The following is a 117,617-nucleotide window of genomic DNA, read 5'->3' on the forward strand; positions in this document are numbered from 1 at the left end:
GTGTTAGAGCTCATGCTTCGCATGCATGCTGCCCTGGCATCTGCAGTTCTATGGGGGCACTTGCCAGTGTCAACTTAAGGCTGGTGTCAAGCCTGGATAAATGTGGCAGGAAGGGTGTCCTGTCTTAAACAAGATAAAAAAAAAAAATTTGGTGTACTTTACATACATGTTAATAAAAACAAATATGAACGTTTATCTAAAATGGAAAAAGGATGGCATACTGTGGCAATCCCTGACGGGATAGGCCAAAAAGGAAGTTTATTTACTTTAATGCACTGACTTAGGGACCTGTTTGTGACAGTATGTCACAACATTTTTGGCATCCTAATGTAAAACACAGATCTTGTTCTGATTATTAGCTCAAGCTGTAATATTTCCCCTGTGGCAGCAAATAAATACATTGACAATAAAAGAAAAAACTTGATATATTGATTCTAATGCAAATGTACAAGATCTTTCCCTTCATTTAACATTTCAAAGAGAGTCTGGAGATACTAGTTCAGTAATGACATCCATAGAAACAGTCTGTTCAGAAACAGCTGTTTATTATTTTAGCAGGTAAAAGAGCCCAAATATGGAATTTGCATTACAGAAAATCAAACGGGGAAAAAATGTTTGCCTTTGTCATGCATTTGCTGTACCTTTGTGCTGTTTTCAGTGTGGACAATGATGTATTTGTGTAAACTCTGTTCAGACAAAGTGGCCATATGTTGGTCACAGTAAGTCCAAGTGTTGTATGAGTATCTAAATGCATCCTCAATTTGTCTAAAGTTGTTTCAAACCTGTACATAGTTCTTAACCTTTAATCATCGTCTAGATGGTAATGTCAAGGGTAAAAGGCTCATAGGTTTTAGAAACACTGAATCTGGATGAACCTGACATTGGAAAAAGATCAAAGAGCAGCAGCTCACAAACAGGGTAAATGCTGTTAAGTATTCCTAAGGGTAATTTTTAGTTCAATTTTAGTTGTAAAGTGAAAGTAGAGGACAAAGTATGCAGTGAGGTGTAACTAGGGTGAAATTTTCATTATACGGTAGATGATAAGGAGTGATTCTGCTGTCTTGCAGCTGACAGAAGGATCATTTCAGCACCCAGGAGGGTGAGCAGTCCAGACAGCACAGTGATAGCCAGGTCGCCACAGGGAAGCGAATGCTGAAACTATTAACTACAGAGTGCAAAACTGGAATATAAGGTTGAATCATTGCCTGGAGGTAGGGGGTACAATTCCTGTTGGATCCCTCATATTGTTTTCAGCACTAAGGTGACTTACAGGAATTTAGAAAAGTGGAATGCGGTGATAATGGGTGAACTGCTTGGAACAGAAATAAGTGCACATGGAGCTGAGCCAACAGGGCGTCTAGTCAGGAGATAACTCGGGTTTGGACAGGGACTAGAGAAGCATCCCTGGTGAGAAAAGACTGGATTTGACAGATGTTGTAAATCTTCTGAATCGTGTCTTTGCAAAGTGAGATTTAAGAGGTCACTGCTGCTTACACTGGGGCGATGTGTGAGGGACTGGTGGTCCCGGTTTGTTCTTACAGAGGTGCAGAGGTCCAGCAGAAGCAGGGATTTGCAGCATCTAAGAGAGTGAAATTTGTTAGAGGTACTTGAACCGTATAGTCTTCAAGTTGGTGGATGATTTTAGGAAGAAATATTAAAAGGCATGTGCTAATTAAATGTGAATGACCCACATGCATGAGAAAGCGCTTTAGAGAGAGGAAGCACAAGCAAAAGAGTAGAAAGGCTTTCTATTTCTTTTTAGAGTGCTAAATCATTTAAGAAATTACAATCTGTAAACTAGGCTGAATAACTAAGGTTTCATTATGATGTCACAGGTTGAAAGCATGGGTACAAAAAGTGGGCCATTTTGATATAAACTATTACGGGCTTAAAATAATTGGTACACTATCTTTTAAATCAATAGTCCTTGAATCCAAGAAGAGTGAATTAAGTCTGACTTCACAATTCTTGAACTTCTGTTTCCTTTACAGTACTGATTATGCATCTGTCTGTTCTATATTATGACTTGGCTGAACCTGTTGAATGATACTGTATGACTTTTAGCTTCTTTTATTGTGAGGTACACAGGAAAATAAGCTGCTGTTATTTCGAAAGATATTATCATAATTAACATGACTTCAGTTTACTTTTCAGGAATGAAGACAAGTTAAAATGAAAAAAAAATTGTTAAAATTATAATATAATTATGATAATTATGAAAATTATTATAATGTTCTTGTTAATAATGTTGTTGAGGAGGATGATGATGATGATGATGATGATGATGATGATGGTGATGATGATGATAATCATCATCGTCATCATCATAATCATAATCATAATTAGCATTACCATTTAAATCATTCCAATCAATTAAACAATTGGAAGTGAAATCTATTATTCTAAAATATTTGAGACGATATTCAACTTATGTGAATTAAATGTCCATTTACAAAACATGAGGGATCAGCTTAAAATCTTATCAGCAAACTTCTTTACCACTCCGTTTCTACCATGCGTGTCAATTGCCATTCACAGAAGCGACACCTAACTCTGCCTAAGAGCACTCCTTGAAGGTTGCAGCCAGGAAATAGTATCATATATATGCAAAAGCTGAGGGTGTGAATTGCATTTAAATTGCCAGATGCATTACATCTTGCCTTGAAAACATAGTAAACACAGGTAATTCCTAACTGGTAGTCAGTGGTCAAAAAACTGGAAGAAGAGGTGCAAATAACAACTAGGCTATGAAATTTACACCTAAATAGAAATAGAAACACAAATATAATAATTATTTCTTGGATCGCTGTAAAAATAACCTGATCATAAATGTATGTGAGCAATCTATGAGCATTGCAGTTTGCTTTGGAGCATATGCTATGTGGCGTCAACATGTGACTGGTACATTAAAGATAAACCTCTGGGAGCTCATCTTCCTCTCTCCTCTGCTCTCAGACGATAGGTGGTTTTAACTGTGCAGTCAACTTATGACAGTTTGGGTCCAATTTTAAATCTTGCTTATGCTTGTGAATTAAATCCCGATTCAGCAAGATTGGCTTGATTTTAGATCATAATAAACGTGTCAGCTCCACATTGGTGGATGTTATCTTCACAAGAATTTCGATACACGTCCACCTCTATGATGCCATTCCTACTTTCACTAATCCTCTTTTAAAAGGAAATGCCTCAAAGATAGCCAGTCTGCATGTAAACTTTAATTTCTTATCACTTTAAATTCCCTCTATTCTTGGTACTTTTTAATACCCTGCCATTTCCTCGTGGAGCGCTACATGCTGTCTCAGCAGCGGACAGACAAAAGCAGCGAGGGACATGCAGAGGCTCAGGAGCTTAGTGTCTATGGGAGGGTGACCCTATATTGTTCCTAATGCATAAGGGACCAAAAGGAAAACCTGGGAATGAGCAGCCTTGGCTTAGTGCGTAACGCATGAAATGAATTTCCTCCCTACATCTACTGATTTCCCACTTATTCACTGTAATTCCACTCATCCCGCTTTCCGTCCCCCTTCTATATAGCACTTTCCTTTTGCTTGAACAGCCTATAAAACTGATGTCATGGTGGGATCGTATGTGAATCTGTATATGATGAAAGTGGTGCTAAATAAAAATTGTGCAAATCTAATTGCAGGGAAAATTGAGTCAAAGAGTAAGAGAACAAATGTATGTGTGTGTGTGTGTGTGTGTGTGTGTGCGTGCGTGCATGCGTGCGTGCGTGCATGCATGCGTGCGTGCGTGTGGGCCAAAGATTAAGTAAGAATGTGTCGGTGAGTGGTCTTTGTGTGTGGCAGAAAGAGATGGTGTCCCAGGTTTTAAAGGCAGGTACAGTTGCAGAACGCTGAGCACAGTTAGCTTTTCTCTCGGTAATTGCTCCTCACCATAAATGCTAATTTGGTGTCATGACTGCTTGACTGAGTCCCAGATGGGATTTTAAAATTACCCAGGCTCTGTCTAATTTCATTCGGTTTAACTCGCCCATGTGCAGGCTCTTTATGGAGCTTTGTGAACTTCAACATTCTTTTTGCGATTTTATCATTTTTTAAAGTGTCTGCAGTCCCTCTTAGTTTTTTGTGTTTAAATCTATTGTTATTCTCAAAAGTCCCTGTAGAGTTCAATCCATTGAGCTCAAAAAAAAAATTGTATATAAATCTTGAACCATAGAGGACATATGTTGAAGATAAAAACTGAGGCATCAGTACTAAAGGTATGAGCAAATTTCTAAACATTCAAAAGTTGCAAAAGTCACTGTTAGACTGTCACTGAATGCCCCGAGTGAAGCTATTGAAAACAGGCATAAGCTTGAGCTGGAAAGAGACACTGCTAACACCAGTACAAGGGATTTAAACATTTAAGTTGTTGTTTTACAAAAAAATGACTTTATTATGGTAATAACCTTCAAACAATAAGCTTTAATTTTTAAGATTTATTTTTGGATGGATGCATGTGTGACCACATGTTAAAGTCTGTTCATGTGAATAGGGTTGTATTGACAAAGCAGATTTCATATTACGTCCTCATCTTTTTACCGTTAATCTGATGATGACTCCATTGGCTTTGCAAAGCCCCTTAGTGTTGTGTGTGCAATCAAAGTATGTGTGTGTGCATTCTTCAGTTTTCATATCAGGGTGCACACTGAGGGCAGAAATATTGTTTTTCAAATAAGTGCCTCTGTAGTATCTGAGGAATGAGGACTTGGATTTCTTAATATGGATTAGGCTGTAACAAACCGAGCCTCTGGCTCATAAACCTCCCCGTCTCACATCTGTTGACTTTGGAAAAAGAGCTATTAAGGACTTTGTGGTAGCTTCCCTCTGTCCATCTGTCTTCCATAGCAGGAAGTACTTAAACAGCCTTTTAAATAGTTGTATTCTAGAACAAAGACGCTAAATGGGCATCCATGCTATTGAGGCAGTACATGGCATGGATGTCCTCTATGCACTGTATATACATACAGTATGTACAGTATAAACCTACATGAATTTGGGAACAAAGGAAATTTGGCTCTTATACAGAATTCTATTTTTGTTTGCTCTTAGCTATTTATATTAAAATGGGCTGCCCAGTATAATCAGGAAAATAATGCAAACCATGAATGCTATATTTTCCCCAAAAATATGCTAATGAGATGAATCCAATAGAAATGTCATCTTCATTTAATTTCACATCAATCTCAAAGAGAGTAGATGAAGGTACAGGGACATCTTAAACAGGATTTCAATGTCTTTTGGCCCCAGAGAATTTGGATTGAGAGTGAGCGTATGAAGATTTATTTGTCTTTCAATAGAGTATGATGGAAGATGCCACACTGGTTTGAGCGTGTGAAAAATAGCAATACTGCTAGTCTTTCAGCAGTGTCCAGTGTATATCTATTGTAGATTGGTCCACATCCCAGAGAGCATGTGGTCAACAGCGGGACTACGGTCAAAAATGGCTCATTAATGAATGAAGTCAAACACTGACAAATGGACTGTCTGATGGTACTTTTAAATTCTATCTTAATAATTTCCCTGGAATCCTGTAAGTTATGTTAAAATTGCTAAATCTTGACAGAAATAGGACAAAAGAAATTATTTCAGTGGACAGCGTGTTTCAGGCTCTGGAGCATCGGATAAAAATTTCCAGTACCGTTAAACCTCTTACGTTTTGCTGGAATGTACAAACAATTTTCTTTTTAATTTAACATTTTGAAAACCATGTTAATGCCGCTGGTCATAATTTTTTTTTTGTAGCACTCTTCATGATCCTGGAACTTGCCCAATACTACTTTCTCCTGATGAAAATTATATTTCTGCTGATACAAAATTCCTCTTTTTCTTGTGTTTGCAGTGCTCCTATGGCAGTCCCCAGAATAGATTATCTACTGTACTTAGATTGGCATTAGGATTTCAGTCCTGGGTGTGACATTAAAATTCATCCAACCTGGAGAGTGATGGGCGTCGTCAAGCTCAGTTGCCCAAGATACATCATATGATGACAACCGCGGGTTGTCTGTGGTGCCCCAAAAACCCTCTGGAATTATGGGATAGGATAGGCTAAGCTATTAGGGTTTTCCTATGTGGTGAATTTTGTTGTGAATGAATTAACTATCTGACTTCTCACATTAGTTTAAATTGTAATCTCTGGAATGAGGTGCACCGTTTTCAGCATCACCATATCAAGACATATCATCTGAGATGCCTTTACTGCTTCCTATTTTCCATCATTGCTGTCTTATTTCTCTTGTTAACACCTAATACATGCAGATTTGCCAGTTGTTATCTCCAGAGAACTTGTAATATGCCATGCATGTATTATAAGGGCAATATTCAGACATGAGTGTGAAATATGTTTAAAAGAAAAACTGGATGTGAAAAAAAAACTGCTTAGAAAGGCATCAATAAACATTCCCAATATAAATAATACATTTTCATACATTTTTCTTCTCAGCATATACTCAGTTGTGTGATATATGTATTGAACCATCTAAGTATAGCATTTCCTGACAGTGCAATGCCTCATGCACTGAACTCTGCAAATAAAATATTGCATATTTTTCCTCTACACTTGCATATTGTATATTATTACACTATGTTGAGATGGAGGCAGCAATAATTCTGGTTCTTATCGCTCATCTTTCCTATGTTCTAATGATCTTATTCTAGTTTTTTCTTGGGCGACGATGATGACATGTATCAATTTTACAACCTTGCAGAGATGCTAGTAAATTATCTGTTGGTGTAGAAATTATTTTGCTCGCGAGTCTGCAGTGAGGCAATATCTCAGGAGTTGTCTAAGAGTGCAACACATAGAGTTTCAGAAAGGCTTGACACCAAAAGTGATTTAGCCTCACATGCAAGGATATTGCTCATTGGAACTGAAGCTATGGGATGTTACTCTTGCAAACCGTCTCTTTTTCTGTATAATGCTCCTTATCTGTTTCTTGGTTTGTGTGCACATTAAAACAAGCAAATAAACGTCCACACTCCTTCACTTATTCATATTAGCCCATGCTACTACCCTGGCTCTTAGCAAGAAAGAATCAATCATGATGATGGCTGCAAGGCAGGGTTGCAGCAAGGCTAGCTGAGACATTCTGGATGATAAAGCCAATATGTTCCACTCCAGAAGGTCTTTACTTAACACACAAGACCCAAGACCCATCAAATCTCTTTTCCTCCCTCTTTTCCATATTTTGTCATAAGTAAAGAGAGAATGACCATTACAAAAAGATAAGTCTAAAACACTACTGTCATGTTGATCAAAACCTCTCTATTAGATGGAAGGGCCCAGTAAAACAGAGTCTGGGCATGGAAATGACTTCCATATTTGTTCAGCATGTTTTCTGTACTGATTTCAAGTGGAGTCAGTTTAATTTCTATGGCCCAAAATTATGAGTCCCACTGCCTCAGTTGGCCTGTGCAGTTGAGGACAGCCTCTGTCCTTGGGTGCCACATACATAGAGATATTACCGCACAGTGTGGAAAAGTGAGCACAGGGATTCTAACTCACAGGATGTGATGAAGAAAATACACCTTTTAAATCTCAGTTTTCAACCTTTACCAATTACTTTATACCATGACAAACTACTTATTCACTCAGTGTGATCTGGATTCACTTCAACTGTCTTGAACATTGAATAGTGAGCTACTAAAAGTCTGAATGTAATAACTGCTCATGTCTAAGTAAATCAAATGCATTGTCTGTATGGGACAAACAGAGCTTATGTATGTAAAAGTGTGATGTGATCATTTAAAAACCAAAGTGAACTGTATTTGTGTGTTTTGGGGTTTGTAAGATACAGAGAATACAAGACAGAGAAATAAAAAGATACTGAGCAGAGATTGTGTGTGGTACGCTGTGCTGAGGGATAAAAGAGCTGCCCCAAGAGACTGCAGAGCAGAATACGACATACACATGCACACAAATGCAGACGCTCTTCAGGAAGATTGCTTGTAGGTTAAATCCAGCCCCAACAGCAGCTCTAGCAGAGTAATCTATTCTACTCTGTATCTGACAAAAGAAATCTTTTTTTTTCCCGTCTTTCCTTAGTTTCTTTCCTTTGTTCCCTGGTTTTTAATTTCCTCTTTACTTCCTGACTGGTTGTTCCTTCCCTCTTCTTCTCTGTTCTGTTTTCTAAGATGGGTTGTGTACTAAAATGTCATTAACACAAAAATAAAAGTACAAAATAGAAAATTATTGAATACTCAATAACCCTCAAGATGAGTAGAGGATTAGAAATATGACTGTGAAGCTATTTTAACAGGGCTAATTTCCTTGGCCTTTTCAATTCAAAGCATGATGCACATCAAAATACACAAATCTTAGTTTAAGATGATCACATCATAGCATTCGTGAAACTGAAAGTTTTTGAATTTTTATCCTCTGTATCAAAAGTGAACAAATTTAGGGTCATATCAAAGGAAAACAACTTTAAACTTAATTATTGTTAGAAGTAAGTTGCAAAGGATCTGACAGCAATCTTGACTCTTTCTCCAATCAGTACCATAAACTAGTTGTATCAAACCAAAAACAAATCTCATCTCTTTCGCCTCCTACTGATGCTCAAGGTGAGCATACACACTGAATAAACATTGCAAACACATTCAGTAAACCCAAATAATCCTTTACATTGTATAATCATCAGTTGGTTCAGACTTAATCCAGAGATCCTTTATATAAAGTGAAGAAGCATTAACCTTAATATCCATCTTAAAGAACGGCAGATTTAAGATTAAAGCATGTGTGATTGTGCTTGTAAAATAGAATGTGGGCAGACATCTGCTTTTTCCATTGGTTGTCCTTTTGTAGTTTGTATGTTATAGTAATGTAGTTATGTTATTGCAAATTTGTGAGTGTGAGAGTTATTGAGAAAAAGATAGTTCTTTAACTTGGGGCAGCAGAAGCAAATTGCAATTTCTAGGAAATATGTTTGGAGGAATATTACGGAATTGGAGTACTGATTAGGTAAACAGCAATTTGGTTGGTGATGCAGATTTGTGGAGGAGATTCAAACTCATGTAATTACAGCCACCACTTAAACCAAGCTAAGAAGTCTCCAACTCATACCTTGCCAAGTTTAAAACTCAATCCGTGTGAGCACAGACTGATAGAAGATTTAAGCCATAGCCTTGGGACATATTTTATGAAGAGCAAAGTTGTTAAATTGCGGCCCTTCAAAAGTTCGCCCTTTGCTGTAGCAAGAGGATTTCACTGGTTCTGTCCCTCTTAACTCTGATACTTTTTCCATGTAAATATGGGCAGCACTAACCAGAGGATTAGAAACCCAAGCTCAGGACCAGAAGATTACCAGTTCGAATCCCTGGACAAGCTACGAAAATGTGAACAGGGGAAGAGGTGAAGCATTTCTTTATCCTACGTGAAAATTGCCATTTAAAGAGTTGCCTTGGGCAAAGCACTTGACCCTCATCTTCTCCAGTGAAGTTCCAGGAGTGAATGTGTTATGAATTTGGACTTTGACAGCTTTTTGGTGTGACTATGTGAGTATACACTCAAAACCCTCTATCAGGTAATGAAAGGATTTTCTGAAAACAGACTCGGTGACTTCTGTGCTTCCCACATCAGGAAACATAATACAAACCTGGAAATACTTTAAATTCTTTCAATTACTTTTACTTTAGTCTTCCTAAGGAGCGATGGTGACTTGGGATTCGGATTTTTGGAAAATGAAATAGTGCCTTTAGGTCATATAAAATCTTCTCTCTCGAAGAATAACGTACCCAACATCCAGACCAGAACAGGCAATGAGATGGTAAAGAAAAGACTAATGTTGATAATTCAAGTACATCATCGTGTTCAGAATCATCTACTTGCTCCGCGGTCTTCTGTTATTGTGTGAATTGATGATGCAGCTCCTCTTTTGTTTTGTCTGAAAACTAAGCTAAATTCAACATGCATCTTTTACCCAAACACTTACAGTACGAAGACCACCCTACAAGGAATGCACGCTCACAGACACACACACACACACACACACACACACACACACACACACACACACACACACACACACACACACACACACACACACACACACACACACACACACACACACACACACACACACGCACGCACACACACGCACACTAAAGCAACTGCAGATAAACCTCTCCTAGGAATACAATGCTCCATTCACCACGACAAAAAGAGGAGTAGGCACTGTCTATGTTCAAATGTGAAACCCTCCCTGGTGGCCATCACTCCTGTGGAGAGTTACTGATGCAGTTTGGTTTTATATGTACAGTACATTTGAGTTTTTGAGGATCCATACACCATCACAACTTACTTCTGTGTAATTATAAATCATTCTCAGTTCATAGTAAACATTACAGTAATGCAATAATCAAACACTGACAGGCAAAACTACAGCTAGATCTATATGAAATGAAATGAGACAATAATAGCTTGTGTTTATTTGACAGTGCTTGTGAGTTAGTAAATTAAATGACAACTGAGTTCTTCCTACAGTCAGTAACATCCTGCATGTCCACTATTTATGAGAATGCAGCTCCACCAGAGGGAAGGACTACTTATTTCCATGGTTGCTATGCATCTTTTAAAGATAACCCTATTCATAATTAAAGACATGGTTTCTATTGAGAGACAGGACTTAAAATTTGCATATTTTACTTTGGGTTTCTGTCAAACTTAATGCCATATACTCAGGAATATATCAGAATTATTCAGAGGCGAAATGAAGTCACAAACAAGCAATTGCTTAAATTATCTTTATCGGACACATTAGTAAAATTATCCCTGAGATTTTTATAATAACTCATTATGCAATGAACAATATATTTTATGTATTACAGAGCATGTTTTACTAGCAACTATAAGCTCATTGGCAAAATAACCTGCAATGATCATCTGCACTGTATTTTACACATGGCCTCCAATGTCATCCTACCATAATAAACCAGCTTAAAATAAAGTTTACAGTAAGACAGGATGTGAAACATATCCAAAGTCTAAATCAATGTCATTACAAAAATAAACATGTCAACAACAAAAAAAAAGGCCACATTTTATGATTGTTTGTCGGTGTGGCCCTACCATAAACCGGTGACTTGTCTAGGGTGTAGCTCAGATTCAGATTAGTAGCTGTAGTGGAAACAATTACTGGTTGTCGTCTTCAAGAAAATGAATGTATGAATGTATGAATGAATGTGCAAATGTGCAAATTTCTCTATGCTGCTCGACCCAGCTATACCTTATATCCTACCTCATATAGTGTCAGAGTACAGGGTTTGTTTATCAAAACTGTAAAACGATTGATAAATTCATTTAATTTTTTTTATCAAAATCTGCTGAGAAAGTCAGCACACATGGATGTTGTATGGTAAAACATACAGCATCATTAACATAATATAATGTTTTGTATAATATATGATGTTATCGTCATAAAAGCATCTCAAAAGCATTTTCTTTTCAGTATGTGTCACAGTGTGAGTCCAGAATCAGAGTCATCAGTAGTAAGGAGAGGGATCACATCTGCTTTGACTCATCTGCTCAAGCATTGGGCTGACAAGCTTTTGTGAGGTGGTGACGCACACATTTTGCTTACTTTCCTGGAATCAGGATAAATGATGCTGTAATCTACCTTCCACACAGATAACTTGTTCACCTGGAGAACACTTTAAGAGCCATGAGGTTCATGTTGTTTGAAATCAAAAGTGTAATTAATAGTGACATTTTTGGGAAAAAAATTTTTTTGGCAGTATTGAAGACAGCAGAAATGTTCATGGGGCGGCAGTGGCTCAGCGGTAGAGTGGACGTCTTAGGACCAGACAGCGCCCAGCCATTGGCGGTTCGATTCCCGCTCCAGCCAGACATCTTCGGAGTGGGAGGTGTCAGCTCACCTCCCAGCCACTGCCGAGGCGCCCTTGAGCAAGGCGCCATCCCCCCTAGAAGCAGCTCATTGGGGCGCACCCCCGAAGTCGCGACCCGTCCCTCCACCTCTCTTGTACTGGTTGTCATTAACTGCATGCCTACCGGCCCCTAGTGTGTGTTGTGTTCAGGGGCCTGTATACAATGTTTGTGTGTGTGTATTCTGACTCACACACATATATATATATATATATATATATATATATATATATATGTGTGTGTGTGTGTGTGTGTTAGTCACACATATAGTCATATATATATATATATATATATATATATATATATATATATATATGCATGTACAAAAAACTGGAGTGGAAAACATAATTTCCCCATTGTGTAGACGAATAAAAGTGGATTTGATTATTATTATCCTTTTTATCTGGATCCACAGCAAAATTCAGCCATCATGTCTTAGGTTTGACTAAATCTCTTTAAAATGTATGGCATTGGCATATGATACCCAGTTACCAGGTAAATTATCTATCTGGTCTTCAGTACCCAGTGAGAACATTGGATCACATTCACTAACTGATTGGTTGAAGTTAACTACAGTTTTGATAACATTGCTGTCAGAGTTTAATATAAATAACATGCATATATTCTTATTTTGCCCTGCAGTTCCAGTTGAAGATTCCAACAGAAATAAGACAGCACTCTGGCTACCTTTTTGAGATTGAACTTCCCAACTGCATTCCTGAGTACTGACTGGGTACTCTCATTGGTTTTGTAAGGAAGATTTCTCCTTAACAGCCCCACTGACTGCTTTAATAAGTCCATCAAAGCCTTTTGTTCAGACAAATGACTGCCAGAAATCTTTTGAAAACCTAAATGCTATTTTTTGTTGCACTCCTGTTCAATCGGTTGTTTAATTAGAGATTTGTTCTGTTAGTTGCAGTTTATTTGGCCTGACCAACTCATCCATTCACATCCTCCACACCTTGTACTTTTGTTTGCATTTTATTTGAATTACCTCTGTCACTCCTTGTGTACTCTTGTTTTGACTGCTTCAATTGTTGAAATTGTTGAAACTCTGAAAGTGTTTGAATAAGTTAAAAAATCAGGTGTATTCGTTTGCAGGGACTTATGGTACATCTTGTACGATAACACTCTTTGTCTTGCTCTTAAAAGTAACTAGAATTATGGGTTGCATGTGCCAGTGTCTGTGCCACATGAAGTCATCCAGGTTTTGTAAAGGGAAGGGAAGCGCTATTTTCTGGTGGACAGACGACACCGCTGCCGCTTGTCTGAGCACTTCTGTGTTTGCATGTCTCCAGCAAGCCTTATCTGACAATAAACCAGTGGGGGGCTTTCCTACTGGTGACTTGTTAATTAACACATATACTGTATGAATGCAAATAAATCAAGGAATGCACACAGTTATTCGACAGTGCAGACAATGTAAAATGTTATTCTGCCAATCTTTTTTTTAAAAATCTTTACTGTGACATCTTTCATATCCTTCAGAATACTAAGGGAAATAAATCCTGGATGCTCTGACCAGGATAACAATGTGACTACACACACTTGATAGTACACTAGTGCAAAGTTTTTTTGTCAGCTGATATTAGAGATAAAGGCTAACATGTTCATTTTCATGAGGAAGAAGAGGGATAGGGGCAAAGCACCCATCTGGAGGTAATAACATTGGAGGTAATTTTCATGAATTTCACCAGGTAGTGAAATATGAAAAACGGTATGACCAAAACTAAACTACACCACAATTGATATTTGATTAGACTGGACCACTGATTGTTGGATTATATTGATTGCACAAGGAAAGTTGAAGTGAAATGTAAGCTAGAGTGAGGTGGCTGCCACATCTGCTGGTTAAGTCATTGCTGAATTGCCTGTTATTCAACATAATTTTATGGAAACTACATTTTTGGCAAGGAGGATGAAGTGTCTTGCCCAAGGACACAACGACAAATAACTAGGGGAGCGGGAGTGGGAATCAAATCAAACCGATCCTACGATCATTGGAGGACCTGCTCTACCAACAGAGCCACTCATGCCCCAGGAGAGATGGACTTTAGTTGAGATTTTTTGGATTTACAATACGATGAGCTAAGAAAGACAAAACAGAGTGGAAGAGGTTCTTCAAATAGTCTTTCGGAGAAGTGGCAGTAGTGAGCTTGAAGACACTCCATTCATTAAACTGATTGATCCATTGAGTTTCTGTTGTTCTCTGTGTTTGGACAACACAGAACCCAAGAGACTTAGCAGGAACAGGAGAAAAAGATCAATGTTGGTTTAGGGCAAGAATGAGGTTGGAATTAAAGAAATAAGAAAAGAGTGAAATGGGCACACATGAAGCCATCTAGCAGCATCTAACAATGTGTGTGTGCGTGTGTGCGTGCGTGCGCGCGCGCGTGCGTGCGTGCGTGCGTGCGTGCGTGTGTGTGTGTGTGTGGTTGTATGTGGGTTTGTATGTGTGTGTGTGCTATTAAAATTGTATGTGGCTACATGATAAGTAACCTGAATCAGATTTCCATTTTTATCTTAATTCTGACATTTGAATTCTGACTTTAAACTGAGACTTTGGACTTTATTCTTTACATTTTTATATAATCTTTAGATTTTCTAATTCATTCTCAAAATTCTTACTGATCTCAGAGCTGGCCCTTTGGCCCCACACCTGAATCTGCCAAGGTTTCCACAAGTACCCAGTAGATTCATGGTACTTTTGTCCCCAAATGCATAAACAAGTGTGCTTAACTCATCCACCACGAAAAGCAAAAAAATGTGCTTGAATTACAAGGCAGCCATCATTTTCAAAATAATATGCTAACAAAAAGGTTACAACAAAAATTGGGAAGATGAGAAATTCGTCTTTTTGTGAATGACAAAACTGTTGTCTAAGGAAATTGAATTTCTGAAAGACTTTATCTGCTTGACATCTGGTTACATAATGAGTTTAGCTATTTATATATTGCCGAAACAAATAGAAATCAAATGCACAGGCAGTTATGTGACCTGATATAAAGAAGACTAATTAATCTTGTCTTACATTTACCACCAGCCCATCGAAAGGAAACCATGGTGCTAATGTGACCCCTCATGAAATAGATTTTGACATCCTCCACCCTAGGGCATGCTGAGTCAATCACTTTCTCCTCAGGACCTAATCACTCATCATCGTCTTGCGAATAAACCAATTGCTTACTTGGCTTCAGAGCAAAGCATTCCTTTGTGATTGAGAGCACAGTGTGTACACAGAATACATACCTCAAAGTTGTCCTCACACTGAGCACTAAGCTAGATAAAACCTGTAGACACTGAAATTCCATCATGAAATTACAGTATAAAACTTTTTTTTTGTAATTTTAATAATCTTCATATATAAACTATACCGTTTATCAAGCAGTATTATAAAAATATTTATACTTGTATAGCATATATATTGATTTATAGTTAATTTTTGAAACAATTCTGTCACAACGTTTACATTGTCTTAAACATGTAAAATTAATGTAGTCGTATCATCATCTAATTAACATGAAAGTATTCGCCAGGCTGTCTTCAGAAGCCCTTTCACTGTGAGTGTTTGAAATAACTTATGCTCACATCTGTGGATGTTTGTTTCCACCACCATTGCCAAACCTGTTTCTGCTGGTATCGAGGGGAGCTCAGAAATGTCCTCCCCTGTGGCATCAACCAGCACCATCTGCATCATCCTTCAATAGCCTGGCAGGGCACACCGCAACTCCCTCTTGAAAGTTTCCAGCAGATTCTGGAAGGCTATTCCAGTCTAGCTTTCTTTTATTCTTCACCCTTTAGTGGCAGACATTGTGGTCCAGCTTTGTAATACTGGCCTTCACAGAAATCTTTCTTAGGCTTCAAGCAATGGAGATATTAATTTTTCAGATGACAGGCTACTACCGCAACTCCTCCATACACTATATTACTCTATCTACTTATGTATACCTCCATGGATAACGTGCCCTTGGGGCAGATGTATGGAATTGTAGGATGAGTATTTAATAACCTCCGGGCCTCATTTTAAGATTCATGTGGAAAAAAATTGCTCGCTTCGAGCTCTACTCAATTCATAAAGGACATTAGTTGTCCTCGGCAACAGATATGAGTTTATATGAGCTGTTGGAATGATGCCATACCACTCTCAAGGTTGATTTGTAGCCTTGATACTAGACAGGGACACAAGTCCTTGGGCAATGATATTGTGACCAAAAAGAAATTCACCGGTTCCCCTTGAATATATGACAGAAGCCTCTGAAGGGATTAAAGACAGTAAAGTAATACCATTCCCTGCCAATGAATTGGGAGTTAAAAGCATGACCATATCTTCTTCAGCAACCTGGATCAAATCAAACCTGAAATATATCCTACTTGGTCTTATTAGCACATTTCTTGAACCTCAGGTGTATATAGGGTAATTTAAGTCCTGTCTCGTCCTCTCTGGGCCATTTGTTGGTTGTGTGAAGTAAATCCCTGTCAGTGTACCTTATTGCATCATGTTGTCTCTATTGTACTTGAACTTAGCAAAGGAAAATATTTTGAAAACAGCTGAAAAGGGGGCTAATTTCTTCCATTGCCCCTGTGTCTTATTCAGTTTTAACTAAAATGGGTCATGAACATTGGCTGAAAAAAACGCCCTAGTTACCCCATATTTAATTGCGCATACCCTACATACAGAGGAATAAAGCTGATGAGCCATACAATGAAGCTATGGGAAAGAATAGTGGAAGCTAGACTAAGGGCAGAAGTGAACATTTGTGAGCAGAAGTATGGTTTCATGCCAAAAAAGAGTACTACAGATGCAGTATTTGCTTTGAGAATGTTGATAGAGAAGTACAGAGAAGGCCAAACGGAGCTGTATTGTGTTTTTGTAGATCTGGAGAAAGATTATGACAGGGTGCCCAGAGAGGAACTGTGGTATTGTATGAGGAAGTCTGGAGTGGCAGAGAAGTATGTTAGAGCAGTGCAGGACCTGTATGAGGACTGTAAGACAGTGGTGAGGTGTGCTGTAGGTGTGACAGAGGAGTTCAAGGTGGAGGTGGGACTGCATCAGGGATCAGCTCTGAGGCCCTTCTTGCTCACTATGGTGATGGACAGGCTGACAGACGAGGTTAGACAGGAATCTCCATGGACTATGATGTTTGCAGATGACATTGTGATCTGCAGTGAGAGCAGAGAAAAGGTGGAGGGGAAGCTAGAGAGGTGGAGGTTTGTCCTCGAAAGGAGAGGAATGAAGGTTAGCCGCAGTAAGACAGAGTACATGTGTGTGAATGAGAGGGACCCAAGTGGGAGAGTGAGGTTACAGAGAGAAGAGATCAAGAAGGTGGAGGATTTTAAGTACTTAGGGTCAACAGTCCAGAGCAATGGAGAGTGTGGAAAAGAGGTGAAGAAGCGTGTACAGGCAGGATGGAACGGGTGGAGGAAAGTGTCAGGTGTGATGTGTGATAGAAGAGTTTCAGCTAAAATCAAAGGAAAGGTGTACAAAACTGTGGTGAGACCAGCGATGTTGTTTGGTCTAGAGACAGTGTCACTGAGGAAAAGACAGGAGACAGAGCTGGAGGAAGCAGAGATGAAGATACTGAGGTTCTCTTTGGGAGTGACCAGGAAGGATAGGATCAGGAATGAGTACATCAGAGGGACAGCACATGTTAGAAATTTTGGAGATAAAGTCAGAGAAGCCAGACTGAGATGGTTTGGACATGTCCAGAGGAGAGATAGTGAATATATTGGTAGAAGGATACCGAGTTTTGAACTGCCAGGCAGGAGGCCCAGAGGAAGACCAAAGAGGAGGTCTATGGATGTAATGAGGGAAGACATGAAGGTAGTTGGTGTGAGAGAAGAGGATGCAAAGGACAGGGCTAGATGGAGGCAATTGATTCGCTATGGCGACCCCTGAAGGGAAAAGCCGGAAGGAAAAGAAGATACGCTACGCAGCTGAACAGAAACCAGTTTGAGGAGTTGACCTCTGACTGAATGGAGCTCTGAGATCCCCTGCGTATTGTCAGCTGGCATGAATGAGCTGCTATATATTGCATGGTAGTAATAAACACCCCATACCTATGCAGGCAAGAACTGGATGAATATAAAACCTGGAAACTAATTAAATGGAAATGGACCAAGACCTGCATACTGCAGTTTCCATGAGACAAGCATTTTAAACAAGAGTTTAAAACGTCAGTTGTGGACAAACTGCTCATTTGAAGCTACTGTGTGCAGACCTTTTTTAGAATTCATCATTTGAGCTGCCATCCACCTTTATCACATATTTAAAAAATGATAAAAGCAATAAAATGAATACAAACCCAAGAGCATGACAGAAACAAGCAGACAGGCACAATCTTGTAAAGTAAAGCTGAAAGCAAAGGAAGAGACTAAAGGGAACAGGAAAAAGACAAAAAAGATAAAAGAAATAAAGGAGAGAGAATGAAAATAAGATGAAAAGGAGAAAAGACAGAAAGAGTCAAGGTAATGATAGCAAGTATTAAAGATGGAGAGAATACATACAAGGGAAAGAGAGTCTGAATTAGCATGTCATTTACTGTCTCCCTTCTTTTTGTTTTATTGTCTGTCACAATAACAGGTGTATTCTGCCAGGGTGAGTGGTGAAATAATGTCACCTGTGTATTTCCGAATGTAGGTCTTAAATAAAACTGAAGACACACACACTTACTTCACCTTGATATGACCTTGAGGAAAAAAATGGAGAGAAAAAAATGTCCGCATCAATAGTTCTCAAAAGAAACCCTTCTGGTAGTGACAAAAAATGTCAGAACACAGCTGTCTGAGCTTTAGTAACTAACATTGGTGTTTGCTACTTAGCTGTATTTTGCAGGTGAGAAACTGGCAACATCCCGTGGATCTGTTCTGCCTTATAATGAAGGTAATTAGCTAGACAAGATTGATAGCCAAAATGCAGAGACCAACCACTATGTTCTGCAAAGAGATAATTAAAAAGCAATTGGCAGGGGATTTTGATACACTATTATTACCTCGCACAGTAGAAAGAAAGGCAACAACGAATGCCTGGCAAAGGTTCACTTCATAGAAATGGTGTTTTACTGTGGCTCAGCCCTCTGTCAACCATGAAGGTGCTCCTGCTGTGTGTTAAATGTTACACAATTGTCTATTTATTTAAACCAAGAGACTCACCAAGATTAGTCAGCCTTGTACAAAAACCAAAAGCAGAATTGATAAACAGAAATGACATATAAACTAACCCTTTTCCACAGACCCTCCATGGCTTTTTCATTTCCCCTTTAATATTACAACATATTGTTAAAACTATTGTGGCATCGTGAAATGTATTACACTTATTGAAAGAGTACAGTAGTTTTGCATTTATGTGAAATACACTTTTTGACGGGCGACACGGTGGTGCAGTGGGTAGTACTTTTGCAAGGCAGTTCCTGATTTGAGTCCCGCTCTGTGTGGAGTTTACATGTCTCTCTCTCTGTCTTTCTCTGTGTCCCCATGCACTTCAGGTGGATTGAGCTTTCCAAGTTGTCTATAGGTGTGAGTGTGTGTGCGTATGTGTGTCTCCATGTGGCTCCGCGGTGCACTGGCGTTGCTTAAAGAATGTACCTGACCTCACACCCCCAGTTGGCTGGGATAGGCTCCAGCACCCTGCGACCCGCTATGGCAGAAGAAGAGGATATGACAATGAATTAATGAATGAATACACTTATTGATGTCTTTTCCGAGGAGTGTTGACTCTGACTGTAAAGCAGGGAGTTTATTTATTTTATTCTTTTTCTTACCCTTTCACAAAGCCAAACTAAGATATTTGTGTTGATTAACTGTAGCAATAGAGGCAAACATGAGTTGTATTGGTCTTTTGTGACCCTGGAGTAGAATGGAAATCAGCAGCATTTCTAAAACTGTTAAAATTATTTCTTTAAATAATTTAAAGGGTTGAAAAAAACCTTTATCTGCTCTGACTGACATTCCTGAATATATCTTGTACTGGAATGTTGCTTCTCTTCATTTAAACTTTATAAAATAAAATAAAAAATGTGTACAATTTAAACAAATATATATACATGCATTAAATGCTTCCTCTATAATGTTTTATAATCACTAAAAATCTTATATTTGTTACTTATCAGTAGCTGTAGGTTATCTGATGATGCTTGGCTGCACAGCACACTGAGTCTGCAATGGCTGAGCTTTAAATAGTTCAATGTTCTACATATACAACCATAATCTTTTTCATGTTTGGCCATGCAATGAACGCCTTTTTCCGTAGGAAGAAATTGTCAGCAAAATGACCTTATTCACTTTTGTTGCTGCTACAAGTGACCTACTTTTTCTTACCAACCAGTGACCTTACCCTGCAAATATTAGAGTTGTGAATCGCAAACAGACGAAGTCAGAAGGGACTACCGGGACTCATAAAATAAGAAGAGAGTGGGAGACAATGCCACAAAAAATAAGGGTGTATTTGGTGGTTGTGGAAGGGTGAAATAGACAGTTGCATAGAGCAGAGAAAGTGAAGATCACACAATTATGTGGGTCTGGCATTGTAAAAATCCCTGCCAAAATGAATATAATCTTGATTATAATGCATGCCCATAGAAGTAACGGTGATTGCGTCAGTCTGTAAGTTATGTGTAACTGTTGAGTGTGTGTATGATTTCTTTCAATCAAGTCCGTCTGGGAGACAGAAAAAGTACTGATTGATGGGTTGTTTTAACGAGCCTCCAGAACACATTCACCTTGAGAACAATTTGTTTTCTCAGTTTTCACTCTTTCGACTGCTATCTGAAGATATCTAAAACATTCACCTTAAGTCTGCGACTCAAATGTGTCTATGTTTGTGTGTTTGTTTGTTTGTTTTTATCTGTGTATGTTTTTCTTCAGTCTGTCTGTCTGAAAGGGTTGTAAGTCTATAGTGTTGGTATAATGGGCCACCCCCTATATCCAGATCTTCTTCTTTTCCTTTCGACTTTTCCCTTCAGGGGTCGCCACAGCGAATCTTCTGCATCCTCTTCTCTCACACCAACTACCTTCATGTCCTCTTTCACTACATCCATAAACCTCCTCTTTGGTCTTCCTCTAGGCCTACTGCCTGGCAGTTCAAAACTCAGCATCCTTCTACCAATACATTCACTATCTCTCCTCTGGACATGTCCAAACCATCTCAGTCTGGCCTCTCTGGATATAGGGGCCACTCCCTATATCCAGATAATCAAGAAAAAGTTATTAAACTGACCAAATGTGTTGAGCCAATGGCACAAGGACACTGAACAACACAATGAAAGTAGTCATATACGTAGTAACATACAAACTTACAGACAAATGCAATGATGCACACACTCACACCTCTTGCACACTCACTCTTTGTGTCACTGTATATTGGTTCTATTTATGTTCAGATCCTGTCAATGTAAAGGACCAATTCTATTCCCTCTATGTACAGAAATAGGTCTAACATTTTATCCCTTTATTCTTTCTTTGAATATCTATGTAACCACAGAAATGCAGTGAAGATTTGACAACAACCAAAAGGGTGACAGTTCTAAAACCGAAATGCAAAGCAGTGAAAGTGTCACATCTCGGGTCTAATACCCCTGACAGAAAGTGGGGATAACAATGTACTGGGCAGTGGTCAGAGATTTTTGTTGTTTTACAAATTGATGAAACACAGAAAAATATTTGAAAAGCAGAGTAGCATTAATAAGGGCTTTGTTTGGTGTTTAAGGGTCCTATTATGAAAATCACATTTTTCCAGGTCTCTACATATACATAGTGGTCCCCCTAACCCGACCAACTCCTAGAATCTGGTAAGAAAATGGTTCCTGCATCAATAGATATTTAGGGTTTTAGGAATTCATGGCCCGAACCAAATCAAAATGATCAGAGTTTGCTAGAGTGCAATTTGTGATGTCACAAATAGCATTCTGTGATTGGACAGAGTGATTGACGATATTGATTGGTTGACAAGCCCAAGGGCGTGGCCATCCCCGAGGGGGGGTTTGTTCAAGCTAAGGTAGCATTGTGCGGTAATGTCCTAGCTCAGAGCTACACACTAAAAGTTCCTTACAAACTCTTAAAGTCAGCTAGCATTTGGCTAACTAGTTAGCTCTGCTTCAGTCATGTGTGCGTGTGTCGGAATAGTCTCGTTGTCATGGCAAACACATCTACGTGTGTCCACACCGGTCACAACAAACAGCCTCAGTCTGTATTTACAGCCCAACAGATATTGACTGCCACCAGTCAAGAGTTACCTACAACGGACATAAACCCTGCATGTTAAATAATCCAGGCATGAATCTTCTTCTTCTTCTTCAGAGGAGAACTGAAAACAATACTGTTCAAGAAGCAGCTACTGTTTTTTGCTGTAACATCAGATGTTGCTTAAAACTAGAATTTGGTTTTTATAAAATGAATAAAGACCTAAATAACTTTAGGAACATCTGGTGTCACAAAAATGTCCTATGCACTTTAGTTGATGATCAACTCACTTCTGCAAACTTCCTGATATAATGCACTAATTTTTAAATTGTATTTTCCTTTTATTTATTGGTTTTTAGTATTTTTGAAGCACTTTAGTACTTTCATCTAATGAAAAATTGTAAAATGTTTGAATGTGATTAAAGCATTTTTGCAAAAATAAAAAAAAATCTTTTTCTTCTCCTTTCGGCTTTTTCCTTCAGGGGTCGCCATAGTGAATTAGTTGCCTCCATCTAATCCTTTCTTCTGCATCCAGCGTACGTCCTGTCTGTAAACATCTGTTGTCACCACTGATTTTTGTCCCATTTACAAACACTGTGTTTTAAATTCTTCGCAATCTTTACCGGTGGTCTCAGTAGGATCAGCCCATGTAGTGTTTACATAATGAACAACGGAGTCACGTTTGACAGAGAAAGCAGCTCAATGCTCAGCGCAGATAAATCAACAGTTATTAACGAGACAAACTAGAGTAAAATTAGAGTGAAATACGTACTAATAAAGTTATTCAATCAAAGATATTGAGGACCACGAATCACTTTTGGGCAAGACATTTCAAATACAGTGAAGTTGGACATCTGGCAGCTGAACGACATAAATCAAAAAAAGGATAATATGGGACCTTTAACAGCATCTTATGATACTATGATGCTCAATGAACAAAAGTCAATATTATAAAAAGATGTTGAAATGTTACCAACATTTCAACAGCTTTAGAATACCTCTGCAATTCCAGTCATATGATTGAAAAATTGCTTACTTATTTATTTATTTATCTATCTATTTTTTGTAGTCCTAGTCATGACACAGAGACGTGGCATTTGTCCATGTTGAGTATAATAGAAGTAAACATATTAAATAAATACAATCATGTTCACACATACAAACAAATTTTACTTTATTTGACCAGCTGACTGTGTGTTATGATATTTATGTATTTTTGTTTATGTAATAATCGGGATGTAATGTTTATTGAATTGATCAATTTAATATTCAAGCCGACATATGTTCAGTTTTCATGTGTAATGGATTAGTTAATCATGGTTCAAGTGAAGGGCAAAAAAAGTGGTTAGAAAACTTACTCTCATATAAGATAATTTCCCTTGCGATAACCTCATTATTAAGTTTAAATATTTTTTCTATTCGCTGGAAGACCCTAGAGTCTCATTAAAAGCATCCAGGCCTGTTCTCAAGCATCTCCAGCGCTCTGTACAAAAAAACGAGTTTCTACTTTTGACCTCTAGGGGTCCTCGTTTCAATGCTCTCCTACTCTTTCCTCGTGCTGAACTCTTACTGCCATCTCGTTGACTGTTTACGTCCGTAAAGGCGGAAGTGTTTTCGTTCTCACGTTTTCATTCATTTCTTTACTGTTTGTTTTTGTAATCGACCATTGATATGTGTACGTGTACTATCGGTTTGTTAGCATAATAACACGGCATTCGTTTGTATGTTGTTTTTGTCACAATAATACAGTTTTTCTGTGGCTAGCGGGAAGCAGCCTGGTTCAGTCCCCTGCAAGTCTGGCATTACGTTATCGCGTGTTGCGTTCAAGTCTTGGAGGGTATCTGGTAAGACCAGCCGCGGTCTATTCTATAGAATGCGTTTATGGCTTATTTGCGATGTGTTTGTTGTGCTATTGTTTCCCCTTTATTTGTGTGGCAACATGACTATGTGGCAGCATTATTTTCCATCTATGTACGCTGCCTTGTCTTCTGATAGTTATATCGATCCCCACGAGTACAAGTTCGACTTGTAAAATGTGGATGACTACCTTTATTCTCTTTATAAATAAAGACATTTTAATCTAGGGTTGTTTTATTTTAGTTTTTCGGAAATCGATCAATTCATTTGATAATTATGTGACATCTTCATGTCTGTTACGTTGTGCTTTTTGTGTCATATTAATGCTTTTCATATTATTGCTCTATAAATTGTCATATACATCCTATATGACCCCCTATGACCCCCACCAGGAAGTGTGGTGATTGGGAGATATTGATCTACTCCCAGATTAACATGCCTTCTGTTTGTCACAGACCTTTTTATCAGGACTGTGGAAAGGTCAGAACATTTAATTATTTTTGCTAAATGAAGGTTGTATATTGTACTGTAATATCCCTTGTTCTTAACCTCAGTTCATAACAGACAGTTGTACTTTTGAACTTTGAGAAAACAGACAGACTGGATGGGCCATGTCTATGTGGGTAGGAATGAGAGAGAAGTGGCATTGTATTATGAGGCTTTTAAAATTCCTACAGTATTCTGAATAATTACTGTACAACCTGCTTTTCTGCTCTGTTTTGCAAGATGGTAGAACGCTGAGTATGATTGTAAGGTGTATCAGGAATGCTTCAAAATGCCAAAAAGAATCATATATTTAGGGCTGGTAGATATTGGAAAAAATCCAGTCATAGTTTTTTCCAAACAATGATTTGTCACTGTTTGTCAAGTCATTTGAAGACAGTTCTTAGAAAGATGAGACCTTAGAGATATCAAGGGATTGCTTCAAACTTGAGGATTTGATTGTCTTCTGGAAACCAGTTCTCTGTTGTTAATGCCGTACCATATTTATATGTACAATTTCCTTGGTTGTGTTTGACGCAAATTCAATTCAATAGCAGAACCTCCTCAATATCAATGTAGCTGCAAGAGGGCACAAGCCAGTGTCTTATTGTGCTGGTCCCAAGCCCGGATAAATACAGAGGGTTGTGTCAGGAAGGGCATCCGACGTAAAACTTTTGCCAAATCAAGCATGCAAATCAATCTATGACTTCCATAGAAATATAGAAAGACGAAACAAAAGCTGTTATATTCAGGAAGGCAAGGGGATGAAAGTTAGATCACAATCTTGACCTTGAAAAACTACATCAAGGTCACATTTTCACTTTTATACCTTTTTAGGTACACATCTATGAAATCTCTTGAAAAATAGAATGCACTACTTACATGTTGGATCATGGGTCTTTTATCAAATGATATGAAAGTAGGTAATTGTTAGTGTTTGTGTGTACGTCTGTCCATCCGTTTTGAATTCAGGTTTGCCGAAGGGATGTTGCAGTCTCTGACTGCCTAGTTTGACTTTATTACTGTTTTATCTCAATTATCTTTAACAGATTACTTGAGTGCAACTTGCAGCTTGTCATAATGCAGTTAGTAAATTATTATACGAATAATTCCTGCTTGCCACAAATAATTAACAAGGCTGTCAATAACTTATCTGAGTAATAAAAAAATATGCCACACATACTGAAACATTCTCAGAGACCAAAGAGTTGAGTCAGATAGTTTTCTTTTTGCAACACACATTTTAAAACTGTTAAAGTATTGACACATTCAGGAAACGGTATATCAACTGTGATTTATGATGATGAAGTGCTGCAGCTATAATTATACTTATGTCAAATTAGGCTCCCTTATGTGTTTCTTTCCTCTCTGAAGGTGTGTGGCAGTTGTCCAGATGCGTGGGAATATTTAGATCATATGTAACATGTTATGTGTCTGTCCAAGCTGCAATCAGTTAATCATTGACTACATTGGAAGAATCTCTCCCTCAATCTATTACAGTAATAATTTAGTGAGGTACTTTTTTCAGCAACAATGTTAATGTTTTATTTGTGTTAAGTAAATGTTGTTGTGCTTAGTTTTTTGGCAAAATAAAATCAGGTGAGCTTGCCGAGGACTTTTGTGTGTAATTTTTAATTTTATTTTAGTGTACTTGTTTTAAAATGCCAAAAGGCATATGTTTTTATATTATATATTAGTGTAGGAGAACAAATGTGAACTCTACATTGTACGTACTGGTTCTTCTTGCTACTAAACTTGGTCAGTGCTTTTATATTGTGTGATTTATTCTATTGTAAATATTTCAAATTTATATTTTATTTCATACTTAGGCACTCTGCGGTCAGCAAAGTAAGAATTTTATAGCGTAGTGAAACATGTTTCCATGCTGCATATATGACAATAAACACTTTGTATCTTGAATCTTAAAAGGAGTAGTGAGCCATGAGCAAGTCTGGTGAAAAATCATTATTCGAGAAGTCAAAAAAGGATATGACTTCCTTTGACTGGTTTAAAACAAATATGGGAAACATAAAAAAAAAAAAAAAGAATCAAGAAAAGTAAAAATAACATCTCTCATTCTCTTCTGTTCCAGGTGAGGCTCCTGATTGACAACAGGGCTCCAGTGGATCGTGGCCATGAATGAAGAGTTGACGCCTCTGGACTGCCTGCTGCCCTCAGGTACCAGCTTTCAAACACGCGGTCCCTTGACACATGCACACAATCAATCACATACACAGGCCAGTGAGACACATATGGGAGGTTCACCGACGAGCCACATCTCTGTGTGAGATGCCCAGACACAAAATCTGTAAACGTCTGATCAAAACACACACTTACTCACATCACTGTCACACTTGTCTTCCAGTCTGAGTGTTTCTTTCCCTCACTCTGACACACACAAACGGTCTTGGGGGAATTGAAACTCAAAAACAAATCAGTGGCACTTTCATGTATGTATGTATGAGACGCACTTCGCTGTCTTTTGGTTGCCGCGTACATAATGAATCTTTACTGAAAGAAGGTTTGATGCCTTCGCTTGTTGTGTTCGCTGTTCGAGAAAAACAATTATTTTGGAAATATTTCTAAAAATAAACAATCTGGTGGCTTGTTAACATCAGTGTCGTATAAATTCACTTTGTTCAGCCACAACACTGGAAAAAACAATTTCAATTTGACATTTGACTAACTGATCTTCCCACTGCTGTATCTGGGGTTTTTTTCAAATGGCAAATGAGAATGTTTTTGTGGCAATATGTTCGTTATCTTGTTGATGCTCTTACAAAACAACAAACTGCCCAGATAGTTGATGCTGACTGCTCTTCAGACCGCAGGAAGAAGCTGGTTATAGCCGCCTTTAGCGACTATTCTTAGGTCAAGGATTATGTGAGCTCCCTGGTGGTGTATGCGAGTCTGGAGGAAAGAGAGTTGATATGAGCCTGAAGGTGGGTTTTACTCAGAGCTGTAAAGGTCAAGGGAATATTACAACAGTTCGGTCTGTAGAGAAGATGGCAAGTAGATGTGCCCCCACCACCCTCCTCTTTTGTGTGTCTTGTATTACACCTCCAGTCACATTTGTTATTTCCATGGCATTTTCAAACTAATTTTGCAGTTCTCATGAAAAATATTCCTGCATCGCAAATCGAGCTTGAAGCGAAAATCCAGTTCCAAATCAGTACCAAACATATAATGTCAAGAATCTTGCACCTTTTAAGAAATTTAATTTCAGTTTGTCTCATCAGTTCCTGAAAGCATCAAGTCTTTAAACCGCGAGAGACCATGTTTTGGTCCCAGTATTATTTGCATTTGGGTGTGCTGCTTCCTTCCTTGCTGTCTCCCTTTTTTTTCCTCAAAACCATTAATCCCCCTTGTAAAACTGGCCTTTGCTTTGTTTTAAGTATATTCAATTCAACTTGACTGGCATTTCACCATACATTAGCTGCGCATGGCAGACTGACAGAGCATTTTGTGGCAATCTATAATAAATTGCGCAATAAATCAGATATCAACACAGCATTCTAAACAACAAACGTGATGCTTTTAAAAATCAGTTCAAAGCATCTAGTCCAGGTATTGATAGACCTAAAAAAAAGCAGCAGAATTGGGTTAAACAGCCAATCAGCAGCCTAACAGCTTGACAAAGCTATTTAACAGCCTACACTGTATATACTTGACATTCTTACACGTGTGTGATTTGGTGGAACAGAAGCAGGAACTGAGAGGTGCTGCTGATTTTCTGTTTGCACTCTTCGAAAATCAATAGCAGAGAAAGGCCAGCATCAGTCAAGAATCACTCACCTCTTGATAGGACCAACAACTTTGAAGCATCGAAACAAGTGTTTGTTCAGACATTTTAGCTGAGCTTTAAGCTCTCAAATTTGATCATTGTACAAAGGTTTCATCGAAGTATTTCATATGGTTCAAATAACCTCCCAGAATACAAGAACAGATCAGAACACCAATGTCCTCGTAATGATATATTGTGTGGTAAACACAATATATCAATATCAAAAGTTAAAGTTAAAAAAATATATAAATGAAAGTGTTTTGAGAGTCTCATCTTCTACTTTTAAAATCTTAATCAAAGCTGTATGCTATGAGACTTTCACCCCCATTAGTTACATTTAGAGTTTTTGGCATCTTGAGTACAAACTCTTGCTGAAAATGCTTATCTAGACTCTTGTTGCAGAATATAAACACAGCCCCTGGATGTCTGCATTTTTAAATCCCCCGTGTGCATAGAGTGCTTTTTAAATTTCACAATTTGAATTATAGTTGCCTATTCCTGGAATACTGTATGTGCCAGTTTATGTATCGGGAAACATACAGAATGTTTTGTGTGTGTGTGTGTGTGTGTGTGTGTGTGTGTGTGTGTGTGTGTGTGTGTGTGTGTGTGTGTGTGTGTGTGTGTCTGTGTCTGTGTCTGTGTCTGTGTGTGTACGTGTGTGTGTCTGTGTCTGTGTCTGTGTGTGTACGTGTGTGTCTGTGTCTGTGTGTGAGAGCATGTGTGGAGTATTAATGTTATCTATGTTATTTAAAATCATCTCAAGGTGACATTTCTTTGAACAGAGTGCACAAAAGACAGCATGCCTCTCCTCATGCATGTGTGTGTGGGTGTGTGTGTGTGTGTGTGTGTGTGTGTGTGTGTGTGTGTGTGTGTGTGTGTGTGTGTGTGTGTGTGTGTGTGTGTGTGTGTGTGTGTGTGTGTGTGTGTGTGTGTTAGGGAGTTGTTTGTGAGATAGGGGTTATCTGGAAAGTCACGGCTGGTTGAATTTGTCTACTCTCTGTACATTTTCCAGCCAATTAAGAGACAAGACTGACAAATCTGTTCCCCGCCTCCTCACCTGACCCCTTCTTATGCTCGCCTTTCTTTTCCCATTTCTCCTTTATTCTCTCTTCTTCCTTCCTTTTCCTTTTACCATATTTTGTCGGCGTGACTTTTAGGCTTAGAACCGACCTTCTAGAGTGCACAAACTTTTCAACAACAAGCCCACTGCTGCAACAAAGTCACAAACTCAAAGGACCTGCTTTCCTCCACATTTTCTGTATCAATCCCAAAACAGATTTTCCTGTGCAGGACACAAGGTTATGTACATTTTGAATTGAGAATTTAAACCCTATAGTTATATTCCTTTTTATTTATTTGGCCTATCACTGCATTCACAATATATCGGGAAAGCTGTATTTGGAAAGACACAAGCTTTGCTAGCTATGTCATGTCATAGTGCTCTGAAACAGGAATCCACTTACGTAGCATTTGTATAAGTAGAGTTTTGGAAAGATGGAGGATGACATTCTAATAGCAGAGTCTTGCTTAATCTTGTGTATGGCATTCTAGCTTTGCAACAAAAGCCCAACAATTTTCTTTTGGCTTAGAAATCAATCACCAGGTCATAAAAGTGAAAGAAAAATGAGCAAGAATGTAAATGCGGAGATGTGAAGGCAAGGGGAAGAGAGATTGCGTTTTTGTCTTTGCTCCATTAAGACTTTTCTAGCAGTACTGTTTTTCCTTTGTCAGAGTATTCCATTATTTATTTATTTATTTATTTATTTTCATTCCCCACAGATAGAAAAATGACATTCAAAAGTATTAGCCAGGGGAGCTGCATTAACAGCAGAGCAAAATAAGAGCTAAAAGCAAGATGGATGTGGGGTTGAAGGAGGTAATAGATTTGTGAAATGATGCACCCTGGGTTGGAGACATTGACAAAAGATGGAGGCACCATGCGAGCGAGGAAAAGAAGCTCTAGGTTTCATTTGTTCTACTTTTGAAAGGGCATTCCTTTATCGTGATATAGGTACAGATGGAGTCACCAACTTGGCTCAAAAGCAATGCAAATTGATCAGATCCACTGCAGCCGATGATGAGCTGATGATGATGATTATGGTTGGGAACTTTGTGAAGAGTTTGAAGGTACTGTTGCTGTCAGGTTCATCATTACTTTGATGCATGTTTGTGTTGTGTTCGAAACAGTTTTCAATGTATTAAGTAGGAAATAATTTTGAACTTTCATAAGGCAGAGAATCAGCCAGACTTTGAATATGTGTAGCGTGATAATAACTTCGTTGTTATTTTTAATTTTTATCTGTTGTCTTCAGCCCCATGAACAGCATTCTCTAAACTGCATTTAAAAGGCTCTTCTGAAACAAGATGTGCTGTATTGCTGCTCTGTGGTGATTATGCACCATTGTCATTCTATCCCCCTTACATCTATGTTTTCCTACAGGGACACAGAGGATCTGCCTGATCATTCTAAACCAGCCACTGGATGAGGTCTACCTGCGTGTCCTCTGGAGTAAAGGTACACAAACTCTTCCCTTTGGATCTCATCTTCATGCACTAAATACATTTTACCTTGTGTTTTGTTTTTTGTTTTTTTACCTGCTTATCCTCCTCAGAGCAAAAAAAAAAAAAAAAAAAGAATTGCTGCAAAGAGAATGCCCCCCTCTCTGCCTATATATCCTTTGAGATTTGTTTAATAAATTTAAGTAATACCCTCAGGAAGGTGATAGCAGTGGCCAGATGAGTGATATTTTAACATGCACCCCATTTTCATGAATGCAATATCCTAAGAAAGCCTTGAGGGAATCTGTTCTACTTTTTGCACGAATGCTTCCTTGGACTCGAGTTGTCGATTGGTAGGTTTTGGCTGTCAGATGTCAGTGTAGCTTCACATTTATCATTTCCATTTTCATTTATGCAAAGTATAAAGAATTATTTGAAGGTATTTCTTTCAATTTTATGTCTACTTGACTCAAAAAAAATTATAATTCCTGAAATTATTGACTCCACAATGAAGAACTAAAAATTAAAAAAAAAAAATTGGTTATTTGACTTAATAGATATACCTGAAATTAATGTGACTGTAAAATATGCATTGCATTGAACTTCATGCTTAACTGTGTAATCTGTTTTGATCATAGACATTAAAAAGCACTTCAATGATATTAGGTAAATTATTGGTTTCAGGAGAATAAGGGTTGGAGATTCATTTATACTCATTTAAATGTGGTTACATTTGCTATTAATAACAGATGATGTGAGCACCGGCAGCGGTGGTACTTTTCCACTTCACTCAGCAAAAGAGTGACAGGCTCCGGCATTTCAATTACAACAAATCCATCTACCCTGAGCTGAGTCTTACATTCATGAGACCTTTGGCATCCTTTCATCAATGAGGGGCAACAGTAGGGTTATTGCAGGATACAAAAAAGTAGGACTGATGCAGATTTGTAGGTTGTTGGATAATCTTTCTCTATACACAGAAATAATAATCAAAGCACAATATGTACTGAATATTGACAACATTTTTAAAGCAGTATTTTGGGGTATACATTAATGTTCAAAAATTAAATATGTATTTCAAAATAAAACACAACTGGACTGAACAACTGGACTTTGCCCAAGGGTGATTTTAGTTGAAGAACTGCTTGCCACGGTTTAGTTTCCCTGTGTAAACCAAAGGAACAGATGAGAATGACTTTGCAGTAGTTTGGTAGTAACTAGAGAATATGAAATTGATTTGATTTTCCTTTTGCTTCCTGAATACTCTAAGACCCTTTATCAGAATAAAAGAAACTGAAATTTGGAAGATTGAATAGCATGCTCAAAGGGCTCATTGTTAAAATAGAAAATAGGTTTGTCAATGGTAGCTGAGCTCCAGACTCCCTGAGGTGTCACTTATGAGACACGCTGATGCATGGCTGTGCCACTCGGTTGTGATGTATTAAATATGTAAAGCTGACTTTGAACCTCCTAAATCAGGCTGGGTATCAGCCTCAGCACTTTGCTTGTTTTTTGTTTGTTTTTTTGTAAAATTGTTGGAAATGATCAATAAGAAATTAACATGACTGGAGAAATAACTGCACAGAATCTGCTTGTCATTCATTTGTTTTTATCAAGGACAGAGTAGAGAGAAGTCAAAGAAAATGTACCCACTTTAATGTTATTACTTTTAAAGAAGCACATCAGCTCTTTCCTCTGCACAGCAGTCATGGTTAAATAAACAATCTGAATTTTATCCCCTCTGAAAAATCTCTAGAAAATGTCTAAAGCCAGTTGAGTTCGCATAATCCTCTTCTTATTTCACAATAAAGGTAGCCTTTTCCACCAAACTGTAGACTAGCAGCCTGTTGGGGGAGATTAATAGAAAATATAGAATTTGAAGGAGGAAAGTCATTCAAAATACCCATGAGGAGTCTGATTTCTGTGACAAAGGAAAAGCCCTGACGTTGTATGTAGCTCTGAACAATACAATCAACAATTATGTTGCTTGCTTATCAAAAGATCTCATATGCACTGAAAATAAATTTAAGTGCATGTAATTTTTACAAACAATCTCTCTATTCAAATTGTCTTTCAGCATTCAGATAAGGTATTGTACACTTGTAACCGATTTGTAACCTTTTGTTTCGTATAATCGACCAGCATTTGGAGTTATTTTGATTAATCACATTTTTTTGACTTATTTTCAAACTCAAACTGTGACGAGACATACAAACTGTAACTGAGGTGAGGATTAAATATTAATCAGGTGCATTGTGGGTCTGCTGTATCTCCCTGTGGTGATCGTTTCACAGATTGTGCCAGTCATACGAGAACAAGAATCATGATCAAACTAAATAACAGCAACCTTTTTGAAGCTGCTGTATGATAGACTGACCCATCTGATGACACAGCATGATAGTTGTGAGCTTTGGTCATTTGATATCTTTCAAATCGGTCCTGCTTTTAAAAGACATTTCAGAGGTTTGTGATGATCTCTCAGGTTCCAGAGGCGATGCTGTGGTGTGAATGTCAGGAAAGAGAACATTTTCTGATCATTTGCTCTTGGCAACACTTCACATGGGAGAAGCTTTGACAGGATGATGATATTGCATGAGTGGCAGATCTCAGGGCTCTCGCAACTTGATGGTAAAAACGCTCGCAGCAAGTTTACCATGCCTCACTTCATAAGACATGTATATTTAATGTTGTTTATGGGATAAGCTGTTGTCTGTGTAGCACGTGACCTCTCGGAGTGTGTGCCACTCTCCAGATGCCTGTTCACCCGGAGGTATCGTAGCCAGGTCTCCACCCTTAACCCTCCCACACACACACACACACACACACACGCACACGCACACGCACACGTAATCACATAGCATTCTCAGGTTGTCTGATGTGCTGCCCCTGGGCCCCCTCATCACCTGTGGGAGACGTAGAGCAGCGGGGAGCTAAGAAGCGTTGGAGGCTGAAGGAGCGCAACACTGATCAAAGAGAAACTCATTTACAGGTGCCAAACGCAATGATGTGAGGTGGGATCAAGCTGCTTATCTTGCTCACGCACCCTCTCACATATCTAGTCTATCAGTCACGCACTTTCTGATCTAGTCATTCACTTGTTCACACAATCAGTCACTCATTTACTTACAGATCCCACAGTTACTCACTGTGGAACACAAAGAAGTAAATCAATAAAGTAGTCAGTGATGGCAACTCTCTCCAAGATGAAACAAAGGTGAGCCTGTGTTTACCTCAAGCATTTTGTTTCATCATTTGTTTAGCAGCTTGCTGAAGGTGAACTTTCTGAGCATCTCCTATCAGCCAGTCAAGGATCAGCCTTACAATGAAGCCTGATTGGGATATGCGGCTACAGTGCTTACATTTTTCTACCTTACATTTAAGCACAGTTTGAGAATGGAGTCTGTGGAAAACGAATGAGAAGAGCTAGTGAAAGTGTGACCCAGAATAATGGAGAGAGACACAACAGCAGAAGAATAAAAAGTAACAGTGTGAAGCTCTGGAGAAAGGAAATTCCATGTTTTTGCAGGAAATCAATCAAATTTGATGCAAGGTGTAAAGAGCAGGGTGAATCCGGAGACGAGGTGACAGATTGAGGTGGAGAGGTGGGCTGAGAGATGAGGAGAGGGCTTCAAGGCATCATAATAAGGAAATTAATCTTTTCACCACTCTTCATGACTGTTTCACCTCTTCTCTACTGTGCTAAAGCTCCAACTTGACAGGCGTTAATCCTCACCAATAACCTCATCAATACTGTGTTGCTATGGAATATAGTCCAGACCAGTGTGTGTGCTTCTGCATGAACGTGAATGCCGTTTGTTTCTGCACCAAACTCTGAAATAGATTATTAAAAAGCAGGCATTGAAAAGGGATACCTGGATTGTCTGCTATATATTATATAAGCCTGTTGGGAGATAGAAGATGGTTATGCTGGTTCTTTCACACTACAAATAGCCAGCAGCTCATTGTTTCCTGATGTAAAATCACAGTAATTGTACCCCCATCACCTCTTACAAATTTTTAGAAATTCAGTATATCCACTTTTATTATTTTTGGTGATAAAGACAAACAGAAAGAGAAGTCTCAAGGTAGTCACTCCCACAACAGTTCTAGGAAGTTTCCTGCACTGTGACAACACATTTTTTTAAAAAGCTAAACTTGTTTCGTGTACTTGGAGTCTTGAGAAATGTCATGAAGAATATCAATCCTAAAATACCATGAGGAACACAATCTTGACAATTTGACATGCAGGGACAAGGACGGTTAACACCACAAGGCATATGGTTCCACAGTCAAGGACAACCTTTCCAGAAAATGAAGCACTTAATTGACAATTCAGCTGTCAGGGATGTAAACTAGATAATCCATTGCTGATAACTCCAATGAAACTGTCTGCTCCCTGTTTTAATTTAGTGTGCTGTTGCAGTTTTCTGGTTGGTTGAAGTTAATTCATTACACCTGAGGGTTGATGCAGAAATCAAGATTATGGGCTGGATATGTGAAGAGATTATGGACATGAAATGTATAATACTTCACAATTATACAAAAGTAAATAGACAATGTTGAATGATTGTTGGGATGTTGTTACTTGAGACCCACACTTTACAGAAGACTTCAAACCTCTCAGATTTATGGAGCTGTGTGCAGAGCCAAGTACATGATTGACAGACACAAGCGACTGTTCTGGAACACTTAATCTGAAAATTATACACTTTTTTTTTGTGTGTGTTAAATTTCTGTGTTTGTAGATGTTTATACACAAATAATTGCTGATAGCTTTACAGTCTGTCGTCTCTACACTTTAAGAAGAGTTTCTCTACATTTCCATAAGTTGTCATTTTGAAAGTTTCTCAGCCTTTGCACTCCACTAGAAATAATGAGTCACTTATATTTCAATGATTTCTTGGCATGAAACATCCACAGCAGGCGGTGTAGGTTAGGAATGTAAGCACTGCTTTAAGTGTCTTGAACATCAATGCAAATGCATTCCCTGTGTGCAAGGAGATACTGTAGATATCTGCCTCTGTTGAAAAAAAACCCCATTCACCTCCATTTAACTCAATTTATCTACTTTATCCTTCCATTGTCTTTAACTGCTTATCCTCATTAATTTAGATCCACTGCCTGGGCATGAGATGACACTGTCGCTAAACCTCTGTGCTTCCCATAATGAGTATATGCTCATTTATAAAAGCTACTCCTACAGTTGTCATTAAAGACCAGCTATAAGTTTTTTACCAGAAGTGCATGAAGTATACAGTAGGTAGCCACGAGGAAGAACAACCGTTGTCGTTGGTTTCGATGGACAGGAATGAAAGAAGACTGTTTATCTGGAAAAAAAACCTCAAACCAAAAAATAGCATGTAACACAGATGTATTCAAAAATATTTGATATCTTACATAATCAACAAAACTAATGGGCAAAAAAGTTCAGAATATTCAGAAAATTTGGAATACACAAATCCAGAAGTAATTAAGAATTTTAGTCAAGTAAATCGTTAATAACATTAATAACAACATTATTCAGTTTAGGTGATGTAGCTGTACTTTTAATTAGAAACTTTCTTGTGTGCTTTTCCTGCATTGGCACTTGTCTGCTGTGGAAAAGCTTTATTAGAGGAGATATTATATGAAAGGATCATAATTGTTTCCACCCTGACGAGTCGATGACGGAGGCAGCTGTCAGAAGTAAAGAGAGCTTATCAAACATCAAACTGAAATCACACCAGAGGAGTGCAAGGCTGAAATACTAGAACAGAACAGATACTAGATATTGAGCAATTTTAAGAAGATTGGACCAAAATTGAAATTAATCCTTTTGACTGGAGATTTTTGTTCACACCCTACCTTTTTATGTGTTACAATGAAGTGACATGCACATGGTCGTTAGTTCATCTGTCGAGGGATTTCGGGAATGGACAAAGTTGTGAAAAAAATAGCTGACCAGACCCCCCTCCAAATAATACAAAAAAACAGTACATTTATATACATCAATCTCTGTGGTGCATACTTTAATTACATTAAAAAAGGTGCAAGAATAAAATCACATCCAGTTCTTTGAAGTTTTTCCCCCTGTGTGCGCCACACCAGCCCCAAACAGAAGACGGCTCTTAAAAATAGGCTGTCTGTTCAATTTGAATAAAACAGATGCCATGAAAGAGCATACATTTGCAAATAGTTTGCATCTAATTTGGTCCAACTTGAATACCACCCTAAGAATATAGGGGAGCAGACTAATTTGTCTATTTTATTTTTAATTGAGAAACAATGAGTGTTCTTTCACTGAACTTTGTCTTGAAAGGGTCAAATCTCTGTGTTCAAGGCCAGAGATGAAAAATGACACGTGGTATGTGACTACTGTGAGTACAGGGTATATGAAGACATGTCAATTAAAACTTCACTTAAAAAAATTTGTTAAACTTGCACTCATAAATGGCAGGCCGCATTTCTTAATTCCAGTATGCAAGACTGGTCACATCCAATGGCAAGTATTATTAGTGTGTGCTATTCATATGTGTATCTCATGTTTGCGAATCTAATCATGAGTGATGTTTCGTGTCAACGGTGAGGCTGTCTAATTGGCATAATCATGCCTCCCTCTGAGAAAGTGTGTGAGGAGAAGATGATGCCTGCATGTTGCCAGTAAAGTCCAAGCTAAGGTGGTGCACACAGATAGGAGCATGCAAATCATCCTAAGGTTAAGGAAACACAGCCACCTTGAACTCACCTCTCCATATGTGAAAACTGGTTATTTGTGACAGCAAATGATTCTTTACACCAGCTTGAACTTGGTTATATGTAAAATGTGTTTTTTTTAATTCAATTTTATACATGAAAAATGTATCCTTAGTGGATTTTTTAATCATTTGAAAACTGATTGCCTTCAGTGACCCAAGCTCAAATATGTCTGTCTATTTGCAGCTCTCTTGAAGGCATGTGCTGATGGAGCTGCCAATCACCTTTATAACATCACTGATGAAATTCAAGACAGGTGAGGCAACCTTAAGTTCACATTTGCATTAATTAATGTTGTGGTTTTGCTTGTATTTCATCCTCTCTACATGTGATCAGTTTGTTTTACATAAATATGATGACATTGAGACTGTGTATGCTGTATTTTGCATTCAACTACTCAAACAACCATCTTTGATTTGCACATGTATGGGTGCATGTGTTTCCAGGTGAGAAACAAAAGCATCCTGTTTATCTAATACAGTTGTGTGTGTGTGTGTGTGTGTGTGTGTGTGTGTGTGTGTGTGTGTGTGTGTGTGTGTGTGTGTGTGTGTGTGTGTGTGTGTGTGTGTGTGTGTGTGTGTGTGTGTTTCTGACATTGTATTATATGTGCATGTGCTGCAAACACATTTCCTTTTGTGCTTGTAGCTAATGGAAAACTGCTATCAGGATGAAGATCTGGAGTCCACGGTGTCCCTTAAGTGTTGAGATTTTCATATTAACACCCCGAGTGTGAGCAGGAGTGTGCATATCAGGCCTTGAATGGGAGGTTGTGTGTGTCTCTGAATATTTTTGCAATTCTGTCACTGCACCAGTCATTATGAGGTGAAAGTATTAATGCATTGTGGTGATATTTAGGCACCTTTGCACTTTTCCTCTGTACTGATTTAAAGCTATCCTTGAGGTTAGAGCTTATATAAAGTTGGAATTTTTTTTAAAATGTAGTGCAAATAAATTTGATTAAATAACATTGTTAAAAGTTTTGAATAATATTAAAGAAAGTCGAGGTTTCTTGCTGCTGTGATACCTCAGAATACTGAAGCGTATGTTTCACCTCACCGATAATTTTCTCATCGTTTATGCTTCTTAATGAGAATGCAAATATGACATGTAAATCAATCACCAATTGAGATGTGTTCCTCAATCACTCAACGCTGTTGATTGAGCGTTTTTGGCAATGAAGACAACTGCAACTCCATGTGATAAAGAGGAGGAACTTATAGACTGAAAAAAGACCTATTTAATAATAATCTGTACTTTATTTATCCCTCTTGGGGAAATTCTTTTTACACCTAACACTCACACATGTACATATATGTTTTAATTACACACAGGGTTACAGGTTACAGGCCCCTGAACACAGCACACACTAGGGGCCTGTAGGCATGCAATTAGTAGACAGAGAGGACATATAGTGTTACAAGGGAGGCGGAGTGACGGGTCGCGCCCCAATGAGCATCTTGTAGGGGGGACGACGCCTTGCTCAAGGGTGCCTCGGCAGTGGCTGGGAGGTGAGCCAACACCTCGAACCCCCGATGGCTGGGCGATCCTGTCTTCAAGACGATTGCTCTACTGCTGAGCCACTGCCGCCCCAGTAGCAGTGACTCAGTGGTAGAGCAATGTTGAAAAACATCCAATGTTGAAAGCAAGAGAAAGACATAATAGACAGGTGTTGGGTGCGCCTTTTAAGAATCAAAACAGGTACGTTATTCCCCCCAGTGATACAAGAAAAAAGAACATAGACAGGAACATACAAATCATCGTAAAGTATAGGAAATGCACCCACCCTGAACCCACCCCTCCATAAGGTTTATGATGACAATAACAATACCAGTGTAAACTGGGTTATATGTAATAGCGTATCTTTTTAAAGAGATATCTGTCTAAGGGTGGCACAGTGGCCCAGTGGTAGCGCTGTCGCCGCACAGAAAGGCCGGTCTGGGTTCGAGTCCCGCTCTGTGCGGAGTTCGCATGCTCTCTCCATGTCTGCGTGGATTCTCTCCAGGTTGTCCGACTTCCTCCCACCTCCAAAACATGCGCTTCAGGTTAATTGGCCGTTCCAAATTGCCCACGGTGTGTGTTAGCATGCGTGGTTGTCTCTCTCTCTGTGGCTCCACGGTGGACTGGCTTCGTGCCCCGAGTTTGCCCCGCCTCATGCCATAAGACAGCTGGGATAGGCCCCAGCTCCCCGTGACCCGCTACGGCAAATAAAGTGGTGATTAGAAGAAAATTAATCTGTCTAATAAAAATGTGTCATTAGTAAATGTGTCCTTTGCGTTCAAATATCTCCCATTCTGTCTGTTTATTGCTCTCTTGGAGGCATGTGCTGATGGAGGTGCCAATTACCCTTATTACACTAAAGCTGAAGTTCACATTATCTTAGCAATGTCACATGAAATGTGATGTCGCTGTCATGTTGAAATAATGTGACAATAATATTTTAGAAGGAAAGCCAAAATATAAATAGACAGTTATAGACAGACTTATGGGAAATAGAAAATAGATCAAATTAAACTCCAGAAAGTATATGCAATATGTACACATTTACATATTTCACTGGTGAACGAGCAAGAAGGTGCAGAAGCAATGAAAAACAAAAGATGATAGATTTCTAAATCATATGGTATTCAGTGGTGCAGTGCATTCAGAGGCAGCAGCAGCCTCACATTAAGTTATTGAAAAGTGACTGAAAGGAGCTGTGGTGTCACTCTCCTTTATGCCATGGATGTGTAGCTGTTTAATGCTTCAGCAATATGCAGAAGTGAGATGTGTTGCCCAGCGTGGAGCGGAATTTTCACTCTTGACCAGCTTAATCAGTTCACAGTTCATGAAAGGAGAAGAAAAGGGCACTGTACAATGTGTTATTAAGCCTCACATTCGGTGTTCTGTTGGTGAAGTAGTTGGTCCGTGCAGCCAGGACTTTGTCAACCCCTGCTCCCTCCAGCTTGCCCCTGAGCAGCGATTACTCTACGGTACTGAAGCCACTGGAAAGTCAAAAATCATGACCCTCAAAGTGCATTCAGGGGCATCTCCAGACCTCAGTGCCTTCAGGGTTATACAGGTATTAGAAGGACCTTCCTAGCAGGCAGGTGACCAATGCCTGGTTGATAGGCAAAATGTATTTGGTCCTGCTGAGAGCTCATCAGAAGTTATAGGTGATTTAGTGGAACTCTGTCTATGGTCTGTATCAGGTGAGAGGCCACAGGTCTAAAGTGACTGCACGGTCTTAGATATTGGGTCCACACTGGGGGGGGGGGGTGCAATGGAGATTCATCAATGATGAGTAAAACATAGATGAGAGTGAAGTCTGCAGTTAGGGTTATGGTTCACAGCCTGCTGCCTCCATCACAGGAACAGAGTTGTTGTATGTCCTTTCACAGCGTAAAAAAGGTACATCAAGTTCTGTCAAGAAGACCTCAGTGATAGGCATTAGAGATGAGGAGAGGAGGGAGCATGTCAGGCTAAGACTTTCTGCCTTTCATAAGGGGTCAAAGTATTTTATTTCACTCCATGGGGTGGCAACATTGTATATGCATGCTTTCACACAAAATCCAGATGGAATCTGAATCAGTTTACACGTCTGTAGTCTTTTTTGATTGAAGCGTTCTCTCTCAGATTAAAGTGAGTGATAGAAGCATGCTCCATTGATTTTCTATTAGCAGTTTTTCTACATTGCGTTGCCATCTCTATTGGCTTTGTTCGTTAAACCGTAATGATTTCTGAGTGTTCTGTTGTATGATGATATACGTGACTGATGTGTATGCACATGATTGCTCTATTTAAGCAGTTGCACAAGTCTGAGAAAACTGGGTCAAATACTTGTTCTTTCCCTGTAATAGAATCTCAAGTACTGCAATTAACTTATTGGTGTAAATTAATTCCACACGGTGTTAGGTACAAAGGCTTTCCATTTCTGTCATTAATGTTTCTTTTACTTTGTCTCTCAACAGCGAGGGCCTGCCAACCAGGCATCGGATTTTGGGAGTAAAAATTAGTTTTATATAAAATCACTTTTGTTTTTCTAACTAGTTACATCACGTTACCCATTTGCAACATTATTTTACTGATCTCTTTTAAAGCATGCAAGGCTCAAAGCTACCTCATGGATCATCACCGTAGACCTTTAAGTCAATGTTCAATCCAAAATTGACCATATGACCTTTGGTGGTTAGGGAGGCTCAGCTTTGACTTGATGTGCCTGAGGGGAAATCATTAAATCGTTTCTTGAATAATTTTTACAGCCTTCCTTTTATGTGATGTCATCGTGTTTATTCTTTTCCGTCTTATTATTCTATTGTTTTATTGCTTTTAGTTGCCTTGTGGGAAACCATCTTTTACTGTTTTATTCCTTTTCTTTATTGCTTTTATTTCATGATTTGCTGTCTTCTCTTTATTGCTTTTTATTACTATACCACTTTGATTCTGTTTTGGTATTTACTTACTGGTATTTTGAGTTTCTCATGTCTCCGACTTTGTTTCTTTATCAGCTGTGGTGTATTTTTTGTTTTTGGTTCACTTTTTGAAAAATATGTATCGTGTCTCTATCCCAGCTGTGCTTTGCCTTATGTCCTCTTCTTTCCTGTTGTTACATTACATTCTGTATTTGTCTTGCAACATATTGTGTTGTTAATTTTATTACATATTGCTTGTTTTTTATTATGCTAAATTACTACAGTAAGTATTATTTCTTAATTACAGACACATCATATTTTGATTTATTTATACCCTTTGCACAATGATGAAGAACAAACAAATTGTATTTTTTGTTAAATACAATGCTGGAATATAATAAGGTGGGGTATGTTTATTATTTATCCCCAGAGAGCAGCAGATTCAACGAAAGACTTTGAATGTGTTCGAGGTCAACTGGTAATGAACGTCTTATTTTCGTTTATTTTCTTTGTGTGTTTTAGTTTTATTTTTTTACATGGCATTGTTATTTATTTGTTAATTTCACAGTATCACTGTTATGGAGAAAATATGTCATATACTGTATATTCTTATCTTTCATGAAACAAATATCATGATCTTTGACCTTGACATTCTGTTCAGGGACCATAATAGAGTCAAAAAAGATAGATATACAGGATACTAAAATGGATCCTATTCAATGTATGATTTTATTTCAGCCTGTATTAAATAATGCATCAAATTTTGCCCAGATGTTAACGGCTGAGATGGAACACAATATAAACACTGACTGGTGGACAACCGGTCACGCACCAGCTTGCACAGAATCATTTCCCCGGGCATAAGAAATTTTATACTGTGCTTTGCAAAAGATTTATTTCAGCCCAATTTGATGAATATAAAATTGGCCATTTATTTAAAAGCGTTGATGTGACACTCTACAGGAGATGATGGCGACAGTCATGTTATTGATAGCGCTGCATAATTTTTTGACGTTTTTACATCCGGCAGATGAGGTAAGGATGTAAAGGTTTCTCATATTTCAGAACATTATTCACGGCTTTGAAAAGTTCCATAAGGGATATCCCGGTCGGCAACATTAATCTTGTGACTGCTGGTGATCCGCCTGTCAGTGGGGGGGTCTTGGCTTTTGCCGCTTCTATCTTGTTATGCATGTTCTTGTGTTTTTCTAGACTCTTGTGTTCTAGACTCCAACTATATATCAATTTACTGATTGGGGATACTCAATTATTTACTGACCTTTATTGCTTACATGTTGCTTGATGCTATACAGAGGTCATGAATTTGTTACCAGTTTCTCAAAAAATTGCCAACTGTTTGTCAAGATTTGTCTCATGCCCTTATTGTAAATCTGGTCATTGCTGTCAGGTTGTTAAATTGGCGGAATGAATGATTTACAACAAGAAGATAGATATATATTCAAATATATGCCAGGTAGTAAGATAAGAATGTGTGTCTCTGTTGTGACTTTTAAATGTACTGAAGCAGATTAAAATTTTGTTTGGCTCTTCATAATGTTAATGAAAACAGTACATGTCTTTGTAGGCACTAGCTGTTTCTTAATCAGACACCCCCAAGGGCACTGGCCTTTCTACAGACAATTGTGTACTGCAGCTGATATTGCATGCTATAGCCTCTGATATTAGCATTGTTATCAGTAAATTGAGTTCTATCAACAGAGATACAGTACGTCTAAATCTTCATATTTATTTACAGTCCTAAAAGTAAGACATTTAAATCATATTAAAGTGAGCAGCATAAAGCCCTTTGCCTCATAAAATTAAGTTATTATACATCAATGTTGCACTAAAATTGCTTTCCTGTGGGCCAAGGCTCTCTGTAAGAACTAAGACCCGTTGGCTCTCCTGTAGTCCTGTATTTTCTCCACTTTTTAAACAACTATTCTATTTTGTCTAATTTGTACTTCAAATCAATTCCTCTGAGATGATGAAGAGTCAAGAGAAGGATGAACAGGGCTCAATGTAGGAGGAGATAATTGTACACGAGCAGGATTTACAAGATTTGCAGCTGTGTGTGTGTCTGTCTCTGTGTGACTGTGTCCTTTTTGGGAGCAGCAGACTGAATGTCAGTGTTTGACTAAGCATGTTTATGAGGAAGACATTTTCAGAGCATATCGCTGTCAGCAGTGTATGCATTTTTGGTTTGGGGGAGATAGAAGCCTCAGAAAATTACATTTTCAAGAGTGAAAGTCTTAGTGGCAAAGAGATATCTCTGATAGGCTCTGTGTCTGTTTGTCTGTCACTCCTGTTGTCTTATTTACATCTTACTATTTTTATTTTTCCCTCTCACTGGAAAGGCCTTTTTATTTGCAAGTATTTTAAATAAGTCAGTACTTTTTATCGCTGTGCTCAACATCCCCATGGTGTGATCAGCAAACACTTGTAAGGTTGATATGATGATATTTCTTAAAAACATTTTTATAAGACCATAAAATGGTTTGAAATGTGTCATAACAATTTCTCAAATATTCTGGAATCAACATGGTACTGCTTGGAAACTGTTTTGAGGAATTGAATATTGTGTGACCTAAGGAAAGGACTGAAGACATTATTCACTACTACCAATCATTTTATTTTGTATTATCTGATACCATCTTTGGCCGTAGAGCTCATAGAAACCAGTTGCCTTATGCTTTAATTTTTTGAGCAGTGTCTCTGCATCGGTATGCCCAAACATTCATTAAAAATGCTCTTCTGAGTTAATTGCTCTGTGTTTGAAATTGATATGCTGAGCTGATGAGCACAGGGAACTGTGCCTTACCTCCTGACATGAGGGTTTTTGCTTATGCTTTTAAATGTTTGTTTTGCTCTCATTATTTTCATTTAAGTGTAATGGCATTAGAATTGCACGTGTTAAGATTGATGAAAATTACTGTTACTCCCTCGTCTGTTTTTGGTACACCTTGTAACCAAGAGAGTAATTGCAAGACTTAATAAACTGTGTGTTTTGAGGATGGGGAGTATGTAGCTTCGACTGTGGTTACTGATCTGATGGCATTGGCCTAATACTTTTGGAGCTAAACAATTTTGGATAAAAATACAAAAACAGACACGTCGTACATGCTTTACGCTCAATGAAGGGCAAACAGGTGTTATCATTATTTTAAATTAACATGGAAGTGTAAGGGACACATTTATATCCACATGCAAGTGAGCTCACACCCATACTCCTCGAGATCTTGCCAATTAGAATCTTTATTGCGGTGCGATAATAACATTCCTGTTACCACTGATTGCTTGTTTTTCGTGGTTATCTTTGCAGCGCTGCTTCATTAGGAAACCAGGCATAAATAAACCACATATGGCTCACATCTACAAATGTGTCCCTAACCCATAAACACGTCCGATAAACATGGAACAATCCATCTCACACTCTCTGTCAGGAACACTCCTCTGAGCAGCAGCTGCTTGGTTTCTGGCTGTTTTTTTTAAAAATCAAAATCAGCAATAGACCTTGTTAATTCCCACACATTGGAATGCATGTTGCCTCCAAACAGTTTTAGAGTGAGTGAAATATGTTGAGAAATTTATTTTCGGAATGCAAAAGCTGCATGCACTTGAACTCTCAAACCTCCTGTCCAGGTTAATTTTCAACTTTAATGCCCTTTATTGTCAGTATTAACATGTTGTTTTTGAAAAATTCATGTAGTTTTACTCTTGGGTTTTGTGTATCAAAACCAAATACAAAACAGGGATGGGTGATTTAATTTATTTTTACATAATCAGTTATATAAATAATGAGAGTGCCTTGTGTGGTGGCTTTAGGAAACAACCGGCTTCAGACTCAACAGTCCATGTTTATATTCCTCCCCAGGCACACATGTTCCAGTAATGATGAGATTAGAGCACATTGTTTTCAAGAATAATAACTGTAAACCATTGTCAATTTTAACATCCAATATTTTCAGGGTTTATTACTTTTCAGCTTTTATTTTAAAAAAAGAAGAATTTATTTCTATTTTAATGCCTTCCATTTGCATTTGTAAAGTTTTTTTTTTTGTGTGTGCTGTGTAAAGGGGCTATGGTGCACAATGGGCACATGATTAGTGTTCTCCGCATTTCCCCCCTCAATTTGTATGATTGAATTTGAAAGAGCATAAGAAATGTCCCTATGTTCTTTTCTGAGAGGTTTAGCTTTACCATGCAAGGTCTGTCTTTTTTAACTCCCAGAGAACAGCTACTTGTATTAATGAAAAACACATAATCAACCTATATTCTCATGGTACAAAGGTTGATATGGATGAGCTTTTCAGTCAGAAACTAAAGGCGTTTTCCTTAACTTTCTGTTTATAGGATGTTAATGGTGCACCACAATAATTCATCCACCACCACTGGCTCTTCTTCTCTGATTGGGAGATAGGAGGGATGAGAGGAGTAATCAGAGCTTTGTGTTCTCAAGTGATAAAAAGACGAGAGGAGAGAGATGATTGTACATCATGCCGTGATCCATGAGATGATGAAAAATATGAGAGGGAGAGAGTATAAGCAAACCAGCATTTAGCTCTAATTAAGTGGTCATGTGGAAGGATGACGTGAGGATTAGTTTAACGGAAACAAATACAAAAATAGACATGAATAAATGAATAAGAATGACGATGCATGGTATTTTTGTCAATAATAAGGGAAGAGAATTGGTTTTTTTATCTTGATGTGGCAGAGCAGTGGAAGGAAGTGCCTTTAATTACATAGGAAAGTAAGTAATGCAGAGCGGAAATGAGACTGGTAAAAGGTTAGAAAGAGAGTTTAGAAAAAAGACTTGTGCAGAGGATGCAGAGAGTGCACACAAACACACACACATACACACAAACACAGGCAAAGGTCACACGGCCATCCACACCAGCCGGTAAAATGCTCTATTTCCCATCCAAATTAAAGTGTCAGTTAATATTAATGCACAAGTGAAGACTGTCAGAGACTAAACATGCAGACACACAAACACACACACAAACACACACACACACACACACAAACACACACACACACACACACACACACACCATTTCCGGTCACACACACGGATACAAATAAAGAATTTAGGATCTCACCAGATCTATTACTAGCAGCCGATGGAGTCATGCATAGGGGTCACAATGGTGTATGTGTGTGTGCGAGCGTGTGGATGTGTGCGTGTGGACGTGTGTGTGTGCACACATGTGTAAAGCCCAGTTCAGACCAAGTGTCATGTCCCATCTCCCATCTGTCACATGAAGGTCATTGCTGAATATAGCCACTGTCCTGCGTTATTGAGAGTGTATTTTATATGAATGTGTTTGTGACGAGGGACTTTCTACCTTTATCACATATTTTGTTGTTATCCTTGACTGTCTTCATGCATGCTTGTGGGTCTGTGTGTGTATGTGAGCAGATTGCACACAATTGCTTCTCTGTTTGTCTTGCTGTATCTTGTTGTCGTAAATGGGAACGCTGAGGAGCAAGCAAGGGAATAATCCTCCTGTATCTCTTTCTTCAACCGATTGGAACATTGCTCTCGCCTCTTGCTGGGGAGCACGTAGACACATACCATCCAGCCAACCATGAAATCATAATGCCAGACCTGTTAATGCCTCTAGATAGCGGCAACCCCATGCCTGCATGGTCCTGCTCCTTATACATAAATACACACGCACATACACACAAACACACAGAATAAAAAGATAGCTATCTGTCTTTCTCTGACAGGAATGTTCTAGTCAGTAGTTAGTTGCTGGCAGAATTCAGGACATTTTTGCTGATGTCTGAAACAGACCTTTTTAATTCTTGCATCCTGGGACTTTGGCTGAAAGTAAAGTTGTATTTTAATTAATTAAATCCATGAACCAAACACATGCTTTAAGATTGGATTCAACATAAAGAGCCTCCATGCACATGTATTCCCAAACATCCTGCCTGGATTAATTTTCAGTTAACACCCTCTTCATTATCTGTATGAAATATATAAAATAGCCATTGCAGATTACTATTTTCGGGTGTGTACTAAAATGGGTTTACATGTATTACAGTCCGTTGGTGCTGCTTACATTTCCACTCTGGAATCCTCAGATTTAGCTGCCTGTCATAAAGTTTGCACATCCTTGACCTTGTAAAGTTACTGGAGAAATCCCATAGTCCAATAAAAACACATATTTAGTTTTAGTTTTCTGGTCATGCTAGAGACAGTTTCATCACATTTCCACAAAAATTAAAGACCATTCGCCTACTTTAAATATCCTCCAGTGGCAAGAGCTGAAGACATTTATTTTGTAGGTAACTGTTTCAGCTGATTAGAAATATCCAGCAGCATCAGGTTTACAAATGGAAACCTGGCTTCTCATTAAAAATACAGTGAAAAGTTGTTGTCTCTACTTGTACCTTCCCATGTTTTGTGAAGGAGAAAATAACTCATTTCGGGGTGTGGTTTAATCAGATGGTTGTGCATGAACACCCCCTCCTGAAAAAACCCCCACAACTGGTTACTTAATTTGTCTGAATGGGTTTATTACATCCCGCGAAGGGGGATGTTTGTGTGTCCGTCCGTCAGTCAGTCCACCAAATATCTTTGCAACCGTTGCAGATAGAAAGATGAAAAAAAAAAAGCACATTACTCGGGCGGCAAAAGGGATGAAAATGAGATGATGACCTTGACCTTGACAAAACTAGGTCAACATCAAATTTCAACTTTTTTACAGTCAGGAACCGGAGAAGATAGGAAGACGAGGGAGAAGGGCAGTGTGAGTAAGACCATAGATCAAAGTTAGTGCTTTGATCTATGCTTTGATTTTACCCTGACCTGTGAAAGTAGGTCAGGGTAAGGGATGAATTAATTTTAAGGCATAAATTGTGGTTTTCTTGTTTGTTTTTTCCTCAGTTTCATTCCCAGTTATTCAAATATTTCCTATGTATAGTAATTAATCTGTGCAAGAAACACACTTGCAAAGCTGGGGCTTTATTTGAATCCTTCAGCACACACCATCCTCTGAAGGTCACATTAATGTATATACTGAAAATTTCATACGTACTAATACTATTGACTGCCAGCACTGATACATGCACTGTTTTCATGACTCATAACAGCTTTTCATGTAACTCTAAGAAGGAATATATTTTTGAACTTAGAATTATGATTATTTTTTAATTTTATTTTTTAAGTTATTCTGTGTTTGTCCATTATTTAGAGAAACTGCGGTTTGTAAGCAGCACAAGTATTTTTGGTGGTGGAGTACTTATTTCAAAAGTTTAAAGACAACGACTTGAATTGAACGAACTTCATTGTCTAACTCATATCAGTTAATGCATAGGGAAAATAAGTTATTATTTCCTCAACTCATTTCACCATTTGCGCTTCAGGTTTGCTGCATTTATTCAGCACGTTTCAAAACATCAATTTGCACTATGACCTTTAGTAATCTTAGCGCTGCTGCCTCACAACACGGCGGACCCGGGTTCAAGTCTCACTCTGTGCAGAGTTCGCATGCTCTCCCCGTGTCTATGGGGGTTCTCTCCGGGTTCTCCAGCTTCCTCCCACCTCCAAAAGCATTTGCTTCAGGTTGATTGGCCGTTCTGAATTGCCCGTAGGAATGAGTGTGTGGGTGCATGGTTGTATGTCTTTGTGTGTGACTGCGGTCCACTGGTGTCGTGCCCGGAGTGTCCCCCGCCTCACGCCCTATACCGCCGAGATAGGCTCCGGCTCCCCATGACCCGCTGCGGCGGATACAGCGGTGGTAATCTGAAGATGACTGACTGACCTTTATTAATCCAGCCATACTTGGCTTTAATGGAGAATGTGACTCTGAGTGTAATGGAGCAGAATGAGGGCCAGCTGCACCGTGTGTGTGTGTTTGTGTGTGTGTGTGTGTGTGTGTGTGTGTGTGTGTGTGTGTGTGTGTGTGTTTTCAATAACCTGTTCTATCTTTATATTTAGCATTTTCATTGAAGTTACTTGATTTTTAAAAAAAATCAAACTATCATAATTTATGTGTGTGTGCGTGTGTGTGTGTGTGTGTGTGTGTGTGTGTGTGTGTGTGTGTGTGTGTGTGTTCACATCAACCTATGTATCTCTGCAGTCAGCTTGTGTGTGTGAGAGTAAAATGGGCAGCATCAGTGCCACAGAGAATTACCTTGTCACTCGCCATGTCTCAACGTCTTCCCCCTGGCGGCGTCACTCCTCTCCCCGTTGCACTGATCTAAGAGCTGACACATGCCCCAATGTCCTCTCCCCCCTTCTGTCTTCTCTTCTCACATCTCACAGGCTCTGTCTGTCTGACTTTCTAGCAATCGCAATTCTCTCCCTCTGTCACTCATCCACTCTTTCTGTTCTTATATCCAGCTTCCTCCCTGACTATATCAGCGGGGATTTTGATTCCATTACTCCTGAGGTCAAAGCCTTCTACTCAGACAAGGTGAGTGGAACACAGCTTGCACACACTCTCCAAACTACAGGTGTATTCAGATAAGTAAATAAAAATGGAGTAGGGAATTGAAAATATCTGTTTAGTCAACATATGAAAGTCCCTTTTAATTAGACAGAATTCCATGTTTTATAGTCCAAACTGAAAAATGGTCTTACTTGAGTCTGGCTACCCTTAGCTACCCTTTCCTTTAACCTCCGGACATTGGATACTTGGGGTAGCTTCTCCTACATGGATTTTTTGCAAAAACCCTTTTCCATCGTGTGCAAAGTGCCACTAACCTTCAAGTGACACTCATTAAATTTTATTGCAGAGAAGCAGCTGACAGTAATTGGACATCAGGTTGAATGTTCTATATATTGTTGCCTTAAAGCTCACAATTTAAAGTGAGTCATGAAGTTGCTTGTAATAGAATTTAGATACCTGTTGTGACACTGAAAAGTACATTACTTCATAGCTATAGAACTTTTGCAAACTTCTTGAAGGTTACTTTGATCAAAATACTCCTGGCGTTTTCACAATGATTTAATTAGCCAATTAAAGTGGAATTTTGGGATGGATAAGATGGAAGTTGGGTGGAAACAGGAAATTGTGGAGTAGTTAATTGAGCAAGGTGATTAACTCCAATGTTGTGAGCAACTGCATCTGATTTTAAAAATAGATGTGTTCTGTGTTCAGAGTGGCCATACTCTGCACTCAGAGAAGCAAAATCCTCAGCGTCTTTGCATGAAATGAACCATCAGCTCAGCTTGAGTTTGAGAAAACCTCTGACTGTGAGTGGTGATGTAGGCTAACGGCTGTGGTCACGCTGAGTATGTTAAGTCACAATCTGAAGTTGATTCGGATTAAATGGCTTTCATGCTCACGACTCTGCATGAGTTCCACCTGCGGTGGAACTGAATCATCATAGTGGGTACAACTTAACAGTCAAAAAGGCCTTCAGCCATCGCTCTTCTCAAGATTAATTTAGACCCAATTGTCAAACGTCACCTCTGAAGCTGGTTAGAGTCACATTTTGTACTTATGATTCACAATCTGCTAACAAACAGTCAGGGAAACTTGGCAAACCAATCATTTCCTATTAACAAACACCGTTCTGATGTTTTAAAACAGGCAAAATGTCAGATGATAACTCATGAGAGATAAAAGTTGCTTGTTAAATAATAAATGTAGGCTGACGTGTCTTACAAGCACACATAATCTTAGACAAAAACTATGCATTACCTCTATAATCTGCTCTGTTGTTCTTTGTTCCTGTGATAAGAACTGCAATGGAACGGTTAACATGCAGGTTTTATGTATACATATTGCATAGCATACACGCATGTGCACATAAACGCATGTGCAATGAAGAACACAAGTTCCTTCTTTAGGAGAGAACAAATCCAAATCTCAAGACACATATATCTACCTCAGGAAGCCTGTTGATATACAGGTTTTCCCCAACATACAAACACAATTGGTTCAAAAGCCGTTATTTATTAAATTTCAATGAATAATTTACATTTGAGGTCATTTATATGCCATGACTACTTTGTATATGAAAGTACCAAAATAAATACGGAAAAATAAACATCAAGTTTATGTAATTTATTTCACTCAACTTAATGTCTGTCTGCCTCAAATATTGGACTGTTAAAATCACTAGGAAACCATTAAAAGCACATAATACCATGTAATAAGAATAAAAACATATAATTACATTAAATTACGTATAAATACATATAGATTCACCGTCTAGTACCGGCTTCTTCCATTGTTGCGAGACACAGGGTGCTGGAGCCTATCCCATACAATTTGGAGTTATCAATTCACCTGAAGCGCATGTTTTTTGGAGGTGGGAGGGATCCCAGAGAGAACCCAGACAGAAACAGGGAGAACATGCAAACTCCACACACACCGGGACTCAAACCGGGAACCGACGTGCTGTGCTGCGGCAGTGCTACCCACTGCGCCACTATGCGGCCACACCTTTGTGTGTGTGTGTATGTACGTATGTATGTATGTATGTATGTATGTATGTATGTATGTATGTATGTATGTATGTATGTATGTATGTATGTATGTACATGAGAAAAAAAATATACACAGAGACACAGAGACACACACACAAATTATATGATAGTTTGATAAAAAAATCAAACAACTTCAATGAAAATGTTAAATATAAAGATAACAGGTTATTGAAAACACACACACACACACACACACACACACACACACACACACACACACACACACACAGAGACACACACACAAATTATATGATAGTTTGATAAAAAAAATCAAATAACTTCAATGAAAATGCTAAATATAAAGATAACAGGTTATTGAAAACACACACACACACACACACACACGGTGCAGCTGGCCCTCATTCTGCTCCATTACACTCAGAGTCACATTTTCCATTAAAGCCAAGAATGGCTGGATTACTAAAGGTCAGTCAGTCATCTTCAGATTACCACCGCTGTATCCGCCACAGCGGGTCACGGGGAGCCGGAGCCTGTGACCGATAGCGCTGTGGCCTCACAACTGGGCGGTTCTGGGTTTGAGTCCCGCTCTGTGCGGAGTTTGCATGCTCTCCCTGTGTCTGAACACGTTCTCTCCGGGTTCTCCGGGTTCCTCCCACCTCCAAAAACATGCGCTTCAGGTTAATCGTCCGGTCCCAAATTGCCTGTAGAACCGAGTGTGTGTGCGCGTGGTTGTCTGTCTTTGTGTGTGGCTCCGCAGTGCACTGGCATTGCACCCCAAGTCTCTTCTGCCTCATGCCCTAAGCCAGCTGGGTCAGGCTCTAGCTCCCCAAAGCGAAGGAAGCAGTGTGTGTGTGTGTGTGTATACTGTGTGTATATATATATACAGGTAGTCGTCGACTTACGACCGCGATTGGGCCCGACAGATCGGTCGTAATTCCACTTGGTCGTAAATCGACTCTTAAGTAAAAATTAAATCCAGCAGCGCTGGTTCTTGGCTGTGGGTCGTCCGGATCGTCAGCTGGGGCAGCGTGTGGGTTGGTGGGAGCGGGAGACGATCTTTTCATAATCATTGTGAGCTTTGTCTGAATTGTTCGTTTCTTTTTCTCCTCATAAATTTCACGATATGGACAGAAAGCGTCGTTTGCCATCCGTTCAATCCTTGCAAATGTTTCTATGTTCTATGTCCATTTCTTCAAAGTGTGCACGGAGTTTATTTAACAGGGAAAAGCCTTCTGACAAGCCTTTGGTGGTGAACATTTTTTCTGTTTCCTCCTCTTCTTTCTCTGCTTCTCTTCTCTCTTCTTCTTCCACTCTTTCTTCTTCCAGCGCGATCAGTTCTTCATACATCGCGATCATTCGTAAGTTCTCCAAGGAGAGGTGTATTGCCAGTTTCACTATTTTCTCCCGAATCTGATCAAGTTCCTCGTCACTTTCAAATCCAGCAGAAGAGTTCACGTAACGCTTGACAGTTTTTCCATACGCCATTCATACATTTCTCCGTCACAGCCTCCTAAGCAGCCTAGCCCATCAGTACTGGGCTGGGCTATTGATCTCAGTGTGACTGAACAGCGTGTGTGCGCCGTGGGGACTGAAGAGAGTGCGGGAGCCTCAGAGCGTGAGTACTGTGGCTGGAGGGAATGCCCGCGTTACCCGGACATTGTGGTCGTAAAGTCGATCGTTCGTAAGTTGCATAGGTCGTAAGTCGACTATATATATATATATATATATATATATATATATATATATATATATATATATATATATATATATATATATATATATATACTGCAGACATTTCCATTCATTTCATGCATGACAGTCCAAAAAAATTATATATATACATACATACATACATATATATATGTATATATATACATATATATGTATATATATGTGTGTGTGTGTGTGTGTGTATATATATATATATATATATATATACTGTATATATATATATACTGTTTTTTTGGACTGTCATGCATGAAATGAATGGAAATGTCTGCAGTCATTTTGAAAAGAGCTCCTTCCTTTCATTCAGATTCCTTTCTTGTCAGAAATGTCACCATATTCTCACAGGTCAAGTGGGCAGATACTGGATCTAGAGATGGAGTATATTGATCTGCAAGCAAATGTGTCTTTGAGAGAACATTTAGGAGTTTTCTTTTTGAATCATAGGACAGCCTGTGTAGAAGGCACATAATACAATTTGGAAAATATAAATTTTTTTTGGGCAACTTAGTTTCTTTGTTTCCATCTTAAGTGATACTAAGCCCAGTGCAGCCATAAAGAACACATAAAAAAACACCTAAATAAATATTTGTTAGGAAGTGCCTTGTTTTTATGGACTGAAAGGAATTCAGTTTGAAATGAAGGCAGATACATTTTGTTGAAGAGTAGCTATACCAAAAACATATTACTACAAAACTGTTCATACTTTATTCAATAAAAATGTGAACTAATTTGATGTCTTCCGTCTGACATAAATTTAACTGTTAACTGTTCAGCCGGGGGGGAGGGTTGAATTACTACATTTTTGTTGTTTTAATTGTGTATTGTAGACTTAAGATGTTTCCTTAGAGGATTGGAAGTTTATTTTTCTACTGTTCTAGAAAAATAGAAAAGACAGAACAGAAAACCATCCACAAGAGGAGGATAGACAAGAGGGTAAGGAGGAACAAAGGGAGGATGGATGGGATCAAACACCACCTTGACCACATTTGTGTGAACTGACTTCACTGTTAGTGTCTGTCTATATACGTGTGTATGTGTGTGTGTGTATGTTTGTGTGTGTGTTTGCCTGTTTTAAAGGGGGGGGGGGGGTTAAGAGTTAGGTAGAAAGTGACAAAGCCAAGACATGGTGGTTACATGGATGCTGAGTGTCTGACTGGAGGCTGTAGATTATTCAGCAACACATCGCACAGACAGCCAGACACACCTTAAAGACTGGTTTAAACCTCTCTTCATCTCTCTATGTGTCTGGTTTTTGGTTTTCCTTGCTCTTTTATCCACCCTCTCTTATCTATGCCAAGGTTTCTGTTTTGCTACCTGTGATTGCGTACAGCTAACTGATTTTGTTTTGTTGCTTCTGTGTGTGTGCGTGTGTGTACGTCTTTACATTTTTTATTGTGGTAGGGTTGCATGCTGATAGACACACCCGACCAGGATCTTACTGACTTCACTAAGTGTCTTGCTATCATGTTGGAGGAAATTCGGAACCGGCAGTTACAGGTGAGCATCCACTACACTCCACACTCTGAGTACTTGACAGTTTATTTGTATTATTGAGGAAATAGTTTTACATGTTTGGTATGTCATTCCTTTTTTTTTGTAGAATTTTGGATGAGATGATACTACTCAAAATTGTTTCCTAGAGCCAGTTTAGTTCAGCAGAAACTCTGGAAAGAAAAGCCTCACAACCTCACAAATCATCTCATTACACTCTAAATTTTTTGTCTGCTATAGGGATCATGAGGCAGACTATCTCCTGGCCAGGGAGCAGTAAATTCCTTGGTAACCTGTTTTTAAAAAAATATTGATCTCATTATTATCCTTAAAAATAGCGGTAGTAGTTAAAGCAAACCGTTTTGTAGGTTTTAGTTGCATTAGGGAAAGAATTTACTCATCAGGTTGTTGAGATTAGCTATTTAATGGTCAATATTGGTGGATTGTCGATGATTGCAACCAGATCCGAGGTGTGAGATAGAGTGGGTGAGAGAATATGAAACATTGTGCTGCTGGAAGAGAATATGTATGCTTCCTCAACATTCCCCGAAGAAATAAGCTGCTGTACTTGCAGTTGCATCAGGCACATACGCACCTACGCATGAAGTCCAATTATAATTGTGGTATGCCTCATTTAAAATGAAGTGCTTTACATTTCTTAGCGAACCCTGTCAGTGTAAAGCGTTTTGAAAACTGAATGGAGTTTCCGCTAGTCGCTGTTTCATTTTCATTCCAACTTGTATAATTTAAGCAAAATTGTACGGAATCTACAAGAATGTCGACTATAACAAACGAAATTCTCTGTTCATGTGCATATTTATTGATTTGTCTTTCTTCTTGCCCCCCCCCCTTCCCCCACTACTGTTTCTCTAATTTATTTAGTACTAAATCTACTAGCAACATGGTGACTGATGCTTCAATCACTGCCTAGTGCCCCAATCAGTTCACACAGCTAAGGCAAACAAAAAAACCACAAAAAACTATTAATATAGAATCAGAATCAGAGTCTTTATTTGTCATGCTGACACACGTTTTCACATACGACAGTACGAAATATGTCTCTGAAGGTCCCAGTAAGCCCAGTCGATAAATAAGATAGAAAAAAGGTTAAAAATGAGAGATAAATAAGAGAACAGAGAAAAGTTAAGAATGCTAGAATGCTATAAAGTGTAAAGTGTCAATTGAAAAGTGTCTGACCAGCAAAATTTATTTACAATGTAGCAGCTTAAGTGTGTGGGTGCTCCATCTACTGCACCTGATGAAGTACCATATTGTAGCAAATCCCCTTGTGACTGTGGTGACATACGGGGCGTCGTGAGGGTGACTACAGAGCACCACAGGAGTTCAGCTGTCTAACAGCCTCTGGAAAGAAGCTGTTTCTCAGCCTGGTGGTCCTGCTCCGGATGCTCCGTAGTCTCCTGCCTAAGGGGAGGGGTTGGAACAGACTGTGTGCTGGGTAGGTGGGGTCTGTCATGATGTGGGTGGCCCTCCTTCTACACCTATTTGTGTAGATTTCTGTGGTGATAGGTAGGCCACCCCCTACAGTCCTCTGTGCAGCCTTCACAACCCTCTGCAGAGCTTACAGTATATGCAATATAGAATGCATTTGTGTTGCCACATTGTGCATTTTAACTTTGTTTTATTTTGTTTTGAAAAATGTTCTTTTGTCCTTCTCTTTTATGTTTTTTTTCTCAGCCTGGTAAATATTTACTCTGCCTTTGAACAGTCGCTGAGTGTTTGTCCATCTATCTGTCTGCTAGAGATAACAGAACGGTAATAAGGTTTCGACGTTCTACATAAGAATTGCTGATGATTACATTGTTTGTTTACCAGGATTTTTCTAATTCCTTTTTTTAAATTTTCTTCCCCATCAACAGTTTGGTTTCAGGAGCAGGTTTTGTAAAAAATATTTTTAATCATTTCATATCAAGCCTCCCCTCTTTCTCTTTTCTTCCCCAATAATTTCCATCCTCTTAGTCTATTTAAATGAATCAAATGGATCAAATGCATCGGTACAATTATAACAGATTTGCAGATTACCAAGCATTATGCTCCAGTTGGGGCTTTTAAACATTCGACGTATTAGCCCCTGAATGTTTCGTTCACACAGCTTATCGGTCGATTTAGAGAATTTATCTCTTATTATGTTGGGTGAAATGCCAAAGAAAGGAATCAGTGTCACAGTGGGTGTATCAGAATGATTTCTTCTCTGTAGTATTTTGTATGCACACGTGTGTGCGTGCGTGCGTGCATGCGTGTGTGTGTGAAAGAGAGAGAGAGGATAATTTGGTATCTGTTAACCTGTCTTTGTACATATTTGTTGAGTGCGTGTGTATTTCAACATGTGGTGTGTGTCTGGTTCTTCACACCCCTGTCCATGTTAACATTTCTGTCCTTGCTTGCTGTGCATAAGCAGCACTATTTTTTTTTCATTTTATTTGCTCTTCCTCTCATTATCTGTTCATCATGCCTATTTTTTGTTCTCTGCTCCAAGCCTGATTATTTGCTTTGGTTCCCTCAGCCAATCAAGAGACAGTGTGGTAAAATCAGATGACCCAGGTTGCTGAGTTTTATTCGTTCAGCCTTGATACTCTCTTTACACTGCTTGTTTGGATTAAACAAAAATGAAATAAGAATAAATAAGTGTTCAGAATTTTGTGTTTGCGTGTTACACTTGCACACTAGAAGTTTGTTTGAAAATGGAAAATTGATCAAACTAAAGTTTTATTGGAATGTGAAAAAATTGGCTTTCTTTTCTCTCATTTGTCCCCATTCACTTTCAACATTCTTTTGTCTTCTGGGAATGACTGACACTCCTTACTGTTGGTTTTATCCTTCAAAACCAGTCTTAATCCTTGTCCTGGTGGCCAGTTTAATCTTTCACCGCATACTTTTGTATAAAGAGACAATAACAAAGGTGTGAATTACATCATGGATGAAAGTGGACAAAGCTTTGATGAATGGTCAGGAGGGTCATACTTCATAAAGAAATAAGTAATTTTGGTGAGTTTTACGACCCGGCACAAGAAATGGTGATGCACTCGAGTTGGTTTGAATGATGAACACGTATTGAAAACTTAAAAATCTTAAATAAGGACAATCTCAGAAACAACGTGAAGCACCATGGTCTGGCAAGGTGGAGACCAAGCAAGAGTGTAGCAGCCTCTAAGCTCATAAGGGGGTTGCTCAGGTGCTGTTAAATAGGCAAAGCTGTCCAGATGCCTCCTGTTTCTCTGATTACATCTACAGTCAGGAAATGTGAAAAGAAGGCTACAAAAATAGGAAGAAAAATGTTCTGGCGGTAACAGCGAATTTCTGTGTTTGGGTTGTATTTCATTAGAAAAAAAAAACAATTATTCTGTGCCACGGATCTCCATTGTTCAAAAATTACCAAAGCACACAGTATGATCTCTCCTCGTCTCATGTTTCTTTTTTCTCTCTCCTGTAGATACAGCGGGGCATATTTCCCTACGGATACCACATTTGTTTAGAACTATGATCACAGGACCTGTCTATAAGCTTCATTACCATCCTTTGAGGACTGACATTTGTTTCCTTCTCCAATGTCTAAGAGGGTACATTTGTATGTGTTTGTAGGGTTTATCAATTAAGTACCTGATTGTGCTGCCGCTCTGCTGCCGTGATGTGTTACTACTGTAGGTCAGCAGTACTGTATTAAACTGTCTCAGAAACTAGTCCCCGACAAATGCACGTTATACTTTTGACTTTTTTGATCAACAATTGCCAAAAAGTATTTTGAAGATTTTTTTTCATCAACTAGATATCTGAAGACTGTAAGTACTTAGGGTCAACAGTCCTGAGCAATGGAGAGTGTGGAAAAGAGGTGAAGAAGCGTGAACAGGCAGGATGGTACAGGTGGAGAAGAGTTTCAGGTGTGATGTGTGATAGAAGAGTTTCAGCTAAAATGAAAGGAAAGGTGTACAAAACTGTGGTGAGACCAGCGATGTTGTTTGGTCTAGAGACAGTGTCACTGAGGAAAAGACAGGAGATGGAGCTGGAGGTAGCAGAGATGAAGATGCTGAGGTTCTCTCTGGGAGTGACCAGGATGGATAGGATCAGGAATGAGTACATCAGAGGGACAGCACATGTTAGAGGTTTTGGAGATAGAGTCAGAGAGGCCAGACTGAGATGGTTTGGACATGTCCAGAGGAGAGATAGTGAATATATTGGCAGAGGGATGCTGAGCTTTGAACTGCCAGGCAGGAGGCCTGGAGGAAGACCAAAGAGGAGGTTTATGGATGTAGTGAAAGAGTGCTCTGACCTTCTGTCATAGATCAAAGCACTAACTTTGATCTATGGTCTTACTCACACTGGCCTCCCTTGTCTTTCTATCTTATGTGTGTACAAGAGTTGAAATGTGACCTTTGCCTAGTTTTCTCAAGTTCAAGGTCATCATGTCATTTACATCACCTTTGCCGCCCGAGTAATGTGTCTTTTGTTTCATCTTTCTATCCACAAAGGTTGCAAAGATATTTGGTGGACATAAAAACAGACAAACGCTGACAATTACAATACATCAGCACTTTGGAACGGGATGTAAAAAAAGCTTCTGTTTTAGTAAAAAAAATCTGTGGAACCAATGACATTCAGTTGATAGTGTGTGATCATTATAGATTTATAGCCTGCCAACTGTTGTCTCTTGCTGATGTTGACCGTTATTACATCCCACTTCAAAGCGGTGATGTTTTGTAATTGTCAGTACTTGTCCGTTCGTCCGTCCATTTGTATTTCCACCAAATATCTACGCGACCGGGCGGCAAAGGTGATGGTTCTTTTTGTAAATATATTTGCATGTTGATAGAAATTATAACATTTAACAGCAACAGATAATAATTACAATTATTCCATTTGTTTATTTAGATATTTTCAGTGTGGTGCTGTGAAGTGTGATCGATGGTATTTGCCTCATTTTCTGCCCCAGTATGACTGTCAGTCATCACCCTGTGACACCTCTGCACTCCAGACTCTGTTGGGTTTTCAGGCTGTCAGCACTGGTGCTTGACTGCTCAGGGACTTTGTATGAGGATATAACTGCTGAGAGCTCTAAATATTTTACTTAAGGGAACTGCCGGCTGAAAGTTAAGAGCAACGTTATTTTAACTCTGAGGTTGCAGGAAATGCTATTAGTGCAAGTAATCCACTTACCTCACACAATTTGCTGTTAACATGTTCACCTCGCAAAATCAAGATGCTAATGTTTATCCTCATTTTAATGGGCCAAATCTCACTAGTTTTTTTTATCTCTCCTCCATCCCAATACTTCCTCAAATCTCTGTGTCCTTGCTGTTTACTTTTATATCTTCTTGTTCCAAAAAGCATTTGTTGTGCTTTTTTCTTTTTCTTTGTTAAGTGAAAAGAGTAATAACGTATTCTATTTTTTTGTAATTATGTGTCAGGGCAGTCCAACAATATAACTCACTATTTCAATGTTAATAGTTCTCCAATTTTTTTTTTTTTGAAGTTTATTAGACTAAGCTGAGTCACAATGTAACTACGCAAGCAATAATTGTAGGCACAATAATTTTATCCCCAGTTTTTCATGTTTTTGCATGATTTGTTTCAGAATATATGAAGGATTACTCAACAGTAATTTACAAAAATATGAAGCTTTTCATGTGTTTAATTTTTCTTTTCTTTTCACAATCTCCACTGGTCTCCATTCAAACAGCAGACTAGCAGACTTGCCAGAAAAAAAACTTGTCCCATATATGATGTAATTTCTCCCTCTCTCTCTCTCTCTCTCTCTCTCTCTCTCCATCTCTCTCTTTATCCCTCTCTCTCTCTCTCTCTCTCTCTCTCTGTGTGTGTGTGTGTGTGTGTGTGTGTGCGTGCGGGGTGTGCGTGCGTGCGTGCGTGCGTGCATGTGTTTGTCTTAATAAATTCTGTTTGTTGTTATAGGTGGATGCTATAGTGACTTTGGGCGGTCTGGCTGGTAGATTTGACCAGATCATGGCATCTGTTGAGACCCTGCACCATGCTCTGTCCATGACACAACTCCCCCTGTTGATCATACAAGGAACTAGCCTGGCTTATCTTCTCAGACCTGTAAGTGTCGACAGACCTTAAGTATATTTTGACCATACTAGACTATATAGTCTAGTATGGTCTGATTTCCTTCACTGGCGCAGTCTACTCACCACTCTTTATATTCTCCTGTCCTACAACAATTCTCTTCACCCTGCTCTGCTACCACATTAATTGGAGTGTGACATACTTTCCCTCTTTGCTAAATAATCACTTCAGGAGCCAACACACACATGTACAACCTCACTTCTCTTGTCTTTCTTCTGCTGCTTTGCACAAGAGAGAAAGAGTATATTCCAAAATAGTCTGTCCTCATCGTCAGTCATTCTCATGCTGCTTAGTTGATTGAGCTCACAAGTGGGTTGAGCAGCTGCCATTTAGGACACACGCTGCCCCTACTGCCCACCCACACATGTGTTTTTTTTAATGTTTTCTTTCTTTATGTTGCTTATTTTCAGGATCTTTAGAACAAACAACTAACTGTCACGCTTCCTGACGACACCTTGTAATGTGTTGACTAAACCATTCTCTCGTGTGCTCCCTCCTTACTTCTTGTCATTATTCCAAAGGCATGTTGTCATTTGCTGCTTCATACCTCGACACCTCCAATTAATCTTACTTCAGTGGGGGTAAATTAAGCTCGTTTCTTAACGCGGCTCCAATTCGCTGGTGACTGATGAACGCAGACGCCTGTACATGAAGGTGAACGCAACCTTCGAAAGACTCGATGCTATTTGTTCAAGTTACATCTGTAATTGAAGTGTTTACAACTTTTGCCAAATATCCTCAAGATCAGTATTCCAGTCAATCATTCATTGTCTGTATGCGGCTTATCACCAAAGATACATCAAATTCATTCATGTGACAAAGTAATGTATAGCTTGTGTAGACTTAAATGCACATGCAATAACTTAAATACAGTGTTCACATTTTGTAAATTTAGTTTCACACTGATCCAGAATATATCCAGTTAAGCAAAAGTAACTGATGAGTTCTGATTCAGCTGGATCATTTTCTGTCTTTTTTTTAATTTCCCAGTAGAGGTGTCATTATGTTATCAGACTATTTTGGTAAAAATTGGAAAATTATTGTTCTTTTTTAATCTCACTCAGGGCATTGCATGACTCTCATGTCTTTATTTTTGGGTTGACACTGTAAATGATGCACAGTTGTTTATTCCAAGTTCTTACAAAACATGAAATTGTTTTAATCAGTTAGGCTGTCAAGGCAAGGTTAAATTAACTAAATTTGGACAGAATGTAAGCACAAAGGGTTTGCACTGACTTCATCTGTTTTATTTTTATTGTCTTATTGCCATAAGCTCCACTGAGTCTCTGTCAGTGGCCTCGGAGAGAGTCACATCTACTCAAGTTAGCACCTGAAGATACTGGGTTTGGGGACAAGAAAATTCACAGTGCTGTATCAGCCCAATCCGGGATATAAATCATTCTGTAAGTGCACAGGCTCTAGGTCAAATGTACAAGTTTGTTTCCCTGATGTCCTTCTGAGGAGTGAAACTTGTCAGTACAAGAGCTGATTTAAATGATTAACTGGGGTAGCTGAGTTACGTTAAGTCGTTCCAACATCTGTTCTGTTGGAGCAAGTTTACAGTGATGTGCCATTCAGATGTGAAATAAATATGGTCATAAAATAAATATAGGCATGAGGTAAAGAACTGATCTAGGATTGTCTATTCCATATAGAAGCCAATGACAATCATCTCAATGATAACTTTTAGAAAAAGGACCAACTGAAAATAAGACCAAATAATAGTGATATTTAATAACCTAGATTTCTCTCATTAAAACAGATGCACTGGTTGCATGTTAATACATTGACTTATGCAACTCAAAGAGAACTCACTTTCTCACTGTGCCCCAAGCATGAGCATTATCATTGTTGGATCTTTTGTGAATTTTTTGTTGTTGTTAAGCATAAAAGTCAGGATTTCACATCTACAAATGTGTTAGCGCCTTTTGCATTTGTATTATTGCGTCTGAGCAATGTCCGTGGTCTAAGAAGTTGTGTTTTTGGTTTATCCGCCTGTACATATGTTCCTCCACATGGACCCAAGGATGGACCGATTACATTTTCATGCTCAGAGGTCAAGATCACTCTGACCTCACACCCATCCTATTTCTGTGAACGCAATCTCTGTAGTCCTGGAGGGAATTTCATTACACCAGGCACAAACGTTCACTTGGTGTCAAGGATGAGAAGCTTATAGGTTGGAGGAGTCAAAGATCAAGATCATCAAGGCTCTCAAAACATAACCCTTGAATGATTTTGTGAATGATTGTGTTAATTATCGCAAAATTTCAGAGCAATAAACTCTAAATTGCATGACGCAATGGGATAATTCTGCTTTAACTGATTTTTAAACTTGAAATTGAAGCTTAGAGGCACCACCAAATGTTTAGACAAATTTGAAAGACTAAATGTTGCATTCCATATAACTAAATGGTCTCACTCTTCTTTTTAATAGATTCAACAGTCTCCAGGTAACTTTTAAAATGAAACTTTCCCTGTCGGAGTGCAATCTTTATCCCCTTTCACTTCCATGTCTCGTAAAAAATGTTACTGTAGCTGTAACCAATTAATTGTGAATAAAAGCCTATGTTCTTACCCTCATTGAAAGCTGTCCAGCATAGCTTGTGGCACGTGCTGCTGCATGTGCATTTGTTTTCATTCTTTCTGTTTGTCATTTGATGCTCCTTTGGCACATTTGCACAAAGAGACTGTGTTTATGTATAGAAAACAACCTCAGGGATGTTTCCTGAACACCAAACACTCCAAAGCGTAGATATTTCCCATCATTCCTCCCCTATGGGTTCACAGCTCTGGGAAGCCACACAAAGAGAACTCCGCTTTAAACACTTTTAATGTTTCAAACTCTTAATTGATTCTGCCTCTCTTTGTTGTCTATGTGTGATTCTTTTACCTCTATCCGTCAACACTTTTGTCTTCATGTTTGAGGCTTCAGTGTTTGGCAGTTTGGAGTTTACATGGTAGTCTAGAGACATTGAAACTGCTTATGATACAACATTATCACATTTCAGTTTTTTGCTTATGATTTCATTCCAAATGTGTGACTGTGTGCTTACATGTGAGTGGTGTTTCTTTACATCTTTTTTGCTACTCTGTGAAAGAGAGAATCTTTATTTTGACCTTTACAAGTCCCAGGATCAGGCTTCATTATAACCAGTGCATTTAGACCAAACTCATTATTCAGCTTGAAGAGTTTGACACTACCTTGTGCTCACACTTGGTAATTTTAGATTTTTTTTTCTCCCCCAATTCTTAGTTTCTTAAATGGATACTGTGACATTTAAAATTCTGTTAATGACTGTTGTCTTTGTGGAATACTTTATAAAATGACTTTTTTCAGAGATGTGTCTTCAAGCTGCCCCTTCCTTTTTAGGACTGTCAAATATCTGCCTTCATTGACAGAAAATGTTCTTCCAAAGCTACAAAAATAAAACACCACAACCAATGCTGCACTGCTCAAGTGAAAATGTAGTTTGTACAGTTATGTTATATCAGTACAAAAATCTATCCATACTCTGTGACACATAGTAAATAGACTAAATGGCAACATATTATTTCTAAGTGTACGTGGGAACCAAAAAATGGGTCGCTGAATTGACAGGAGCAATAATTTATTTTATTGATCGTTGTTCACCACGGGCGGAGGAGCTCAGTTTCTCATTTATTGCTGTAAAAAGTCTTTCCTCACATTGTTTTCTCTTTTATTTTTTATGATCCTATTATTTCCACCTGTCTCTGTCTTTGGCAACAAATAGATAAATAGTCATTCATTTTCGATTGGCGCTTTGTGTTGGAAGGGCAACCACAAACTGGAGGTGAACACAGGCTTAGAGGGGGACTGGTGCAGCCTCATTCCTGCCGGTGGACCATGCCAAACAATCACCTCCGGACTCAAATGGAACCTGAGTGAGTCCTTTGTGTTTTGGATTTATCATTCAGGTGATGCTCAACAGCCAATAATTGGTCTCCAGATTTCATTGTCACAAACCTTCATTTGCAGGCTCATCAAATTATCTTGTTTTTACTCATATAAAAGCAATGCTGTATATACAAATTAATATAACGCAATGTTTTTGTTAGTTATCTGTTGTATTAACCACTACAGGACCTTTAAACTGCATTGTGTATCATTTTCAAGATATTTCCTGAGTTTTGTTAATATAACTATCCCAACACTGTCTGGGAAATAAGATGTGATGAGAATAAAGGCAGGAGAGCACGGGCCGTGTACAAGGACATTTACACATTCTTATCTAAAAAAACTTTTCTTTGAGGATCTCTCATTCAAGTTTTCCAAGTCAAGCTCGAGAAGCTCTCCAGCAGGACAAGTTGTTAGTGAAGAGGCACATGTTTGTGACTTTTGATCATTAGTGTATCTATTGCCTCTAAAGCAGTGTTTCTTAACCTTGTTGGAGGTGCCGAACCCTGCCGGTTTCATATGCTCACTCACCAAATCCTTCTCTAGTAAATCTTTGAAAATATTTTTTTTCAAATTTAAGACATAACGTATATGTTTTACTGGTGTGTTTAATGAATTGTGCATTAATGTCACCTTTTTCAAAGACCAAACCAAGACAGTGCATGAACTCACATGAAATGACCTTGCTGCAAATCAGTGTGACTTCTGCTGTTGTTATTGAGAGACCAGTTCAGACATGCGTGTCTTCACTTTCGCAAGTGCTACTCTTATGTCATTTTCACTGCAGTCTGTTTCTTTTGTTTTCCATGCAGATTAAGGAGTTGTTCCTTTATTTTTGCCAGTGCAAGACTACAGTTCCTCAACTTGACATTGCATATCATGCAGAACGCTGACTCCCATCACGTTCCATTATACAGTACATGTAAATTCACGTTGCACATATTCGTCCGACCACTTTCTTTTTTTGCTCAACATAGTTACTATGAATTAAAATATTAAGAAAGCAATCAGATGACAGACCATCATGACAGTAGAGGTAAGATCTTAAGCCCGAGCCCAAGTCCAAGCCCAACCCGGCCCGGAATTCGGGCCAAAATGTCAATCATTACGTTCGGGTCGGGTCAGATGGGGCTTTATTACCCGCGGGCTCGGGTCAGGTCGGGCTGGATTTTTTTAGGCCTGATCTTACTTCTACATGACAGGCATAAATCGACTACTGAGTGCGCAAAATCCCCTGTAGCACAGGTAGTCTAATCGATGTAGCGTGATCACCTGCAGCCAGTGATGGCTAAGGGGGGCGTGTCATCACAAATTGACACGATGTGTCAAACTTACACAGGGATAACTGTATGTTCGGCAAAAACACCCGGCACGATGTGTTGGGTGTTTTGTCTTGACCTCCGTTTCCGCCGAACCCCTGAGACCGACTCATCGAACCCTTAGGGTTCGATCGAACCCAGGTTAAGAACCACTGCTCTAAAGTCACCAGCCTGAGTAACATTTTACGTTGTTTCTAGGGAAAAAAGAATTTCATGCCACAAAATGTTTTTAACTGCTCTATATCACTGCTGCCATGCAAAGATGTGTCAATAAAAATAGTATTGAAAAAAACTCAATACATAGGCAAACCATGAATATCTTTGGTTGGTGGACAAAATATGAATTCTTGACTACAAGCAGATAAGTCTGTACCATATTTCATTTGTACCGACATAAACAGATCTGTGTTTGGAACACAGATATGTGGCCTAAAGAGAAGGTCTGTAGTCTTGATGTTCATGCTGAGCTAGAAAGATCACTCTGAACTAGAAAGACCATTCTTCTCATAGCAAAGGGGGGACTTAACATCAGATCCAGAGAAAAGAATAAAGGACCATTAGATGATGTACAGATGCTTAAATTGCTTCAGTATATTAAACTGTAATTCAAGCACGTTTCAGATCTTGAAGACGCACATACTACAATGAGCTTGTTCTATTCTTGAATATTCTGTGAAAATTCAATCAGACAGCCATCTGAGGACCCCTGTGGTCTTAGCCCCCTCTAAGCCTTATTGGCCAGCTGTGCTCTTAATGAGTTGGCACAGACTGAACTGCCATCAGTGCAAGACAACTCTGAACCTTCTGTCAGTACGTTTGCACAACGTGTCTGTTTCTCTGTTGGTGTCCACTCTCATTGTTAGTGCGTACTTTCGGGTGCGTTTCTGAGATTCTGTACACTTGAGCGAGCAGACTTGTGTTTGCGTGCTTGTTTCAACAGGCCTGTATGTGTGTTTGAACATGCCCATTTAACTTGTTTTTTGTGTGTTTTTGATCATCTACCTCTTCACACCTGTTGGATAGCCATCAGAATGATAATGACAGGGATACATGAAAGTCCTATGCAGATTAGCTAGTAATAGCAAGATGCCTAATTAATCACATGCATATTCAGAATGCTGGAAGTAATGATTTCCCATTGGGATTGTGAGGTAGGACCAGAATATGAAGGAGAAATTAGTGATAAAAGTTTTTTTTTCATCTCACATGTTCAAGTACTGCAAATGATAGGTTTTTCTTATTACTAGCTCTGCATCTAGCAGGCTGCGTTTTACCAATTCATGCATTTACTTTTGCAGTTAAAAGATGGGCGCAGACTTTCAGTGCAACTTCTTCAGGGGCTCATATCAACTGTGCTTGCTGGCATCACTCTTGGGTAACACTAAGAGTCTTTAGAAGTCCATTGAAATGATTCCACACTCTTGAATTCAAAGTCTGTCTGTAATGAAAAATGTATGATCTTTCCATAAAGAAAAAGTTGTGGGATGTCAGCCATTAAAACCTCACTGGCCCAGAGGAGGCTTTTTTTGCTTGTATTCAGACCTGATTACATTCTGCTTCAAAGCACTAATGTATTGTAATTGTCAGTGTTTGTGTATTTGTTTGTTTGTTTGTTCGTCCGTCCATCCATTCGTTCGTATATCCACCAAATAGCTTTGCAACCATTGCAGATAAAAACATGAAACAAAAAGCACATCTTTCGGGCAGCAAAGGGGGATGAAAATGAGATGATGACCTTGACCTTGAGAAAACTGGGTCAAGGTCAAATTTCAATTTTTTACACTCAGGAAGCAGATAAGATAGAAAGATGAGGGAGAAGGCCAGTGTGGGTAAGACCATAGATCAAAGCTAGTGCTTTTATCAATGCCAGTAGGTCAGAGCACTAGCTTTGATCTTTGACCTATGCAAGTAGGTCAGGGTAATTTAATTCAGGGCTGTTGCGGGATGTTGCAGTCTGTGACTGCAATGGTTCTTGTTTTTAAATTGTGCTTTAAAGAATAAAATGGTGAAATGAGTCATACTGTTGTGATCCAAAGCAGAGATTTGGGATGACTCGTCAGTTATAGAATACCCTTAGCATAAGTTCATTATATTAGGGAATAAAATTTATATTAGCTGATCAGTCATTTATTCTTTCATTCATTCATCTTCTTTACCGCTGCTTCGCTTTTGTGTGTTCAGTCATTTTAACGCAGAGGTCAAGCCCTGTATTTTTGACTTTGGCATCAATATCCTGAATCAATTGTACTTTTTTAGGTTGAGTTAATAGGTTAATAGGTTGGTTGGTTGGTTGGTTGGTTGGTTGGCGTCTTTGTAGACAAAAACAAAATATAGTCCTTTGAAGTGTGTTTCAGCTCGCAGTGTCACATATTGTGCACAGCTGTGGAAAAACTAATTGTAATTTGATGCTTTCGATGTTAATATACTTGGCATTTTTGGACTGAAAATCTAAATTAAACCCAAACCAAACATAAAAGGTTCAGTAGCACATATTGTATTCCCGTATGGGGACCTTAAAGATCTCATCAGCTCTCTTTTCTAATTAATACAACGAGAGAGACTTTTGTGAATTGAACCTTTTAAGAAATGAGGGCCTTGCAAAGTAGAGTGTGAAATATCTGCAGGAGCCTTGGAGCACATGGGTTGCTGTGGTTCTAGAAGGAAAGAGCCGAAACAGCCAACTCTTTAAGGTCATGGCAGAAATAATTAAATCAGAAAATTCCACAGACAGTTTACAAATGATGGCCTTTCCTCTGAAAGAGAAGTAGGTGAGAAGTGATGATTCAACAACCCCGTGATCACAGACTTGAATTTTCTTTCTCTTTTTTTAATGTAACTGGAAGAAAAAGGAAAAAAACCCAGCAGCCTTTATATTAAACCGGACTGGAGCATCTGGTTTATTTTTTTTTCTTGCTTAACTTTGCGATTATTATTTCAGGGTTTCATATCTGTTGTTAAATTGATTTTAATAGTTACTAACCACCTGCAGTAGAAGTGGATTTGCAAAAGCTTTGCAGAGCAGACTCTTTAGCTTGTTGGGCAAAGAGAGGTTAAAAAAATAGGTGAAGGACATTTTAGAGTGTTTCAGAACTAGTGAAGACTGCTGCTTGATTGCCATGGCTCAAGAGAGTCCTTGTTGAGACTGCTGTCGAATGAAAAATCTTGTGTGGTGAAGCTAACAATGTAGGAGGGGACTAAAAGCTTACTCACAATCGTGCTTTCTTTCCCCATTTCTTTATTAGTGACACCTGAGTTATTTATCACCTTCTGTGTGTTATTTATTTACTTTCTAACAGTTCTTAAATGTGTGTATGCACAAGCACACTATTTCTATATGTGTAGTTTGTGCAAGTGCATATTTAAAGATTGATTATTTTTAAAATGTTAGTAGAGGCCTACAGCCGTCACCTGCACCTACACCATCATGGACCCTACACTTCCATTCCTGCTTAACACATGATAAATACGCAGTATTGGAATCATTTAAAGCCTGGGAGAAAGATGGAAACATTAACATTAAATTAAAATTATTAATATATAAATACCTACAGTATTTTGTTTATTATATGGCCATAGCCTTTATTGTGATTGGTGCCTCTGTTTGCCTTAATTGCATAAGGACAATTACGTTTTCTTGAGAATAAAATGATAGACTTTGCTAATTACAGATTAATTCTCCATAATGCTTGTAGGATTGTAAACATCTTTAATCTAGAAAAGACCTAAAGGTTGAAAATGCCCCAATGTACGTCAGTACAGTGACAGAAAAACTTAATAATATGCTAATTATAAGTCAGCATTCAATTTATTAAACCTGGTACTCTCAGTTTTCACAATCATCTCCTCAGTAAAACTGTATTTTATCAACTATTTTAAAACTCAAAATGCCATCAGGAAAGGGGAACGCAGTAAATTAACTGATAGTTCTTCCTGCCTGCAGAATTCATGAATGTTGGGAAACATACAGAATGTTTTGTGTGTGTGTGTGTGTGTGTGTGTGTGTGTGTGTGTGTGTGTGTGTGTGTGTGTGTGTGTGTGTGTGTGTGTGTGTGTGTGTGTGTGTGTGTGTGTGTGTGTGTGTGTGTGTGTGTGTGTGTGTGTGTGTGTGTGTGTGTGTGTGTATGTGTGTGTGTAAATGGTACAAAATGTCCTGTTTGAAGCCAACATGTGATCTACTGGGTCTAATTCCGGTTTTGTTTTTTTCATACATGTCTCACATACAGAGTATGTGAGGTGAAATGTGTGGTGGGAGGTTCAATGACACAAAGTGAAAGGTTGACAGAGATGAGGAAAGCAACTGAGATCAGAAAAAAACGCAGTTGAGATGATGTGAAAGGGAGAGGAATAGATGCTGTATTCATTCATTTGATGTCTTACAATGCCAACACAAAACAGAAAATGAAAAAATAAGCAAAGTGTTTGGAAATGTGTAGCTCCTTTTAGTGGCAGTCAGTACACACACACACACACACACACACACACACACACACACACACACACACATAGAGTTTCAATAAGTTTTCCTTTCTTTTCTGTACACCTTTTCTCCGATCTGATAGTCTTCAGTGCTATTATTGTTCCATTGTTCCAATTATTTGATATCACATTACAGAAGATAACAGAAGGGAGGTTTTCTTGGACTAGAGTGAGTTTACACAGCAGACAGGTTAATCCTTTTCTCTGGACACTTCATCACAAGAGAAGCGTGCTGCTTTTTTGGCCAAAAGACCTGTTTTATCCGGTGTGTTTTTTTCTGTTTTACCCAACCACAGAGTATTGACAAGTCTCTGCTCAAACTTCACTGAATTATATTTAACAAGCAAAACCAGTTCAAATGTGTTGTATGTTTGGCTAAATTTATATGTAGATTTATGCAGTCTTGCTCGCTTTTTCAATTACTGAGTGGTTTCAAAATGATTATAGCGCAGACGCCATGGTATTAAAGTAATAGTATGACATTTTAGGAGAAGAGAGAATTGATATCACTGTCATATCATAAAGATGATTAGCTTAGCATAAAGACTGGGGGCAAATGGGAACAGTTAGCATAGATGATCAAAGTGTTAGTAGTGCGTCACTTGAACAAAAGCTCTTTTTAGATACCCTACTTTTGCTGCACGGTCACATTAATCTTCTTTTCCTTTCAGGGGTCACCACACCAAATCAGTTGCCTGTCTTCTGCATCCTCTTCTCTCACACCAAATACCTTCATGTCCTCTTTCACTACATCCATGAACCTCCTCTTTGGTCTTCGTCGAGGCCTCCTGCCTGGCAGTTCAAAACTCAGCATCCTTCTGCCGATATATTCATTATCTCTCTTCTGGACATGTCCAAACCATCTCAGTCTGGCCTCTCTGATTTTATCTCCAAAACCTCTAACATGTGCTGTCCCTCTGATGTACTCATTCCTGATCCTATCCTTCCTGGTCACTCCCAAAGAGAACATCAGCATCTTCATCTCTGCTACCTCCAGCCCTGTCTCCTGTCTTTTCCTCAGTGACACTGTCTCTAGACCAAACAACATTGCTGGTCTCACCACAGTTTTGTACACCTTTCCTTTCATCTTAGCTGAAACTCTTTATCACACATCACACCTGACACTTTTCTTCCCCCGTTCCATCCTGCCTGTACACGGCTGTCTGTCTTACTGCGGCTAACCTTCATTCCTCTCCTTTCCAGGACAAACCTCCACCTCTCTAGCTTCTCCTCCACCTGTTCCCTGCTCTCACTGCAGATCATAGTGTCATCTGCAAACATCATAGTCCACGGAGATTCCTGTCTAACCTCATCTGTCAGCCTGTCCATCACCATAGCGAACAAGAAGGGGCTCAGAGCTGATCCCTGATGGAGTCCCATCCCACCTGGACCTCCTCTGTCACACTTATAGCACAGCTCACCACTGTCTTACAGTCCTCATACATGTCCTGCACCGTTCTAACATACTTCTTGGCCACTCCAGACTTGCTCATACAATACCACAGTTCCTCCCTGGGCACCCTGTCATAATCTGTCTCTAGATCTACAAAAACACAATGCAGCTCCCTCTGGCCTTCTTTGTACTTCTCTGTCAACATCCTCAAAACAAATACTGCATCTGTAGTACTCTTTTTTTGACATGAAACCATACTGCTGCTCACAAATGTTCACTTCTGCCCTTAGTCTAGCTTCAACTACAGTACTCTTTTTCATAACTTCGTTGTATGGCTCATCAGCTTTATTCCTCTGTAGTTGCCACAACTACCGCATCTGCTCACTATCTAAGATCCTGTTGAACAATCCAGTCAGAAACACTGTTACACTGGCTTTTGTCCAACGATATTAACCTGGAGCAGAGTCAGAGTTCTTCCACTCCAATTTTTTAGTGGCTGCTTCTCTGCATGTGAAAGAAAGTTTAAAAACAGAAAATCAGAGTTCAGATTAAACTTCATTAACTGAGAGTGTTCTTTTCCTATAAATTATTAAAAATTTTAAGCAGTCATTTCAACTTTTCCATTTACTTCTCAATAGTTTGGGTATTCATTTGAAAAAGCTTAAAATTATTCTTCCATCCATGTTCTTGTACAGCTGCTTTTTCCACCTTGCAGGTCATGAGTGTTATCCCTATACCAGCTGACTACAGGTGAGAGGGTGGGGTATGCTCCGAATGCAACACGTCAGCCTAAACTCAGCCTAAAGATTTAGGACTGAGAATGAAAAATAGATTGTGTGTTTGAGTCTGATTTACTTCAGACGAAATTATTTAATTCAACTTGAACATATAGCATAATATGCACTCAGCACTGCTTGGTTCTCTTGAGATTTTGAAATAGGCAATGGTAAAAATCCTTGAAAGATAAAGCTTCTCAGGTCTTTAGCACTTAACCTCAGGCTGTTAATATTATTAGTTGTATGTTTAAAGGTGGAGTCTGTTACTAGTTTAATCTGAGGTTGAAGAAGGAATAGAGATGAAAAGAGAACAGGGTGATTAAAGGTGAGAATAATTCTGGCTCTCATATTAAATTTGGTATTTATGTAGTTTCAAAGGTATTGCAAAGTCCAGTAACTTGTACTTTGTTGCGAACTCAATTATTTATAGTATGAGCAATGACAGAGTCAGACCAAGGCTGTTTGTGTTCCTTGTAACCTTTGTGGACACGTTCAAATTGGGTTACCAATCAATGATCATACAAAACAATGGTGAAGTTTTTTGTACTTTTGACTGGTCATGTCCAGGCACACAGAACCCACAGCAAGCTCTTGCTGACCACAACTGTTGATTCTTGTCGCCTGCAGCAACACTTAAAGTCCCATGCAAATGGAGCCCTGACTTCCATTTTACCCTGAACATTTTTCTTTGTTGTCATGCTTTTCTTTGTCCTTGATCTAACCAGCAGAAAATGATTGGCAGTAGACCACCCACAGCAAATAACCACTGTAGCATTAATCTGGCATTAAGGGATGCCATTTTATCTGTAGAGCCATGAAAACAAAGGAATATTTGACATTTGGAAACTAGTAACACTCTTGGCTCCTGCATGGCAACATTCATATCAAACTGTGTTTATTTTGTGAGTGAATGTTCGAATACATCACTGTCTAGAGGCGGCTCACTGATACTGTTGGCTCTGCATTCAGAATTTATTTTCACTAATCATAATGTTTATCTTACAGAACCAGCTATATGCCATATTAAAACCCACAATTTCACACATAGTGTGACATCTTGGGTTTTATCCTGTTTTGCTGCAGGTAAATGGTAATGGCCTGATTTATTTCCAGTGCTTTTCAATGACACGTGCACATTAAAGATGATCTGAAAGGAAGCACTGACTTGAAATATACCAGTTATAATCTACGCACACTGAAGACCATTGTTGTATAATTTAAAATACCTACTAAATTAAGATTAAGATTCAATCAGGATTAAATTTACTTTATTGATCCCTCAGTGGGGAAATTATCTTTTTCACTTTTCATGTACACACATATGTATATATATATATATATATATATATATATATATATATATATATATATATATATATATATATATATATATATATATATATATATATATACAGTATATATGTGTTAATCACAGTACACAAAGTTAAGTACAGGCCCCTGAAACAGACACAACACACTGTAGGCATGCAATTAGTACAGTATTACAGGGGAGGTGGAGTGACGGGTCGCAACTTCGGGGTGCGCCCCAAATGAGCAGCAATTATGTATGTTATTTAAAACTTAAAGGGTTTCATGTAGGTGTATGGGCCTTTATACAACATTGGATCAAAACAATCAACCTATAATATTACTTAGCCAACATATTAATAGTGTTTTATTTGTAATGGAGATTGGGTTTGCTGGTTTGCTCTTTTTTATGTTCTATTTTCTAAAATGCTTTTCAACCCTTTAAACTTCTCAAATGCAGTTAGAACTCTCGTTAGAAAGTTGTGTCTTAACTTGAAAATCAAATCTTCTCCTTCATCCCTTATTTCATGAAGATTGCTTTCGCACAATTGCTGCAGTACATCTAGACTGATGTTGCGGAGGCTGTGAGACAAAACTTTTTCTTGGCAGTCAATAAATAGATTTGCAAAATCCCAGTGCCTTCATATTCAAAAAGGCTCAAGCTAAATAAATAGATGCACTGTGAGCTGATGATATAAAACCAACTGCATGAGTTTGAGAAAACAACAGAATGCTTTAAATCAGTCACGTTCTACACTATTTAAATGCTGACTCATTATTGCTGCTCACATCAAACAGCTTTTATGACCCATGTATGATTAAAATACAAAGTCTGTATGAAAGGTTAGGGCAGTTTCATGACGTTTGACTCTCTGGTCAATCTTATTCCTCTGTAATTTCAGACCACAAGGAAAATAATGCCTATATTGGAATGATTTTGATTCTAAAACTATTGTTTAAACTTCTGCTGTTATGGAGATGTCATGCTCAAATTTATTTTTAGGACTTTAGAATTTTCAAGGCACAATATATGTATTATCACTTAGTTTTGATTGTGACCTATACCCTGAGCTAAGCTTTTTTCCTAAGTGATGTCAGAGGTCACTGCTGACATACAGCATTTTCTACGGTATGTAAACGCAGAATTATTTCTGCATTGGCTTTGAAATACATTAGAGTCTAAATTACTGGCTGCACAGTGTGAAAATGAGCCAACCATTTCTCAGACTTTAAACGAGGTCTTTAATGAGTTATTTCCCACAATGCTTCTTATTGGCTGGGAGCTGTTATGTTCCCTGTAAAGTAAATGGAGGTCAAAAGCTATTGTCAGCAGATCAAAGTCCTTCAATGTGTGTATTTTGAGGACTTTCAAATAACCACAAAACTATTCAAACAAGTAAATAGTGAAGTTGCTATGGATAATCATGAAGGTCGTTAAGACAAAAAGACTCATATTTGTGACTGACAGTACTACTATCCTTTGTGTGTGTCTGGGTGTGTGTCCTGTGTGCTCCAATCCTCCTCAGTAATTTCTTTCTGGCTCAGCCCTCTGCCATCTGACAGCTTAATATTAAAAAGCCTTCATCCTGCAGCAACAAACAGCTAACAGCTTCTATCAGCGTGTGTGTGTTTTGAGACACCATGATGATCTAGCTTAGCGCTGATCATTGTGAACCTCACTTTTAAATAGCCATAATCCACAAATCATTTCTTGCCTATGTAGTTTCTGTTTGGGTTGCTGGACATAAATGTGTCTTCTCTTTTCTCTGTGTATATTTGGCATTACTAAAACTTTTTTGTACGAGTATGCAGATAAATTTATAAATGTGCTTGTGCATGAGTGCGTGTGTGTTACGTGTATGACAAACAGTGACATAAACTTTAGTGGACCATGAACAATGTCAGGCAGAGGAGAGTTTTATTCAACTCAGCACACATTTAAGCTGCTAGTACTTCCAGCACTGCTCCAAAACACTGTTCATGTAATGTATCAGTTCATTTTTATCTGGTTTCTACATCGGTGCACCAATGAAACATGCATACACACGATCTAAAAATAAAATTTGCACAAATACACAAGGGTGGCAGTGAGCATGGCAACAAGGTGGTGTACAATGAATGTGCTTTGAGGGTCTAGTATTTGGAGAAGGCCAAATTACTTGAAACCTATAGAAGATAGATTGTGTGTTCGTAATTGTTGCTTTAGAGCTTGCCATATTTTAGTGAAATTAGACTGAAGAAAATGTTGTTTAACATTACAAGATCAAAAGTATTGGCCTCCGCGTGACAGAATAACAGCAGCACAACTGCTAAGCATCTTCCTTTTGAGTGCACTCAAGATGCTTTCAGGGAGAGTGTTGAGTGTGGTACACCTGTACTTTGAAAATGCTCACAATGTAGTATATTTACACACCACACATAGAATAAGTTTACAATTTTAAGGCAGTATTACTTAATTTTCTTTTATTTAAGTTTTATTGTCCAGTAAAAATTATACAAGTTATTTGTTTTTACCAGTTGATTAACCACCACGTATAATTATTTAGAAGCTTTCTAGACATTTTGACATTTAGACATCTTTTTACCAGCTGTTTTTGTGCTTTGAGTACATCATGACCTTCATGAGTAGACAGCATTTGGAGATAGACAGAGTAGGTGAGGTTATTATACCAAAGACTTTTCAAGATGTTTGTGTCAATAACACAATGTTTGAGTTTGTGTAACTTACACCTGGTCATATTTGCGAATTTCCAAGTTTAGGATCAATAAAATTTAGCCATCTATCTATTTATATGCAAGACAAATGTGAGAAATGTCAAATTAATTACTCAGGATGAAAGATTTTCAATCAGTAATGTTCACTCTTTAAAGATATAATGTGACAGAACCATGTCAAACATGCACGTTTTAGCCTGAGACAACAACAGGCACATATTTCCATTTGCTCAGTTGCTCACTCTCTCTGTCACTTTCCTCAGTCCTCCTAAACAACATATTACACACTAAACATATGCTAAAACACAAGCTACTCCAAGACTGTTTATGAAATGTCATCAGGATGGTAGAGAACCTTCAAACGACCTACCAGATGGGCTTTCTTACCTCATGCTTCTGTGCTATGAAGACACAGGGATTTATGCAACATTTCAGGAAAGCAAAGGCTGTGAACACACACATCAATCCACAAACTGGTGGAACATGACTCCAGCACACATACACAAACACACAAATCCAACACAGGTGTTGGATTTTATAGAAAACAAACCTGTGAATACAGATGGACTTCAGTGGCAATGTCTATCAGAGAGCAGAAGCAACTGAGAATCTTAATTAAAAGTAAACTTTGGGCAAGATTAGAAGCATTGCCCTCAATGTTAATGAGAGCGTGTTTATAAAATGTAAAGCATCACCATGCAAATAAGATTATCTTTTAATAGGGACTGCAATAAATGTTGCATATTTTTAGTTCCTCACAGATTATGAGGATGGAGATGCACAATTCTTTGACCATTTAGACAGTCACATAGGCAGCCTAATGGGCTGATACCACATTTAGTCACAGATGAATCCATTCTGTGACCTTATTAGTACTTTTCTACAATTGCTCATGACTTTTGACCGACCTGGGAAGAACAAAAACAGTGAGTACAATACTTCAGACAGCTTCCCGACTGGCTTCTTCGCCTTGAGAGGAAGAGCTGCTTTGCCAAGGTGTTACTTTGTTGGCAGTCGCTACAGGGATTTTCCTTGTGTTCAAGTTTTAAATTAGGTTCTGTGCTGTGATATCATGTTCAAGCTGTCCAAGACACATAACCTTATTGGAATTGGATACCTTTCTGTAGCTGTGAGACAGTGGGAGAAAAACATTTTGACATGAATTCAGAAACAACAGGAATATGTTGGCAGGGCTGTCTTTAAAAGTTTTGTTTCTGCTGCTGAGATGATGCACTGCATCTAAAGGCTTAGGCAGTGTGTGCAGCTTGAGATTTTAGCATTCAGGGGACGTGCAAAAATACTGGAAAGGATTTTCAAAGCAGGGTGAAGAAATGTACTTTATCTTGTAGTCACACAGATAGATGTGTCTGACAAAGTTGGTTCATAGAGGTCTTACCCAGTGTTCCTCTCAGACATCTTCACTGTAAGATCTCTTTTCCTTATGTCTCATGCAAACACTCTACGACCTTCTCCTTTTGTCTTTATCTCTTTTCGCCTTCTCCCACCTCTGTTTTTCTGTCTGTACTCTTGTTGCCTTGTATTTTTGTCCCATTCTGTACAGAATTCTGTCTAAAGAAAGTAATCTATCCCCCTGTTTATCTCTCTGTCTTGCTTCTTTTTCATATCCCTTTTTACAAGTTCTCTCACTCTATTCCTCTGCTACATCTTTGCACATAATACCACAACAGTTTGCCCTTGCTTGTCCCCCTTTTTCTTCTCAATACACTTCTTCCCTACCTCCATTTCCTCCCTCCCTGTCTTCTTTGCTCCCACTCACAGAGGTCCAGGACAGGGGAAATGAAATGTGTACGCATTCTGTAGTTGTGCGGTGAGGCAGGGGGAAGGAAAAATGCTGTTTTATGGTTTTTATTTATTGATCTGTAGATTTCTGACATTGTGCCCATTACACAGGGGGGGATGAAGACCAGCTTAATGTGAGCTGCTGCTTGCACCCCCAGTAGAGCTTCAGACTAGTAAATAGTCCAAGAAGGAGCATACAAATATACCCAGACACATCCAGTATTGACCAGATATGTATGACCTACTAACTAAAGTGTATAGTGCAGACATGCACAAATAAACACGGTAAATGCAAGCATCATTTCATCTACTCCATATCATCAGTAAATATACTTAAACAATGACATATCCCCACAGTCATCTAATATCTAAATATATGGTTTTCTCTCCCATCTCTTTAAACTTTAGTGTCTTCACTGGTGGATTTTACATTCACAGCAGAGAGGAGTTTTCTTATCTGAAGGTCAACTTAACTGGAACGGAGTTTGTCACCTCACACTCTTAGACAAACCCAGCAGTGCCATCATAAACATTTAATGGAAGCAGCTATCATTGCACAGCAGATGGTGCTAACAGTGCTAGTGCTCATCTTGGCTCATGTCACGGCCAATAAATAGCCTTAAGAATAAGGAGAATGTCAGGTGGAGAAAATGAAGGATGCTGCTGCTTTGAAACTGCATGCTGATATGTTATGAATAGATGCAGTTTCTAAAGACGAACAGCCATATTTTCCCCTGACTTCTCAAATCTAGGAGACAGATAGTTTATTACTGGAGCACAAATTTAAGGTACATGTCACATGCCAGTCAAGGTTTTATATTTTCATTCAGTGTGATCATTGCGCACACTGATTTCAATCAACTGCTCCAACGGAAAATGAATTAGCCAGTGAAAGAGAAATGTTCATCTTATGGTTTTAACGCCTCGCCTAAAGCTTAAGTAGGTCACCTATGAGTAAATCCAAGGAGAATTTAGTATTACTGTTCACTTTGTAACATGTTTGTGAGGGGTTTTTTTTTAATTGCATTGCTTATTACCTTAGGGCATGTAAGTAAAATAAATATCTCCTGTGTTAAACTGTCTGACGAGCCAAATGAGAGATTGCAAGACATATAATATTCTATATTCATTTTAGATTGTGTGACCCACAGAAATCTGATTCCTCTACTTTTTTATTTGTTAATCTATAATGTGAGCTTTTTCATCATTTTATTTTTCATCATTTTTTTCATAGTTGGAAGCTTTACATAGAGACCAGCTGCCATCACTGCAGACTAGATTGAGATTGCCAGGCACATAGCACAGATATATTTCAGTCTTATATTTTTTAGGGAAGATGTATTGTTTGTTCTCTTCCTGTAAATCTGTTTTGTTTACACTGCTGCTACATTGTCCTTGGATCACACTATTTAATATCTCTATTACATTTTTCTTTCCTGTCTTACCTTGAATAAACAGCAGGAAAACGGTATAATATGTGTGGAAGTCATGTAACATTCGGCTCGTTCCAGGAATTGGAGAGTTTAATATTGAAAGAAAATAATTTATAGAAAATGTTTTTCTCTCTCAAACTGTGACTCATGATGAAATCCGATCACACACTGCTCTAAAGGTGCAGAGGATCAACCCTCCCCACAGCTTCATGATAAGACGTTTAAGAAATCAGCGAGCATTTGACGCTTGGTATTTTGCATATAATGAGAGAGGAAAATAAGATATAATGTTTGTTTGTGTTGGAGTTGTTGGGATCACAGTGGCTATGTATATCAGCATGTATTTCAAACTTTTCATATGTCTCTCTTCCTCTCCCTTCCATCAGCTTTATCAGCAATAAGTAAAAATGCAATCTTCACAGTAAAACAAGCAAAAAAACGAAGGTTCACAGATCAGTTTAACATTTTCAAAAGAGAAATATGAACATTAATGGAAGTTTTAGATATAAACATAACCATTCCCCATGGCCCCATTTGTCATTTATAAAGCGCTAGTTTATCATAGATAATTTAACACTAATGTATCGTATTTACAGATGCACCTTACATATAATTCGAGTACAAAACAAAAATCATCATGATGCAAAAATGGAGCAGATTCTGTACTCTTCCCCTTTCAAAAATGGCCCCTGGCACCCATAAGTCCCCTCTGTACCTGCAGAGGACGGGATGAGTGTCTGCTTGTCTCTTCTCCTCTCTCACCCCCTCTCCTGGGTAATTTGTTGTATAAATATAGTCTACTTACGGATGACGGGCCTTATCGGCTGTGGCACTGGAAATGCAATTACAGCCAGCAAACATCTCCATTGATATCGCTCCAGGGTAGAACGCTCATTTTGGTCCCTTTGGAACAGGGTCCGTTATTGATCAGTATCAGCTCTGAGGAGGGGATTACTAATGAAGTAATCTGAAAACCTTTTGTGTGTCTGTGTAAAGAGCTTGCATGTACGTGTGCTTGTGTGTGTGTCTGTTTGTGTGTGTGTGTGTGTGTGCCCATGATTGTAAACAGATCTGTGAGAGAGGCAGACCAACATAATGTGTGTAAGTAAATGTAGGTGTCACTTTGCACCTGTTGAGCATCCTAATGCATCCCTAATGTCCTCTGTTGTAGTACTCTGCTGCCTCCGGTGGACGTTTTCAGAGCTACACCATACAACACTACCCCTGAAAATGACCTGTTATTGACATGTTCTCGACTATCTGACCCTAATACAATCAGAATGTTCTGACGAGACATTTTATAGATATGGAGCCTTGGCAGCCTGCAGAGGAACACAACATTTGTGGCTTATGTGATTTAGTGTATTTGAAGAAGGTGTAGTGAAACGCTCACCTCAGATACAGTTATATTAATTCAGCCCTTATCACTTTGCTGGGTTGTGGGGAAGGCTGGAGCCTATCTCAGCTGATAAAGTGTGTGGTGGGGTACATCCTTGATGGGTTACCAGTTCATCAGGGGGTAGACACATAGACAACCCCTGACAAAGGCAACTAGAGTCACTAATTCACCTATGTTGCATGTTTTTGGATTGTTGGGAACCCACGCAGACAGACTCCAAACTTGGGTTTCTGACTATTTCTTTGAGGCAATGATGCTAAAAACAGGAGCACTGAGACTCCCTGTTAGATTACAACCATTACTCATTTGGGTTTTTTTGTCTGCTCCTGTTCTGTCTTGTCTTTCAGCACCTCCTGTTCTGGGTCGTTGTCTCTCTGTCATTCTCTCTCTTCCTGCATCTCTGTCCTTGGCTCTGTCTCTTCCTCTCTTTCGTTTGCTCTCTCTTCCTCTCTTTCTCTGTATCTCCACCCAAAAGTCAAGGCAGATGGCCACCTGTTACAAGTCTTGGGTTGTGCTCAAGATTTCAGCTTGTTAGAAAGGATGTTTTTCCTTGCCTCCTTCAGTTCTTTTGCTGTTCTTCATGGAAAGTATCCTGAGATGTGATTTTTTTGTTGTGATCTGGTGCTACACAAATAACACTGAATTGAACGGAACTACTGTATTATATACCCCATAACAGGTCATAGACAATAACCTTAAATATTAATGGCTAATGGTTTATTAAAGTCAAAACTTCAGGCCTACACTTTAACAAATTTTGCATTGTTACTGTTTGTCAATGTTCACTCATTTATTAAGAACCCAGATTCACATTTAGCTCATTCTTCTCCTGTTTTGAATCACGCTGGCCTAATACCATGTTTGCGTCACAGTCTTTGAAGCAGAATAGGTTTTTTCCCCTTGTTTGAAGTGTGTGCAGGCGCCTGTGAACAAATGATTCGCTTCATTCTGTTATGAAGTGATTGCCCCACAACTATTTTTCCATGTTTATAAATCCTTATTTTTTAATGCTCTTTGTGTCTTTTCTCCCTTCTTGTTTGATAGACAGCCTTGACTGAATCTGGTTTCATGATTAACTCATGTATTTATTCTTTATGGGAGAATACAATTCTTATTATCTTTACCTACGTTCAAAAAGGCTCCGGTTCATTTGTAAAACCGGGAATTCATGTGCATTCTTGGAATGAAGTGTATATTTTATTTCATCAAAATTTGTGAAACCCACAAATTTGGGTTTAGATATATTTGTAATAATGAAGCACTACAGTTTCCTTGGCACCCAATCTTTCTTAACTGGAAGGAAATAGTCTAGGACTTAAAGTTTAAGGATTAATAATTAGAAAAAAATCAATGCTTTCGAGCTGTGATTTAAAGTTTGTAAAAATGAGTCCTATGTGTGATGAAAACATATTCATCTATGCATCCATTTCATCCAGGTTCTTGTAGAAGAGACTGTAATCTTCTCGTCTAGAGCTGCTTTTCTGTTTTTCGTCACCACAGATGACCATGAGCATGAGCTGAGGTACACTCCAGACACGTTACCAGGATATTGCAGAGCCTCATGAAGCCACTCACACCTACGGTCAATTTAGAGTGGTCATTTCCCCTAAGCTGCATGTTTTTGGAGGTGGGAGGAAGCTGGAGAACCCGGACAGAACCCACATAGACATGAACTACTGTATACATAGAATGGAACCTCCGAACCAGGAACCTTATTCCTGTGAGGCGACAGCGCTGCCCACTGCGCCACCTAAAACATATTCATTTAATATCATGTTCATGAATTTTTTTTAGACTTTATAATTATAGTGTATACCACTATTAGCATCCTGTAAGGATACAGTAGGCTTGTATTTAGCTGATTCTACTCATTTGAATGATGGATAAAACATTTTTGACTGAGTCATGCTTGGGGACAATGGATGCTCTGCTCCATTGTAGTAGTTTGAAATTGTTCAAAGTTAAAAATCAGCTCCCTATCTTATTCATCCTGGAACAATACTCACAAGAGTGGATAGCGATGCTGTTCTCTCAAGTCAAAGCTGAACAGTTATTATCAGGGCAGTAGTGACTGACAGCTGGGCAGAATAGTTACAGCTGTGGCTTGTGCCACTCAGAGCACAAATTCCCTGCAGACACTGCGTGCGATGATTAAATCATGCTAGCTAAAAACATTAAAATCAATGCTCACCAAAGCTAGAGTTTAAAGAGTTGTGATAGAGGGAGGTTCAGAGATTTAAACAGATAAGAGCTTTGCAAAACACACTCGTTGAATTACAGCAAAACCCACAACTGATATTTAAAAGCATGAAGAGCCAGAAATCAATTTTGAAAATGTTGTGATTTGCTGATTTGCTGCAGAACACAAAATGTTGTGGCAAATAATAAGTAAATAAATCCTCGGGTTTAAAGTATCCTGAAGTAAAAAGACAAACTGCCTTTTTCACTTTAGCCACGACCCAACAGCTCCACTGTGAGGGCGTTTGTTAATTCTGCAAATTTACAGTGAAAATTAAAAGAACTCTTACGTGGTAAATTTGCACTCAATTTGCGTTTTTACTGTTAGGGCCTGTTGTTTATCACCATTTTCTATGACTGAATTCAAATTTTCCTTTATATATTCACGTTTACATCCATTCATTTCTGTACATTTTTAGTTTTAGGTATTCATGTTTTATAGGCTACCAAAAATATCCAGGGTCAGTTTTACAGTTAGTCATCATGTATTTATTTCAGGTAGGAGTTGAAATAATGGCTTCACTGAACGTTTAACCTGGTGGGCTTTGACGCCTCTTTACCACATGTACTTCCTGATATGACCACATGATGTCAGTGTTGGTCAGATGCCCTCTCACATCTGCAGTTCAGGTCAAAGAAATGGCTCTGTTTGTTTTTCACAATCCAGTTAGGTTAAATTTTAAAAAAAGGAGATCCCTTCACATTTTTAGTGGGAATATATCAAACTGAGATTTAACTGATCATGTACCAGAACAAGGAGACTGCACCAACAGAGCATCTAGATCTGTCAATTCCAAAAGAGGTTTATTTATCTTTTGTGGCCATAAATTCTATGCGGATTAAATATTCCTGTCACAGAACAGTCCTTCAAGGGTCCATTCTCTGCCACTCATCCATTATAAAGGACACTAAATAGACTGCTGCACACCTCAGTGGTGGACGTTTGTGGGTGGCAGCTGAAGCGTTCTTTGAGCGCATTTGTTCGCAGTTCAGTAACCTAGAACTATGTAGAATTGTGCTCAGTGGCTTTAGCATAATAACCTTCAAATATGTGTGGTTTTGGCTGTGAACCTTGTTTGGATTCAGACTGCTTCACTAGGCCCAAATTTATTTTGTTAGTCTGAAAGCTTTGTTGACTGCCTTGCCTCAGTCACTCGGGGGCAAATCCTGCTCCAGGCTTCAGCCTCTTTAATATCGCTTTTACACACAGTTGACTTTTTGATTGTTACACAGCAAAATGCAAAGACTGCAGGAATGAGAGGCAGACTGAAACTAATTGTTTGCATTTACACACAGTTAGCCCACATCATCATTGCTGGATTAACAATATTCCTTTCTTTCTCCAGATAACCAGGTCCTGCAGTTTGGGAAGATAGTGAGCACCTCCAACTCTTATGAACCCACTGAACCTGGAGCCCCCAGGAAACCTGTTACTGTGACAACAGACCAGCCTCTACTGTGGAGCATGGGGATAGAGAGGAACATGCTATAATGTGGAAAAAATTCTTTGTCACACATGGAATCACATTTTCAAAATTATTTAAGGGGTGATTTGGTAGACTATCAAAACGATCTTAATTGCATCTACAGTAGTTTCTACACCTTAATAACCATAAAGTCAGGAACAATTCATCCAGTGTATTTTTTTTATTGAACATTACTGTATTTGGCAACACCTCATTGTTTTTTCTGTGTCCAGATTTTTCTGTGTCGATTTTAATGAGCTATTAAAGTAATTCATTTGTGTATTTATCTGCATTTTGCCACCAAAACTCATAGTTCACTTTTGTTCACATGAATGATCCGTGTCCCTTTGTGAAAACACACTTCATGTCAGACAACTTCAAAATGTGGAATGACATGCTAGCATGTTGAACTAAAGACACACAGCACCTGAATAATATCTGAATACTATAGAAACACTCCACTCAGATTCAAAGCATTTGTGCCTTTTGATGAGATTAAAAATCTTATATCTGCCAGTCAGAAAGGATAAAATAGAAACAAGCGGCTCACACGCTGCAATGGTAAGGTTAAATGAAAAGAGACAAATCAAGCTGAATGTTCATTTTATTTACACTGTGAAATATAAAGCCCAGATTGTAAAAAAAAGAAGAAAAAAAAGGCCACCCCTAAAGTTTCTCATGACACCAGCTTAATAACACTTGTCCGTCATCTCTGGGTATTGAAATCCAATTTTGGTTCACCAGAATTTAACCACCACTAGAAAAAAAAAACAGATAAAAGAACATTTAGTGATTATGTACAGTTTTGATTTTTCTCAGACTTGTTTAAAAATAATTCTGAAATTTCAGACCAGTGCTAAAACTACTGCATCCTACTGTCATAAACAAATATTTGTAGTGAGTCAACAGAGATAATGAAGATGATTACTGAATGTGAATAATACAGTAGTTCAGTTCAATTCAGTGTTATTTGTGAATGTGGTAGGGTCAAGCACACCCCGAACAAATATAATCACATATAAATTAAAAGTTATATGACTATTACTTACACAATGATATTGTTGATAGGGATATGAATGAGTTTGACGAAGAAGCCAATGAAACCCATAATGGCAAATCCAATTGCTGTGGCCATGGCAATCTTCTGGAATTCTAAAAAGGAGAAGAAGCACGTCTGTCAAAATACAACAAAACTGTTTTTTTTTTCCTTTTTTTTATTTATGAGAACTACAAATCAAGCATCCTGGTTCCAAATTATGTAAGTGTAGGGGGTGTCAAACGGTACTCCCAGTACAACAAAGACTGGGCCAAATGAAAAAATAAAGGACCTACCTTTCCGGTCGGGTTTTGTGCATCTCTTTACGAGTCTTATGGAGTCTTTAACGAACTGCCGGCTGGGCTCCACAAACTGCATCACCTGATCCATAACTTTTAGCTGAGAGAAGAATATAAACAGTGTCATCACCGGGAAAGCTTGGGCTGCGGTCAGTGCTGACGTTGACTTGAGTCGCCTGTACCTACATGACTCTGTATTATAAATGCAGTAAAGAGCCAATATTCCGTGCATCTGATCATTACTACTAAACATTAATGTGTAATTGTTTAACATATTTTCTTATCATTTTAGTCGGTTTTGATTGTTCACTGATCTTGACTTGCTGACGTTATTCTAAGAAAAGCTGTGAAGACGACGTGACGTCATGTTGTCTGAATTGCCACTACATAAAACAATAAAATACTGTCATACCAGCAAACCAGCAACAGATATGTAAGAATCTAGTCACGCTCGATAAAGATGGTCGTTCGCTTACCTGTTTTTATCGTACTAGTCGAGATGATAGTCTGATGAGTGAGAGCCACGTAGCTTACAGTAAGCTTCTGTATGTGGAAAAGGAACGCTGACGTAGACTGTAGCTGCGCATGCGTATAAACTTATTTCCTTTTTTGGTTGAGCTTCTTTTTTGTTTACGTTGCCCCCTACTGGCTTGGAGGTTTCAATACAGAGATAGGATAATGGCGACACATTCTCTGTTAACTATTTTACATATTTTCAAAGTTATATTCGGCCTTTTGTTCGTCTTACTAGATATGAATACATGTTACTACTATATGCTTGTGCCACAACAGGGTGATTGTTGAGTCCGTCCTGGAAAATGGGGTAGGAGTTGTAGCAAGTACAGTACAATACATATATACTCTTAATAAGTCTGCCATCCAATGTAGTGATGAAAGGATGAATAATTTGCTATTATTTTATTAAAATAAAGTGACCCGTCTTTTTATAAAAGTGCATTTCTGAAAGTGAGACAGTCAAACGACACATAGCACATTTACCACAAAGAGAGTGCTGGTCCCAGACTCCTTGTCGGTGCTGCTCATGACATTCCTTAGGTCTTAAATACTCCCCTTGTGATTTAGATTAAAATACTCTTTCCTGATAGAAATTCTGGCATCAGTACTTGCTCTGTTCCTCATTAGTACATGGTGGGGCAAGTGCCATATGCACTATGATATTCATGCCCAGCAAAAATGAGAGAATATACTCCATTCAACTGCATTCTGCACAATGCTTTGTGAACATTACATTTTACAGTACATTTGTCACTTACATAAAGCAACAATGACCTAAATTACATTAATATTCAGTCAATTTCAGGTGGTACTGAAAGTATTAGTAATTCTTTTCACTCGTTCATTCATCAACTGATCACCTTCATCTGCTGCCGCAGGTTGCTGGGTGCTGGAGCCTATCCCAGTCGACTGGGGTTGTGAGGCAGGGTACACTCCGGGTGCGAAGCCAGTGCACCGCGGAGCCACACAGACACAGACAAACAAACACACTCACACCTATAGTGCCTTGCGAAAGTATTGCCCCCCCCCCTCAACATTTTTTTTTTGACATTTTGCCACATTTCAGGCTTCAAACTTAAAGATAACAAGCTGAATATATTTTTCAAGCATCAACAACATGTGAGACACAATCGTGAAGTGGAACCAAATTTATTCAACATTTTATATTGTGTTTATAAATAAAAAAACTGAAAAGTAGGATGTGCAAAAGTATTGCCCCCCTGTTCTCTCAGTTCAGCTAACCGACTCCAGAAGTTCACCCATGACTTCTGAATGATCCAATGTTGACCTAAATGACTAACAATGACAAACAGAGTGCATCTGTGTCATTTGGTCTCACATTCGCACATCCTACTTTTCAGTTTTTGTATTTGTAAACTCAATATAAAAAGTAGATTGGTAGCTGTTTAGAAATGTTTAAGACTACATCATAGATAAACTAACATCTGTCCAGATATATATGTGATGCTGCAGACTACATTCTGATGTAGAGGAAGTGTTCTGGGTCAGTTCCTGACTCAGGGATGCATTATATCTTACCTGAGCAACAGAGTGTAACCATCCATTCATCCATCCATCCATTTTCTTTCACTGCTGTATCCGCTGTCACAAGGTCCCGTGAGCTGGAAACTATCCCAGCTGGCTTAGGACATGAGGCGATAGGTAAAGTAAAGGTTTGCAATAACTGTCTTACTATACATCAAAGGATTCTTCAGTGGCTTTTATCTGGAGGAAAGGAGTTACCCATGGCAACCGAGGCTTCTGACCCCTTACACTGTACCAGGTCCCCAACAGAACTTCCGCTGGGCTCACTGCAAGACGAGAGACCGGGTGGAGATGGCCATAGGCCTGCTGAAAGCCCATTTCCATTGCCTGCATTATCTCAAGATGAGAGGGCCTGTGATATAATTGTGTTGTTCTTCATACTATTGCCTCCATTAGAGGAGAACAACACATGTGCATCATGTGACTAAAACAGAAAAAATTAAACTTGGAATGCCTAAAAGCAATTATATGCAGTACAATGCCACAGCTATCGATGGAAGAACTAAAGCAGTTTTGGCTGTTATCAAGGAAACCGTGCAAAATGGCTAGATGTCAGATCTTGGTTTCAGTTCTTATATGATATACCGATAGGTATGTGCATGGGTTTGAATATTCTTCCTGTGTTTTGTAACTTTTCCTTCAATTCTCTCATTGTTAAATTGACTTAATTTCCACTCCACTCAAAATGTCATCAGTGTCACATTTGCAAAGTATCTGAAAAGGTCAATTTCAACAACTTTGACGATTATAACATTAAGGAAATACATTCAGAGTTCCCATAACTTTTACTTGAATGTTAAAAACAAGAACAACCGCATTATGTTTTACAGCATTACAGTTCTAATTTTTACATTATATACATCACATTCAATATATAGAAAAACTTCATATGTTCACACATTGTAACTGCATTTTGATTACAATCATAATGTCAGTATACTTTTTACTGAGGTAAACACATTAGTACAGTTCACTCACATCACAGATAATCTTATGCTGTTCCTTTCTCAACTAGCAGAAGTGCGAAAATGGGCACTTGACACAGCTCTGTACAAGCAGATAATTAAAAATTCTGTTGGGTTCTGTTGCCTATTGGGATAGGGTAGATTGGCGGTGCGTGCACACGCAGTGGCTCCTCTCTCTCCCACTCGAGCGGTTCTTATGTGTTTTTTTACTGCCTGTGGGTCTAACAGGACTGTAATTTTACCTGTGCTGTATGTCGTGCATATATAGTACATTTGACAATAATGTTAACTATGACTATGAAAAAGTAGCTGACCAATATTAATGATTTACTAAACAATAAAAATGGCTCCAGCACCCCACGACCCACGACTGCGGAAGAGGCTGGTATAGAAGATGAAAATGAAGAGCCTCCCATTAACCTGAACAAGAACTAGGCCTGTTGATTGCTGATATTTTCTTATGATATAAGAAAAATCACACACACTCTCTCTCTCTCTCCCTCTCTCTCTCTCCCCCTCTCTCTCTCTCCCTCTCTCTCTCCCCCTCTCTCTCTCTCCCTCTCTCTCTCTCTCTCTCTCTCTCTCTGTCCCCCTCCCTCCCTCCCTCCCTCCCTCTCTTTTCACCTACCCTGTCCCAATCTCCATTGTAATTCTTTTCCACCCAACTGGTCAAGGTGGATGGCCGCCCTCCAGAGTCTGGGTCCTGCCTTGAGTTTCTTCCTCAATGAGGGAATTTTTCCCTGCCAAATGTGTGTTGCTGTGATTAAGCGCTTTACAAATAAAAGCTGAAGTTGATTGATGTAAATTACCACATAAATAAACTAAGAAGGATTTAGTTTTTTCTATTGTAGACATATTGAAAATAATTCAACTGCCAGAGAATGCTTAAAAAAAAAAAATTAAGTATGGTTGAAACATACAATCTTGTCTGATAAATAATTCCTAAAATAAACATACCCTTGTGGAGTTGTTGAAGCTAGAATAAGGGCAGAAGTGAGTATTTGTGAGCAGCAGTATGGTTTCATGTCAAAAAAGAGTACTACAGATGCAGTATTTGCTTTGAGGATGTTGATGGAGCAGTACAGAGAAGGCCAGAGGGAGCTGCATTGTGTTTTTGTAGATCTAGAGAAAGCTTATGACAGGGTGCCCAGAGAGGAACTGTGGTATTGTATGAAGAAGTCTGGAGTGGCAGAGAAGTATGTTAGAGCGGTGCAGGACATGTATGAGGACTGTAAAACAGTGGTGAGCTGTGCTATAAGTGTGACAGAGGAGGTCCAAGTGGGATGGGACTGCATCAGGGATCAGCTCTGAGCCCTTCTTGTTCGATATGGTGATGGACAGGCTGACAGACGAGGTTAGACAGGAATCTCCGCGGACTATGATGTTTGCAGATGACATTATGATCTGCAGTGAGAGCAGGGAACAGGTGGAGGAGAAGCTAGAGAGGTGGAGGTTTGTCCTGGAAAGGAGAGGAATGAAGGTTAGCTGCAGTAAGACAGGATACATGTGTGTGAATGAGAGGGACCCAAGTGGAAGAGTGAGGTTACAGGGAGAACAGATCAAGAAGGTGGAGGATTTTAAGTACTTAGGGTCAACAGTCCAGAGCAATGGAAAGTGTGGAAAAGAGGTGAAGAAGCGTGTACAGGCAGGATGGAACGGGTGGAGAAAAGTGTCAGGTGTGATGTGTGATAGAAGAGTTTTAGCTAAAATGAAAGGAAAGGTGTTCAAAACTGTGGTGAGACCAGCGATGTTGTTTGGTCTAGAGACAGTGTCACTGAAGAAAAGACAGGAGACAGAGCAGGAGGTAGCAGAGATGAAGATGCTGAGGTTCTCTCTGGGAGTGACCAGGATGGATAGGATCAGGAATGAGTACATCAGAGGGACAGCACATGTTAGAGGTTTTGGAGACAAAGTCAGAGAGGCCAGACTGAGATGGTTTGGACATGTCCAGAGGAGAGATAGTGAATATATTGGTAGAAGGATGCTGAGTTTTGAACTGCCAGGCAGGAGGCCTAGAGGAAGACCAAAGAGGAGGTTTATGAATGTAGTGAAAGAGGACATGAAGGTAGTTGGTGTGAGAGAAGAAGGTGCAAAAGACAGGGTTAGATTGAGGCAACTGATTTGCTGTGACGACCCCTGAAGGGAAAAGCCGAAAGGAAAACAAGAAGAAGAAACATGCCCTTGTGACTGTACTGTACTTGAAAACATTAGACACTTTCACCATCATGTTTCACTAACAATAATGTCTTTATAAAAGCATTTCCTTCACTAAGTAGTCAATTTGCCTCTATTCACTGCCAGGTGATGCCGACCATGTTGCAGCTGACCTCCCACAGCTTTTGAGCCAAAACGTCATCAGAAGCTAACCTTGAGCAGCTTCCTGCGGCGCAGTCACTAAACATTCATAGGGAGAGAAAACTGCCATTACAAACAGCATGTTACATTTTAGTGCCTACTTAATAAAAATAAAAATAATCTACATTCCGGTTATTATTCTGAGCAGCATAAAGTGAAGATCTAAAATTTGCAGGTGAGCTGAAAAGCCATTCTATACCTGAAATAGCCTCCGCTCTGGCTCTCCAGGTTCGGCTCCACAGTGCAGTAGATGGTGGTTTGCGCTCCTTCCACTGTGGTCTTGGTAAAAACCCTGAAGATCTTCACTGCCAGCTGGATACACTGGTGCTGGTGCCTCCACAGGTCTGACTGAACCACCCCCGGGTGTAGGGAGAACACACACACACCTGTACCTGTAAAATGTATGCATTCACTTACACTGCTGTATGATGTTCTTCTGTGATTTTATACACACTTGTGTGATTCAAATCTATTTCTAAGAAAAATATATTTCTTTTTCCACAGGTACCTAAATGAGTGACAAAGTGAAGTCTAAATCTGCCGCAGCTCTTCAAGTAATGGAAATAAATGAGTTCCTTGAAAACAGCAGGACCATCTCATCTCACCTTGTAACCGTTTTGCCAGAGAGCGTGCAAACAGCACATTGGCTAGCTTGCTCTGTCCGTATGCCTTCATGGTATCATAGCTCCTCTCACTGTTGATGTCATCCAGCCGAAGCCCAGTCCAGGTGTGGGCCACCGACGCCACTACTACAATACGGGCAGGAGCTGAACGTTTGATGAGGTCCAGCAGCAGGTACGTCAACAGGAAGTGACCTGAGGACAGTCATAGGATATCTATACTGTACTTATGTTTCATTACCACACTCTAATAAGTTTTGAACAACCCAGGGACTTTTTTTAGAGCAGGTATATACAGTAAATAGAATTTCTTTGGCAGCTTTTAACATGATACAATTAATGAGATTTGATTATCATCAATTCTAATTAAATGTGGCGGAACACTAGTTGGGGATGTAGTTCAGTGGTAGAGCACGTGCTTTGAATGAATACTGCCCAGGATTCAGTCCCTTGGCATCTGCAGCCCTACGGGAGTACAAGCCATTGTCAATTGTAGGCCGGTCCCAAGCCCAGATAAACAAAGAGGGTTGCATTAGGCAGGCCTAAAACAAAGAAGAACTTTGCCAAACAGATATGAGCCTTGATTCAAAATGGAAAAAGGAACGCTGATTTGAAGTAACATCTCATTCTGAAGAAAAAGAACAACCTACAACACCCAGCTTTTAATGGAACTGATGCGGAGGTGAGGCAGCGCCGCTGACTGAGCCGACATGAAACCAAACAGACTCCCTGCGCAGTTATTGTGTTTGTGAATTCTGTGAACGACATTTACAGACGTGACTTGAATAGGGTTGCTTCCCTCACCATTGTTCTTCATTTCCTGTTGTACTGATGATCTATCCAGTTATTTTAAGGACATGTATACATATGAAGGCTGGACAAGCACAGCATGCATGTGTGTGTCTGCTCAAATGCTGTTTGTATATGTGCAGCTGAGTTTGAGTAGTTGTTCTCCTTGTCAGCCTGTGGCAAACATAACACTGAGGAATAGATTACAATGCGCCCTCGTGCATTCGCACATCAAGGCTCGCGACTTCACCTCATTGCAGATTTTTGGTAGGCAGTCACATGATACCATACGCACATTCTATTGGCTGACGGCATCCGGAAGTGCGCTACGTTCCATGAGTCTCGGACTTACATGAGACACAAAAGTGCTTTAAGCCGTCGATAAGAGTGTGGGAAAACTACCTTCTATCTGCAGATGGAAGGTAGTTTGATATCAGTATGGGGAGGGTCATAACGTTTAAATTATCATAAACAATAAGATAGTTTGTTGCTTTATCGCAAAATTTGTTAATCGCCTGTGGTTCCTGGAACGCATTAACCGCGAATGAGGGCACACTGTATATAGGAGGAAGCCATTGTCCAGTACAGGACAATACCTTTAAAAAAGCAGCATCTCTTAGCTTCCTGGCTGATATGACAGACAGCTTTATGTGTAATTTATAAGTATTATCTGATAAGGAAAAAAACAACAACCTTTTTTATTAGTAGGAGTAGCCCTCCTATCTATATGTATCCATGTTAATAAAGTATAAAGTATGACTGCTTTTAAATTAATCCACTTTGAAGCCAAAACATGACAATTTGAACTCTCTCTTCTATTCATATCACTAACAAAAATCACAACCCATTAAAACACTTTTTCTTGACAGAGTCTCAAGAATGAATGTGAGAATAATATTTCAGATGAAGGCAGAAGCTCCAGCTTTCAGTATGACTCACCCAAATGATTGACACCTAACTGCATTTCAAACCCATCAGCAGTCTTGGAGTAGGGACACATCATGACACCCGCATTATTTATCAGGACATTCACCTGTTTCTCCTCTGAAAGGAACATCCCACACAAACATGTAACACAATGAATAATTAGCAATCAGAAAAAGCTACAGTGGCTTTAGACATGCAGACAGGAGTTAATCATAGAACCGCCAATCTGCCGTACTTAGGATATGTGTTTCTGGAGCATATTGAAGGAACTCTGTACAATGTCGTAAACCATGGTTAGCTGCCCACCTTTGTTAATGAGTTCAGCAAATGCTCTGATGGACTTCATGTCAGACAGATCCAGTTTCCTGATGACAATGTTCTCATTTCCTGTGTCTTCAAAAATATCTGTTCTTGCCTCCTCTGCTCTCTCGAGGTCCCTGCATGCCATCACGACACGTGCTCCTGAAAACAACAAAGGTCACAACTCAGAAGTACATCCAAATCCCCTTAATCAATAGTTTCCGTCTTCTCAGTGAACACATGAAACCTAAATAAGTCTTAGTCATAGTCAACTTTAATATCAAATGTACCATATATGCACGACATACAGCACAGATGAAATTACAGTCCTCTCAGACCCACAGGCTCAAGCCTGTTGACCTTCTTGTGGACATCCGCCATCTCAAACTTGTGCTCTGGAGAGCAAAGATAAGAATCTATGAAAAGAACTGAATGAGGACACATGAGAGTAGCCCTCACAGAAATCTTTTGGAGTTAAGACATATTGGTGTATTCCTACAACACTGTTTTGTTTTTTTTATTATTGAATTTCTTATTCATCATATAGTTATAACTGTCTGTTTTTCTAGAGATCGATGGTAAAGTGACCACAAACCACTTCCTTAATTCATTGCAGCTATTTTACCATATAAAATCTGTTATTTCCCTTATTAACTTGTTAGCCACGGGTAAAACTAACATCAGAGGAAGTAGTGCAGTCACCCAATTATATCTTTTATCCTGATTTCCATGCAGTTACATGCAAGAAAAGAGATTCCTCAACATCATCTGACTGATGGATGATCCTGTTGTGATTTGCTGTCGTCACCTCAGAGGAAATGATGCCTCATCTCTAAAAAAAATTTAAAAAATCCTTACCTCTCCCTATGCATTCTCAGAATATGCAGGGGAAAGAGACAAGTCAGGAAGTGTGAAAGAGAACTGAGTTCATATTCTTCCACGTCACACTAACTTTTTTCCTTCTTTCCTCATTCAGCTAAGGTGAACTATTGAAGATTCTACACTTGCTGGAACAAATTTCAGTCCTTTTATGCTCCAGACCGAGAATGTGCAATTTCCACCTACCTACCTACCTACCTACCTACCCACCCACCCACCCACCCACCTACCTACAAGCCCAATATAACAAATACAATGGATGGATGTGAGGGCATTGTGCTATAACATCTCTTCTTGTTTTGGTTGAGGACATATGGTGCTGCAATCAAATCCCAAACTGTTTTTTTAAGACATAAGCAGCCATTATACCTGGTTGAATATAAACCTGACAGTGATTAAGACAAATTTTCTCAACACAGCAGGATTTAATCCTTGGGAGTTTCCAAACTTCAAAAGATTTGCTTATTTGCAGGCATATAAAGCTACCTCCACTAATAGACAAGGAAGTGCTTACATGTCTCTGTGTGGTCTAATCCTCCTCTAATGTTCTCTAAACTCTCATTTAGCCAAATGCTCTGCTCGCGTGACCACAACGCCCTCTCAGCTGTGTCTCTTCAGACACAAATGACAATGCATTCTCCTTAATGAGCCCAGAAAGAAGCCATTAATCAGATGGAGCGTAGCTTCTGCATCCCATCAAAGTGTCTTTGTTTCCACCCTGTAGTTCCCATGTGGGAAAATCCTACTGTTCCTGCAGCCAAGTTCACTCAATTAAATGAAACAGTAAACAGCGAGAGTGAAAGAGGGGTCAAATTAAAAATTATCTAGCGGGTGATTACACAGCGTGACACATGCATGAATAATGTCAGTATGCAAATAAGGGCTATATATGAAACTACTGCATATTCTGTATACTCAGACAATCAACAATAACTTTTACCATTACACTTTGATGAGTAATATGCATATATCACCCCATCAGTGTGTCCAAAAGTGAAAGATGTGAATAAATGATTAAAAAATATGAGATTCGGTCTTCAATTTTCATCACACAGTGACCTGAGGAGCCTCCTTCTGTTATGAAACCTTCCAAATCTAATCACATGGACATCATGTCATTGCGTAATGCCATCTTCTGAAGAGCAATGAAGTAATTTGGCAGTGTTTCCTCCAGAAGCAAGAGACAGCATATTATTATGTCTCTCTGGTAGAAATTATACTTTTTCTTTATGTTTTTTTTGCCTCTCCTTTCTCAAGATGATGCAAAATAATAAAATGCTGACACGTATTACATAGATTATTGGAAAAGATAAGATATCCATGTGTCAAACATGTGAGCGAAAACAACCACATGTGTTCTTTTCTTCAAAAAGGAGAGGCGGATGTCCTGCTGGGCAGATAAATGAACAAACTGAATCACATACTGGACAGTTTTCATAGAAGGGTATTTGTTTGTGTATGTCTACACTGCAGGGCGCACCCTCCTATCTCACTTTGTTGCTTGCATGGTTTGGGAGGGGAGCAGACCCCCACAATACTCCCTCTGTCCCCTTGATGTCACGTCTGTCTTTCATCACTGCTTTCTGTGTTTCACTTGGATTTGCAACAAGATGCTCATTTTGATTGCAATGGTTTCAAATCCATTCTTAATCTCCCATTCGTCTTTGCCTTGGAATAGGTTAAAATTATGCCGCTCTCACTGACAAGTTGGTTATGAAAATCCCTGATATTCCCACACAAACAAAAGCACATTCAGTTAACAAAAGAGACGGATTAAACCTGATTTCATGGTGGTGGTCTGAGGACAGAGGCCACATGTAAAGATCACGTTTAATAGCTTTAAACCACCCAAGCATTGGAAGTGCTTAACTCCAGGGAAAAGAGTGGCTTGTGCAGTGAGTGAAAGTTGGGGAAAATGAAAGAAAATAAAACACAGTGCAGGGCATAGACACACCGATGTGACAGAACCAAAAATAGAGACAAGTGGAGGCGCGGGAGGAAAAACAAGCCCAGACTCTACCTCTTGTTGCCAGGTCCCTGGCAGTTTCTTTGCCAATACCAGTGTTGGCTCCAGTGATGATGACTGTTTTCCCATCTAACCGCTCCTCTGAGGACCAGCGGTTACAGCACACACTCCTAGATAAAGCATTTGCAATTAAATCATCAATAATGGAAGAAAAATGTCAAGCACACCCTTCATAATAAGTAATAGCTGTCAATTGTCTATAAGTTTAGACATTCAGCCCACAGAAGACATTTAAAAATAAAAAAACCAAACCTAATGCAAACACATATATATATATATATATATATATATATATATATATATATATATATATATCATTCATATGCAATAGGTAATCCATATTTTTTATCAATAAATATTTAATTATATCATTTGTCTAATTTGCTTTAAAAATTATGAAAACATTCAAATTTATTTTGACAGACTTACAGGAGAGTGTCAAGTATTCCACAAATAACCGACAACAAGTATGACGCAAATTCCACATTTTCCACAGGGGTCTGATGTACTGCCACATCTGACGGAACGGTAAAAATCCCACATACCCCGAACATAGCTGGTGCGTTCAAGATCATGCCTTTATCGTTCTTTTTTGTTAGATTTTTCTGTTCTTCTTACCTGCAATACATGCTTCCACTTTGGCCAGAAACGACTTTACCTCCTCCGGTCCTCCAAACAGTTCGAGGCTGGATTTCGTGCTTGTCATCTCCTCCTCCTCCTCCTCCAAAGTGTTTGTCATCGAAATGTATCGGCTGGGCCAATCAGGTGCGAGCTGACGCATAATTGATTGTGAACTTGACGAGGCAGGGAAACAACAGGCTGCTTTCCTGTCGCCTCTCTGCGGTACGGCAGTCGCACTGGTAAACTGAGCTGATTTCATGATTGCAGTATATTGAAAAAAATGAATGAATAATTAAATTAAGTAAAGAAATACCTCTTCAGGGTCAATAGCCTTGTTTTTTAGTCATTAAAATATTGCAACATTGCATCCTGGCCACTTGAGGTCTCTCCAGGATCAAATCTGAGCAGGTTGCAAATGAATTCTAAAAAGAGCTGCTGTTCATTTCCAAGACATTTATTGCTCAGCATTTCTTTTCAGTCCCTGATGCAATCAGTAAATATCAGAAATAGAATATTGTGTGCCCAAAAAAGTATGTGATCTTTCAACAGTTTAGTATGACTAATATTTTTATTTGCTCAATCGCCATCATGTTCCATTAAAACATTACTCAATCAAATTCTATGCCACCCAAACTACATTCATATTTTGTTTGCATCAAACACATCCAATTTTCAATACTCCTTTCATTTAACACCAGGAAAACCTCTCATGGATATTTCTTTATAGAATGTAGAGACCCCAACATAAGACCACGTTTATCTCCAGCGGATCCCCAGCAAGTGGCAGCTGATGGCCCACAGCTTTAAGGCAGTGCCGTCATCCTGACCTGCCCTGCAGCTCTCAATTTTGGCACAGTCCCTGTGAGGACAGGAAAGACAAGACAGGGTAATGTTCTCTTTATATATGTGCAGTATTTTATTACATCCTGCTTCAAGGCGGTGATGTATTGTGATTATCAGTGTTCATGTGTTCGTCTGTTCGTTCGTTCGTTCGTTCATTCATCCGTTTGTTTGTCCATCAAAATATCTACACAACCGTTGCAGATAGAAACATGAAACAAAAAGCAGATTACTCGGGCAGCAAAAAGGATGAAAATGAGATGATAACCTTGACCTTGAGACAAGGGAAACAACAGGCTGGTCAAATTTCCACTTTTGTACACTCAGGAACTGGATAAGATAGAAAGACAAGAGAGAAGGCCAGTGTGAGTAAGATCGTAGATCAAAGCTAGTGCTTTTATCTACCTATGCATTAGCTTTGATCTATGGTCAAAGTGCATAGCTTAGTGCATAGCTTTGACCTACCCTGAAAGCTCAAACCTATGCACTTGTCAGGTACTACTTTCAGGGTACCCTGACCTACCTTGGAAGTAGGTCAGGGTAAGTCGCGGGACTTGTTGCAGCATCTGACTGCCTTGGTTTGGTTTTAAAATGCCTTTTCAAACAAACACCTCTTATTTGAACACCCTCTACCATAATTGCCTCCCTGTGATTTTAACCTAAAGTGAGAATGGGTTGATTTTGATGCATGTAAAAAAAAAGGTGGTTGTTAAAATGTGTATGATGTGATAGAGTCTGATATCTGTTCTCATATCATGTCTGTTCTCATTAAGAGTATTAAATGCTTGATTTGAGTTTATTGATCTGGATGTCACCACAGCTGCTAATAAAACATTTCAAACTGACTTGTAGTGTCCTCCGGTGAGCAGCTGATTCTCAGGTGTGACAATGCAGTAGATAATGGAGTAGGCTCCCTCTGCCGGTGTCTTGATCAGATAACTGTAGGTCTTGACAAAGTTCCGAAGGAATTGTGGGATGTGCCGGGTGATGTCAGTGTTCACAGAACCAGGGTCCACAGAGTAAGTTGTTACACCTAGAACTGTGAGAAAAGGAATGCATTTGGGTTGATGTTCATGCCAGCTTTGCAAAATGAGTTGCTTATTATGTCAGTATATTAACACAATAATATAAAAAACAAAATCACGATACTGTGCATCCTCTAGAAATCACTATGATGCTCAATCATTCAACGTGAAAGTAAGAAAACTGCCATTGTTCAAACACAGGTATACTGCAGATATGCTTGTGAATATGGAATGATCCTAAATATTGTTAGATGTGGTAGATAATCTGAGATTGACAAAGGAACAATTTTTAAAACAACCACATTATTCACAAACAATTTCTCCTCGCTCTATTACTTGCCCAGAGCGGTTGTGGTTGAGGCATGAGACTCTCATACTGGCTAACGACGTAGATTGAGTTTTTCATGCACAAACACAAAAAGGCACAGAAATACAATACACACACACACACACACACACACACACACACACACACACACACACACACACACACACACACACACACACACACACACACACACACACACACACACACACACACACACACCTACCCTCAGTTCTTTTGGCCAGCTCTCTGGTGAACAGGACATTGGCTAGCTTGCTCTGTGCGTAGGCCCTCATTGGGTGGTAGCTTTTCTCACTTTTCAGGTCATCAAAATGGATTTTGCCATAGTTGTGTAAAACGGAAGACAAGTTAATGACCCGGGATGGAGCAGAGAACTTCAGCAAGTCGAGCAACAGATAGGTCAAGAAGAAATGACCTGTAGTGGAAGAAAGTGGGCAATACAGAAGGAAACACGGGAGGAGCAAAGTGGAAACGAATGGAGACTAGTAAGAGAGGAGATCCAGTGGACTGGATCATAATGAATCATGTTGCAGCATCGCTGCAAAGATTTATTCCAATAATAAAAACTAGAAACACCTTTTAAACTTTAACTTGGACAGAGGAGGAATATTCGTACAACTAATGTAACTTCTCAATATATTGATCTCATACCTAAGTGATTGACTCCAAACTGTGTTTCAAATCCATCCACTGTCAGACCGTAAGGGCAAGCAGCCACACCTGCATTGTTGATCAGGTAGTGAAGAGCCTTCTCAGCTGGAAAGCAAAAATTACATGATGACATCACAGTCTCATGAAGTCATATATGCTGCAGTTCGGAGTAAGCGTTCGTATTTGTATCTGTTACCCACAGTTGTAGACGCTCTCGGCAAACAGGCAGATGGACGTGGTGTCAGCCAGATCCAGGAGTCTGGCAACCACCTTAGCTCCCTTTACCTCCCTGATGATGTCACGGGCGGCTTGCTCTCCCTTTGACATGTCTCTGCATGCCAAAATCACCCGTGCTCCTGTGGACATTAACGCCTCTTCATGACGACTAGATAGAACACATTCATGCTGAAATTGGAACAAGTTAAGTTGTGGCTGAGCTGACTTCAGTTTTGTTTCAGGGTTCAAAACTCTCTACTCTGATCATCTGCGTTTCGCCAGCATAATTTAATTCCTTCAACAGTGAAATCAAAACCAGCTTTATCGGCCAAATTTGTGCACACAAACAAGAAACATGACTCTGTCTTAACATGGTGCTGGGAAATTGAAGTTAGACTAAAAAATAATCACAGAAAACAAGATGTGCAGTAAACAAAACATTTTAGGAAAACTTGCATGCTTTTACATCCTTCTTTAGCTAGATGTGTTTTCCAGTAAAACAAAGAACCTCTAAGTCATCCTGGCTCTCATTTGACTGTCATTAGTTCTGTTTTGCTTGCCTCTGCCAGCCAAGTCCTTAGCTGTCTCCTTGCCTATTCCACCACTAGCTCCCGTCACTATGGCTGTCTTCCCATCCAGACGCACATTCGACGACCACTTGGGGACAAACAGAGACCTAAAAAATGTACAAAATGAAGGTATGAAACCATAGTCGTCACAAGTTTTAGGGCAATGTGGACACTTCATTTGATATGTTGGTATCAATGTATATCCAAATTAAATTAATTAAGTATACAGATATAAATGTAATTCACAAATAGTATGTTATTCTGATGCTGCAACCAGTATGTTATTCTGGTGATGATTTTAAAAGCTTCTCACCTGATTCCTTGCATTTTGGAGGTTTGCATAGATCAAATGTAATATTCCTCACAAGGGCTGACAGCTGATAGAAGTCTGCTCCAAGCATGCAAAAGGAAGGACGACTGGAGACTGGGCATAGAAACAGTGGGTCTACAGTGTATTTGGAAGACATAAATAGATACAAACCCCCCTCTGTTGAAAGTCTGTCGTTGTAACTAATCAATCAGAAAAGGTTCTTTGGATGTAATCACATGAGGAGGAAAGCGAAATGGAAATGTCTGGAAAGACCTGATTGATCAGCTGCTCTCGGTGGTCTTCTTCCTGCCAGGATCGAAATGCCAAAGATCTCTGTGCTTGGTGATCGTGTTATTACTTTGATTGTCTTATGTATCTATCTTATAAACCTCCTCCCTGCACAAAAGTAAAATCAAAAAAGTCCTTTCTTATTTGATGCACTAAACCGTGAAGAGCATTGGGAAGTTTAATGGTGCAGGGATCTCTAAGTGAAGTTATCAGAGACATGCAATGCATTGTATGATTTTATCATGCGTAAACTCACTATCTGTGCAGGAACTGTTTCCACCGGCGGGGGAAGCTAATCTTACATGTAATTACCAGTGCGCAAGAGTCAATGTTGCTGAAATGAAGACACCGGATCCACAGGTGAGTCGGGTGATTTCATCATTTCACTGCTGTGGATTTTTTGGTGCTTTCCACGGGAAGGATCTTAGTTATCAGGTCGCTGTTGTACCGACTGCTGATTGGGGATAACCGTATTTGATTCTTAATGGAGCAGAACCTGAGGAAACCCCTAATTTGAGTTATGGTCGTTTAAAAAATACCTACATGTGGGTAAGTGAGTTGTTTTTGTTTTAGACCATTTTGATAGTTCATAGATATTTAATCTATGCAGGACCTGCTTATAAATCAAAAGTTGACAAACAAAGGCTCATTTTGTTCTGTTAGATTTTTCAAATTCACTTAGATCTGAACTTCATATAGTGACCACTAGAGGGGCGTGCTGCAACGTCTTTCCTGTACTCAGTGAAAAGAAAGAGTGTTTTGTGCCACATAGAAGTTTTTTGGGGAAAGCATTTGAATCTACATTCAGGCTCTGTGCTCACCGCCCAGCCGGGTCTCATGTAAACCATGTGGAAGGTAGTCATAACTTCCTGTTTTCACAAACAACCATAAAAAGGAAGGGTGAAATGCACACACACACACACACACACACGCACGCACGCACGCACACACACACACACATATAAACATACTTCTGCTGACCTAAACCAGGCCTAAATGATGCTGCCGGCTCGTCTCATGTGGTCTCTCTCTGACGCTAGCTGGTCTGACTGTTATTTAGTTTCTGCTCACAGCTGCTCGCCATCCCCGAGTCTGATGAAAGGAAGCCTGTCCTGTCTGTCTGTCTGTCAATTTGGGGTTAAAGGCAGAGAAGCTTTGCCACATGTGTAATTAACATTTCGTCAGAAAGATTATGTATGAGGTAGATGACTCATTCATTGTCAGTCCAAGGATAGGAACGTTGACAGAGAGAAACAACAGTATGTAGAAGAGTGACCAACCCAGAAAAGATGAAATGCAAAAACAGATTTAATTTTCCAACCAAAATATTCTTTCAGTCATTCATTGTCTGATTGATATGTACATGATTATTGAAATGCAGCATGCATATGTTGAGGTTGTGATTGAAAAGTCCCTTTTAACTCCTATCATACTATTACACCGTAATGGTTTTACTCAAACACATCCACACCTCCAACCAAATGAGAGGAAACAAAAGATCGTCTTTGCTGTTGTCACAAAAAAAATCAAGCGCCTTTCCAAAATACAAACACTGATCACAAATACATCTCTGGACATTATACATAGACAATATACTTTGTAAATTATAACAAATATAACCAGGCTGACATTTTGCTTTTCTTCATTAAGACTAGCATCATCAAAACAAAACAAACAGGAATAGCATAGTTTATCAAATGCACAGCATTTTTTCTTAAGATGCAAACTGCACTTGTGGTGCAATAAGGAGAGAGTGTTATATCAAAAATTATTGTCATCAATAAAATAGTAGCTTTTGATTAACCCTGAAAACCAGTAAATATGAAGATCCACTCTTTTTTCATGTTTTTCTTTCTTTTTTCCTTTTTTACGAATTTTTATCCTACTGGATTTTATTATTTTAAAATTATTTTCTACTGTTCCAGTATTTGTTTTCATTGCATGACTTTGTAATAGCAAATGCAATTGATTCCACACGGTGGATATAAGATGTCAAAATGACAAAATCTACAGGGTTAAAAAAACAGATATCGAAAAACTGAAACTTGGGCAACTTAATGAAGGATGGGAGAAATGAAAACCCTTGTCTACAAAGACCCCACTGAAATTTATTTGCGAAAGTGTGACATTGTTCCAGTCTGAACCAGTTTCTCCTCTTATTAAAATGGAGTTCCCAATAGAAAAAACGACTTCAGTGACACCTCAAATGAAATTCAGTGACCACTGTTTAAAACTGAAAGGATAAAATTAATAATTTTTCCTGGGACAGAAAATTGATATGGTAGACAGATTGTTCTAAATTGTTCACGTATATACATCTATCTCAAAGATTTTCATGTAGATGGACACGTTCACTTTCCCATCGGCCGCTCCTCTACCACTTCCTGAACTGGTAGCGTCTCATCCTGCAAGGCACTATGCGAAATGGATTCCTCTGATGAGATCAGGTAGTTCTGAAAAAATGGGGCTGTCTCATCTGCCTCTTCCTGGACAGGGCTTCTGAAGGCATCGTCCTGCCCCGTCCCATCACTGCCCAGAGACGTCTGGCTGACATAGACAACGATGACATCTCCGCTGAAGTTCATCACTTTACCGCTAGAGATGAAGGTGGTATTGTGGTTTCCAGACACCTGACCTGAATGGAAGAAATGTGTGGGGATGAGATTTTGTGAGAAGCTGGGCAGTGGAAAAAAGGAAATGTGTTGAAATATGTATGTACCTATATACAGAACACATACATATGTTGTGGAACTATTGTGTAAGACACTTCTTCAAATTTCCTCCCTATACAAGCAGACAGAGCTTCCTGTATGCATGACGTAAATGAGAAGGGTCTATTTCTTGGCTAACCTCTGATGACAAATTGACAGTGGGTGTAGTGATTGTGCAGAGTGACCACAGAAACACCACAGCGACATAGACTGCCTTATTGTGTCCTTTCCACCTTCAATGATTCCAGCGTTTTTTAGCGTGAGAAACTCAAAATCTTTGAAAACTCAGAAGTTGACAAGGGTTTAAGCCGAAACAGACATGGATGAATGAAGGAAAAAAAAGTGTGGTTCAACTCTTTCTAACCTTTATTCCATCTAATGGTGGGTTACTCCAGATGAAGACTTTTTATGATTTATCTCAGTTAACCGATACTTTAATTTTCTTGATACCACAAAACTAAAAATAATATTTGTTCAGATTTACTGTTGTCCATGCAATGCTCACATATCTGTTTCTGGGGAATTAAGAAATAAATGTTTTGTCTTGGAACCGATTTTTAACCCGCTGGTTCCAATTCAATCCAGCCTTCTGTCTGCTTTTCAGCTGACAGAACCAGCCAACCCTCTGTGAGTCACAGCTAAGGCTTCATCTAATCACACATTTATATGCACAAACACACACACACAAACACACGCACACATACACACGTGTACACATGGCATAATGGCCATTCAGAATGTAAGTAAACCAACACTAGCAGACACTTTCACTTATGCACACTAAAGAAGACAAACACAACTGCACACTTGCAGAGCGTAGCTGTGTTCCCATTCTGATTGCCTTTCCCAGAATACTAGATGCAGAGGTTGAAAGTATGTCATTTAACCACAACTTAGAAAACAAAGCTGTACAGAATCTGCTTGGCTTCTTTTGTTTATCTTTTCTTAATAAAACGCTGCTTTTTGTAGATGACCAGCAACTCTAACAATATATTTTACCACAAAGACTACAGCTAAACTCCTATAGAACCTTTCTTCCTGTTTCTGAATCAACCAAAATTGCAATTCTATTATCTCTTCTCCAAGATCTCTAGTATTTAGGCTGGGCTGCAGCCAATTGAGCAGTAAGATATCTTATAAATACTGCTGAGCTGCTCCTGAACAAATGGATAATGCATACCCTTTACTATAGTACACAACCAATGTGTCAATTTGACAGCTAAAATTTCAGAATTTTAAAGCCAGCAGTGGAAACCTCGAAACCTTGCCTGACATTTAGATAACATTTGCAGGAAGTTCATTTGATCACCTGCCATTAGTGAATGATGGGAAATGGGGTCTATGTCAGCCCAGCAAATGTATAATTCATCTACCCAGTCATCAGTGAGAGAAGAAAAAACATCTTCACAACTTTGAGCTGTTTTTGTTGGGTGGCAAAGGCCATAAAAGCATTACTCAAGTGCTGCACATCTTGCTTAAATTAAAACTGTGGTCACTTTGCGCAAGCCTATGGAACTCTGGGTAAACAGGAGCTTTCTAGATGGCATGGTTCACATTGACACATAACATTGTGTTAAGAGTGGGGTTCGCTGGCTCATCAGACACATATCTTATTCCTGCTCCCTGTGCGGTCCCACCAAAGTTAGGGATCCAAGTATCAATAATGGTTTTAATAAAAATACATTTCTTGGAAACAGTCAAGCTTCTTATTCTCGCAATGAAACCAATCCTCTGTCACAAGTATGTTCACCAGATAATACCCCAGTCTGTGCTAACCGCATCCCAATCAGACTGTTCTGATAATACCATAACAACTGTTTCAGGCACAATAAATTTGCCTTCCAGATTTCTCTTTTTCCTCTTTGGCAGTAAATGAAGGTCTCGGTGAGAACAATTCAAGTTCAACCATGTGGCAGTAAAACTTTCCATTAAACCAACATTAACTTAATTCTGTTATTCTTGGTGGCTAGTCCCGCCTATTCTGCGGTGAGGGAACATTGCAGTGTAGTACATCAAATTATATATGGCCATGACCCTGTGGCAATGCAGTGGTGAGTGCCTACATAAACAGAGAACACAGGATCCACAATGCAAACACAACTCTGGTCTCAGTCTTCATGATGATCTATTATCCCCTTAGCACACAAACATTGTGTGTTCAGTCTTCACTGACATTGTTGGGTGGTCATACCAAAAGTATCCAGGAATTATCCAGTGCCATAACATCTTTGTATTGTTGTGAGCTACAAATACCTTGACTTTCTGGGAATGTACATGCTGATGTATGGAAGCCTAACTTCCACAAGGAAAGCTCAGCAATAAAAAGAAAAACTAGCAAAAAACAACAACAGTGGTAAGCACAATAATGATCTATCTATCTATCTATCTATCTATCTATCTATCTATCTATCTATCTATCTATCTATCTATCTATCTATCTATCTATCTATCTATCTATCTATCTATCTATCTATCTATCTATCTATCTATCTATCTATCTATCTATCTATCTATCTATCTATCTGCCACACAAAATGTTTTCCACTATCTAGAAGAAATGGACTTCCAACAAGTGACTTTACATTTTTACCAACCTGAGGTAAGAGTGGGTTCAGCCAGCTGACTGTGGAGGCTCTCAGGTGTGCACTCCAGTTCTGATTCCACAGATGAAAGCTTTTTCCCTCCACTATCCCCCAAGTCAGTTCCCTGGCCTTGCTCCGGGCTTGAGGCCTCTGGGGTCTTGTCCAAGTACAGATCTCCAACAGACGAAGAAGTCACCAAGGTCATTGCTGTACTATTATCTGTGGAGGTTAAGTCTTTGCTAACTGGTACCGGCCTGTATAAATCCTCTTGTTTTACAACAGACTTATCAGACAGATGAGATTTAAACTCTGGTCTCACCCGAGACAATGGCGGGCAATGTTCAGGAAGTGGACTAGATGAAGGGATTTCAGCAGAGTTGTGGAGGAGTGGTGGGGAAAGGGAGACAAGAGATGCACCTCCAACCTCACTTTTGGAATCCATTCTGTCTTTATTTCCATCATTTTCTGCCCTAACACACAAAGTTTTCTCCTCTTTCCCATTTTCATCCCCATCAAGCCCTCCACAAGAGCAGGTTCCTGGAGTCCCAGAGCTGACAGCCTGGCTGCAGTCCTCATTCTCCCCTACTTCCAATGGCTCCCGGATGGGCATTAGACATGCACAAGAACCTGCCAAAAGAGGCGACACACTGATGACCTCCTCTTTTACGGACACCTCCTCGGGTTCTCCAGATCCTTCACTATGATCCTCTTTTAATGTCTTCCTCTTAGTCCCTTCATCCTCTGTCGTTTCCACCGTGAGGGGCAGTGAGACCTTGACGTCAGGAACGGAATTAGAGAAAGTTCTTGGGGTGCCTTCGACGAGGCTGTGGGGTGCTTGACAGACCAGTTTGGTTGTCTCACAGGGGGTACATTTGAGGCCTCCAGGGCCTTCTCCTCCTGTTCCACTGTGGTAAAGAGGGGCTAAGGTTTCCTACAATGACAAAAACAAATAAAGCATTGTGAATAAATTGTATGTGTTATGTGTGCTGTATTGGTTCCTAATTACATCTACCAAGGAACCAATCTTTTTTCCTGGTTTGTTTGTCTTTTAGCAGGTTGAGTCAAAACATGATGAACATATTTGTATTTTTAAAAAATGTTTGGAGTGATAATTTGGTGATAACAAAATTAGAGGCTCAAAATAATCATGATTCACTGCCTACTCGATGTGTTCATTAGGCAGGTGAGTGAACAAGAGCTGCACCCGCTGTCCTCCAAACAGGAGAGTGTGTCAGGCTCCTGTGGGAGTCAGCTCCATTACAGATTAGAAAAGGGAGAGGTGCCACAGGGAGATAGAAGTATGCCACAGATTTCATCGAGAAGTCATGGATGAAATTTCATAGGGAAAGTGAGCCAGCTTGTTGAGGACTTACGATCTCTAACTTCTGTCTCTTTAATTTATTTGTCATACACAGTATATCATGAACAATCTCCTGTAATAAATAAGAATGTATCCATTGCCTTTTAAATGAAAATCCCTTTTACCTGTTGTATCCTAGTTCTCTTCAGATTCTGGACACAGGATCGTAGATTAACTAGAATTGAAGAACACAGCAAAGAAATTCTTTTAATAGTTCAGGAGCAGAAACTAATTTTTAATTAAGTTTTTTTACAAAGACATTTTCAGGATTTAAGTTGTTACTTCTCAACCACTTGTGTGCATAAATACTTATCTGCTGTGAACTGACACGTTACCAAAAGAATGAAACGGAGAAAAAAAATATTTCAGGACCTACCAGAAATTAATTTCAGTTTGTCTTTGTAGCAGAAGAGCAGCAGGATGAGGAGACACAGAATGGTGATTACTGACAACACTGAAACTATCACCCAGGAGGGGGTCGCACCTGTAAAAAACAAGGGAATGGTCAAATTCATGTTTGTCTGCCCTGATTCTACTGTCGGTAACCAAATAGTTGTAAATATCTGCAAAAGATAAAATGCATCACACAGATTTTCCAAATTATTTTGCAATTATTCTTCCTAGTTGCAGAGGATATGCACCATTTTTACTCCTGTATCTTAACACTAAGGAGCTCTAACATAAATTGTATCTTGTGCTTATAGTAGCAGAGAAAGGATCTCACCAGAAACAGGAGGCCCACACACGGCATCGGCTGTAGCACTACCTGGTTGTGTTTCACTTCTTCCCTCAGCCTTACAACTTGAAGAGAGGATTAAATCACAGTAAAGACGGGTAATTGCACACACTGACAAATGTTTGGTGTACTTTTGTTTTACTGGCCAATCAAGTCAGAGACAAAGACTACAAAATTAATTATGATAAGAAGTTCTATGTATAGCACATTGTTTCATTTTATTAAAAATGTAACATTGTTTACTTGTATCATCAATATGAAATAAATTTGAATTCTAAATTTAAACGATAAAAAACATAAAAAGACAGAACTGCATGTGCATAAATATACTTACTTAGTCCACTGTCTGCATTGTTCTGCACTGTTGTCAGAAGAAAAGAAGCCTTTCTTACAAGGCACACACTTCTTCCTCCCATTAGTGTCCTCTGGAATCAATCATGTACATTAACATAAGTATATAATCAATAGTCTGGTTGTAATTGATTGATTTTGATTCGACGTTTGTCTCACCGGGGTCCACTTCTAGTCCAGACCCAGCTCCGCAGGTGGGTATCCTCTCGCAGTACTCACAGTTGACGGGATAGCACTGGAGGCCGGCCTTACAGCGACACGGCTCCTCCGCCACAAGATTTTCAGGCATCTCCATAAATCCTTTAACTAGAGTTCAAAGAGGAGGAGCAGTTCAGTGCACAGGTAGGTCCAAATCCTTGACATAGATTATGATTTATGTTGTATTGCAAAACCACTCCAAAGGTTGGTTCTGTGTCGGTAGCTGGTTTAAAAGATGACAAGGATGCAAATAGATGCTAATTTATTTTCACACATGTATTTGCATTAACCAAATTGTCTGGCTGTACTACAAAAACATTTGGTGTGACTAATCAGGGGTGTTGCATTGATTTTGATGTGGTACTGTTCTAGATAGCTTCATATTAAAAGTTCTGTTTTTGATTTTCCAACGTAAGTAAATTTGGGTTCATAATATTTTAACTAGTGAAGGCTTTCATGTTGTTTTTGATGCCCCAGTTCAAGCTGACGCACTGACCTTTGTCACAGACCGTCTGCTGAAGACAGCGCGTGTCTTCGGTCCAGCCCGGCTGGTATTCACCACGATTACATTTGAGACACACAGTCTGGCGGGAATCGGTGCAGTCAGAAAACACCCTGGAGCCTATCAGGATAGAAAGGGAGCGACAGAGGGAGGAAAAAAAGTTAGATTTAATAGTGCATGATCACAGTTAGCAGTAAAACCCTAATGAGAGAGGAGAAAAAGGAGGAAATTAACAAAATAAAAGTTATTTTCCTCTTTTGAAGGAGAGGCTACAGTAAGTGGGTCAGATGTCACAGTGAGTCGTGTGAGTGTATATATGTGGTTACGTATTCCAAGGCCATTTTTAGACATAATGTTCAATTTTTAAACACACTTCCTCTTTTGATCTTTGTGAATGGAAATCTATTCTTATTTCATACGATGAGACTGTATTAGTGTATGTACGTGTGTGTGTGTGTGTGTGTGTGTGTGTGTGTGTGTGTGTGTGTGTGTGTATGGGGGTTATTACCTGGTCCACACTTCCTGCAGCATCTGGAGTTTCGCAAGTAATGATTTTCATCACATTGGAGAGATTTGGAGACCACATTCTGAAGAAAAAAAAAACAACAACAACAAAGCATAGGAAACTTAGCCTTAACCTTTTATGTAAAACACATTTGCCAAAAGTCGTCTCAAACCTATATTGAGAAACAACAGGTTTAAAAAAAAATACCACAGATGACCAAACATATCATGACTTCTTCATCTTTTCATCTTTTGAATCCACGCGTGATGTGACTGCAGTTCCCATTTCCAAGGCATGCCAGCAACGTTTTCCAACACTCTCAGAGGCACCTGACCACAGCACTTGTGTCCTCCAAACCAGTGAACTAAAACACTAGCAAGTACGCAGTTTGTACAGTAAAACTGAGTGTAAGTTGAATCAATCAACTAAGCTTGAAATTGAGAACATGGGGCCATCGATATTTGAAAGAATAATCGACAGCCACATGCCACATGGGGAGAAAATAATCTGAAAGAATTATTTTTTATTGGACTGCAAAGTATAAATGATGGAATCAGCAAGCACAGGAAGTAAATGGTGTGTGTAAAGAAAAAGGTCTCCGGGAAGTTCAGAGCTAAATGGTGGTTCATCTCCTCTTTTGTAACTTCCTGCAATGCAAAGACTGACAATTTCTTTCAAAAATGTAATCTATAGTTGTATCAGAATCAGAATAAGAATGTCCTCCTCTCCATCACTACAGTAAGTGAGTCTAACTTAGCTCCAACAATGTCAGCAGCCCTGCGGTTCAGTCTGTCCACCCTTAGACCACTGCCCCAGCACACCACAGCATAGAGTAAAGCACTGACCATCACAGACTGACAAAACATCCTCAGCATGGTGTTGCAGATGTTGAAAGACCTCAGACCTCAGCCTCCTCAGGCAGAAGAGATGGCTTTGGCCCTTTCTGCAGAGGGTGTCAGTCTAGTTTATTGTCAATGTGGACATTAGCAAAATTCTTGTAATGAAGAAGACAACCGAACGGAACATTGGTGTGTTTAAAAAAAAATCACTGGAAACGCCAGTAGTAATGTAAGCCATATATGCTTGCCACACACTCCACACTCCAACACACACTCCAGCCTCCCTAAATTAGGGGCTGGTAAACTCCTCGCCGCATTGCCGAATTAGGCAATCTGGCTGTTATGATAAAAATGAAGCCAAAGCCACAGTGTCTATATATAAATGCAGAAAAATACAACCTATAGGCCAGACAAGCCTCCTCCTTTTTCTCTTTCAGCATTTCCTCTCCCAGACAGACAATTATCTCAGTTTGAATTTAAAAGATGTAGAAATGAACACTGGGGTGTTGATATTGTCTTCCTTGTCTCCTTTTCTGTCTCTCGACAATCTTCACCCCAAGTTGCTATCTTTCTGTACCGCCTACAGCTACAAAAATGTAGTACAGTATTGGTAAGTGTTTAATTACCCACTCTCAGCCACTCGCACTTCAGCAAGTCTTTTTTTTTATAATCCAACCAGAGGGATAATGATGCACAGCTCTCGGAGCTCAGACCACAGCACTAATGAGGACCATGTGCTGCAGCAAACAGAAGTTGCAGAATCACAATGGTTCCCACACATATAAAGACCGTCTACACAGGTAGCTGGAGATGCGTAGAAGCCCTATAGAGCAACGGTGGTTCATCTGGACAACTTGGCCACCATGCACAGTAAGCCAAAAGAATGCTGGGAATTGTATTTGTTTTACCAACCCATCTAAATATTTGGTCTCTGTGATGCAAGGCATGATGTTTTTATACACTAAATATATATGTATGAGGAAAAGAACTGATCCACCCTATATGATTGTAGGTTGTCATGATGGTCAAGACAGAATATCCTACCTCAGGACAAACTAAAGGCCGTACGGAGTTGGACGTAGGCTTATTTGAACGGATGAAAGAAATGGGAGGAATACTTAAATGTACGGTGGAGAGAAAGGACAGCATGAAATGGAAAAAAATTAAAAAGTGACCCTAAATGCCCCCTTTTTAAAGTTTAATTCCAGGAGGTTTTGTATGTCTTTGAAAAATCAGTTGTGTGATACCATCACACAGGAGTGCTACACAGTGTGCATTCCTTTTACCACAGGAAAACTGGAGAATTTGCATAACGGCCACAGCAGCAGTCGGCGCTGAGCCAAGAGAGGCACAGTGTGACTCCAGAGGTTCTAGTTACCTGTGATAAGGAGCTGTAAAAGTCTGCGGCATAACAATTGAATCTTTGTGCATTGTTTGTGAAAGTTATTGATTCTTCAAAGACCTGAAAAACATGCATTTGAGCAACACCTGCACAGATCAGCATATTTTCCATTGTTATATAATATACTGTATATACAGTATAATTAATATTTTAAAAAAAACATTCAAACCGTACATATACAAGCATTATATGCATATAAATTATTACTTGACTGGGAATAAAAAAAATGGATGGCATTGTTCATCTGTTTTCCATTGTTTTACTTTAAAAACTGGCTGTGACTTCTTTGCCACCTTGTCAGTAAAAACTGGATGTCAAATGGCAGACTCTGCAAGTTTCTCATGGGGAAACTCATCTGGTACATTTATAATGACATTTCTTACAGCAGAAAGAGTCAGCAAAAACAGCGAAAGCCTACAATCTGTAAATCTAAACCACAAAGACTAGAGTTCAGGAGATTGTGGATTTCCAAAGGCCAATACATTGCCAATACAGTGGTTTCTCACAAAAAAGAACACTGATAAATCAGCCATCATCAACCCAGATGAATAAAATTTGATAAAAGTATTGCATTTTTTAATCTGTCCCTTTATTAGAACTTGGATAACTGTTGGACTGAACATATAAATTACTGTGATAAATAAATGGATGAACAGATACCACGAGTTTGGAAATCAAGTTCCACGACAACTCTGATCTGTGTGTATTGTTTTTAACTGTTTTTAACTAGCTTAATCTAAGTGTACATCATTTCCTCACACAAAGCTCTATTGTCATTCAAAGCTGCATGGCTGATCAATTTATTGTCTCTGTTGTCTGTGAGGTTAAATCAACTGTGGATCGTCATGCCTTATGCAATCTGGTATTTTCTGAAGACATAAACAGAGACATAACACTGATCACTGATATGGCGACGGCCAACTGACTGGCTGGAGTGAGAACAGATAAAGTGATGGAGGAAAGATGGTTTGATGCAAAAATAAATGGATGGATGGTAAAGCATGACCATTAAGTCCAGGATCCATGTGGGCAGGAAAACAAACCAATCCACTAAAGCTCAGTTTATTCAGGATACTGGACCTTTACACTCTACATCTTGAAGTCATTTTATGTTGCTCAATGTCACAGACAAGTTAATGTGGAATGGGTCAGATGAAGTGGTTGAAAACCAAGAAAATGAAGGGGAATTCTTTCAGGATACTGTGAGTCAGTCATGGCAAGATCATGGTGAGAACAAACTGAAGCCAGAGCTCTACTCAGTCACCTTAAAGCATGGATGAAAAATATTTCCTCCCGTCCGTGCTGGGACTCTGTTTCCTGGCATTTGCTCCCCACTTACACAAAAGTGAAGTGTATCTGACAGAAAATCATCTTTCATCTAGCTGTGCCATTACCTCTCTGGATCTAAAAACGGGCATGATGCTGACTTCCCCTGGCATTCTTTCTCCCAAAAGATTTGGAGAGGCAAAGAAGAAAAACAAGGGATAATGACCATCAGTTCCAGTCAAACTCTTAACGAGGCTGGTTTACAGTAAAACTGCAGTGACAGATCACTGGTGCCCAGCAGTCCTACCACTACAACCACAGCTTACATACTCCACCTGGACAGAGTTAACTCCACGGTTTAAACAACAACATGGAGAGCTTGCCATGAACTATTCCATTTTTCACCTTCAATTTGAATATGGCTGTGGATGACTTTATTTAAAATCCTAATAACATACATCAGTGCCAGCGGGACCAACCCGAGTCACTTCTTCACCAAGTGACCAAGATAGAATGTTTGATGAAGAGAAAAGAGCATCCATCCGCCAGAGGATGTTCTTGCGGTCAGAAGAGAGGATGTGGACTCGATCCAATTTCCAGTGTCCGTGCGTAAAATTCTTTACTACCCTTCCTCTTCTAACCCGTAATTAAATCATCATGGGTCCGTGTTTTCAATCAACAGTAGTTACGAGCAATATCGTGAAATATGGGGGCAAAGGAGGGAGAACACAAAGAAAAGATCATAAAATATTTCAAAAGTGTAAAACTACAGCAATTCTGTGTGCACCGCATGTATTACCTGTGCGTAAAAGTTGATGAGGGCGAGGGTTATCCAGCCTTGGACAATCCAACTTGTCGAAAAGTTTGGTCTCATCTCTCCTGGTCAATAAAGGCTGCCTATAAGGCTTTAAGTTTTGGGTTTTTTTTTGTCTCAACACCAAGACCCGACTCAAAAATCACTTATTCTCTTGTGCGTAAATGTGATAGGTCCTCCACGACGTCTCGCAGGGCATTCTTGCGCCTTCATCCCCGTTTGGGCAGCTGCTGATCCCAACTCACGGCTCCTCTCATCCGTCTTCTGCTTTCACCTCCGCATTGTGGAGGATTCTGGACGGCACGGCTTGTAAAAATTGAGTGACTGAGGAAGTGTGGGAGGGAGGGAACTCCACGTTGTCATGTGTGAAGAAAAAAAAAAAAAGTGAAGTTCACCTCCCTCTCTTCTTCCCTCTCTGGACGACAGTGCACGAGAAGTGACGTGAGGGCTACACTCTGGGATAACCGCCATAATATCATGTTTGCGTGACAAAATGCGTTTTGACGTCAAACGGCAGAAACAAATTTATTTTGACAGTTGCCGTTTGCATCGTCAAACAAGTTGAGTCATGACCTCATGCTGGAGAAGGCTGGAGTCAGGATCCCACACGCTAGAGGCAAACTACTTTCATAGATCTGTCTGTCGTGGAGATGAGTGGGCAATCCCAGAATAGTTATTGGAGTGTGGGTCAGGAATGGTCATTACAATCCGCACAAGTTATTTCATAAGTGCAGTTGCTGTCTCCTGGAAACATCCCCTCTATTATCCGAAGGCTGGTAGAAAGAAATACCACTGGGTACACTTCCCGCTAAATTTGCATGGCCGGCTTTAACCCACCCCACCCCAGCTTGGAAATTCATCAAGGGGAAGGGAAGAGAAGGGAGTATGTTTCTCTTCAAGGTGGCAGTTAGCCTATGCAAATATTAAATTGCATGTTTGGACCCTGAATGGATAAAACAGTGATCGGATTGACATGGGAAAGAAGAGGAAAACAGGGGGGGGGGATAGAAGTGCAAAAAAAATTATTTTTTTTTTCATTCCTGAGAGCAAGTTGTGAATACAGACGAAAAGAGAAAAGTAATGAAATAATGTGCAGCCCTCCTTGTTGAACTTATAGTAGTAATTAGAGAAAGAAAAAGGGAAAAGAATCCTGCATAATCATAAAGGTTGACTACAATTTTAAAAAAAAAACAAGAAACTTCTAGCCCAGGGGTAGACATACTGTTAAAAATATTTAACCTTTAACTCATAAGTGTTTTGTAGAAGAGAAAGAGGAAAAATAATGACAGTTTTGAGTTGAGCCAGTGGAGGTAGTGGGCCATGTCGTCCCTCTCTTCTTGTAAAAACATGCTGAGAGAATTTGCTTTGTGGTTTGGCCTCTGCATTTCACACAGTAGCAATTATGACCCAGATCAGACCATTTGACCAATCAGAAACCTAGCTCAACTGTCAGCACACTCC

General features: G+C 39.1%; 5 protein-coding genes and 1 long non-coding RNA gene across 14 annotated transcripts; 2 read left to right on the top strand and 4 right to left on the bottom strand.

The window, feature by feature from the left end:
• Positions 1 to 23,642: 23,642 nt before the first annotated feature.
• Positions 23,643 to 86,059, top strand: tpk1 (thiamin pyrophosphokinase 1). 9 transcript variants are annotated; one of them, XM_068304165.1, is made up of 10 exons: positions 23,647 to 23,725; positions 23,815 to 23,894; positions 26,483 to 26,568; positions 30,615 to 30,689; positions 37,592 to 37,661; positions 50,078 to 50,228; positions 55,343 to 55,438; positions 61,352 to 61,498; positions 65,323 to 65,431; positions 85,648 to 86,059. In XM_068304165.1, exons 3-10 carry the CDS (start codon positions 26,526 to 26,528, stop codon positions 85,791 to 85,793), a joined length of 837 nt encoding a protein of 278 aa, XP_068160266.1. In that variant the 5' UTR covers positions 23,647 to 23,725; positions 23,815 to 23,894; positions 26,483 to 26,525; the 3' UTR covers positions 85,794 to 86,059. The 9 variants fall into 9 exon arrangements, with proteins under 9 accessions (XP_068160265.1, XP_068160267.1, XP_068160269.1 ...); XM_068304164.1 differs by having other exon boundaries at positions 23,643 to 23,894; XM_068304166.1 differs by having other exon boundaries at positions 23,643 to 23,894; positions 50,156 to 50,228.
• A 294-nt stretch (positions 86,060 to 86,353) lies between these two features.
• sec61g (SEC61 translocon subunit gamma) lies at positions 86,354 to 87,705 on the bottom strand. The gene is made up of 4 exons (XM_068304173.1): positions 87,579 to 87,705; positions 87,100 to 87,202; positions 86,817 to 86,919; positions 86,354 to 86,524 (listed from the first exon to the last, which is right to left on the bottom strand). The coding sequence occupies exons 2-4, from the start codon at positions 87,191 to 87,193 to the stop codon at positions 86,515 to 86,517; spliced, it is 207 nt and encodes a 68-aa protein (XP_068160274.1). The 5' UTR covers positions 87,194 to 87,202; positions 87,579 to 87,705; the 3' UTR covers positions 86,354 to 86,514.
• A 3,042-nt stretch (positions 87,706 to 90,747) lies between these two features.
• Positions 90,748 to 98,752, bottom strand: zgc:112332 (uncharacterized protein LOC553712 homolog). Its single transcript, XM_068304479.1, has 7 exons — positions 98,643 to 98,752; positions 98,019 to 98,134; positions 95,126 to 95,281; positions 94,832 to 94,936; positions 93,089 to 93,298; positions 92,683 to 92,875; positions 90,748 to 92,522 (listed from the first exon to the last, which is right to left on the bottom strand). The coding sequence occupies exons 1-7, from the start codon at positions 98,651 to 98,653 to the stop codon at positions 92,420 to 92,422; spliced, it is 894 nt and encodes a 297-aa protein (XP_068160580.1). The 5' UTR covers positions 98,654 to 98,752; the 3' UTR covers positions 90,748 to 92,419.
• Positions 98,753 to 99,185: 433 nt separating this feature from the next.
• si:dkey-73n8.3 (uncharacterized protein LOC100150965 homolog) lies at positions 99,186 to 102,742 on the bottom strand. The gene is made up of 7 exons (XM_068304406.1): positions 102,606 to 102,742; positions 102,284 to 102,399; positions 101,708 to 101,863; positions 101,508 to 101,612; positions 101,062 to 101,271; positions 100,332 to 100,524; positions 99,186 to 99,504 (listed from the first exon to the last, which is right to left on the bottom strand). Exons 1-7 carry the CDS (start codon positions 102,632 to 102,634, stop codon positions 99,402 to 99,404), a joined length of 912 nt encoding a protein of 303 aa, XP_068160507.1. The 5' UTR covers positions 102,635 to 102,742; the 3' UTR covers positions 99,186 to 99,401.
• LOC137587784 (uncharacterized) lies at positions 102,351 to 108,837 on the top strand. Its single transcript, XR_011033971.1, has 3 exons — positions 102,351 to 102,421; positions 103,158 to 103,250; positions 108,701 to 108,837. It is a non-coding gene; the product is annotated as an uncharacterized lncRNA (long non-coding RNA).
• Positions 104,181 to 116,449, bottom strand: tnfrsf11a (tumor necrosis factor receptor superfamily, member 11a, NFKB activator). Its single transcript, XM_068304405.1, has 10 exons — positions 116,142 to 116,449; positions 111,839 to 111,917; positions 111,325 to 111,450; positions 110,790 to 110,936; positions 110,614 to 110,704; positions 110,268 to 110,344; positions 109,920 to 110,027; positions 109,669 to 109,718; positions 108,196 to 109,114; positions 104,181 to 105,525 (listed from the first exon to the last, which is right to left on the bottom strand). Exons 1-10 carry the CDS (start codon positions 116,214 to 116,216, stop codon positions 105,242 to 105,244), a joined length of 1,956 nt encoding a protein of 651 aa, XP_068160506.1. The 5' UTR covers positions 116,217 to 116,449; the 3' UTR covers positions 104,181 to 105,241.
• Positions 116,450 to 117,617: the final 1,168 nt, after the last annotated feature.

Source organism: Antennarius striatus, chromosome 20 (assembly GCF_040054535.1).
Source record: "Antennarius striatus isolate MH-2024 chromosome 20, ASM4005453v1, whole genome shotgun sequence".
In the NCBI taxonomy this organism is placed as follows: Eukaryota; Metazoa; Chordata; class Actinopteri; order Lophiiformes; family Antennariidae; genus Antennarius; species Antennarius striatus.

Excerpts from the sequence above, each read along its gene's own strand:
- si:dkey-73n8.3 (XM_068304406.1), bottom strand. The coding sequence starts at position 102,634 with ATGCAAACCTCCAAAATGCAAGGAATCAG. Across the intron at positions 101,272-101,507 it reads GTTTGGAGTCAATCACTTAG|GTCATTTCTTCTTGACCTAT; the intron begins GTATGAGATCAA and ends CTTCCACTACAG. Across the intron at positions 99,505-100,331 it reads CTCACCGGAGGACACTACAA|GGACTGTGCCAAAATTGAGA; the intron begins GTCAGTTTGAAA and ends CTGTCCTCACAG.
- tnfrsf11a (XM_068304405.1), bottom strand. The coding sequence starts at position 116,216 with ATGAGACCAAACTTTTCGACAAGTTGGATTGTCCAAGGCTGGATAACC. Across the intron at positions 111,451-111,838 it reads CTGCAGGAAGTGTGGACCAG|GCTCCAGGGTGTTTTCTGAC; the intron begins GTAATAACCCCC and ends CTATCCTGATAG. Across the intron at positions 105,526-108,195 it reads TGAACCCACTCTTACCTCAG|GTCAGGTGTCTGGAAACCAC; the intron begins GTTGGTAAAAAT and ends TCTTCCATTCAG.
- sec61g (XM_068304173.1), bottom strand. The coding sequence starts at position 87,193 with ATGGATCAGGTGATGCAGTTTGTGGAGCCCAGCCGGCAGTTCGTTAAA. Across the intron at positions 86,920-87,099 it reads CACAAAACCCGACCGGAAAG|AATTCCAGAAGATTGCCATG; the intron begins GTAGGTCCTTTA and ends TCTCCTTTTTAG.
- zgc:112332 (XM_068304479.1), bottom strand. Across the intron at positions 95,282-98,018 it reads CAGGGACCTGGCAACAAGAG|GAGCACGTGTCGTGATGGCA; the intron begins GTAGAGTCTGGG and ends TGTTGTTTTCAG. Across the intron at positions 92,876-93,088 it reads TCTGGCAAAACGGTTACAAG|GTACAGGTGTGTGTGTGTTC; the intron begins GTGAGATGAGAT and ends TACATTTTACAG.
- tpk1 (XM_068304164.1), top strand. The coding sequence starts at position 26,526 with ATGAATGAAGAGTTGACGCCTCTGGACTGCCTGCTGCCCTCAG. Across the intron at positions 50,229-55,342 it reads AAGCCTTCTACTCAGACAAG|GGTTGCATGCTGATAGACAC; the intron begins GTGAGTGGAACA and ends TTATTGTGGTAG. Across the intron at positions 61,499-65,322 it reads TGGCTTATCTTCTCAGACCT|GGCAACCACAAACTGGAGGT; the intron begins GTAAGTGTCGAC and ends TTGTGTTGGAAG.